Source organism: Pinus tabuliformis, chromosome 3_2 (genome assembly GCF_031772625.1).
Source record: "Pinus tabuliformis cultivar Carrire ecotype Pingquan chromosome 3_2, CPIR1, whole genome shotgun sequence".
Taxonomy (NCBI): domain Eukaryota; kingdom Viridiplantae; phylum Streptophyta; class Pinopsida; order Pinales; family Pinaceae; genus Pinus; species Pinus tabuliformis.
In genome coordinates this window covers 1,047,947,024-1,048,091,202 of record NC_142302.1, presented here as the reverse complement: position 1 = coordinate 1,048,091,202, position 144,179 = coordinate 1,047,947,024, and positions in this window count along the sequence as shown.

Below are 144,179 nucleotides of genomic sequence, written 5' to 3'. Positions count from 1 at the left end.
AGGGCGGTGCTGTGAATGGTATCCACTCATGCAGGTTTGACTGTTACAGGATTCCCGCGGGATGCCTTGTAACAGTCTCGCCTCCTTGGGTGCATGCCGCACGACGATGGATAGAATCTTCTGATCACGCTCCCGGAGCTTCTGATGCTCGACATGGATGTGGTATGAGCTCTCGGTGCTTGTTTTTCTTTGACAAATGGCTTTACCACGAGAACTCATTGATCTGGTTTGCTGGTGCAGGGATCTTGGTTGCATGGCGACGAGGATGGTGGAGCAAGGTAACAACAATGTTCAGGGGTGCCAACAGTGGCATGCATGCATCCTACCCATTCCTCAGCCGCTAGATCTCTGTTTGAAACAAATTTTTGGCCGTCCCAAACTTCTACAGGAAGTTTCCTGTAGACACAGAGCTTCCTGTAGAAAGTTCGGCCTTCCTGTAGAAAGTCTGCACTTTCCTGTAGAAAGACATCAGCTTCCTGTAGAAGATTCAAACCATGATAAAATTGCACATACCTTGAAAAACATGGGTGCTCTTGGAGGAGGTACTGATGAGGTTCCTCGACAACATGATAAGGACCCTTGGCTGTGATTGGAGAGGCTTCTTCTCCTCCATAGAACATCTGCAATCTACATTCAATTTTCATATTGTGCTTATTATTTTTTTCTTTTTTTTTGAAAGATAACAGGGGCGCCCCCAAAGAGGTTTTCACCCTTGCTACCTACCCTGAGCGCCTCAGAGAGGTTTTCACTCAAGGATCTTTTTCAACCTTTTCTCTTTTTTTTTTTTTTTGAAAAAGCAATAGGAGCGCCTCAATGAGGTTTTCACCCCTACTACCTGCCTTGGGCGCCTCAGAGAGGTTTTCACCCAAGGATCTTTATTTTTTCTTCTTTTTTTTTTTTTTTTTTTTTTTTTTCTTTTTTTTTTTCAGAACCCTTCTCTATGACCAATACAGATTTCTCCATAGTTTTGATAAACTCTTGTCTTGAGAGAGGTCTCCTGTAGATCTTCAATCGATGCCCATTGACAAGCATGGGAATGGCTTCCTCATCAATAGTTCGAATGAGGACAGATCCATTGTCATGGCATTTCTCCACTGTATATGGTCCTAGCCATCTGGTTCTCAGCTTCCCCTTGAAATCTTTGTATCTGGAATCATACAACAAAGCCCAATCTCCCGGCTGAAATTGCTTGTCATGGAGATGTTGGTCATGCCACACCTTCCTCTGAAGTTGAACCACTTCTGAGTGAAGGAGGGCCTGCATGCGGTGCTTGTCCAGGCCATTCAGCTGTAGCAGCCTCTCTTGTTGTGCATGGCTGAGATCTAGGTCCAGCTGAGCTGCCATCCTCAAGGTGTTGTATTGAAACTCAATGGACAGCAAAGCTTTCTTCCCATAGACCAGCTCATATGGTGTGAAACCGGTGGTGGTCTTCCAAGTGGTGTTGTAGGCCCATGTGGCCTCAACCAGGCGATCTGCCCAATCTTTTCTGCTACTGCTCACCACTTTGGTCAAGATCCCTTCTAATGCTCTATTGGTGACTTCCACCTGCCCATTTTCTTGAGGATGATAGGGAGTGGAAGTCCTATGCTTGATCTTGTGATGAGCTAGGAGATCTTCAACCAGGTTGGAGGTGAACTGGCTCCCTTGATCGGTGACCAGCTCTCTTGGATAGCCAAACTTATAGAAGATGTTCTCTCTTAGGAACTCGGCCACCTTCTCTTCTGTTGCTGCTTTGATTGCTTTAGTCTCTGCCCACTTTGTCAAGTAGTCAGTACACACAATGATGTAGGATCTTTGCCTCGAAGAGGGATTGATTGGACCCACAAAGTCCATGCCCCACTTCTCAAATGGCTCAAGAGTCACTTGAGGTTGGAGAGTCATCTCATCCCTTTGGGTCGGTTTCCCCATTCTTTGGCATTGGTCACACTGACTGACATATCTTCTGACATCTTGATGAAGTGTGGGCCAATAGTAGCCTGCCTGCAAGATCTTGAAGGCAGTTCTCTTTGTTGCAAAATGCCCTCCACAAGGCCCATCATGACAAGTGAGGAGGATATCAAAGACTTCCTCCTCCCTTACACAACGCCTTAAGATCTGATCGGGGCCAAGCTTGAACAGATTGCCCCCGATCCAAGTGAATGAGGCACTTTTTCTGATGATTCTGCTCTTCTCTTTTGAAGAGAGATGCGGAGGGAACTGAGCCGAAACAAGGTAGTTTGCTATATCAACAAACCATGGAGAGAGTACTGAGATAGCAAACAGATACTCATCAGGCATCTGGTCATCCACCGTCCCATCTTCATCTGCAGACAAATCCAATCTCGATAAAAAGTCAGCAACAACATTTTCTCTACCTGGTTTATCAACGATGGTTAGATCAAACTGCTGCAATAAAAGTAACCATCTAATAATACGAGCATTCACATCTGGTTTATTCATTAAATATATAATAGCTGCATGGTCAGTATGTACAAAGGTCTGGTAACTAGTAATATAATGTCGGAACTTGTTCAATGCATGGACCACAGCCAAGAATTCCTTTTCGGTTACAGTATAATTCAGCTCAGCTTTGGACAAGTTTTTGCTAACAAAGTAAATGGCATATGGAAGTTTCTGCTCAACTTGTCCTAAAGCTGCACCTATGGCTTTGTTCGAGGCATCAGTGTGGATGTGGAAAGGTAGGGCCCAGTTTGGACCTCTCAAGATTGGTGCTGACACCAACTTGTCCTTCAACTCATTTAAAGCCCTCTGACAATCGTCAGTCCATTTAAACTCCACATCTTTTGCCAACAAACCAAACAATGGCGAGGCTAGCTTGCTAAAATATTTAATGAATCTCTGGTAGTATCCTGCTAATCCCAAGAAACTCCGGACATCCCTTACCTTTTGAGGAGGTGGAACCCTCTTGATGAGAGCAATTTTGTTAGGATCCACCTGCAATCCTTGGGAAGAAATGGTATGGCCTAGCACGGTCCCTTTAGTCATTAGGAATTCACATTTTTCAGGACTAAGGGACAAGTTCATCTCGGTGCATTTGGTTAGGACTTTCCCCAGGTTGGACAATGCTTCCTGGAAGTTGGCCCCATATGGAGTAAAGTCATCCATGTATATTTCCACTGCATCATGGACCAGCTCCGAGAAGATGCTCAAGACAACTCTCTGAAAGGTAGCAGGAGCATTGCATAGCCCAAAGGGAAGGACTCGATAGGCAAAGGTACCCCAAGGACAAGTGAAGGTGGTCTTATCTTGGTCTTCCGGGTTGATTTGGATTTGATTGTACCTGCTAAACCCATCCAGGAAAGAGAAGAACTTTTTTCCTGCCAGTCCATCCAACACTTGATCTATGAAAGGTAGAGGGAAATGGTCTTTCTTGGTAGCTTTGTTCAGCTCACGGTAATCCACACAGATTCTCCACTTCCCATTCTTCTTGGGAACCAACACTAGAGGGGACACCCATTCACTATCTGAGATGGGGTAGATGAATCCGGCATCCAACAGTTTTTGTAATTCTTCCTTGACAATGTCTTTAAGGGCTGGATTCATTCTCCTCTGAGGTTGCCTAACCGGTTTACAGTCCTCTTTGATATATATATATGTGATGAGTACAGACCGAAGGATGGACTCCTTTCATCTCCTTATAGCTCCAAGCAAAAGCATCTAGGTGGTTGGCCAACAGACTACACAGCTCCTTTTCCTGGGAAGGAGATAAGGAGGAGCTGATTTTCAATGATCTCTCAGGGCCAAACTCCACATTCTTAACTCTGGGAGTGACAGGGTTGGTTGTACAAAGATCCACTAAGGTGCTAGCTTGGGCATCCTCCACCAATTTTTCTAAGGGTAGTGCACTGGTAGGTGGGTTTTGGATCAAGTCCTCGATCAAGTCATCCTCGGTTGGGGGGTTTCTTCTAGTGGTATCTAGGGTACACAGAGGTGTTGAATACACCTTGTCTTCTTCTCCTTCCTCCAACCAGAGTGGTAAGTCATGCTCTAAAGAAGGTTGGGCAGGAGGGTATAGGACTAGTTGCTTGGACATGGGACCATTTTTGATGGTCATGTTTCCTGCCCGACAACTGATGTAAGCATCTGCAGTAGCTAACCAAGGCCTTCCCAAAATGAGAGGATATCCAGTAAGCTTGGCCTTTGGTTGTAGAACCAGGAAGTCTGCAGGGTATTCCCAAGAATCAATGGAGACCATGACATCCTCCATAATCCCTTCGGGAGTCACAGTGGAGCGATTTGCTAATTGCAGTACTGTCGAGGTCTTCCTCAAGGAACCCTGAAGATTGAGTTTAAGCATGGTATCCCTGGTCATCACATTGATGGCCGCCCCCAGATCAATCAAGGTGTGGGGGATAATGGTGCCATTGATGTGAACATCTACTACAGGACTTCCAGGATCTAGGTACTCTGGGCAGATGACTTGTCCTAGCATAAGGTCAGACAGTTGTCCTATGACATTGATAGTTGAGGCATCTTTCTTCCGTCTGCCTGGATGTTTGAAACACTTCTCCTTAACCAGCTTGTTATATATGGGCACATCCTTGATGGCTTGGAGAAGTGGGATTTTTACACACAACTGCTTGAGCTCACCCAAAAGCTCATCTTCTTCTAGGTTAGGTTGTGTGGTGGCTGTTAGTCTCTCAGGAAAGGGTGGAATAGGCTTTGGTTCACTCTCCTGATGGTCTTCCTCATCCTCTGGGGGAGGAGGCTGGCGATCTGGAAGAGTCTTTCCAGATCTAAGGTTGATCTCCTGGATCTCCACAGCATAGGTAGGGCATGAGGTTTCCCCAGTGTATACCTGCTGGGCCTGTCTATTGTTGGGGTTCGGGTTCGGTTGAGCAGGCATTTGAGGTTGCCTTGGAGGAGCAGGAGGTAATGGTTGAGGTTGCACTGGTGGTGGAGGCAAAATGGCAGGAGGAGTGTTGTATTGGGGCCTCCACCCCGACTGTGGTGCATTCCACTGAGGCTGTGGCTGGGTATGTAAGTGATATGGATGAGAAGTAGGTTGAGTGGGGTACTGAGGTGGATAAGACCATGGAGGAGGCATGGACCATGAAGGATGAGCAGGGGGACCCCAGGAAGGCATAGGAGTTGACTGGTTGGGGTTGTAATAAGCTTGAGATGCCCCTTGCATCCCCTGCTGATAAGGTCTAGATCCTTGTGGCCTCCTTTGGTTGAGGTAATAGAGAGGCTCTGTGGGAGCTTCGGTCCCTTGGTACATGGCTTTAAACCCTGGTAAGGTTGGACACTGATTTGTGGGATGGTCCTCCTCACAAACGAAACACACTTCAACCGAATGCAATGGACATTCGTTCTTAGGGTGCCTCCTTGTGCACCTAGGACAGAAGACAGCCAAGGCTCTCTCAGCCTCTTCTTTCTTTTGCTGAATCCTGAAGGTATCAAGCTCCATGGCAATGGTTTGTCTCACCTCACTCTTAAGATCTTCTAATTGGTTCGCAATCTCATGTTTGGAGAAAGGGACACTAGTGGAGAGGTGGTTTCCTCTACCTCGTTTCCGAGCTGCCCTGGAGTGGTTTCTAAATACAGTCTTGATGTCCTCATAAGGCAGTTGGTAAATGTCCCCCCCAGCTAACATGTGAAGGGTATCTAAGAGGTCTTCAGGGACTCCTCAGAGTAGGACCAACTTGAGGGATTCAGGGTCAAGTGTGCACCTGGCCCGCTTATAGCTTAGTTAGAACCTCTCCTCATAATCCTCTAAGGACTCATCATTTCCCATGGACATCCGAAAGATTTCCCCCTTTGTTTCCTTGGACCTACAGTAATCCTGGTACTTGGTGTTGAAAGCTTGCTGCATCTGAGCCCAAGTAGTGATACTATTCCCAGGTAAACCCATGAACCAGCGTAGTGCTGCATCCTTGAGAGTGGAAGGGAAAAGTTTCAACTTTTTCTCGTCTTCAGTATAGTCATAGGTTCTACAAAGGACAACAAACTCAAACAGGAAGGTATCTGGATCTTCAGTGGTCAACCCATGGAAGTGAGGTAAGGCGAAGGGGCTAATGTTTTTCATTTTCATCTCTCCATTGGTCTCTCGGATGGGGAAGGCACCTTCTATTCTCTCATCTTCTCTTCTATTGTCAGCCATAGCTTCAGATGGATTGGTCTCTCACTCTTCTTCTACTATAGGGTCTTTGGATATCTCAGGTTTTTCACCTATAGGTTCCTCTGGGTCACTGTCACCAAAGAAGAGAGAAGGGTGACTCAGTGATGTGGTGGGGTTGTTTGGTAGGAATTTGCCTGATCTATCTCGGTTCCTACGAGGCATGAAAGGGAAAAGACTTTCTTTTTCTTTTTGCTTGCTTTTGCTTTGCTTTTCTTTTGGTACCTGCAAAACTGAGACAGATTGATCTACAACTAACTATGAAAGATGCAAAATTAACTGAAAGCAGGAAAGGACTAATCTACTTTGCTCAAATGAAATTGCAGAAAGGAAATGCTAGTCTATGAAAGCAGGAAATGCTAATCTATGAAAGCACGAAATGTCTATGCTACTTTTGCAGAATGGAAATGAAGTAAACTACTAGCAAAAGGCAAGAGTAAGAAAGTAGAAGAAAAGCAAAAATTACTAATACTCTGACGCTTCCCCGGCAACGGCGCCAAAAAGATGGTGAGCTCCAGTATTGTAGCAATAATTCTACAACTCCTGGGGCTTCCTGTCTCTTAATTATATCAACCTGGTAGTTCGTACAAACTTGGAAGCGACGGTGCTGTATGCACAAGTACTAGCTCTTGTCGCAGCTGTCACTTGGTCAGCTGGCACAAGTCCGCTAGGGCTCAAGCCAACTTCTATAGGCTCACAGAAGAAGCTTTATCAATGATGGATGAAAGCTATCTCAAAGAAGACTACTCTACTTGGCAAAAATGAACTGAAAGCAAATCAAAACATGGAAACCCTAGGAAACCCTAATTTAACTAGTCTAACCTCTATGATGCAAAGGATGTGAAGGAAACTTCTACCAATGATGCCATTACCTCTAATAAGTGAAAATGCATGAATCTAATATACTTGTATCTTAAAAGACATGTTTTTGTATTTTTTCTTTAAGTGGATGGAGTGATTGTGATTTTGTGCTTATTAGGGTTTGGTTGTGCAGATGTGATGAGGAAGGAAGGAAAGCTTGGGAAAGGTTGGGGAGGCTAGGAGAGGTTCCCAGAGATCCTTAGCATCAGTCCACAGAGGTTCCTCACGTTTAGAGGCTCAGCAACCGAGTGAGTGGCCTCCTACAGGATGTCTGCAGGGGATTCTACAGGAAACGCAGGGGTTTCTATAGGAAGTCTACAAATTTCTACAGGATGGCCTACCGTGGGTGTTTGAGGTGATGGTGGAGTGATGGAATGGTAGGGGAAGATGTGTAAGGTAGGAATAAGGCTGGTGATGGCTCAAGAGTGGAGAAGTAGGATGGAGAACGAGTGTATGAAGTGGGTTGATAGATGGAAGGGTATAACAACGAAATGTTTAAAGGATGGAGTTACGTGAGGAGTGGAGGAGTTTAGGAGATAACAGAGCGGAGCAGAGGTCAAGGATATGGTTGTATGCGTGATCAAGACGAAGAGAGAGGTAATAGAATGATGAAAAGCAGTGTAAATGAAACAAATGCTTAGGACTGTCACCAAGATGAAAATTCATTAACCTAAACTACCTGAACTCAATGAACAACAAGATAAAGCGTGTAGAGGAATGTGCATGAAGCAGTGATGAAGGTGTATGGTGCAAGAGTGAAGTGCATGGAAAGATCTATCATCAACGAGACTATGTTGCAGCATGTATAAAGTGAAGGACTGCGTATTTTTGTGGCTGGTATAGGCTACACTCCAATCTCCAAATATAGATGGCAGTGGAGACTTTCTCAACCTTTTTTGCTGGAGCTCCAATGTATTATCAACCTGCTAATCTAACTAAACAACCAAAAGCAATTCAACCATAAACTAGTCCTATCTATGCTCATGAAAACGACTAAATTACCAAACTGTGATTTCGAATTGCATGTGAAAATAACCAAACTCAAAGTGCTGGAACGAAATGCAATCACATTACAACACTGAGGAGATCTATTACTCTCAGGTTGGGCCCTAACCTGAGAGCTATAGCTCCTTGAGAAAACTCATAACTAGATCAAAATCTGCCTTCTTTATTCATAATCTGATGTCATGCCAAATTGGCTTACAAAAAGGAACAAAGACCGAGCTGTGCTCAAAAATTACAATAGTAATGCGAGAGTTTCAACAACCTAACAAAGGCTACGGCCTCCATACTTATGCAAAATGATCATCCAATAGGTGTCCCTAATTTTAGGAGCTCGGCTGTCCAACTGAAGTTTAACTTGTTGATCCTGTAGGACAGTCATAATTGCTGTTCCTGTAGAACAATTGTAACTGTTGTTCCTGTAGAACAGCTGGCTGCTTCTAAGCTCGGTGGGGAGATGGATTGGAGCTCGGAGCTATGGTGGGAATCACGAGGAGGGTCCCAAGACTGTGGACGTCCTCTCCTAAAAACCAGCAGTGCCACCTCATTGTCCCCTTGTCTCCTTTTCACGTGGTCTTTTCTCCCTTTTAATGCAAAAACCTGAAATCATAATGCATTAGTCACGTAGATAAAGTGTCTACCCTTCTTCCTACAAACAACACGAATAAACTAAGAAATGCATGCATAAGCAGTAAAAAGTGAATGGTTTGAGCAAAACAAGTAGGCCAAATGAGCCCAAATTATACCAAAAATTGGGGCTCATCATTGGTATCTTCAAACAGTGAGGTACATGTGCCTGGTGAGTGTGTAATGTAATTGTGTCGAAGTTATTTTACTACAAAAGGGGGAGAGTAAAGTGAGCCTCTAAATGAGAGGTAGTAGTACCACCTAGGAAGAGACACATGTGAACTAGAAAGGTTTGTCCAACACCCAAGAGAATAGTCCACAACGGATGCAACATTTATTAAAACTGAGGTGAAGGGGAAAACATGTACATCACCCAACGGAATAGTCCACACAGATGTGATGGCCATTATAACTAGAAAACAAAGATGGTTTGTCGAGTATCTCGCAGAGTAGTCTACAAGGATGTGACAACAGTGATAGCCAATACACAAAGTTGGTCTGTCTAGTATCCTGCAAAGTAGTCCACAGGAATGAGACAGTGGTGATAAGCAATACAACACATCTTTAACAATGAAAGAACTAAAATAACCAAATAGTTCAACTATATTAGTACAGGTTAAGAGAACATGCATTATAAATGTTTAAAGAGTAGTATTACAAACATCTAAAAAACATGGGTGAAAACATGCTAGCCTTAACAGGCTTCTGAATTAAGCAAAAGTCCCAAGACACATCTTTACACCATACATCACTAGTCCCAGTAGTGGGACATTGAAGCCACTCCTCGTACCTCAAAGAATAGACTACAAACTCTCAAGGCTGTGTGGGAGGATCCAAGATGAAAAGTCTTTGCTCATACAATGGGAGGGGTATATATAGCCAAGGGTGATGGTTGACCATTGTGACTCTTAGACCACCCTCATGGTCATTCAACTTCCAATGACTTTTCAATTGAGATGACTCTTCAACTTCTTGTGTGCATCCATTGGACTTCACTTTACATTACATTGAGTCACAACGGTTATGGCCCATAGTGGTGATATGGCCAAGACAACTCAACATGACATTGCTGACATGTATTGGCTGACTATGGTGTTCGTGTCAAGCTGTTGCGTTGTTGAGTGATGGATGTACTCTTGGTGTGCTTTATCTTCTCCTCTGCATGAAATAGTTTTGCGAGGTCTTCGATGGTCTTGGTCTTGCTTGTGGTTCCATGCATGTGTTCCTTTTGCTTGTTGCTTGATATGCTCGGTATGTCCGTCTAGATGCAAGTAAGTATTCTAGCATGTGCACTCCTTCTCCATCTCGTTCTTCGTCTTGCCATGATTTATCAGTGTACCTGTTCCTGCAATTCACTCATGATGGGACGACATCAAATCTAAAACATCCTAGTATATCATGATGTATTGTTCTTGTGTTCTGGATTGCAGGGAGGGATGACAACTCACTGAGACAACGCAAAGCATAGCTTAGGCTGGAATGAGGAACTCTGAGAGGACAACCTGCCTTATTGTGAAAAATTGAGCAGTGACTAGTAGGAGACATAATTGTGCAGTGAAGGACACTAGTGGAAGCTACAAGGTAGGACCCTGAGGGGGGCACTTCTGTGCAGTTCTTGGAGGGAAGACAAGACAAGGCTGCAAGGGACATGTTTGGCAGTTTTGCACAATTTCTGAGAGAAACACAGGACAAGCAGCAAAGGGTCAACTGGGTATGTCTATGCAGTTTTGTAGAAAAATGCAGAGCAAGGTAGCAGAGGACCTACTAGACATGACTGTGTAGTTTTCAAGAGCAAGGCATGATAGGGCTGCAAAGGACCTGCTAGGCATGACTACACAATTTTGGATAAGAGTGTAGGACAGATAGTAGAGGGTCAGTTGGGCATGTCTGCGCAGTTTTGGAGAACAATGCAGAGTAAGGAAGTAGAGGACCTTCTAGACATGATTGTGCAGTTTTCGAGAGCAAGGCATGACAGGGCTGCAAGGGACCTTATAAGCATGACTACGCAATTTTGGAGAACAATGCAGGACAAGCAATAGAGGGCTTGTTAGACATGTCTGCGCATTTTCTGAAGGTAGTGCAGAGCAAGGCAGCAAAGGACCAGTTGGGCATGTCTGTGCAGTTTTGGAGGACAGTGCAGACCTAGGTATCAAAGTTGTGCAGGCTTTCGGTGGACAAGAGGGAGGCATGATGATTGTGCTTGAGAAATGTGCAGTTCAGTTTGGACATGTTAGCAGTCTTCTACACAGTTTTAGGAGAAAGACAGACTGCTCACTTCCAAAATTGCATAGTGCATCTAACCTGGAGGAAAGCCTCAAGCACTACGCAGTTTTTGGCAACAGAGCAAGGTCACTAAGGGATGAGGCTACGCAATGCAGCTCATTCGGGGTCCGGTGGAAGAGGGTTGTTCGGTCAGACAATTTTTTGTCATCAAGTTATTTCACTAAGTTAGAATTACTAAGTGGTTATCATCAAGTTAGAATCGCTGAAGAGGACATTTGGAAAATCACATTTAAAAATAAAAAAGGATTGTTTGAGTGGCTTGTTATGCTTTTCAATCTTACAAATGCTCCAACTACTTTCATGAGAGTTATGAATGATGTATCGAGACCATTTCTAGATGACTTTTTCATTTTTTACTTAGATGATATTCTCATATTCAACAAATCCAGAGATGAACATGTCATGCATGTGAACAAAGTACTTGATGTCTTGAGAAAATAAAAGTTGTTTTTAAAGATGTCAAAGTGTGAATTTGGCAAGACTTCTTTCGTGTATTTCGGACACATTGTTGGAGGATATGAGTTGAAGATAGATCCCTCTAAGGTTGAGGCCATTTTGAATTGGCCCAAACCCAATATAATTACTGAGGTAAGAAGCTTTCTAGGGGCAACACAATATTGGAGGAAATGTTTTGCTAATTTTTCTTCCACTGCAGCTCCACTACATGCATTGACTAGTGTCAAGAAAGTCTTCATTGGGGAGATGTACAACAGAAAGCATTTGATGCTTTAAAACAAAAGATCATTTCAACATTGGTATTCTCTTTTCCGGATCTTAGACAACCATTTGAGATTCAAACGGATGCCAGTGATTATGCCATGGGAGCAGTTCTTATGCATCATGGTAAGCTCATTTCTCTTCATTCTAAATTTTTTAATGGTGTTGTGACTAACTATCCAACTTATGAAAAAAAAACTTTACGCATTGGTAAAAAGTGTTAAAAAATGGAAACACTACTTGATGGGGAAGGAGACCATTATCCATACTGACCATCAATCATTGCAGTGCTTACAGTCACAGTCAAAGTTGTAGCAATCATGACACTTCAGATGGATGGGTTTTCTACAAAAGTTTCATTTGGTTATCAAGAACAAAAAGGGAATCTACAATAAGGTAGTTGATATGCTTTCTAGGCCTATTGTAAATTCATATATTATACTCAAGCACAATTCTGTTTTACATGAAAGTTACATTAAGCAAAATGCATATGATAATGACTTTCAAGATGTGTATGCAATCTTGAGGCAAGGAAACTAAATTGAAGAGTTAGATTGCCATGTACATAACAATTTGTTGTATAACTTGGGTAAGCTATGTATTCCACAGGGAGAAAGAAACAATATCATAAGGGATGCGCACACTTCATTGATTGTTGGACACTTTAGTGTAGGCAAGACAATAGTGAATCTACAAAGGTATTTTTATTGGCCATGCACGTTGGATAATGTATCTCGTTTCATTAGAGGATGTTCTTTGTGTGCAACAAGTAAGCCTAGCAATAGGAAACTAGGATTGTACACTCCACTTCTAGTACCTTCACTTCCATGGGAGAGTATCTCAATGGATTTTGTAGGAGGTATTCCATAGTCAAGGAAAGGTCATGATTACTTGTATATAGTTGTAGGCAGGTTCAACAAGATGTGTATTCTAACGCCATGTAAAAAGAAAATTACAGCTGAACAAACAACTCATCTTTTCTTTCAAAATATTTGGGTTCATTTTGCTCTTCCTACTTCCATTGTAAGTGATCAAGGTTCTCGATTTGTTGGGAATTTTTGGTCAAATTTGTGGGACATGATGGACACTAAGTTGAATAAGAGTACAACCTTTCATTCGAAAACACATGGATAAACCGAGGTGGTCAACAGGACAGTGATTCATCTTCTCAGAAGATATTGCAGCAAACATCCCAGTTTGTGGGAAGAACAGTTGCATTACATACAACATGCATACAACGGGGCAAAGCATTCTTCCACAAACACATCGCCATTTGAGGCATGTTTTGGGTACTTGCCAAGATCACCATTGGACTTCATCTTTGAGAAAGATGTTGCCATCGATGGTCATAGCGACATCGATAAAGCAAGGAAGTTCATTGAGCTAATTCAGTTGATACATCACACAGTGAAAGGATAACTTGAAAAGAGGCAAAGTAGCTGTAAGGAAAGACATGAAAAACATCATGTCGCTCACAAATGTCAAGTTGGAGATGAAGTATGGTTATATATTAGCAAAGAGAGACTTCGAGGGGAAGGTAAAAAGCTGAAGCCATTCCGTTATGGTCCTTTTAAAATTCTGGAAAAGATTGGTAACAATGCATTGAAGCTAGATTTCCTCCTTATATGCAAATATACTTTGTTGTTAATGTTGAGAATTTGAGATTGTTTGAGCCTCCTTTGGTTGATGATTAAGGAGAGCATGTTCAGCTGCCATCAATAGATGATTTCTCACCAGAATATTTTGATGAACTTAAGCAAGATCTCATACTTGACAGAAGAGCCAGAACTTCAAATAGAAGGAATGTCGAATACCTTCAAGTGGATTCAAGGGACAAAATCCTTCTAAAGCAAAATGGATGTAGATTGAGAGGGTGAGGAATTTGTACACTCACTTGCTAAACAATTGATAGTATCTTTTGGGGTCCAAAAGGCTTCCAGTGGGGAGGAATGATTAGGTGCTTAGTATTTAGCTCAAAAATCAAAGTGCTCATAATCACTCAAAACCTGAACAACTGTGTCTGTCTTGGTGAAATGATCCCAACGCAACTTGTTTCACTCAAAACAGAGCTCGTATGAGGAAGATATTGTGTTATGTCTGCTTTGCCAAACAGAGCAATTTTTGAAAAAAAAGTACAGTCACTGCACAGTTCGCAGTTTGTACTACTGACATGGAAGGTGACTAGGCAGGTCAAGATTGGTCAATGGATAATGGAATCTCACCAAGTGGTATGTTGTGGTTGGTCTGCAGGGTTTATGAGTTGGCGATTTCTTATTGGTGGAGGAAGGACCAATGAAGAGGAGACATGTGGCAAGACCAGAGGCTGCCACATGTACCTCCCCAAAGGCATGGGTATCAGCATGCTTTAGAAATATTTATGGGCAGGTTGGTGGATTGGAACCCTCGATCTCGCCCGAACAAACTCCATGACTTACCACTACACCCGGACCTTTGGTTCTTAATAGACTATGGTTGCAAGTTGTAATTATTATGATATAAGTTGGCGATTGGGGGGAGGAGAGGACCATCCCCCTCCCATGTGACCACTACCAAAAAACTGATGGCTAGCAAACCATAACCGTTAGCTTAACCATTGGCATTTACCTCCACTATGTGACCACTACCACAAAGATTGGAGGTCGACGGTTAGCATAACCATGCTTAATGCACTAACTGTGGATTAACCCATAATTAAACACGTTTATCCATAATTAAATCTGGGATTAAGTTGTAGGGACTTCTGGCGGTCCAATAAATTCGAATTTTTCTCCAAAATTGGCGGAATTAACTGGACTTATCCAGTTTTAGTGGAGTTTTCCTAGGGGAAACTGTTTTTGCGATAACGTTTGCAAAATTCGACCAAATTGGGATCAGGAAAAGGAATTCCTAGATGATTTTTATGTTCTGAGCACATTGAAGTAGGTTTCAGAAGTAGTAGAGCATTGTAAATGGCAATTTTTTTCCATTCTGAGCTAATTCAGAGGCCCAAGCCATGGAATTTGGACTAAGGAGATGTAGCCCAGGAGGGTTGAACTCCTTCATCAAAACATTGTGTCAAGTGTTCATTTTGATGGTTTGTTGTATACTTGTCTGTTGTTGTTTAGCATTTCATTCACATAATATTTTTCTCATGAATTTAACATAAACTTGAAAAAAATTTACCTGTTCATTCACAAACATGATAAAGGATGCCTATGCACATGAAGCAAATGATAAGCAATTGTTTTTTAATTCTAAAGTTGAAATTAGCACAACAAAACTAACATTCAACAACAAATCACAAGGCGAGGAGAATATTCCTGGAGGGAGTACAGGATCACATTGTCTCAAACCTCTACGGAAAATAAATTGTGTTTGCAATGACAGAATTGTTCAAGAATAGTATTGACAATTGGAAGATGGAACTCAAGGATAAACTTCGAAGTATCAAGATGCAGAAGAATGACACTAGTCCGCAATATCTGAGCAGGTTCACACAATGTCATGATGAACTTGGCGGGGCTTTGTTAATGTTCTAGAAGATGACTTGATAATCCTTGCCCTTCTAGGCCTTCCTAAGGTTTGGCATAGTTGTAACCAAGATTCGATGAACGGGAGGGAGAAACTACTGAATTGGAAATGCTTATGGTCGGATTTGGTATGGGAGGAAATAAGGTAGATAACAAGAGATGGGAATTCATCCAAGGGTGAGGATGAAGAAAATTTTCATTGGTTGGAAAGGGAAAGAAGGGAAAAGGGAAGAAATTTCAATCCAAACCAGAGTCCAGCCAAGGGGGCAAGAAGAAAATTTGTCCAAAATTAAATGCTTCAATTGTCATGAATTTGGGCACTATCACACGAAGTGTCCATACAAAAAGGAAAGCAAGAAGACCTTAGGAGGAGCAGCAAGTGAAGCCTTGGCTTCACAGTTCGAGCTTGACTTTACCATTATTACATGCATGGCAAACAAGGTGACAGGGAGTGTGTGGTACTTAGACTCAGGTGCATCATTCCACATGACATAGTGTAGAGATTTTTTCAGTGGCCTGGAGGAGAAAGACATGCAGATGCACATTGAGTTGAGGACAACAGAAGGTACACAACGACCGAGGTTGGTACAGTCACCTTTCAGAGGGAGTTAGGCTTCTCTCTCGAGCTCAAGGATGTCATGTTCATTCTAGGCCTAAAGAAAAATCTCATGTTTGGTTCAGTTTTAGAAGATTTTGTTTATGATGTGATCTTCAGCAAAGGAAAGGAATTCCTAAGACACATAGCCACGGGATAGGTGAAGAAAATCGGGGTTCATGTGAAGAACTTGTATAAGCTAGATGTGGAAAACTGCGTTGCATCAAGAACAAAGACGGAGAAGGTGCAAAGTTGCGATGTCGATGCACATTGGCACAAAAGACTTGGCCATTTGCATCATGGAGCCTTGAATATTATGCAACAAATAATCAAAGGCCTCCCCAAAGGATCACTTGAGCAGTAAGATGTATGCAAAGGATCTACTTTAAGGAAGCACATAAAATCCACATTCCATGATCACGACAACCAAGCACATGCAGACCTAGAAAGGATCCACTCTGATGTTTGTCGACCTTTCTCGACAGCCTCCACTGCCAGACACAAATATTTTGTCATTTTTATTGATAACTTCTCATGGAAGTGTTAGATCTTCTTCATGCAGAAGAAAGATGAGACATTCTCCAAGTTCATAGAATTCAAGGCACTAGACGAGAAAGAAATTGGTAAGAAGGTGAAGGCTCTCAGGAGCAATAATGGAGGTATGTGTCGAATGAATTTAAAAATTTATGTGAGAAAGAAGGCATTCAATGAGAGTTGATAGTGGCCTCAACCCATAGTCGAATGGGGTGGCTAAGAGAAAGAATCGTAGCATTGTGGGAGTAGCAAAGACGATGTTGTATGACCAAGGCAGTTGTGGGAGTCATTCAAAACAACATTCTATTTACATAATTGAAGTCCTCATCAGATTCTTGGTATGATTACACTAAAGGAGGCTTGCTCGGGAGGAAGCTGGATGTGCCGCACTTTAGGATTTTTGAGCCTCTATTTATTACCATGTTTCTAAATAATCAAGGAAGAATCTTGAGCTGGCAGCAGATTTGGGAGTATTTGTGGGTTACACAGAAACTCCACACAACTACTGTGTATAATTTCCATCCCTCAGAATGACAGTTGTGTGAAGGGATGTAAATTTTGAATAAAGTGATGTGGTGCTCTCTTGAGAGAGAGCTTCATATCCCACCAGAAGATAAGATTTTAGCTCCAAAGGAGGAGCCTTAGGAAATTGTGGAGAAGCCACAAATTGAGGAAAAGAGAGTGGAGAAATCCACTCAAGAAAAATCGTCCAAATAAGGTAGAAAAAGAGCTAAGGAAGCTGAGAGACTTGTACAGGATGTGAGGGAGAATGTAGGTGCTCCTTCAAATTTGCACAGGCAGAGAAGGTCACCTAATTGGTACATTGGCTACATGGCTCTAATGATTGAGCTTGTATAGATTCATCCATCCTCTTTTGAGGAAGCAATAGAGAAACCTATATGGGTTGATGCAATGGTGGAGGAATATGAATCCATTTTAAATAACCGTTTTTGGTAAGTGGTCCCAAGATTAAAAGATAAATCAACAGTGGGTTCGAGATGGATCTTCAAGGTAAAGCATGTAGTAGATGGAAGCATAAAGAAGTACACAGCCATATTTGTGGCCAAGGGGTACTCTCAAATTGAGGGAATTGACTATGAAGATATTTTTACTACTGTAGCAAGGTACTCATCCATTAGATCAATTATTCCACTGGCTACACAGATGGGGTGGAAGGTCCACCAAATGGATGTAAAAGCAACATTTTTCAATGGGTATATTGAGGAGGAGGTGTATTTAGAGCAACCAAAAGGTTATGAGATATTATATCGGGAGTCTCATGTGTGCAGACTCAAGCGAGCATTGTATGGTCTCAAACAAGAGCCTCATGCTTGGTACACTAGGATTGATAGCTATCTCACTGGTTTGGGCTCCACTAAAATTGAAGCGGATGCAAACCTCTATAACATGTTGATAGAAGGTAAATTTATTATTATTTTATTTTATTTTGATGATTTGATTTTAATTGGTGATGAGAAAATGATCAGATCTTGCAAGGAGGACCTTGCAACGAAATTTTAAATTAGTGACATGGGTCTTATGCACTACTTCCTCAGGTTGGAAGCATGGCAAGGCGATGGGGAATTGTTTGTCTCTCAAGACAAGTATGCAAATGAGATACTACAGAGATTCTGCATGGAGAGTTGCAAACCCATGGAGACACCTCTAACGACCAACTAGAGGAAGGAGGATACCACTTCAAGTGAGGAAGTGGATGCTACCATTTATCGACGACTAGTGGGTTCACTTGTATATCTTGTGAACACGCAACCATATATGTGTTATGCATTCAACCAGTTGATCCAAGCCATGGTTAGACCAACAAAATTAATTTGGAAGACAGTTAAGCATGTTTTACGGTACCTCAGAAGCGCTACCCATTTTTGACTATCATACAGATGGATAGAAGAAGTGAAGTTGTGTGGCTTCACAGATGTAGATTGGGTGGTGTTGAGGGCCAAAAATGTCTTCCTCAACATTGGGGGATAACCACCCAGTCTGGACCTTAAAGCAACGCCTTTTCCATTTGGAGTAGTGGCTCTGACTGGTTTAACTAGGTCCAGTTACCTTTTCCCTATCGCTATTGGTTTACAATGTATCTTTAACTACCAATAGACAAGGATATTAGATCACTTCTTCTTGCTGATCGAGTAAGAGAATGACCCTTAAGCTGATTTGGGTTCAGCCAAGCCACAACTAAAATTTTGCCTCTTTGAGAAGAGGACTTAAAAGAATGTAGAACTTAATCTAAATGCAAACTTATTCTATAATGCAAGCAAAAGAAACTAATCCTAATCCTATCTCAATTAGGTAGATATAGATCTAACCCAACTAAGAGCAAGATAATTAAATGATAGGGATTTAAATATGTCTGGATTTTAGTTAATATCAAGCTAACGAAGTAGTTCAATTAACTAACATTTGTGAATACCGAAACACATCCTATTGAGACCTCTTAACTGAAATAATAAACCAACAACATTCAGGGAGTAGTTCACAAAAATGATATTGATTGTCAAATCAGTAAATCCAATAATTAAACAATAATATGCGGAAATAGTTCACAACACAACGCTATTTAATAAGTCAGTTTTATAAGACAGATTTTTGAGTAAATATTTACTCAAAAATCAGAATTTAATCCATAAATAATAACATTGAGACAAATTACCCATATCAACACAAGCGCAAAAACATGAATAAAACGACACATTCTTGTTATCATAAAAATGAAACTAGTATTTGAAACAGTAGTATTAGAAATACCAATTTATTGAATCCATTTCTCTGACCTTGGTCTCCAATAGACCTTTACATTGCGTGAACTTCTGCTTTCAAAACTAGAGCTTCAATAGTGCAAATTCTGCCCATCATACATAATTCAAGATACAAAGGAAAAATCCTCAATAATCCTTAGATCTGAGATTTTCTCTCCTCCTTCCTACAACTCTAAATTCCTATTGCTGAAGTGATTTTAGAAGTCCAAAATTGCAGAGGAGAGCAACCTCTATTACATTCTGGAATCTGTTATTTATAATATTTCCAAAGGTATTTTTGAGAAGAAAGTTTTTTTGAAGAATAAATCTGCCCAATCAATCTTTATTTGCTCAAAATTCCAATCTTTAATTGCTGGAGCATTCTCATTGATTGAGATATTTTTCTCCATATCTCTTCTACTGTTTTCCTGCAAAAAAAAATCAAAATAGATTAAGATGCAACAATAAAATCAAGATGTCATTTCTGACATTAAAACAAATCCAATCAAATGCAATTAATTAATTGAAAAGGAAATCTGAGCTTTCTATTGATGCATATGATGATTTTAATTGTCCAAGGATATTATTGACGAATGAATCTGCACTTAGAAGAGGCTTGGGTAAATGAAAATGAAGAAAATAAAACTCAAAAAATGGACTTTGTTTAAAAATTTGGAGTTTTATCTTCTCCCTGATTTTAGACCCAATAGATGACTAAATATGTTAGTGAAACCTCCTTAGAAATGTTCTCTTTGATTTTATCTTTCCAATGAAACGTCCTGGGCTTCATTTGGCCAAGTAAAACTTAATCTATGAACTTCCAGAGTTAATGAGTCAAATTTAGCATAATTTTGGAAATTATGTTGCTATACTAAAAAATTCATAATTTTAATCAAATTCTAATACTAAATTACATTTTAATTATCTAATAATTAAATTTTAATTTAACCATAAAACAAATTAATTATTTATAAACTAATTAAATAATTCATATTAATCTAATTAATAATTAATAATTAATTTTAATTAAATTATATTAATTATATATATATATATATATATATATTAATTACTTTATTTTAAAATTACTTTATATTTTATAACATAAAATAAGCCATTTACTAATGAATTTCAAATCAACTTAAAACAACGAATGTGAGAATGGCTTCAAAACGAAAGTCAAGGTTTGACTTAATATCGCATCGGATGAAACCTTGGATCGGGGTTTGTAAAATTTGTTTCGTTGAGAACTTGTGGTGATCGTGTTATAAATTTTTATTTTATATATATATATATATATTTTATTTGTGGTCTAAATTTAATAAGGTTTGGTTAAGTTTTAAAATGAAATTAAGTGGAATTTATTTATAGTTAGATTTTTTGTTATAAATTATAGTTATTTTGGTATTTGATAATCTTAAAAATGAACTATAATTTGGATTAGTTATTTAGAGAAAAATTAAAAAATTAATAAAGATTCAACTAAAGACTAATATTTACAATAAATGTATTTTTTTAACCCAGACGATATAATTGATTAAACTTCAAAAGAGTTTCATTTACAAATCAGTTGACCAAATAAGGTAAAACAAGTATCAATGGAAAGCTTATAAAAAATTGATCTCAACAAAACAATCAAAACAAGAATCTAAAGAAAATGAAAAATTAAGAAAATCGTAGGATAATAAAAGTCCTAAAAGGCGTTTAGCTAAAAACTTTGTAGAAAGGGTCCCCATTGTTTGAAGTAAACAAGTCAATAATGGGGGGTTGTGTTTTACCACAACAGGTGGGGAGTCCAGTAGACTAAAAGAGTACATCAGGTGGAATTTTCAGTGTTGGGTCCGAAATAGTTTCCTGTTACAACAGGAAGAAAAAATATGTGGCGCTCAACTCGACAGAAATAAAATGCATGCCTGCAAGTCAAGTAGCATGTGAGGTGATCTAGATGAGAAAGATACTTGTTGGATTGTTTGGTCAGATGATGGATCTAACTGTGATCTACTATGATAATCAGAATTGCATCAAGCTCTCTGAGAATCTTGTTTTTCATGATCAATGCAAGCATATAGATATTTGGTATCACCATTTACGGGATTGTGTGCAGAGGCGGATAATGTTGCTTTAGTAAATTTCGATAGAGGAACAAGATGTTAATATTTTGAAAAAATATTTTTCAAGAGGGAAGTTTGAGTTCCACAGGTGCAGGATAGGGGTGGTTGATAATCCTTTTCTTGTTGAGAGGGAGTGTTGAAAAATGCAGCAAGAAATTGTCAATTTGATTTTGTCTTGATTAAATTGAGAAAAATCCAATTTCCACATAAACAAAAAACTTAAATGAAGTTAACTTGTGTGACATGGCTTGTGTCACCCAGTTTACTCAGTAAATTTGAGTTGGAGGAGTAAGAGTTCAATTAAGCATGTGTGCTTGCTAATTTGTAGCAATCAAGGTCAGTTATCTCAAGTTGTTTTCAATTAAACTAGTGCCAATTGTTGGAGGAACTAGTAGAAGGTCAGTTGTGCAGTGAGACTTCAGTCAAACTTAGTGATCATCTAGTTAACTGTTTCAATCAACCTGAAATATCTAGTGCATGTAGATAATTCAATTTCTCCTGTTATGGTGGAGATTCCAAAGGCAGTGTAACATCAATTGTAGACTAGTCTTGAGTGTCCAAGTGTTGCATGCATTCATATGATCAACCTTGGGAATTGTGCAATCCATTTTGGAGAAATTCCTAAATAATAAGGGCCTAATTTCTCAAGGAAATGCGCAAAGAAATAGGGGCTCAAGTAGAGGAAGAAATTGACTAAGTCTAGGTTAGAGCTTCTCTGTGAACAGAGAGAGAGGTTTTTTACTTGCAGGTTGTGCTTAGTTGAGAAAAGCAATTGTAATGAATTTGTATTCATTAGATTAATGAAAGCAAACATTGGGGTTTTTAGCAAACTGCTTCCCCTAGGAAAAATATTGTGTGCATGTGTGTTATTTATTATTATATTTTTTGTTCTAAATTGTGAATTAACTTCTGCAGAGAAGTAGAGTAGGTTTATGTCTTGTGATTTGATTAAAACTTCATGAGTAGTTTCAAATATACACCATAATTTCCAAACATTATACTCTTTTCATGGATCGTTACCCTTACTATAGGGGCCCACAATAATCAATAACAATTTGGATCATTGTTGTTTTGTTACAGTTAGTTCTTGAGGGACAGTTGCAGTGCTAGTTGCAGTCAGATGTTGAGAAGCGCAATGTAGTTGCAGCACAAACGGAGTCAGTATGAAATACAGAGACCAATGGCGGTCGGAGACTTAGGAGACATTTGCAGCATATGGACATAGTTGATTCAATATTCAGTATTTTGGATCTCAGATGCAATCATTGCAACAACAACAACAACTTGACTGGGAGTGTTAGTTAGTTGTAGTGCAATGGTAGAGTTAGTAGCAATATAGATGTACAGTGCAATGTCAATAGTAGCACAGATACAACATTCTCAAAGTAGCGCAATAGTTGGTAGGCAGTGGTAGAGTGTCACAGTTGTCAAACATTAGCAGTGTGTATGGAGGATGTTATAGAGACAGTTTGAGAACACCTTCCTTGCTAAGAGGAAGTGTTAGATTTTGTAGCATCGGATGGTGTTATAGTTTTGAAAGTTGTCAGAGAGGCTAATAAATACTAAGACTCCAGAACCCATAAAAATTTTCAGGAAAATCCACCTAGAAATGCCTTAATTAAGTTAATTAGTCAGTAATTAATTTTTTCCTAAATTTAAGTTAGGGAAAACTATTAATTAACAACAATTAATTGAGGAAGGTGGGATTTCTCTAGAAACTCACACTAACCAACTCGGAAATGGTCTCAGCCATCAATAAGGATTTATCGTGGTCATTTGTGATCCAACGAGAGATTATAAGAGGAGGTTGGTGGGCTTGGAAAAGTACACACTTGGAGAGTGATTTTCCTTTGGAGTTTGATTTTGATAGAGAACAACATTCACCCGAAAGAATTTGAGCAAGAGAGGGGACGCAAAGGCAGTGAGGAGCAGAGACAATCAGTTTGTAGGAAGTTTTCAAGTTCTGGAGAGTCAACTACGGGAGGGTCAAGTTTCCTCAATGAGATTGTGAAGGCAGCTTCAGAGGCAGAGTTCGATTTAGCTAGAGCGAGGGTCGATTCAGTTGTTGGATGTCGAGAGATTTTCCAGAGGGGCTAGCGAGTCATTCTCAGAGCCTGAGTTGGGAAATATGGCTTGATCATCGCAACTTCTCGGAAGTACGTATGAGGGCCTACACAGAGATGACGTAGAGGTTGACACAGGGGCTTTAGTGTTGGTTGTTTGTGCCAGTTGAGGAGCTACATCAGTGTCAGGTGAGACAAATTTTGTCTCACTAATTTTTTATGCTACTTTATCTTGTAGAGGATTGTCAATTTTTGGGCATCCAGTCCTACTCAGAATTTCTCACTATTGCATAATAATAAAAAACCTCAATTGCTGCATTGTTTTTCCCACATTGGGTTTTTCTAGGGACATTTATCCAAAAATAAGTGTGTGTGCTAGCATATTTCTCAATTTCCAGCATTTTATTTTCCACAGTAATTTTATGGTGAAAATTTGCAGTGTCATTTATTCATTGTTTGATGTAGCAAATAAACTTCATAATTTACAGTTAGAAAAATAAATTTCCAGTTGTTACAATTAGATTTGTAAAATGTCACAATCAAATTAGACCAAATTGCCCATAATAAAAAGGATAGATATAATATAGTTCAATAAAAATTACATATACAACATATGTAAAACCTCTTTCCCAATAAAAACACCTTGTAGAAAACCATCCAAGTACTTCCTCGTGATCCATGGATGATAAACAAGGTAAATTGTATGCCCTAATTACGAAGCCTAATTGCAAGAGAGTTGAACACGTGAACGTCCTAAATTTGCGAGAGAGCTTTCATGTTTGGCTCATGACTGCTTGAGCTAACCCTTGAGGGTAACATGTGTGAAAATTTATCTAAATTAAGTCTCATCAACTACTACGCAATTCATTAAGTATATTTCAAAAATGTTTGTTGAAATTAAACGTCTTATTAACAATGAAAGCAAACAATTTGATGAAGGAATTCCTATATCGGTGTTTTTGCACATATTTCTTTAATAGTTTTCAAGCTCTATATAAAATGAATTCCTTTAAACCACTTTCATTTTAAGTATTCAAAATTTAAGAATATTGTCACTAAGTATCAAGGTTTGGTGTCAAAATGCCTAAGTGCTTTCCATTTATTTTTTTTCTATTTAACCAAAATTATCATTTTATACATTTTCCATTCACAATATTTAGATAAGTGCATCAATGAAAAACTCTAAAAATGAAGGTGATCATTATATATTGTACAATAAATTTTGTGTGAATTTTTCCAACCAATTGTGAAGTCGCAACAAAGGGGATCTCCTCGATGTGAAGTCCTAACTAGACCTCACATTGTTTTATGTAGGATTCCCATCCAGTATGAAGGCTCGGTTGCCATTAACTTAGAGATATGCCTTAGCTTCAGCTGTCAACACATGAGATTGTTACGTTGGTATCTTCAAACACTGAGGTACATGTGCCTAGTGAGTGTGTAATGTAACTATGTCGAGGTTATCTTACTACAAAAGGGGGAGAGTAAAGTGAGCCTCTAAATGAGAGGTAGTAGTACCACCTAGGAAGAGACACATGTGAACTAAAAAGTTTTTTCCAGCACCCAACAGAATAGTCCATAGTGGATGCGGCAGTCGTTAAAACCAAGGTGAAGGGGACAACACATACACCACCCAACGGAATAGTCCACACAGATGTGACGATCGTTATAACCAGGAAACAAAGATGGTCTGTCAAGTATCCCATGGAGTAGTCCATAAGGATGTGACAATGGTGATAGCCAATACACAAAGTTTGTCAGTCTAGTATCTTGTGGAGTAGTCTGCATGGATGAGACAATGATGATAAGCAATACAACACATATTCAACAATGTAAGAACTAAAATAACCAAATAGTTCAACTATCTTAGTACAGGTTAAGAGAACATGCATTACAAATGTTTAAAGAGTAGTATTGCAAACATCTAAAAAACATGCATGAAAACATGTTGGCCTTAATAGGCTTTTGAATTAAGCAAAAGTCCCAAGACACATTTGTACACCATACATCACTAGTCCCAGTAGTGGGACATTGAAGCCACTCCTCGCACCTCAAAGAATAGACTATAGACTCTCAAGGCTATGTGGAAGGATCCAAGGTGACAATTCCTTGCTCATACAATGGGAGGGGTATATATAGCCAAGGGTGATGGTTGACCCTTGTGACTCTTAGACTACCCTCATAACCGTTCAACTTCCAATGACTTTTCAACTGACATGACTCTTCAACTTCTTGTGTGCGTCCATTGGACTTCACTTTACATTACATTGAGTTACAATAGATATGGTCCATATTGGTGATGTGGCCAAGACAACTCATGACACAACTCGACATGACATTGTTGACATGTATTGGTTGATTGTGGTGTTCATGTCAAGTTGTTGCGTTGTTGAGTGATGGATGTACTCTTGGTGTGCTTTATATTCTCCTCTACATGGAATAGTGTTGCGAGGTCTTTGACGGTCTTGGTCTTTCTTGATGGTTCCATGCATGTGTTCCTTTTTATTGTTGCTTGATATGCTTGGTACGTCCGTCTAGTTGCAAGTAAGTCTTCTAGAATGTGCACTCCTTCTTCATCCCATTATTCATCTCGCCATGATCTATCAGTGTACCCATTCCTGCAATTCACTTATGATGGGATGACATCAAATCCAAAACATCCTAGTCTAGCATGATGTATTGTTCTCGTGTTCCGGGGTACAGGGAGGGACAACAACTCACTGAGACAACGAAGAGTGTAACTCAGGCTAGATTGAGGAAATCCTAGAGGACAACCTGCACTATTGGGAAAAATTGAGCAGTGACCATTAGGAGACATAATTGTGTAGTGAAGGACATCAGTGGCAGCTACAAGGTGGGACCTTGAGGGGGGCACTTTTACGCAGTTCCTAGAGGGAAGACAAGACAAGGCTGCAAGGGACCTGTTTGGAAGTTCTGCACAACTTCTGAGAGCAGCATAGGACAAGTAGTAGAGGGTTAGCTGGGCATGTCTACTCAGTTTTGCAGAACAATGCAAAGCAAGGCAGTAGAGGACCCACTAGACATGACTGTGTAGTTTTCAAGAGCAAGGAATGATAGGGCTGCAAGGGACCTGCTGGGCATGACTGGACAATTTTGGATAATAATGCAGGATAGATAACAGAGGGTCAGTTGGGCATGTCTGCACAGTTTTGGAGAACAATGCAGAGCAAGGAAGAAGAGAACCTTCTAGACATGATTGTGCAGTTTTTGAGAGCAAGGCGTGACAGGGCTGCAAGGGACCTTCTAAGCATGACTGCGCAATTTTGGAGAATAGTGCAGGACAGGCAACAGAGGGCCTATTAGACATGTTTGCACATTTTTTGAAGGCAGTGCAGAGCAAGGAGTAGAGGACTAGCTGGGCATGTCTGCGCAGTTTTGGAGGACAGTGCAGACCTAGGTCTCAAAGTTGTGCAGGCTTCCGACAGACAAGAGGGAGGCATGATGATTGTGCTTGAGAAATGTGCAGTTCAATTTGGACATGTTGGCAGTCTCCTGCACAGTTCTGGGAGAAAGACAGGCTGCTCACTTCCAGAATTGCGCAATGCATCTAACCTGGAGGATAACCTCAAGCACTGTGCAGTTTCGGGCAACAAAGCAGGGTCATTGAGGGCTGATGCTGTGCAGTGCAACTCAGTCAGGGTCCGATGGAAGATGGTTGTTCGATCAGACAGATTTTTAGGAAAATGGCTAAGTGTTGAAAGCAAGTGAACTTGTGCAGACTTGACATCATGATCACACACTTAGACAACTTCGACGATGAGACAGATTAGGCCATTAGGACAATAAGACCAAACATGCCCACGGTGAGACTGTCTTAGAGCTAAGAGCGACAAGCGCGACACTTGAGACAGACCTTCAAACGGCCGTAATGACACTTGCACAACATTTCTTACAAATTTGTGTGTGAGTACGACGGATGTTTACATAGCAAAGAGAACCCAAACACACAAAGACAAACCTTCAAAATCACCACGACTAGATCGCAAGCTTGACAAATCAATCAATATGCCAAAATACGACCACTGGTCAAATAAGAAAAATGGGTGAAAAGACTTCACAAGAGTTCATGGGGTGAGCTCGAGTGTTTGCAACCATCAAAGGAAAATCCAAGGAAGGCTCTGAAATTTGGATGCAAGCCAAAATTTTGGAGGGTGTTGCAACCACTACAACACTTGGCGACACACTAGTTGAATACCAGTTTCTTTGCTTTGGTTCATTTATAGTGTAGGGCCTTGGCCTTTTGGGGAGTATTGATTCGTTGTGTAGATCACTTCGGTTTCTTCACTTCCCCTATGGATATACATGGTTCACCTTGTACCAAATCAGCTGAACACAACACAAGGTTTAGCCAGATCACATTGTTTCAAAGCGGGAAGGGCAATTTGGCTCGCGAGCTTAAGATTTTCAGAGTATAGTTTTTCATCTCTAGTGTTTCTCCACTGCCAGCAGGCTTGGACAGTACCCCGGTGGAGTCACGTAGGAACACAAGCATTTCTCCCCTTCCAGCAAGCTTGGACAGTACCTCAATGGAGTTTTCTGCTCCACCTCTCTGTAGAGGAAGCCTTTCTCTTCTTTCACCTTTGTTATTTTGTTTTGAAAGAGAATTATGCATAGGCACTTATTTATTTTTGGGGTGGAAGAGGGATCTCGACTTATTGAGAGTAGGAGAGGTTGTTCCTTCAAAGGTTCTTCAAAGAAGCATGTAATGACCTTTGACTCAGGTTTTCTTGTTTAGATTTTCCCCTTCTCTATTTCTACTAGTTGGATAATCTTAAACACACCATAGCAGAAAAATGAATATAGGCATGAGGTTTCTCGAACTGGACATGGGTTCATGGTTCAACCAAAACTTTCCTTACATATGGATCGTATTTTTCATCAATGCCTCATCAGCCAGAAGTTACAACCAAGCATAAAGAAGATAGACACAGGATTGGCCAGGCATTGCAGTGTCACAAGACTCTTTGAACTTCAGCCACATACCCATTTAGAAGCCAGAAAAGAGGTCTAGGCACAACACTTATTTGAGTAGTGCACACAAAGAAATAACTCAACACAAAAATAAAAACAAGACGAGAGGAAAGGCATACACAACAAGGAAGAAAAACTAGAAGACAAGAAAGCAAAATGACTAAAGTAACGGGATGTAAAATAAGAAAACCATGACAGACTATGAGTGCAAGATGAGTGCAAGGAAGGAAAAACTGAGATGCAACTAATCCTACTCCTATCTTAACAACTAAACGATCGAGGTTACAAGAAATGAAATTTCCAGTGAAGCCACCGTATTCGCTCTTGACCTACATCCACAAAGATACAAGCGATTAAAATAGATAAAAAGTAGTGTGCAATAGAAAATACAAAAAGTTGAACAAGATGCACACAGAAAGGAAGGTCTTTCCTGTGGACAGAAATATGTGTCACAACCACCCAATACACATGCTTACCTCTTTAATGGATACCCTTTCTAAACAAACCTCGAAAATATCTTGTGGGTGCATCCTCATCTGCACTAAGCTTCTCAGCAAGTGCGAAGAAAAATTGAAGCTTGTTGCCTGCAACATGGCTTGCCAAGTAAGATTGTTCTAGCCATTCAATGATTGGATCTTAAAATTCATGATGGTTGTTTGGAAAACCTCATGATCTTTGAAAAGATAGATTTCTTATTTGAGATATGGGATCATGATGGGAATCTCGTAAGGAAAGATAGATATGATCATTCTCAGTAGTCATGCCAAGACCGTGAGGACTTGTAATCAGTGCAGGCTGAGGTGCCTCACATGTTTGATAGAAATCTAAGGAGAAAGATACTAAACAATGAAGATCAGAGTGCTTGAAGCAACTGTCATCAGACGTGCTGATGGGAAAATGATAAGTTGGGTGACATCTACCCAAGATAGAATAACGATTAGATGAGTTGGTTGAGATGTCAGATTCCCAGTCTGAAATGAACAAAGAAAAATTCATTTGAACAATCATGTGAATGATTTGAACAATGGAACTAAGTTCGTTGTGAGTTAGACATGACGGTCCACATTCCTGCAACTGGTGAAAAATTGCACAGGCATCAAAGTAATCAAATAATTTAAAAGAGATGTTAGTACCGTGAATGCATGAGACCAGTTGGGGCGTGGTGAATAGAGAGGAATTGATTTGTGTGATCACCTAGGGAGATTTTTGGTGTTTGCAATATAAGGCTCACAATAAGACCAAGGATTTTATTATGAAAAGGAATATTTGATAAGTATGATTGTGGGAAAAGATGATCTTTGAAATGATCAAATTCACAATTCTATCATTTTAATGAGAGACGAACATTCCCAACCTGAGTTTTATGTAAGAGATGTGCATGAAGATGAATGCGTTGTAATATATTTTTGAATTCGATCATAAGTGAAAATTTGAAAATTTGAGAGATCACATCTGGAATACCAAAATTTTTTTACACGTGAATTCACATTGAGCGCAACCATGTAGATAGATGGATTGTGCATGAGGAACCATATTTGATTTGGTTCTAGGGGCTTACCATAGTTGCAAGGTCCTAGTGCCTCCACCCCCTGGCACGTCCCAGAACTTTCTAGAATGACATAATCACATTTTGAAGCGTGAACTAGATCATGCATGGCTTGAGGGTGGATGTTGTTTCTGATTTCAAAACTTCTCTTAGGATGGCAACCATCTTTATCATAGGTTGCACTAGATTTTTCATCTTCAGCAAGATGACTTGAAGAGTTGTCTTCATGCAAGAGAAGAGATGATGGGGAATGGGAAGTAAGCCCTGTGATTAGACTCTTTTCATCATGGGCAGCCTCACTGCCTTGTGTCAATTGAGGAGATATATCATTGGATGAAGAAGCAAGATAACATGGAGTATCTTCGATGCATGTGGATGTGTTGTGAATGGTAGGACACATGGGCAAGTGAGGTGAAGAGGAAGTTTCAATATGAATGTCTTCTTTGACTGGAGCACATTCCAAATCCGAGTTAGAGTTTTCATGAGAAAACAGAAGATCACATGATGTGCTTGGGTGTTCGTCACATCATATGGAAGTATGGGAGTGATGACTGCCCAAGATTGGGGGTTGATCGAAAGAATTAATCGTACAGGATGTTCCACTGAGTTTAGTAGATTGATAATCATTCAAGAATGGTAGCTCATTGTTTTGATGCACACAATTTTGAAACAGAGAGGGAAGATTGATAGTTTCCTCACCTTTCTGCTCCTCTGCCTGTGTAATGTGACTTCCTTGCGCCTGATCGCAATTTGAGCCAATAGTTGGAGAATCAAGTGAATGCGAACAACTAGTTAGTGAAGTGGATTAATCAAGCGAGTCATGGTACAAGGAGTCTTGGATTATAAATTATGGAGGATGACATGATGCAGATCAAATTCGAGACTTGAGTTATGAACAGTGACATCCTCTTTTGGAATGGAGGAGTGAGTCTTCATTGTAGGCTTCCTGAGCCATTCTAGAATTTCCTCCATTGAAGCGGGAGACGTACAAGAAGATGGGTTGGAGACATGTTATGTAGATTTCTCTGCCTTGAAATCACTACAAAGGGGCACCCACATTGGGATTGGAAAGGCAGGAGGACAAGGAAAAAATAGGGTGGCGAGCTCCTCTGCAATTTGAGGTGCCTCATGATCCGCAAGAGTTGGGGAGGAAGGGATATCATGAGGTTCATTTTATTGAGAACTATGAGCCAAGCGTTTAAACTCTTCTCTCAAGAAGTAAAAGTTCACAAGTTGTTCAAGAATTTCATAACAAAGGTGAAGGAAGCGATCAACAAAGTCCTCAATTGATTCGTCAGGCTCCATACTTAAACGACATATTTTTTCACGGAAATCTTGGTGGCTATACTCATCAAAAGTTTTAATCATCATTTCGACAAGCTAACCAAATGAATTGATAGGGGCAAAAGGTAATGTGTAACACTAGCATTAAGCACGACCTTTGAATGTGAGGGTGAGTAATATAGTCCAGGCATCTTCATACTCTATCTTGTGGCATAGCAAAAGTTTATAACTTGGTGCACATGCACACGAAAAGATGGTTCACCCTCACCACTGAACTTTAACTTGGACAAGTCATGGATAACTTCCACTTGGATGGTACATTTGAACTTTGTAGAAATACATCCCGGGATTATGATGTCAGGAAGAGCCATTTTTAAATAAAAGATTCAAACCAGACGGGCACAGCTTGTCGTCGGGTCCTCCTTATAGCGGCATTTTGTTGATGGTGCTAGGCCCGCCAAAAAAGGGGATCTCCTCGATGTGAAGTCCCAACTAGACCTCACACCATTTGGTGTAGGATTCCCATCTGGTATGATGGCTGAATTTCCATATACTTAGAGATCTAACTTGGCTCTAGTTGTCAGCACATGAGAGTGTTACGTTGGTATCTTCAAACAACAAGGTACATGTTCCTGGTGATTGCATAATGTAACTATATCGAGGTTCTCTTACTATGAAAGGGGGGGAGTAAAGTAAGCCTCTAAATGAGAGGTAGTAGTACCACCCAGGAAGAGAGACACGCGAACCATAAAGGTTCATCCAGCACCCAACAGAATATTTCACAGCGGATGCAACAACCATAAAAATCGAGGTGAAGGGGACAACACGTACACCACCCAGTGGAATAGTCCACACAGATGTGATGGTTGTTATAACCAGAAAACAAATATGGTTTGTCGAGTATTCCAAGGAGTAGTCCACAAGGATGTGACGACACTGATGGCCAATACACAAAGGTGGTATGTCTAGTATCCCGTGGAGTAGTCCACAGGGATGAGACAATGGTGATAAGAAATACAACACATATTCAACAATGTAAGTACTAAAATAACCAAAATAGTTCAATTATCTTAGTACATGTTAAGCAAACATGCATTACAAATGTCTAAAGAGTAGTCTTACAAACATCTACAAAACATGCGTGAAAACAGGCTAGCCTTAACAGGCTTCTGAAGTAAGCAAAAGTCCCAAGACACATTTGTACACCATACAACACTAGTCCTAGTAGTGGGACATTGAAGCCACTCCTTGCTCCTCAAAGAACAAACTATAGACTCACAAGGCTATGTGGGAGGAGCCAAGGTGAAAATTCCTTGCTCATATAATGGGAGGGGTATATATAGCCAAGGGTGATGCTTGACCCTTGTGACTCTTGTGTTGGCATTATGACACAGGTTTGGCACTATGACACAGGTGTTGTCCTTGATGGCAACTCACTCAGATGGTAGATCACTGTTCAGGTTGTCAAAATGAAAGAAAAAGAGATATACGTATGTTTCCTTTGACTAAGTCGCGTATACACGTGGGATTGCCGATCAAAAGTTGTGTATGCGTATGCACGTACTCTCATGCACGAAAAAGCGTGTATGTGTGGGAAAACTTATTTTTGGTCCATGGTATTTAGTCCTTGGTATTTGGACCTATGGTTTTGGACCATAGTATCTCGTTTGAAGTGTTGAACCCAGATGTTTGGTCCAAGGTATTGATTCTTTATGGTTTTGGACCATGGTATTGTGTAAGGCCTAAGACTATAAAAGGGGAAGGAGATCATTAGGCATGGACATTGACTTATGGATTGAATATCTGATGAAGAGCTAAATCTGAAATACTGGTCATTGGGTTATGGTGCATAGCTGGATCTAAATCAAGGAGGAACCTGAGCACAAGAAGAAGGATAAGTACTATTGATGGGTCAAAATCTTAAGGCTTGAATAGTAATATCTTTGTGTGATTTTGATCTGTTATTTTTGGTGCATGACTTGATCTATAAATCTGATAATATGGGTATAATTGATGTCTGAATAAGTGAAAATGATGAATTATATTTTATAGATCTGTACGCAGGTTCTGCGAAGCAAAGGCATGTATACACGTTGGTTCTGTAATTCAAAATATCGTATACGCAAGTTGGACTTAATTCAGAAGCGTATGCACGCAGGTTGTACACATTGAAGTAGCGTACTTCTCTTGCTATATGTTTTAGCTACTTCTGTTTATTGTTGCAGTGGTCTGGGTTCAGAATTGGTCTCTGGTTACTATTACTGTTATCTGGGTACAACATTCAGAGAAGTGACTATTTGATTCAGTCTTGTTTGGTGCAAAAGAGATTGGTTGATACAAATATACTTGATGTTTGATTGATGTTATTCATGGATCCAGTCTGAAAATTTAAGAAACGTGATCCCTGGAAGAAAAGAGAAGGTTGTAACCTTCTGTAGGTCAGCACCTACATACTAGTACCTTAGCTAGTACAAGAGCTAACGGGGTTGTAGCTCCCTTCCAGGAGAAGCTGGAGAACAAGAGAAGGTTGTAGCCTTCTGCAGGTAGCAGCCTGCGTACTGGTATAAGATTGCACTAGTACAAAATCATTGTAAAAAGAAGTTTCTAATTAAAATAAGATAGAGACGAATTGCAGTAGGTGGTTTTCACCCACATTGGGTTTCCACCTTATATCTTTGTGTCCATGTGTGTGATGATATATTCTGTTTTACTGCTCCTGTTTACTGTTCTTATGATTAATGAAGTCTTGATGCACTGATTAAATATCAACAGTTAATGAATCTTAAGTTTTTTTATATACGTTGGTTTCTTTAGACATAGAAGCGTATATACGCAGTTTCCCATAGTTGAAGTAGCGTATACAAATCTAATTGTGAAATGAAAAATAATTGATTTGATAATACTAATTCACCCCCCCCCCCTCTCAGTATGATTTCCAACAATTGGTATCAGAGCAGGTCCTTCAGAAGAGGCTTGACTGCTTGAAGGAAGATCTATCATCATGAGCAACTACGAAAAGGAGGCATCTATCAGGCTACCAATATTTGATGGAAGCAACTTTGTTTATTGGATGGTAAGAATCACAGCCTATCTTCAATCTCTTGGTACAGAAGTTTGGGATATCGTGGAAACAGGATACACATTTCCATCAACAACTCCTACAGATACGGTTGGTAAGAAGCAGTATGAAACAAATGCAAAGGTTTTCAATACTCTATTAGGGAGTTTATCTCAATCAGAATTCATCAAGGTTATGCAGCTCAAAACCACAAAAGAAATATGGGACAAGATCATTCTGAGCTATGAAGGAGATGATCAGGTAAAACGTGCAAAACTACAAACTCTCAGAATCCAATATGAAAATCTCAGAATGCACAATGATGAAAGTGTGGCTAATTATTTCTTATGTATAGATGAGATTGTTAATTGTATGAAAAACTTGGGTGAAGAGATAAAAGAAGCTACTTTGGTTGAAAAGGTTCTAAGATCTTTGTCTTCTAAGTTTGAATCAAAAGTTTCGGCCATAGAAGAAAAGAAGAATCTTCAAAGCATTACCATGTCACAGCTGCACGAAATCCTAACTGCTTTCGAAATGAGAAAAGGGGGACCATCAGACATGAGAGAATCTGCATTCAAAGCCTCAAGAAAAGGAGAATACAATGAGTCAGGACATATGTCAGAAGGAGAGGAAGAATCAAACTTTGTCAAGAACCTTCAACGGGGTTCTGGAAGATTCAGAGGTAAGCTACCTTTTAAATGCTTTGCTTGTGGAAGAGTTGGTCACTATGCAACCAAGTGTCCTCATAAAGATAAGCTTGACAAAGGTAAGGAACCAGTTAGATGGAACAGAAAATAGAATGTAAGTAAGAAGAGCTATTATACACATGAAGATAGTGATGGATTTTCAAATAGTGATGAAGATGAACAAGATATTGATTATAGACTTTTGATGGCTTGAAGATGATGATTTCTTGGATGATATAGATGAAGAAGGTCTTTATGAAGAAATTTCTAAACTTAAAATTTTCTTAGAAGAAAAGAATATGATTAAAGATACTCTGACATTCCAACTTTCTGAAAGGGAAAAACACAATGAAAAGTTAGAATGTGAAATTGTGGGACTTAGAAAAGATATTGAGAAACAAAAGCTCTTAATCTTAGATTTGATAAAGGATCTGGATAGAAACTTTAGATGAGATTATCAAAGTACAGTGTTCTCCTCTAATCAAGACAGGTCTTGGGTATACTGAAGAAGAATCTCAAGCACAAAAGCCATCTACCTCCAAAAGGTATCTTGAAGCAGCAAGAAGAAGTGAACAATAAAGGCACAATGCAGATCACTAGGTAAATCAGGGACAATTTACTTCAAGAATGAACAGAGATCACCAAGTAAATCGAAAGCAATCTACTTCAAGGATGAACAGAAGCTACAACCAACTGCAGGTAAATCACTCTCAATTTACCTCAAGAATGAATGGCTATGGAAATTACAATCACCTGGACAAAAGACTTGATAATCGTAGGAATTTCTTCAATGGCCAATGTTTCTCTTGTCATAACTTTGGACACAAAGCAACTCAATGTGTTGCCTACAAGACCATCATGACCAGAGAAGCACGAAATCAAAGGAGTGTGACTGGAATCATGAAAAGAACCTACAATAACTTTTCTTCTCTTGAAAATGAAATAGAATGTTCTATTTGTAACAACTTCGGTCATGAATATTCTGAATGCAGGAGTAGGTTTCGGCAAACAACTCAGAAGGAGCAAGCTTCATTGAGTCCCAAAACATGGAGGAAGAAAGAATTGCAACCAAAAAGATGTGGTATAGCCTTATATGCGGAAGGGCAGGAAAATCAGTGGTACATCGACAGTGGATGCTTGAAACATATGACAGGTGATAAAGAAAAACTTCAATCATATAGTGCCTTAGAAAAGGAAAAGAAGGTCTCATTTGGAAATGACACCCTTGCATTCATAAAAGGTAAAGGTTCAGTTCTTTTGAAAGAAAAGGTCAAAGGAAATGTTATGTATGTTGATGGCTTAAAGCATAATCTATTGAGTGTCAGTCAAATGTGTGATCAAGGAAATGAGGTAATATTTCTATCAAATGGATGTATTGTTCATGAGCTTGATACAGGAGAAATAATGATCAAAGGCATAAGAACACCAAATAATTTATACATACTCAAGGGAGGACAACAACAATGCTATCTAAGCAAGAATGATGAACACTGGCTATGGCACAGAAGATTGGGGCATCTAAGCTTCTCTCAGATAAGGAAAGAATGCAAATATCAAGCGGTTCGTGATCTCCCTAACATCAGAATTCCAAACAATACAATATGAAAATCATGTCAGTTTGGGAAGCAAACCATAACTAATTTCCCTGAGAAGGAAGGATCAGCTAGTAGGCCACTTGAACTTGTCCATACTGATGTATGTGGTCCAACTAGGAAGAGGTCACCTCGAGGAGAATAATACTTTATATTTTTCATTGACGACTTTTCAAGGATGTGTTAGATAGGACTTCTGAAGCATAAAGATGAAGCTTTCGAAAAGTTCAGAGCATTCAAAGCCTTGGTTGAAAATGAAGCAGATTGCAGAATCAAATGCCTCAGGTCTGATCAAGGAGGGGAATTTACCTCGGATGAATTCTTCGATTTTTGTGAAGAACATGGAATAAGAAGGGAATTCTCTACTGCAAGGACTCCTCAACAAAATGGAGTGTGGAAAGGATGAACAAAACGGTTCAACAAATGGCTCGTGCTATGCTTAATGAATCTGGAACTCCCGCAACCTTCTGGGGTGAAGCTGCATTTGTTGCGGTTACTATTCTCAACAAGACAAACGTCCGGGTGAACAGCACTCAAACTCCTCATGAAATTTGGTATGGGAAGACTCCTACGGTTAAATACTTCAAGATTTTTGGAAGTAAATGTTACATCAAAAGGACTGATGAAAACCTTGGCAAGTTTGAACCTAGAGCAGATGAAGGCATTCTCCTTGGTTATTCTCCCCACAACAAAGGATACAAGTGTTACAATAAAAGACTTGGAAAAATTGTTGAAAGTATTGATGTAGTGGTTGACGAATAAGGAAACGTTCCTAGGCAGGTAAAACTCGAAGATTTCAAAGATGATAACGACTATCCTTCAACATAAAATCAAACTTATGATGGAGAAGATACCCATGAGGCACCAGAAGAATAGATAAGGATAGAAGAAAAGACTCCATCCAGGTACGTTCAGAAGAATCATCTAGAAACTCAAATTTTGGGGCAGAAAGAGGCAGGTGTACAAACAAGAAGAACTATTTCAGAAGCTTCAAGATATCTAGCATTGCTCTCCTGCACTAAACCACAAAATGTAAGAGAAGCATGCAAAGACGAATCTTGGTTCAAGGCCATGAATGAAGAACTTGAGCAGATTGAAAATAATAACACTTGGGAGTTGGTTCCTAGACCAAACGATAAGAATGTCATAGGGACAAAATGGATATTTAAAAAAAAGCTGAATGAAAATGGAGATGTTATTAGAAACAAGGCCAGACTTGTTTGTAAAGGGTATGCTCAACAAGAAGGTATAGACTTTGAAGAAAATTTTGCACTGGTTGCTAGACTTGAAGCCATAAGAATGTTCCTTGCTCTTTCTATCTTTCAGAAGTTCAAAGTTTTTCAAATGGATGTGAAATCTGCCTTTTTAAATGGAGACTTGGAAGAAGAGGTATATATTGAGAAACCAGATGGATTCATCCTTGGAAATGATCCAAAGCTTGTATGAAGACTTAAGAAGGCACTCTATGGTCTTAAACAGGCTCCAAGGGCTTGGTATTATCGTATGGACAAATACCTCCATCAACAAGGTTTTTAAAAAGGATCAGTAGATAGCAATCTATATGTAAAAATTGATAATGATAAATTGCTAGTACTTGTTGTGTATGTTGATGATATCATCTTTGGTAGCAATGAAGAAGCCATGAGTCAAAATTTTGCATTGCTGATGCAGGAAGAGTTTGAAAGCTGACATATTTTCTTGGTTTACAAGTCCAACAAAATAAAGACGGTATCTTTTTGTCACAAACCAAGTACCTCAAGGAGATCTTAAAGAAATATGGCATGGAAGATTCAAAACCAGTATGTACCCCTATGGTAACAGGATGTAGCCTCAGCACCAATGATGATTCAACAACAATACATCAACCAACCTATAGATCCATTTGGTAGTCTGCTCTATCTGACGGGTACCCGACCAGACATCATGCATGCAGTGGGAATAGTTGGAATATTCTAGGGAAATCCGAAAGAAGCACACCTTCAGGCAGTTAAAAGAATTTTCAAATATCTTCAAGGGACACAAAACTATGGCTTATGGTATCCTATAGATACAGATCTCACACCTCATGCATATACAAATGTAGATTGGGCAGGAAGCGTGGATGACAAAAAAAGCACTAGTGGTGGTTGATGAGCCCCAATTTTGGTACAATTTGGGCTCATTTTGGCCTATTCTACTTGCTCAAACCATTCATTTTTTATTGCTTATGCATGCATTTCTTAGTTTATTCATGTTGTTTGTAGGAAGAAGGGTAGGCACTCTCTCTACGTGACTAATGCATTATGATTCCAGGTTTTGGCATTAAAAGGGAGCAAAAGACAACGAAAAAGGAGATAAGGAGACAACGAGGTGGCACTGCGGGTTTTGGGAGAGGATGTCCACGATTCTAGGGACATCCCTCGTGATTCCCATCAAGAACTCCGAGCTCTAATCCATCTCCCCTCCGAGCTTAGAAAGCAACCAGTTGTTCTACAGGAACAGTAGTTATAAACTGCTCTACAGGAACAGCGATTATGACCATCCTACAGGATCAGCAGTTAAACTCTTGTTGGACAGCCGAGCTCCTAAAATGAAGGACACTTGTTGGATCATCGTTTTTGTATAAGTATGGAGGCTTTAGCCTTAGATAGGTTGTTGAAACTCTCGTATTGCTATTGTAATTTTGGAGCACAGCTCAGTTTTCGTTCCTTTTTGTAAGCCAATTTGGCATGATATCAGGTTATGAATAAAGAGGGTAGATTCTGATCTAGTTCTGAGTTTCTCTTAAGGAGACTATAGCTCTCAGGTTAGGGCCCAACCTGAGAGCCATAGATCCCCTCTGCTGTAGTGTTGTTTCCATTTCATTTCAGCACTTTGAGCTTTTCATTTACACATGCAATTCGAATTACAGATTGTTGAGTTGGTCTTTTTCATGAGTTAGATAGGAGATTGCTTATGGTGAATTTGTTTCCACTTGCTTAGTGTAGCAGAGGATAGATATAATCGATTGGAGCTCCAATAAAAAGGTTGTTAAGGCTCACTGCCGTCTCATCTGGGATTGGAGTGAAGTCCATGATTAACCACCAAAAATACGCATTTCTTTATTCCATGGTTGCTGCAAACACAGTCACGTTATGTTAGATGCTTCCACATGATTCACACCTGCACCACACTCCCTTACCACAGCTTCATGCACATTCTCCTTCACGTTTAGATTGCTGCTCATTGAATTTACAAGCATAGGTAGTTTAGGTTGATGCATTTTTGGTTGAGTGACAGTCATAAGCATTTGTTTCACTTACACTGCTCTCTCTCGTTCCATCACTTTGCCCTCCATCTTGATCACGCATGCAGACATCTCTTTGACCCCTGCTCCGCTCTGTTATCTCACAAAGCCTTTCACTCCTCACGTACTTCCATTCTCTAGCCCTTTCGTTGACATAGCCCTTTACCTTCCATCCTCCTCCCTACACTCACTTCCCATCCTATTCTTCCACTTCTAAAGCCATCACCAGCCTTATTCCTACCTTACACATCTCCCCCTACCATTCCATTACTCCTCCATCACTCCAAACACTCACGGTAGGTCATCCTGTAGCCATTTGTAGACATCCTGTAGAAAACAGAGTATCCTGTAGGATCCTCCACAGCCATCCTGTAGGAGGCCACTCTCTCGGTTGCTGAGCATCTGAATGCGAGGAACCTCTGTGGATGGATGCCAAGGATCCCTAGGGACCTCTCCTAGCCTCCCCAACCTATCCCACACTTTCCTTCCTTCTCCATCCCATCTGCACAACCAAACCCTAGTTAGCACAAGATCACCATCATTCCACACACTTAAAAGAAAAATACAAAAACATAACTTTCATGATGCAAGTAGTTTAGATCCATGCATTTTCAGTTATTAGAGGTAGTGACAGCATTGGTAGAAGTTGCATTTACATTCCTTGCATTGTAGAGGTCAGACTAGTTAAATTAGGGTTTCCTAGGTTTACATGCTTTGATTTGCTTTCAGTTCATTGTTTTCAAGTAAAGTAGCTTTCCTTTGAGATTAGCTTTCATCCACCAATTAGCAAGCTTCTTCTGAGAGCCTATAGAAGTTGGCTTGATCCCTAGTGGACTTGTGCCAACTGACCAAGTGACAGCTGCGACAAGAGCTAGTACTTGTGCATATATCACCGTCGCTTCCAAGTTTGTACGAACTACCGGGTTGGTAAAATGAGAGACAGGAAGCCCCAGGAGTTGTAGCATTATTGCTACAATACTGGAGCTCACCATCTTTTTGGCGCCGTTGCCGGGGAAGCGTCAGAGTATTAGTAATTGTTGCTTTTCTTCTACTTCCATACTCTTACTTCTGCTCAGTAGTTTACTTCATTTCCATTTTGCAAAAGTAGCTTAGCATTTCTTGCTTTCCTAGATTAGCATTTCCTGCTTTCCTAGATTAGCATTTCCTGCTTTCCTAGATTAGCATTTCCTGCTTTCCTAGATTAATATTTCTTGCTTTCCTAGAGTAATTTTTCTTGCTTTCCTAGATTAGCTTTCCAATTTTGCAATTTCATTTGAGCAATATAGTTAGTTGTAGATCACTTTGTTTCAGTTTTGCAGGTACCAAAGAAAAAGCAAAAGCACTCAAAACAAAAGAAAGAAAAGTCCTTTCCATTTCATGCCTCGTAGGAACCGAGATAGATCAGGCAAATTCCTACCAAACACCCCCACCACATCACTGAGTCACCCTTCTCTCTTCTTTGGTGACAGTGACCCAGAGGAACCTATAGGTGAACATCCGGAGATATACCAAGACCCTATAGAAGAAGAAGAGTTAGAGACCACTCCATCTGTAGCCATGGCTGATAATAGGAGAGAAGATGAGAGAATAGAAGGAGCTTTCCCCATCCGAGAGACCAATGGAGATATGAAAATGAAAAACATTAGCCCCTCTGCCTTGCCTCACTTCCATGGACTGACCACTGAGGATCCTGATACCTTCTTGTTTGAGTTTGTTGTCCTTTGTAGAACCTATGACTATACTGAAGATGAGCAAAAGCTGAAGCTTTTCCCTTCTACTCTTAAGGATGCAGCCCTACGCTGGTTCATGGGATTACCTGGGAATAGCATAGCTACTTGGGCTCAGATGCAGCAAGCCTTCAATACCAAGTATAGGGATTATTGTAGGTCCAAGGAAACTAAGGGAGAGATCTTTCGAATGACCATGGGGAATGATGAGTCTTTAGAGGATTACGAGGAGAGGTTCCAACTTAGCTATAAACGGGCCAGGTGCACACTTGACCCTGAATCCCTCAAGTTGGTTCTACTCCGAGGAGTCCCTGAAGATCTCTTAGACACCCTTCACATGTTAGCTGGGGGGGACATTTACCAACTGCCTTATGAGGACATCAGGACTGTGTTTCGAAATCATTCCAGGGCAGCTAGAAAACGAGGTAGAGGAAATCTCCTCTCCACTGGTGTCCCTTTCTCCAAACATGATTTTACAAACCAATTAGAAGATCTTAAGAGTGAGGTGAGACAGACCATTGCCATGCAGCTGGACACATTCAGGATCCAGCAGAAGAAAGAAGAAGCTGAGAGAGCCTTGGCCGTCTTCTGTCCTAGGTGCACCAGAAGACACCCTAAGAACGAATGTCCATTGCATTCGGTTGAAGTGTGTTTTGTTTGTGAGGAGGACCACCCAACAAATCAGTGTCCAACCTTACCTGGGTTTAAAGCCATGTACCAAGGAACCGAAGCCCCCACTGAACCTCTCTACTTCATCAACCAACGGAGGCCTCAAGGATCTAGACCTTATCAGCAGGGGATGCAAGGGGCATCTCAAGCTTATTACAACCCCAACCAGTCAACTGCTATGCCTTCCTGGGGTCCCCTGCTCATCCTTCATGGTCCATGCCTCCTCCATGGTCTTATCCACCTCAGTATCCTACTCAACCTCCTTCTCATCCATATCACTCACATACCCAGTCGCAGCCTCAATGGAGTGCTCCTCAGTCGGGGTGGAGGCCCCAATACAACACTCCTCCTGCCATTTTGCCTCCACCACCAGTTCAACCTTAGCCTTTACCTCCTGCTCCTCCAAGGCAACCTCAGATGCCTGCTCAACCGAACCCGAACTCCAACAATAGACAGGCTCAGCAGGTATATACTGGGGAGACCTCATGCCCTACCTATGCTGTGGAGATCCAGGAGATCAATCTTAGATCTGGAAAGACTCTTCCAGATCGCCAACCTCCTCCCCCAGAGGATGAGGAAAACCATCAGGAGAGGGAACCAAAGCCTATTCCACCCTTTCCTGAGAGACTAACAGCCACCACACAACCTAACCCAGAAGAAGATGAGATTTTGGGTGAGCTCAAGCAGTTGTGTGTAAAAATCCCACTTCTCCAAGCCATCAAGGATGTGCCTATATATAACAAGCTGGTTAAGGAGAAGTGTTTCAAACACCTAGGCAAACGGAAGAAAGATGCCTCAACTATCAATGTCATAGGACAGCTGTCTGACCTTATGCTAGGACAAGTCATCTGCCCAAAGTACCTAGATCCTGGAAGCCCTGTAGTAGATGTTCACATCAATGGCACCATTATCCCCCACACTTTGATTGATCTGGGGGCAGCCATCAATGTGATGACCAGGGATACCATGCTTAAACTCAATCTTCAGGGTTCCTTGAGGAAGACCTCGACAGTACTGCAATTAGCAGATCGCTCCACCGTGACTCCCGAAGGGATTATGGAGGATGTCTTGGTCTCTATTGATTCTTGGGAATACCCTGCAGACTTCCTGGTTCTGCAACCAAAGGCCAAGCTTACTGGATATCCTCTCATCTTGGGAAGGCCTTGGTTAGCTACTGCAGATGCTTACATAAGTTGTCGGGCAGGAAACATGACCATCAAAAATGGTCCCATGTCCAAGCAGCTAGTCCTATACCCTCCTGCCCAACCTTCTTTAGAGCATGATTTACCACTCTGGTTGGAGGAAGGAGAGGAAGACGAGGTGTACTCTGCACCTCTGTGCACCCTAGATACCACTAGAAGAGACCCTCCTACCGAGGATGATTTGATTGAGACCCTGATCCAGAATCCACCTTCCAGTGCACTATCTTTAGAGAAGTTGGTGGAGGATGCCCAAGCTAGCACCTTAGTGGACCTTTGTACAACCGGCCCTGTCACTCCCAGAGTCAAAAGTGTGGAGTTTGGCCCTGAGAGAGCATTAAAGATCAGCTCCTCCCTATCTCCTTCCCGGGAGAAGGAGTTGTGTAGCCTATTGGCCAGCCACTTAGATGCCTTTGCTTGGAGCTATAAGGAGATGAAAGGAGTCCATCCCTCGGTCTGTACCCATCATATATACATCAAAGAGGATTGTAAACCAGTTAGGCAACCCCAGAGGAGAATGAATCCAGCCCTTAAGGACATTGTCAAGGAAGAGTTACAAAAACTGTTGGATGCCGGATTCATCTACCCCATCTCAGATAGTGAATGGGTGTCCCCTCTAGTGTTGGTTCCCAAGAAGAATGGGAAGTGGAGGATCTGTGTAGATTACCGTGAGCTGAACAAAGCTACCAAGAAAGACCATTTCCCCCTACCCTTCATAGATCAAGTGTTGGATGGACTGGCAGGAAAGAAGTTCTTCTCTTTCCTGGATGGGTTTAGCGGGTACAATCAAATCCAAATCAGCCCGAAAGACCAAGATAAGACCACCTTCACTTGTCCTTGGGGTACCTTTGCCTACCGAGTCCTTCCCTTTGGGCTATGCAATGCTCCTGCTACTTTTCAGAGAGCTGTCTTGAGCATCTTCTCGGAGTTGGTCCATGATGCAGTGGAAATATACATGGATGACTTTACACCTTATGGGGCCAACTTCCAGGAAGCATTGACCAACTTGGGAAAGGTCCTAACCAAGTGCACCGAGATGAACTTGTCCCTTAGTCCTGAAAAATGTGAATTCCTAATGACTGAGGGGACCGTGCTAGGCCATACTATTTCTTCCCAAGGATTGCAGGTGGATCCTAACAAAATTGCTCTCATCAAGAGGGTTCCACCTCCTCAAAAAGTAAGGGATGTCCGGAGTTTCTTGGGATTAGCAGGATACTACCAGAGATTCATTAAGGACTTCAGCAAGTTAGCCTCACCATTGTTTGGTCTGTTGGCAAAAGATGTGGAGTTTAAGTGGACTGATGATTGTCAGAAGAGTTTGAATGAGTTAAAGGACAAGTTGGTGTCAGCACCAATCTTGAGAGGTCCAAACTGGGCCCTACCTTTCCACATCCACACTGATGCCTCGAACAAAGCCATAGGTGCTGCCTTAGGACAAGTTGAGCAAAAACTTCCATATGCCATCCACTTCGTTAGCAAAAACTTGTCCAAAGCAGAGCTGAATTACACTGTAACTGAGAAGGAATTCTTAGCTGTGGTCCATGCACTGAACAAGTTCCGACATTATATTACCAGTTACCAGACTTTTGTACATACTGACCATGCTGTTATTAGATATTTGATGAATAAACCATATGTGAATGCTCGTATTATTAGATGGTTACTTTTATTGCAGCAGTTTGATCTAACCATTGCAGTCCAATTGCAGTCCTCCCCGAAGTTTGCACACTGCTCCTACAGGAACAGTTTCTACAGGAACGCAGTCCTACAGGATGCAGTCTTCTACAGGAACGCGGGTGTTCACGAAAAAAGGTGGCCAAGTAACGAGGTAACAACTGGACCTCTCATGCAATTGCTCATTTAAGGTGGTAGGATTGTCAATTACTGTCAGGGTAAAGGAGAAAGTAGATCAATTCCTGTCTGTGTGCCCATACTGCAATTCTACAGGATTGTTGCGTGGTTATACTGTGTTGTAAAATTTTTGTGGGTTATACGCATTGTTCTGCACTCTATCACCGAAACCAAACTCTCTTCCACCATCACCACCTTCGGTTAAGAAAATTGTGCATCATGCCGGGTGGATTTATCAGGCGAGAGCCCACAGATTCCGCCAAATTAAGGAGAAATCCAGCAGTGGTAGATCTCTTTACCAGGGCACAATGGATGCCTTTTTGTGATAAGCTACAAGGCTACGATGATGAAGTAGCCGAGGAATTCTTGCAGGCCTTGAAGCCTAAATCCCTGACACTGGCCACGGTAAGCTTCAGAGGCCTCAGCCTCCAACTCACCCCAGAGCATATAAGTCGAATCACAGAACTGCCCATGGGTCTGCCGTGGGATAAAGAAGAGCGGAAGTGGAGCCAGCAAGCAAAGAAGGAGTTTTTCACACCTGAGGAAGAATTCTCTGAGGATAAAAATGGGGTGAGGAGGACCAGCCTGTCACCACCATGGAACGAAGTCAGTCTGCAAATTATGAAATATATTACTTGTGAAGGCCGGTTCAGTATCGTGTATGCATATCACTTCTGGCTCCTCTCTGAGTTAAGGCACGGAATTGACCTTCCTGTAGAGAAAAAACTAAGCATCCCTTATTATCTCCTGCAGTCCCTAATGGAGTGTGCTACAAAGCTAAGACAGGGCATCCCTGATCAGATAGCCCATCATGGGTTAATAAAATTGCTTGTGGAGGATGCACTGCACTCATATAAAGTTCCCCTCTCCTGGGAGTCATTTAGGAATCTAACACGAGATGGGGACATTAAAATGTTGATCGAAGATAGTGGCTCCTCCAGCAGTGAAGACAAGGAAACGGTGGCTGAAGAAAAAGAGGCTGAAGAAAAAGCTGACTCCCCCATCCCGTCAGTAAGAGAAATACAGTCAAAAAGCAGAAGAGGCAAAGTTGGGGCAGGCCATGTCAGCCCAATTACCCCTTCAGCACCCACAAGCAAACAAAAGGATCAAACCCCTACAACAAAGCAAGTAGATGTAAAGATGCCTGCCACGACAGGAAAGAAGACCAAGGCTTCTACAGGAAGCCCAAAAGCAAAGACCAAGGCTTCTACAGGAAGCACAAAAGTGCAAAAACAGGCTTCTACAGGAAGCCATGCAAAACCAAAATCTGAGGAGCAGAAGGTGGATGTTTTAGCCCGAGAGGCAGCGGCTGTATTAGCTGGCCTCAGTACGCCACCTAAGCCAAAAGGAAAGAGGAAGAGGGACCCCCCTCTCTACTTCAAAGCACGGAGAAGTGTTCGGATAAAAACAGGGAAGCCACAGAAGCAGTCCAGCAGCCCAATTGTCATTAAGGACACCCCTGATTCTCCCAAAGAAAAATCCCCCTCAAAGGTCACAGTTACCTACGAAAAGGGAAGTCTGAAGAAGAGCACATGGCAAGACCGAGTGGACCTGTTGGATGAGAAAACCAGGCTACAGGAAGCTGAAAACGTCCTACAGGATACCTTGGCTCGACTACAGGAAACCGAACAAAGAGAAGAAGGAGGACCCTCATCACCAGGGGCGGATGAGGCAGAACTACCTGAAGAGACAGCAAGAGAACATATACCCGAACCTAGCCCTTTGCCCAATCTGAATTCATATTATACCTTCTTGGAGGCGGGCAAGATCATCCCACAAAAATTTACTGTACCCCTATTCTTTGAATTAGAGAAAGAAAGAGTTCGCTCCCATACATGGATGCAAATTGCCAAATCAAAGGGGGTGGGGGACATAGGCCCTCTACAAGATCAGCTCAGGGAAGTCAGGAGTGAGTTCACCATGGCCAAACATGTGGCTAGTTGCCAGCAGGCACTTCTACAGGAAGAAAACCAGAAGTTAAGGTTGCAGCTACAAGAACTCAAGGCAGGGGCAGAAACATCCTCCAAGGGCATCACAAATGAACAAGAAGGCAAGAAGGAGCTGACCACCAATCTTGAAGAGCCAAAGACACTTCTACAGGAAGAAGAACAACAGATAAGAATTGAAGTGCAGGCCTTAAAGGAACAACTGCAACAAAAGGAAACACAATTAGCTTGCATGGCCAGTTGGGCCATGGAGGCCCTGCAGTGCAGACATCCTGCAAAGTCTTATGGGTTGTACTTAAAGGATCAGTGGCTACAGTTCCAGATAAACACACTAGCACAAAGAGGTATTGAGCAGATCCATAACCCACAACAATTCGCTGAAATATGCAGTACTAGCTCAGTAGAGGACAAAGCCAAGCTAGCAGAATTCTACATCCACAATCTGGTTTTTCCCAATGAAGTCTCTTGGGATCCCAATATCGCCTTGGGCGATCTACAGTTGATGGCATTTGCTTCGTGGCTGAATCATGAGGATCAAAGGTCCACTAAAGAAAAATCGGTCATGAGCCGAGAAGTGAGGGAGCCACTGTACATTCGGGCAGAACCAGAGGATCCGGTTGCCCTCATCTCAGCCCGCCAGCAGTTATCCAATGATCCCACAGCTTCCTTGAAATTTATGGACCAGCAAGCCCAAGCAATAGCCCACTTTGAGGACATGGACAGATTATTGGGGGAAACTGCTGCCCAGGCTTGTGCACGTAGGTGGCATGCCTTGGCACATAGTTTGAAGATCCGGGAGTACCATACCCCGACCAGAATGAGGGAAGCATTGGCAAGAGTGGACCTTTACAAGAGATCCATGCAAAGACTTCAGGCCAGCTGGATTGGCCTTAAACTCAGCCCTCCATTGCTGCTAGGATTGGTCGAAGGAAGTACAGAAAAGGATGACCAGGCACAATGGGAAAAAGTAGAAAACACAGCAGGGTTTCATATCGACCAAGAAGACATCACCACAAAAGCTTGGGATGTAAGGGGAGCAGTGCAAGCCATGAAGGATGAGGATCTTGACTAGGTTGCTCAAGGATGAGCAAATGGTTCAGCTGGGGGGTGATGATGAGCCCCAATTTTGGTACAATTTGGGCTCATTTTGGCCTATTCTACTTGCTCAAACCATTCATTTTTTATTGCTTATGCATGCATTTCTTAGTTTATTCATGTTGTTTGTAGGAAGAAGGGTAGGCACTCTCTCTACGTGACTAATGCATTATGATTCCAGGTTTTGGCATTAAAAGGGAGCAAAAGACAACGAAAAAGGAGATAAGGAGACAACAAGGTGGCACTGCGGGTTTTGGGAGAGGATGTCCACGGTTCTAGGGACATCCCTCGTGATTCCCATCAAGAACTCCGAGCTCTAATCCATCTCCCCTCCGAGCTTAGAAAGCAGCCAGCTGTTCTATAGGAACAACAGTTATAAACTGCTCTACAGGAATAGCAATTATGACCATCCTACAGGATCAGCAGTTAAACTCTAGTTGGACAGCTGAGCTCCTAAAATGAAGGACACTTGTTGGATCATCGTTTTTGTATAAGTATGGAGGCTTTAGACTTAGATAGGTTTTTGAAACTCTCGTATTGCTATTGTAATTTTGGAGCACAGCTCAGTTTTCGTTCCTTTTTGTAAGCCAATTTGGCATGATATCAGATTATGAATAAAGAGGGCAGATTCTGATCTAGTTCTGAGTTTTTCTTAAGGAGACTATAGCTCTCAGGTTAGGGCCCAACCTGAGAGCCATAGATCCCCTCTGCTGTAGTGTTGTTTCCATTTCATTTCAGCACTTTGAGCTTTTCATTTACACATGCAATTCGAATTACAGATTGTTGAGTTGGTCTTTTTCATGAGTTAGATAGGAGATTGCTTATGGTGAATTTGTTTCCACTTGCTTAGTGTAGCAGAGGATAGATATAATCGATTGGAGCTCCAACAAAAAGGTTGTTAAGGCTCACTGCCGTCTCATCTGGGATTGGAGTGAAGTCCATGATTAACCACCAAAAATACGCATTTCTTTATTCCATGGTTGCTGCAAACACAGTCACGTTATGTTAGATGCTTCCACATGATTCACACCTGCACCACACTCCCTTACCACAGCTTCATGCACATTCTCCTTCATGTTTAGATTGCTGCTCATTGAATTTACAAGCATAGGTAGTTTAGGTTGATGCATTTTTGGTTGAGTGACAGTCATAAGCATTTGTTTCACTTACACTGCTCTCTCTCGTTCCATCACTTTGCCCTCAATCTTGATCACACATGCAGGCATCTCTTTGACCCCTGCTCCGCTCTGTTATCTCACAAAGCCTTTCACTCCTCACGTACTTCCATTCTCTAGCCCTTTCGTTGACATAGCCCTTTACCTTCCATCCTCCTCCCTACACTCACTTCCCATCCTATTCTTCCACTTCTAAAGCCATCACCAGCCTTATTCCTACCTTACACATCTCCCCCTACCATTCCATTACTCCTCCATTACTCCAAACACTCACGGTAGGTCATCCTGTAGAAAACAGAGTATCCTGTAGGATCCTCCACAGCCATCCTGTAGGAGGCCACTCTCTCGGTTGCTGAGCATCTGAATGCGAGGAACCTCTGTGGATGGATGCCAAGGATCCCTAGGGACCTCTCCTAGCCTCCCCAACCTATCCCACGCTTTCTTTCCTTCTCCATCCCATCTGCACAACCAAACCCTAGTTAGCACAAGATCACCATCATTCCACACACTTAAAAGAAAAATACAAAAACATAACTTTCATGATGCAAGTAGTTTAGATCCATGCATTTTCAGTTATTAGAGGTAGTGAAAGCATTGGTAGAAGTTGCATTTACATTCCTTGCATTGTAGAGGTCAGACTAGTTAAATTAGGGTTTCCTAGGTTTACATGCTTTGATTTGCTTTCAGTTCATTGTTGTCAAGTAAAGTAGCTTTCCTTTGAGATTAGCTTTCGTCCATCAATTAGCAAGCTTCTTCTGAGAGCCTATAGAAGTTGGCTTGAGCCCTAGCGGACTTGTGCCAGCTGACCAAGTGACAGCTGCGACAAGAGCTAGTACTTGTGCATATAGCACCGTCGCTTCCAAGTTTGTACGAACTACCGGGTTGATAAAATGAGAGACAGGAAGCCCCAGGAGTTGTAGCATTATTGCTACAATACTGGAGCTCACCAGTGGTGCATTCTTTATGGGTTGCAGATTAGTCTCTTGGTTCAACAAGAAGCAAAGTTCAATTGCTTTATCTACAGCTGAAGCGGAATATGTGGCTGCTGCATCTTGCTGCACACAACTCCTTTGGATGATGCAAATTCTGCAAGATTTTCAAATCACTTGTACTCCACCTATCTCTATTTTATGTGATAATACAAGTGCAATCAACATTTCAAAAAATCTAGTCATGCATTCAAAGACCAAGCACATACCTATCAAATATCATTTTCTCCGAGAACAAGTGCTTGAACAAAAGGTCAAATTGGAGTATGTTCCCTCCAAGGAACAGGGTGCTGATATACTCACCAAACCACTACCCAGGGAGACATTTGAATATCTCAGACAGAAGCTGGGAGTAGTTGATGCATCATCTTGTTGTTGAAACTTATCTGTTTCAGAGAAAATTGGTTGTACGTGAGTTTAATGAGGAGAATCCATGTACATACGCCGATTTATGTGGATACAGTCACGTATATGTTGGTTTGAAGACAAACAGTGGTCCGGGCTCAGGATGAAAGGAGTCTGATATGGGTCTGACAAAGACCATCTGGCACAGGTTCAGGGGGAGCATATATATTCTTCTAATAATGCATTGTTGGCATTATCCTAGAAGATCTTGGTTCAAGATCACTGTGTTTTGGTTTCAGGGGGAACAGGTGCAAAAGGAGAACATGGTTGCTGGTCTGAATGATGATTGACAGATGCTGCTGATGACAGTTGTTGATAACTATCATAGTATGGTTGTAGATATTCTGTCTCTACGTCATGTATTTCTTTTCTTATCAAGGTCATGTAACGACCTACTTTGGTTTCCCCACTATGCCTAGGATGGATAATGTAATGTTCTTGTTTTATCTTTTGTAAACTTTTGGTGTATCCCCACTTGGTTGGGTGAATGAGTCAATCCCCACTTGGTTGGAAGATGGACGTATGTATGAGTCTTTGGTGGTAGGAAGGTCATTTATGATGTATAAAGTTATGTATCTTCTTGTAGAACATCTTCTTGCAGACCTTGCCTATAGTCAGGGGGAGCATGGACAGCACAGTAGAGCAGAGATTTCAGCATGAACTCAGGGGGAGCATAACCCTTTGCCCTTGATGTCAAAGGGGGAGAATGACTTTGAGTGACTTGGGGTTGCCATCAAGTCCAAAGGGGGAGATTGTTGGCATTATGACATAGGTTTGGCACTATGACATAGGTGTTGTCCTTGATGGCAACTCACTCAGATGGCAGATCACTGTTCAGGCTCTCAGAATGAAAGAAAAAGAGATATACGCATGTTTCCTTTGACTAAGTCGCGTATACATGCGAGATTGCCGATCAAAAGTCGCGTATGCGTATGCACGCACTTTCATGCACGAAAAAGCGCGTACGTGTGGGAAAACTTATTTTTGGTCCATGGTATTTAGTCCTTGGTATTTGGACCTATGGTTTTGGACCATAGTATCTCGTCTGAAGTGTTGAACCCAGGTATTTGGTCCAAGGTATTGATTCTTTATGGTTTTGGACCATGGTATTGTGTAAGGCCTAAGACTATAAAAGGGGAAGGATATCGTTAGGCATGGACATTGACTTATGGATTGAATATCTGATGAAGAGCTAAATCTGAAATACTGGTCATTGGGTTATGGTGCATAGATGGATCTGAATAAAGGAGGAACCTCAGCGCAAGAAGAAGGATAAGTACTATTGATGGGTCAAAATCTTAAGGCTTGAATAGTAATATCTTTGTGTGATTTTGATCTATTATTTTTGGCGCATGACTTGATCTATAAATCTGATAATCTGGGTATAACTGATGTCTGAATAAGTGAAAAGGATGAATTATCTTTTATAGATTTGTACGCAGGTTCAGCGAAGCAAAGGTGCGTATACACGCTGGTTCTGTAATTCAAAATATCGTATATGTAGGTTGGCCTTAATTCAGATGTGTATGCACGCAGGCTGCACACATTGAAGTAGCATACATCTATTGATATATGTTTTAGCTACTTATGTTTATTGTTGCAGTGGTCTAGGTTCAGAATTGGTGTCTGGTTACTGTTACTATTATCTGGGTACAACATTCAGAGAAGTGACTATTTCATTCAGTCTTGTTTGGTGCAAAGGTGATTGGTTGATACAAATATACTTGATGTTTGATTGATGTTATTCATGGATCCAGTCTAAAAATTTATGAAACGTGGTCCCTGGAAGAAAAGAGAAGGTTGTAGCCTTCTGTAGGTCAGCACCTATGTACTAGTACCTCATCTAGTACAAGAGCCAAGGGGGTTGTAGCTCCCTTCCAGGAGAAGCTGGAGAACAAGAGAAGCTTGTAGCCTTCTAAAGGTAGTAGCCTATGTACTGGTATAAGACTGCACCAGTATAAAATCATTGTAAAAAGAAGTTTCTAATTAAAAGAAGATAGAGACGAATTGCAGCAGGTGGTTTTCACCCACATTGGGTTTCCACCTTATATCTTTGTGTCCATGTGTGTGATGATCTGTTCTGTTTTACTGCTCTTGTTTACTGTTCTTATGATTAATGAAGTCCTGATGCACTAATTAAATATCAACAGTTAATGAATCTTAAGTTTTCTAATATACATTGGTTTCTTTAGACACAGTAGCGTATATACGCAGTTTCCCATAGCTGAAGTAGCATATACAAATCTGATTGTGAAATGAAAAATAATTGATTTGATAATACTGATTCACCCCCCCCCCCTCTCAGTATTATTTCCAACATCTTGGACTACCCTCATGTCCATTTAACTTCTAATGACTTTTCAACTAACATGACTCTTCAACTTCTTGCTTGCATCCATTGGACTTCACTTTACATTACATTGAGTTACAATGTATATGGCCCATAGTGGTGATGTGGCCAAGAAAACTCATGACACTAATGACAAGTATTGGCTCACTATGGTGTCTATGTCATGTTGTTGCACTATTGAGTGGTGGATGTACTCTTGGTGTGCTTTGTCTTCTCCTCCACATGGCATAGTGTTATGGGGTCTTTGATGGTCTTTGTCTTGCTTGATGGTTCCATGCATATGTTCCTTTTGCTTGTTGATTGATATGCTTGGGAAATCCGTCCAGCTGCAAGAAAGTCTTCTAACATATGCTCTCCTTCATATTGTTCTTCGTCTCGCCATGATTTATCAATGTACCTGTTCTTGCAATTCACTCATGATGGAATGAAATCAAATCCAAAACCTCCTTGTCTAGCATGATGCATTTTTCTCGTGTTCTGGGTGACAGGGAGGGAGGAAAACTCACTGAGTCAGGGCACAACGCAACTCTGGTTGGAATGAGGAACTCTAGGAGGACAACCTGCACTGTCGGGAAAAACTGTGCAGTGACCACTGGGAGACATAATTGCGCAGTGAAGGACACTAGTGGCAGCTACAAGGTGGGGCCTTGAGGGGGACACTTCTACATAGTTCCTCGAGGTAAGACAAGACAGGGTTGCAAGGGACCTGCTGGGCAGTTCTGCGCAATTTCTAAGAGAAGTGCAGGACGGGAAGTAGAGGGTCAGTTGGGCATGTCTGCGCAGTGTTGGAGAATAGTGCAGGTGAAGGTAGCAGAGGACTTTCTAGACATGATTACGTAGTTTTAAAGAGTAAGGCATGACAAGGCTGCAAGGAACCTACTAGACATGACTGCACAATTTTGGAGAACAATGCAGGACAGGCAGGAGATGGATTGCTAGACATGTCTGCACAATTTCTGAAGACGGTGCAGAGAAAGGTAGGAGAGGACCAGTTGGGCATGTCTACGCAATTTTGGAGGACAGTGAAGACCTAGGTCTCATAGTAGTGTAGGCTTTTAACAGATAAGAGGGAGGCATGATGATTGTGCTTGAGAAATGTGTAGTACAGTTTGGACATGGAGGCAGTCTTCTGCGCAATTCTGGGAGACAGACAGGCTGCTCACTTCTGGGATTATGCAATGCAGCTAACCTGGAGGACAACCTCAATCTTTGTGCAGTCCCAGGCAGCAAAGAAGGGTCACTTAGGGCTAAGACTGCATAGTGCAGCTCAGAGAGGGTCCAGTGGAAGAGGGTTGTTGAGTCGGACAAATTTTCAAGAAAATGGCTAAGTGTTGAAAGCAAGTAAACTTGTGCAGAGTTGACATCGTGATCACACACTTAGCAAACTCCGATGATAAGACAACATAGACCACTAGGATAACAAGACAAAACATGCCCTCGGTGAGACTATCTTAGAGCTGAGAGTGACAAGCGTGACACTTCAGATAGACCTTCGGATGACTGTGACAACACTTATGCGACACTTGAGATAGACCTTCAGACGACCATGACGACACTTGCACGATAGTGCTTACAACTTTGTGTGTGAGTATGTCGGATGTTTACATAGCATGAGTAACCTTCAAAATCACCAGGACAAGATCGCAAGCTTGACAAAGCAATCAATATGCCAAAAGATGATTGCTGGTCAAACAAAAAAAGGAGGTGAAAAGACTTCACAAGAGCTCATGGGGTGGGCTCGAGTGTTTGCAACCATCAAAGGAAAAACCAAGGAAGGCTCTAAAATTTAGATGCAAGGCAAATTTTTGGAGGGTGTTGCAGTTGATACAATAGATATGTTGGGTTGTGTTATATTCTTTCCACGACTAGCCCTAGTAGTTAAACCGGGGGGTTAGAGGGGGGGCAGAGTTCCCCCTTTGTTGCGTTGGGCGCAGTGGTGGTGGGGGGGGGGGGGGGGGGGGGTTCATAGGGGCAACGGTAGCCCCCCTATCAAGGGGTTTTAAGGGGGCTATCACCCCCCTCTACGGGGTCCGGGGTAGCGGCCTGGGGAAAAACAAAATGGACCCTATATTAGGTGGGTGGACCTACCTATGGTTTTGTGCATGGTTTTCACACATGGTTTTGGGCGCAATGGTTTTTGGTCCATGGTATTTTGTAGACCTGGTTATGGGAACTACGGTTATGTTCTGATCCAGGGTTAATGGATTGGGGTTTATGGATACTTTGGCATGTATATATATGTATTGTAACATTAAAAGGAACATAATGAAAAATCAATCTAGTAATCCTAGTTTTGGGATCCAAGGAAAAATCTCTGTGTATATTTGTTTTATGTGTTATGCTCTCGCCATTGTTTATTTTCTGCTTTTAAAATTCATATGCAAATAATTTTTGTACGAGGTTAAAACCTACAAGATAATTATCTTATAACTCAATAAAAATTCAATCACAATTCATTAATATTAAAACCACACTAAAAAAAACTACATAAGAACCCAATTACACCTTAAAAAAATAGAATCACTTACCTTTATAACTCCATAAAAATTTAGTCACAATTCATCAATATTAAAATCAATTCACTTACCTTTATAACGCAATAAAAATTCAATCACAATTCATCAATATTAAAATCACTCATGAATCACTTCTCTTTATAACTCAATGAAAATTCAATCACAATTCATTAATATTAAAACCACACAAGAAAACCACCTAGTAACCCCATTACACCTTAAAAAATAGAATCACTTACCTAAAAAAAACTAGCATATAGGACTCTAATCATTGTTAAGATAAATAACTATGTTAAGATAAATAACTAAATTGACACCTTAAAAACAAGACAAAAGAAAAATAACTAAATTGACACCTTAGAGAAATTAGAGAAAACAAGACAAAAGAACATAAAGTAAAGAAATTTAACAAAATTATCAAACGCCTTGACATTCACACCAACTTATCTTTTAGGGTAGAGTCAACATTCAAAGACGTTGATCATGGCACATTGAAGACCTTTGGACCTTAAAGAAATAGCTTGGCTCTTGCTATCTTTTTCCTATTTAACAAATAGGAGTGATCCCTCACCACAATATAGTTCACCTCTTTTCTTTCCAAATCCGTATATCTACTTAAACTTGCCTAGAATCTTCGAAGATAAATCTCATCCATTATCTTCCAATGCATTTAGCCACCCATATCATAGCATATCAACATGGTTAGAAGTAAATTATTAACACCATTTCAAACAATAATACAAAGCCATAATAAACTTTAGGCTTCAATTTTTTCATAGTTTGGGAAATTATACTTGATAGTTTTTTTGCATGTCATATATCTCATTGGCAATTTGTCTTTTTTCTCACAAACTTAAGATATATAGACCCAAATGAATTTACTTCAATGAAACTTGCTCACAATATTTGTTGGATTAATAACATTTCAATATATCAAGGTTATGGGTCACAAAAACATGTGTTTGATAAATGTCACACTAAATGTGAAGTGGTAAACATTAATGTTGGTTTAACATTGGTAAACATTAATGTTGGTTTAACATTAGTAGTTGGTGGAGTTTGGTAGTATTACCTCTTAGCACACAAATAAACCTGTATATTTATATTTTATAGATAGCTTTAACTTTACCCTATTCGACATTGTGTAGTATAATTGGTTCTTGTTTCCCTTGGGTTTCATACAAATTAGCACTTATAGAAGATTAAAAGTTATGGTAGTGTTGAAAAACGTTTTGGGATTTAATATTGAATTTATTAAAAAATTACTATATTATTGCATAGTATGCTTGCCAATATTATTGGCATCCCTTCTTAGGGTGAGTATATTGGCATCTCAATGAAAAGAAAGAAGAAAAGCAATTTCAATTTTACTCAATTTTATTAGTGATTCATTTATTTTTCTCAATTTTATGTATATGCATTTTAAATTTAATTGTGAAAATATAAATTAATTTAATGGAGATGTTTGCCAGCGATATATAGATATTTTGTATAGTTAAAATCTTCAATTTCATCCCAAGTTTTTATTTTATTAAATGGAATTGAAATAAGACGGGATAAGAGTATGTTGTTTATCACATCAATGATATTTAAGATGGAAAAAATTATGGTTATAGTGCCTAAATAACTTAAAACGTTGTTTATTAGGTAGGATTCCATTACCATGAAAATTTATAAGGTGGTGTGTGGGATACAGGTAACTGTTTAGGGGAATACAATAAAAATACACCTTCAACATTAGAACATGGGATGGTGATGATAATCTAATGCAACACAAATGTTTGGTTCTAGATCAACTGAAAGAAAGAAACAATAAATAGTTTTTTCTTTGTACACAATAGTTATTCCAATAGAATCAACTAGCATTGCATTATTTACTTGAACCCTTATTTGGGTGGTGTATTCTTATGCACTCTTTAAGTTATGAAGTTTTTAAACATTTTTTTTACTTGAACCCTTATTTGGGTGGTGTATTCTTATGCACTCTTTAAGTTATGAAGTTTTTAAACATTTTTTAGTTATTGAGAAATATTTTTTGTTTTTAAAAATTGAAGTTCTAGAAGTAGAACTTTTTATGAAGGATGAATTTTGAACAAAATTATTTCCACATTTAATCGAGAGAATTTGATTCATTTATGTTAATGTTTAATAAAATTACATTAAAGTTGAGTGGTCAAATTAATGTTAGTTTAGTGTTCTAAATTTGTCTTATTTCAGTGTTCATTATACATCAAAGAAACCATAATATTCTTATAGTTATAGAAGACTAACAACATATTTTATAACTTGTATAATTTTATAAATAACATTATTGTTTGGGATTTATTTTGTTTGTTTGTTTATCCATGTAGGTATTGGTGTCTTTTTTATAGTATTTGTTGTTGATTTATTCTTCATTAGAGTTTATTTTCTTGATCCTTCGTGTTTTTTATGTATTTTATCTTCCTATTCATTCTTAATTCCTTTTAGTATTTCTATTATTTGTTTAATGGGTCTCATCCCCATATTTTATTGTTGACCCTGTTTTATTTATTGACTTGTGTGTATATTTGTTTTATTTTATTTATTTTTCCATTAATTATTTTATTTATCAAATGATCTTGTCTTGATTAGGGTCTTGACTCGTTTTTATAATTTTTTACTTCCCTCCTTTAGAGTTTGACTTTGATTTTTTTTTTAATAAATTAATTTAAATATTATTTCTCAAAAACTAGTTGTTTAATATAGTGGTTACAATCTCTATGGAGCTCCAGGAAAATTACCCTAGAAGGGGATACGGTTAATCAGGGTTTACTGCAGACATCGTAACCTCCCGCTGACCTTTCGCTGGCACCCTCTTCTACATGTTGCCCTCCGCCTACGCCCTCTGTTATGCTTTCTGACAGTTACGATCCCTGTTTTCCAGTAGCAGGATGGATGATATGGATTTAGAGATGGTCGATTACTCTCCGGACCCTAATCCCGATCATCCTATCTTTTGGCACCCTAACCCTACGTCGGCCTTAACTGTACAATGCTCCTCTGCAACTTTATCTCCTTTGGTCTCATCTTTGGTGTTACCCTTCCCATGCAGTCTGCATCCTCCCTCCATTTCGGGGAGATTCTCGATTTTCCCCCACTCTCACTTGGGACCCTTCACCTCCTAGCTGCTTGTTCGCGCCCTTCCCCATCTTTCAAACCCTCGCCCCTTGCAAACTATCTTATTTTGGTAAACCCTACCCCTTCCCCTAGTCCTGATCCTCCTGAAGCAGCTATGCACTAGACCTTGGTGTCTGGTTCCCCTATCACTACAGTGGAGGCACCTCCCTTGGCTCATCCATCCGGGTTTTTTGAAACCCCGGTCATTAAGGTATGAACTGCAACGCAACAATTACATCACGAGAACCTGAGCCCTACAGATCCTCTACAGGACCATCCTACCACGCCCAGAACTGGGAAAAGGAAAATTAAGTGTGTGAAGACCTCTGGAAGAGATTTTACAATCAAGTTTGGGGAAGGTTTATCCATGGGAGAAGTTGCAGACACGACCGACAAGGTTTTGGTGGGTAGGGTTCATGGACGAGCCTACTCTGCGGAACGACTTGGGCTCTGGGTAAAAGAAATCTAGGGCCACATCTTCAAAGAGCTACCTGATATGCAGATCTTGCCCCAAGGATGGTTCACACTCCATTTCGTTCTGGAGGATTACATTAATATAGCGCTTGCCAAGTATTGGCATATTGAAATGGCCCCGGTTTTATTGAAGCGATGGAGCCCGCTCTTCGACCTGGAAAGAGAGCAGATCGGGGTAGGACCTATATGGGTTAGATTGCCTGGTCTACCACTACAATATTGGTTTGAAGATGTTTTTGTTCGTATTGGGAATACCCTTGGCACCTACTTGGACTATGATAAGTCATACATTCAATCAAAGAATCATACTCTGGCTCGCATCCTGGTGCACCTAGATACTCGTGAAGGGTTGGAGGAGAAAATAACCTTGCAATGGTGGAATTTCACAAGGATCCAAATCCTTGACTATGAAGGAGTACCCTTCAGGTGTCGTCGATGCCACAAAGTGGGACATCTTTACAAGGAATGCCCACTGGTAAGAAAGTCTCCCGACCCTCCATTGGGCTCTGAAGGTGGGATGGGTAAGACTTTAGCATCACTCCCTGAGCAGACTCCTTCAGTAGCAGTGCCCTCTTCCGGGAAGGATTCTACTACTCAGAGGGTTTTCGTCAGCATCCCACGTCCACCTTCCCCACCGATGACCAGATCAAGGGCTGCTGCAGAGGTTGCTCGCACCTCGGGTACTCCTCTTTTTTCACACTCTGTTATTTCATCTTCTATTGATTGCACTACATTGCATCTGCAAAATGCATCTGTTCTGGATCAGCCATGTTCACATCCTTCCATCCCTTGCTCCCTCACCTCTCATCAACCTATTTTCTCTACCACCTCCCCATCCTTCCCCCTTGATTCCTCCTTTTCACTTCCCTCTCCTCCCTCTACCCGAACTGATCCCCCCCATCCCTACAAGATCCGTCCCCGCACCTACTCATCCATGTCTTCCCCCTCCCACTCTGGATTAGGACTTACCCTCCCACTACTATCCCACAAGCCCCCCCGCCGCAGCCACAAATCATATCTCTCTAAAGCCATCCTATAAGCTGGGGCTGAAGTGGTCACTGGCAGACAATCATCTCTTCACCGGGTTCTTAGAGCTTTGAACACCCATGCACAGCTGCCTCCATGAAGTGGCTCTCCTTCAATTGTAGGGGTATGGCCAACTCGCCCAAAAAGCTAGCCCTCCGAAGGCTCTTCGAATCTGAGCCTGTTGATATCATTTTTCTACAAGAAACCTTGGGCGAGGCGGAACATATCACTCGAACCCTTGGCTCATTGAAACTTGGATGGACCTTCCTCTCCCTTGATGCTTTTGGGCAATCTGGGGGTTTGGCTCTGGGATATAATCCCCGATCCATCAATCTGAGGTCTACCTGGGGCGGAGTGGGATTCATTGGTATGGACATTTTCACTATTGATCTTGGGATGGACCTTCGGGTCATCAATGTATATGGGCCCTGTCAAGGGCGAGAGGCCTTCTGGAACCATCTCCTTAGCTTATCTATCACCTCTCTGGACAATCTCATAATCGGAGGTGGCCTAAATTTTTCCATATGGTTTGGAGAGTCTTGGGGCTCACATGCACAGGTGGACCCGCTCTTTGAAACTATGGAATCTTTGCTGGAACAATACCACATGACTGATATCCCTATGATTAAACTGCTTCCCACGTGGAGAAATAAGAGAGTAGATGAGGCGGCTTTAGCCAGGAGATTGGACAAATTCCTTATCAAGGTTCCGATGTTATAGAAACTATCACTTTACATACAATGGGTTGGCTCTGGAGGCATCTCTGATCACTCCCCCATCTTCTTGGAAATTTCTGGTCCTAAAAAATAACCCAGGGTGCCCTATAAATTCAATTCTACCTAGCTACAGGACCCGACCTATATTAAATTAATCACTGAATTTTGGCAAACCCACTCTCCTTCTAGGGGTCGCTCCCTAGCAGAGGGATTCTGCTACAATCTCACTCAACTCAAAATACTATCTATTCAATGGGCAAAGGAAAAAGCTCTGAGGGATGAAATTACCCTTGCCTCTGTCGAGTCATCTCTGGCTGCACTCTTGGATGACCGGAATAGGGGTTTCATATCAGCTGAGGCAAAGTCCCTCCTTATCGATCTAGAAAATCAGCGATCCAAAATCCCAAAGGAAAGGGAAGAAACTTGGCAACTACGGAGTCAAGTGACCTGGCTACAAGCTGGAGATGAGAATACCAAGTTCTTTCAGAACTATGCAAAGGGGCGGAATGTCTCCAACACCATCTGGAATATGCCCATGAATGATGGTGGTATGGCATCCACCTTCAGTAAACTCTCACAGATGGGGAACTCTCACTTTCAACATCTCTACAAGGCACCGCCTGGAGTCAATCTCGTAGAAATTATTCGAATAGCAGGACACTTCCCCAGATTTGTTGATATGGACACAACAGAAGAGCTTACTGCTCATGTCTCCCTTGCAGAGCTAGAAGGGACTCTGAAATGGTTCAAAAAAGATAGAAGCCCAGGACCAGATGGATGGTCTATCGAATTCTACCTGGATTTCTACGAGCTCATTGGACAAGATCTTCTCAAAGTGGTTGAAGAATGCAGGACCTTCGACAGAATGTATGAGGCCATCAACTCCACTTTTATTGCTCTGATCCCTAAATCTGATTCCCCTTCATCCTTCAATGATTTTTGCCCTATCTCCCTTTCCAACTGCCTTTACAAAATCATTGCCAAGATCATTGCTAATAGGCTCTGCCTTATCCTCTCCCACCATATCTCTCTTGAGCAATTTGCTTTCTTACAGAACCAACAGATCCATGAGGCCATTGGCACAACTCAAGAAGCATTACACCTCATCAGCATAAAAAAATATGAAGGGCATTATCCTAAAGATTGATCTAGCAAAGACTTTCGACAGGGTTAGCTGGCTCTATATCAAAATGATCCTCATCCATCTAGGCTTCCCCACAACCTTCACGGACTGGGTCATGTGTTGTATCACCTCGGCATCCTTCAGCGTTCTCATAAATGGCTCAGCATCACATTTCTTCCACGTTGAGCATGGCCTTAGACAAGGATGTCCCCTCTCTCCTCTTCTCTTCTTGATCGTAATGGAAGGCCTCAACAGGCTCATCACATCAGCCAAAAGGAAAGGTAGACTACAAGGGCTGAAAATGAGTGATCTCTGTTATCTCACTCACCTCTTATTTGTAGATGATGTCCTAATTTTTCTTGATGGCAGCATCCGGGACACAGCTACTTTCTACGACATTCTATCTCTATTCGCCCTTGCCACAGGTATGGAAGCTAATCATGCCAAGTCCTCCATCACTCTATCTCATACCTCCCCTCAAGAAGCCAAATCTGCCCTCCATCTTTTCCCCTACCAACAACATCCTCTGGAGAATGGTCTCAAATATCTGGGGTTCTGGATCAAACCTCATTGTTATAGGATTGCAGACTGGATTTGGCTTGTGATCAAAATAGAAAAGAGATTGACAAATTGGAACCATAGATTCCTATCCAGAGCCAGCTATCTTGTCCTCATCAAATCTGTTTTGGAGGCCACTCCCATGTACTAGATGTCGCTGGCCTAGATCCCTCAAGGAATACTTGCTCGCATCCAGAAGATATGTTGCAGATACCTTTGGAATGGCCAAAAAGAGGGGAAAACATTTGCTTGGGTTGGATGGAAAAATATAGCTCTCCCTAAGAGATGGGGTGGATGGGGAATAAAAGATCTCGTTGTTTTTGCTCAAGCCTTAGCAGCAAAGATGGGATGGATTCTACTCACATCTCAGAATCTTTGGACAACTGTCATATACCACAAGTATGTATGGCCACATCAGCTTATGGATTGGATCCGATTGCCAACCTGGTCGCGCACAGGGATTTCAATAGTTTGGAAGGCGATCCTGCATTCATTTCCTTTTATCAGATCAGGCCTTGCATGGAGAATTAATGATGGCAACCAGGTGCGCATCGGTATGGATCCGTGGACTAGGGGGCAATAGGTATCAACTTCCTCTAGACCTTATCCAACATTTACATCAAAGGGACATCAAGGTGATTGCGTAGATAGCAGACATGGATCATAGTTCTATTTTTGAACAAGCATGGTTATCGACTCATAATATTGGCATCCCTGAACAATGGCAGCAAGCATGGGATGGATATATCAATGCTCTGATTGAAGCGCATGTGCATATCAAGGAGGGCCCAGATGAGCTCATTTGGAACCCGGCAGAGCATGGCATATACACTCCCAAAATAGGCTACCTCTCTCTTCTATTGGCTCGTAAACCAGTGGAACTTCAGGACTGGTGGCATATTATATGGAAGTTGAAAGCGCCTCCTCGGGCCCGACTGTTTATGTGGAATGTACTAAACAACAAAACGCCTACGGGAGATTATCTCACACACAGATCCTTTTATGGGCCGCACTGGTGTGTACTATGCAAACAGGAAACTGAAACAAATGAGCACCTGTTCCTACAATGCCCTGCAACTGTTCATCTGTGGCAGTCGATTATACAATCTCTATCCATACAGGGCAGGTGGCATGGATCCACGATTAAACAAGCCTGGAATTCCTGGTCTGCTGCTTTCCATGGTACCAAATCAATGTGTTTACCTCTCCTCCTGTGTTGGTCAATATGGCTTACCCGCAATAACATCATCTTCAATGGAGTTGTGGCTTGATGGCCTCTCGTTATTGCAAAGATTGTGGCTGCATACCATGAAATTCTTGAGGTTGCCCATACTCCCCCTCAGCGCACACACTCCTCGGGATCGATTGATCGATCCACCCCATGGGAATTTTTTGATGGCGCTGCCCAAGCTCAAGGTTGTGGAGGAGGCTTTATCCTTCATTTGACAAAGCATCATTTATACAAAGTTCAGTTAGGCTTGGGGGAAGGAACTAACAATTTTGTTGAACTTATTACTCTCCGACACCTTCTGCATTTCGCATTAGCACACACATGCACAAATCTACAGATCTACGGGGACTCTAAAATCACTATAAATTGGTTCAACAACACAAATCACTGTCATGCACACTCTCTTATAAATATTTTGGACGAAGTTGTCACCTTCAAAGCTCAATATAACACTATTTCATGTCATCACATTTACAGGGAATATAACGAGGGTGCTGACAAGCTTTCCAAGGAGGCCACGCTACTACCCAGAGGCTTGTGGATGATCCAGGAGCAGGACGGTGCTGAACAGTACCAATATTACCATCACCCTTACATCGATCGAGCATATCAAAGGGTGGACAGGTCCTAAAATTTTTCACATGATATTTATCAGTTGGTTCTACTACTGTATATTTCTATGTATATATATATATCTATGCTTATCAGACTGTTTTTGAACACCCTGCGAGGTGATTTTGTACAGTTTCTATTTTTGGAAATGGCACTTGCCATAACTTATATTTTGATATCTATCTAGTACTGGCCATGGGTCAACAGTTATGCATATGCCTCGGGCATCTACTATATGTAATTTTTCAAAATTAATGAAAGATTACGATTTTTCCTTGGGAATATATATATATATATATATATGTATATATATATATATATATATGTATATATATATATATATATATATGTATATATATATATATATATGTATATATATATGTATATATATATATATATATATATATATATATATGTATATATATATATATAGTGGTTACTTATTACTTAATAATATTTGTTTTTAATATATTAATAAATTAATGTCATAATTTAAGTATTATTGTTCAAATATAGTCGTTACTTGAAATTATGTCTCTATATTGCTCTAGCCTTAGCCATTGCCATGGTCTGCCTCTTCAACCACACTTATTGGTTGAAAATGCGTCAGCCAAAAATTTCTCTTATATGTTTTCTACTAAAAAACTTTGCTTAATTCATTATGGATCACAAAAGCTTAAATACATAAACATTATTGTACTTTATTTTTATTTTCCAACTCAATTTGCAAAAAACTCATATAATTAATTATCTTTATTAATATTTTTTAGTATTTTTATTATAAATTAAATAAAACAATTTTTAATAGTTTGAAATGCATTTTCTTAATTTCATATTTAAAAATAGTGCAACTATGATGTATTGTTCACTATTATCTTCATCATTTTTTCATAAAAATAATATTTCATAAAAAGACAACCAAATGGACCTGAACATTTGTTGATTGTAATATAGTTATAAAGAAGTGAAAAATGCGCACAGATAAACAATTATTAACCATAAAAATAATCTTTTGAATATAACTAGATATTAAGGTTTTCATTATTATAAAGAAGTGTAATTTCTAACATTTAAATTAGTTTACAATAATTAGATATAAAAACTACTTGTACAGCTAGGAAAATGTGAAATTTCCAAGAATCATTCATATAAATAATTATTACCCATAAAAATATGTTTTACAAAATTACAAGTTTTAAATTTGTTAATTGTAATTAGATATTTTTATTTTTTTTGTAATTTTGTTAGGATTTTCTGAGTTTACATGTTTATTATTCACTCAACTACAGAGGGAGGGTAGGATAAGATTCGTACTTAAGATCTCCAGTTCGGTGGAGGGAGAGTAGCACACGATTCGAATCCAAAATCTCCGGTTCAGTGAGACTTCATTCCACTTCATTCCACGGCCATCGCCACTTGAGCTAACCAAAGAGACAACTATAATTAAATATTATAATTACCTTTATAATTATAAAAAAGTGAAATTTCCAAAAAAACATCCATATAAACAACTCTTAACCATAAAAATATGTTTCGACAAGAAACACATAATCAAATGGATTAGAGCTTTAATTTATTACTATAACTGGATATTATCATGACGATTATTATTATGAAAAAATGAAATTTCTAAAACAACCATATGGACATTATTAAATCGATACAAGACACTTTTTTTTTTGGGTGGCATTTCGAGGTTTTATCAAACAAGAATAAACAAAGTGTTTGTATAATACTAAAATGTCAAACCTTGCTTAGTTAACTACTTGAAGCAGAAGGAAATCTCAGTTTTAAATATTGACAAAAACATAATCATCCCAATGGATTTCACAATGTTTTCAATTTCAAAGTGAAAAGGACAGAAAAATAAATATGTCCAGAAACAATTAACATAAAAATCAAAGTGTCACTATTAATGAAATATTATTGACCAACAAGCGATGTATCTTGCACAATCTTAAACACTGAAGTTACAATGCATTAAAAAATTTCATAAAATGATATAAATGAGAAACTTACAAGGGTTATCCTCACCCAAATCATGGTATTTGTTGCTCGGAACAATCAACCTACTAGCCTCAACATTCATCAAACCAAAGTCGACAAGCTAATCAGGGTATATTTTTCAAGCATTGAAATAGTATGCCTGGGTATAGTATTATATTGTAGTGTCCTATTCAGACTTCAAGCTATTACTGTGTTATTTCAAATTTATTCAATCAAATGTTTTAAAAAATACTTTAAATTCTCCTCGACACTTTTTCGCGGATAGTTTACATGCATAATCTAGAAATACATTTCCACTGGATCACACAATATTTGATCAAACAATTGGTGCACAAACTTTTAGAAAAGTAATTGAGGTAAAGTTTGATCTTTATTTATGAGCAAATATCATAAATTACAATGTTATTGGAGGTGAAACACCTGGAATAAGCTCCAATTTGGTGAAACAACTGAGCTAACCCTCAAGAAGAACTCGACCTCCATAAGTGACAAGTTTGTTACAAGATTATAAATTCGGTCCAAAGGGAAATCTCCAATTCTGCGCTAATTGTAGATGCATATCAGATATGATTTCTCTTGGTTTAGGAATTCAACCAGCCTTTAAATCCTCTAAAAACTTGGTTTTCTAGTCTTGCAACTCAATGCATAAATCACAACTTCTTTAAAAGGCATCTTAAGTCGATTGCAGATTCCTTAAATATTCGGGAATCCGACAGACATGGGTGTGGTCAATTTTTTGACCACGCCCATGTCCATCCAATTCCTGAATATTCAGGGAATCTGCAATCCGACTTCTCACTGTTAAAAAGGTGACTCAACATAACTTAATGGCAAAAACCTATCTCTAGAAAAATATGTAGATCAATCATAGATACAATGAGTATTCAACCTCCATTCTCTGTTACTGTAACCAATTCTGCTATAAAAAAAATTGGCCTTGGCACTAGATCTGGAATACAAACTTTTCCTTGACACCTTGAGATTTTTTAACACAATTAAATCTGGAAAACACAATTGATCATCTGGAAAATGTGGCAAATAATACATCCCTTATTGTCTGATCGACACATAATCCTTGTGATGAGTCCTAATCGATTTCTATGAGTTTTCTTCATATTTTGTCTTCTCTGTGCCAGAGATATTTTAAGTCGTTTTCACCGGTGCTCAAACATTTGTGAGTCCTAATCGATCTGTGGGATTTTTAATGTGGATCATAAACATCTTTGTCGGACTATCCATTGATGGGATCCCTAGAATTATCTTTTGCGCCCATGCCCATCTCTATCCCAAAATAAAATCCTTAAGTCATTTTCAGCAGTGCTCTAGGTTAATGAGTCCGGGACCTTTGAGTGTCTCTTAAAGACTTGCGGATTTTTGACACCTGATCTATGGAGGGAGACCTGGTTCTCAAAATCGTCTTTCCAGGAATACACTGATTTACTGGCTAAGCCTGCTAAGCCCTTGTCTATGAAGATGTTAAGAAGGAGGTTTTACTATAAATTCCTTGTGTTTTGACGAGGCGAGACTTTGTTTTCAAGTAAGATGTGACATCTTAAATTGAAAGTGTCAACTTAGGCCGGTACAGAATTACAACACTCTTTATATATGTTTTTCTTCACTGTTGGTCTCCCGTGTCATGCGGGTGAACCCACGACCTATTACATACAAGCACTCCGACTTGCCAATACACTACACGAGCGAATCTTGGGACCACACCTTTGACAGCGCAGTGTTTCACTGTTAGCGCCGGGGTTCTGAGCTCCTGCGTGGAGGCACCAGAGTTTTGTATGTGCGTTGCTATCCTAAGTGTGAAGTCTACTGAACGCTGCCTAAATATTCAATGCTGTCCTGGTGAAAGCTGCATATATATTGAACGCTGCCCCACTTTGTGTATGCACTGAAGTTCTTAGCATTATATTCAAGATGCTCTCATTACAATATATTTACGTTGCCAGATTTGATACGCTGCTGGTATATACGCTGCCTGATTTTTTTTTGTGATACTCTGCTGGTATATACGTTGTTTTAATACATGCGTTGAACTGTATGCCGCTCCATGCATTAACTGTTTTGGACATTGGCTATATATATATTAAAAAGTCTGTTGTATTTACAGTGTTGGTGTATTACAATCTTCAACGTTGCCCAGTCTCAGTTCTGTAGTGTTTTGGAGAGACGTGGCACGGAATTGGTAAAAAACGGCAAGGAGTCGCTGCAGTTCCTCTTCTAATTACCGTGTTTTATTTTAATGGTTGGTGGGTAACTATGACTACAAGAAGTATCTAGACCCTTTGCACTGTAGTATGCTTTCCAACTGAATGATAGTGAAAGATATGTGGTGATGGCATTATGGCTTATGTTGTTTGTTTTATGATGACATGCCATGGTATAATATGTGAAATATATATGGAATGATTGCAGTTGATTTTATTTTTTGGAAAGTCATACCAAATTATTATTAGTTTTTTGCTACGAATATTGTAATTATTTTTGGGCTCAGTTCAAATTTTTATGATGGAGTAGTTTGTTGAAAATGTCAAGAGTTTGGAAAGAAGACAACTCTTCCTGCACACATAGAAAACAACCTTGCTCAAGATTCTTCCAGAGGAAGAGTTGGAAGAGATTTCAGAGGCGGGGGGGCAGAAACTCTAAAGGAGAAATGGCAGGTTTGCACTGCATTCGTTGCAAAAGAAATGGATCACATGATGCCTCTACATGCAAGCTACCATGGGACAAAATTGAGCAGAAAAGAAACCAACAGAAAGGTAAAACTGATGATACAGACAAAGGTAAAGCACCTGAATCCACTGACTATGTTGTGGCACAATGTAACATTGGAGTAAATGAAGATTTGTTTAATGCTTCACTTGCTTCATGGAAAAATGATTGGTTGCTTGATTCAGGAGCACCCTGCCACATGACTCATAGAAAAGATTTTTTTGAAGATTTCACTAACAATGTTGATGGAGCAGTATACTGTTCAAATCAGTAAAAAATCAAGCCATAAGGTGTTGGCACAATCAGGCTTAAACGGCTTGGTATTTCAGACTTTCTTCTGCATCATGTTCTATATCTCCCACAGCTCAAGAGAAACTTGCTGTCCTTAGTCCACATCCACCAGCAAGGTCACTCCATTCATATGTTTGATGGCAAGCTTGAGGTAAGAAAAGCATCTGACCACTCACTCATGAGGGGAATAGAAGAAGAAAAGCTTATCAAGCTGCAAGGAACCTCTTTTCATGCACAACATTTCTCATACAATTCTCATCATGAAGAAGGCACACTTCCATCAAGTTTATTATGGCATGCTAGATTTGGACATTTGAACTATGACAGTCTTCATTTATTAAAGAAAAATGGTGTTGTTGGTTTGCCTACAATTCCTAGGAAACTTAAGCAATGTGATGCTTGCATTCTAGGAAAGCATAGCAAACAGTCTTTTCATGATTCACATTCAAGAGCACATAGAAAACTTGAACACATTCATTCAGATTTATGTGGTCCAATGCTTGTTCCTTCTGCAAATGGAAATAAATATATCATGACATTTATTGATGACTACACCAGAATGTGTTGGGTTTATTTATTGAAGAACAAATCTTATGCTTTTCAAACATTCAAGAATTTTCATAAATGGATTGAAAATGATGCACAATCTCATATTGGGTCTATTCACACTGATAATGGAAAAGAATACACATCAAATGAATTTGAAAATTAACTTCGCCAACATGGGATCAAACATCAAACAACTGTGCCTTATAATCCCCAACAGAATGGTGTAGCTAAAAGAATGAATAGGACAATCTTAAATATGGTACGATCCATGCTCTTCTTCAAAAATGTAAAGATAATGTTTTGGGCTAATGCTGTTCTATGTGCTGCATATATAAAGAATAGATGTCCATCTAATGCGATAAGAAACAAGACTCCATATGAAATGTGGTATGGTCATGTTCCTTCGGTAAAGCATCTTAGGGTGTTTGGTTCCACCTGTTATGCCTTGATACCAAAGGTACATAGAAACAAACTTGGTGCTAGAAGTCGTAAGTGTATCTTTCTGGGATATTCAAACACCTCCAAAGCATACCGCCTCTATGATGAAGTAAATAAGAAGATTTTTGTATCTAGAGATGTAATTTTTCTTGAATCATCCAAAACTAACAATGTCCTTGAGCGGCAACTTGATCGCTTGGATAGATTCGCAAAATCAAAATCATTTCAAGAATTTGATAATCATATTCCACATCTTGAAGGGGGGATTCCTATACTAGATCAACATGTGGAATATTCTTCTGAAGAACACTCTCCCCCACATGAAACTCCAACAACGGATGATGCTTTAAGTGATGTAATTGATAGAATTGTGAGACTCAATTTTGATTCAGTCCCAACTTAATCAACGGAACAGCCTGGACCATCTAAAAAGGTCTCCCAAAGTGGGTGACAAAGACACTTGAAAGTGTTTATCCTGATGAAGTTGGAAAGACAGGAACCGGAAATTCAAACTGGAAAAATGGAGGTGATGTAGATGACTCTAATGCACCTATTGATATGGATGTTTCTTATGATTGTGAATTGAACTTGTCTACATATTTTGGACCAACTTCCTTCAAAGAAGTTGCTTCTCATGATGAATGGAAAGAAGTGATGCAAAAGGAGTATGATGCTCTCATAAAGAACGACACTTGGAAGCTGGTTGATCCTACATTAGGACCTAAACCAATTGGCTGCAAGTGGGTCTACAAGAACAAGTATAAAGCTGATGGCTCACTTGATAAGCACAAAGCTAGGCTTGTGGAAAAAGGTTGTGCACAGAAGGAAGGGGTCGATTATGAGTAGACTTTTTCCCCCACAGAAAAATGGGCTACCATCCGACACTCTTTGCATTAGCAGCTCAGAACGGTTGGAAAGTCCACCAAATGGACGTAAAAACTGCTTTTTATGTCCCAGCCTGAAGGATTTGCTGTGAAAGGACATGAACATAAAGTATGCAAACTTGTGAAGTCCTTATATGGCCTCAAACAAGCACTGCGAGCCTGGTATGAAAAACTAACTGGACATCTTCTGAAACTCAATTTCAAACATTTTGATCTTGATGATGCAACTTTATTTGTCAAGAAAGTTGGCAAAACAGTTGTATATCTTGTGGTATATGTAGATGATCTTTTTATCACAGGGAACAATGAAAGCTACATTGCATCCATAAAGAAGGAATTGGGGAAAAGTTTTGAAATGACTGATTTGGGCTATGTTCATTACTATCTTGGCATTGAAGTAACCCAACATCCAAAGTCCGTATTTCTTTCTCAAAAGAAATACATTGGAGATCTGTTGAACAGGTTTGGCATGACAGAGTGAAATCCTCTTACTACTCCAATGGAACAAAACTTAAAGCTCATATCTATTGAAGGAAAAGAATTTGAGGATGCAACAAAGTATAGACAGCTTGTAGTAAGTCTCAACTATTTTCTTAGTTACCGGAGAATCCACAGTAAGAACCAATTTCTGCCAACGTTTCAAATCCCAACTGGGATCCATCATCAAGACAACTTGAATGCTTGATAGAAGAAGAGCTTAATTGAGGGATTAAATAGTAATGAGGAGAGAAAAAAGAGATGAATGTCGGCTCTCAATTTTTGAATAATAATTTTTGATGAGATGTCGGCTATCTCTGATTAATTTAATTAATTAATTAATTTTAATATTAAATTTTTTTAATGGAAGAGTTAATTAATTGATTTAAATTAATGTCAATTATTATTAAGATTGATCATTATCACAATTAACTAATTATTATAAGATTATAATTAATTAATTAATATTAATATTAATATTAATTTTTATTTATGATAATGACCAATCTTAATAATAATTGAAATTAATTTAAATCAATTAATTAACTCTTCCATTCAAAAAAAAAAATTAATATTAAAATTAATTAATTAATTAAATTTATTAGAGACAACCGACATCTCATCAAAAATTATTATTCAAAAATTGAGAGCCGACATTCATCTCTTTTTTCTCTCCTCATTACTATTTAATCCCTCAATTAAGCTCTTCTTCTATCAAGCATTCAAGTTGTCCTGATGATGGATCCCGGTTGGGATTTGAAACGTTGATAGAAAATGGTTCTTACTGTGGATTCTCCGGTAACTAAGAAAGTAATAAACCACAGAGGCCTTAAATCCAGAAGTCTCAACTACCTAACTACTACCAGACCAGACATTTCATTTGCTGCTGGAATTCTCTCCAGGTTTATGCAAAAGCCTTGTGAGAGACATTGGTCTGCTGCAAAAAGAGTTCTAAGGTACTTGAAGGGAACTCAAGACTTTGGAATCAAATATGCACAGGTCGACGACTTCAACTTGATTGGATACTCTGATTCAGACTTCGATGGAGACAAAGAAACTGGGGTATCAACTTCAGGATATGCTATGAGTCTTGGATCAGGAGGTGTCTCCTAGAGATCACGCAAACAATCAGTTCCAACAGATTCCACAACAGAAGCAAAATATGTGGCCGCAGTGGAAGCAACAAAAGAAATTGTGTGGCTCAGGAAAATTCTTGAATATTTGCGGGTAAAACAAGTACAATCAACTCCACTCATGATTTACAATACCTCTGCAATAAATTTGGCCAAGAACCCAAAATTCCATGATCGAAAGAAGCACATCAATACTAAATATCATCTAATTCAATATCATGTTGAGGCCAAAACATTCCATTTCCGTCATTGTTCCACAAATGAGCAAATTGCAGACATCTTCACCAAAGCGCTTGGAAGAGAAAAGCTTGAACGATCCAGAATGATGCTTGGACTCACCAACATCCCTTCAGATTAGGGGGGGGGGAATGTTGACACCTAATCCTTGTGATTGGGTGAATTTATGTAAATAAATAAATTAGAAATATGAACAGTCATCGGGAGATGAACTGAACTTTTTCTCCCTTATGTATATAACAAACACCTACCTAATGGAATAAAACACACGAATCATTTTTGCCTTATGGAATTACTGCCTAGCCTAACATAAACCTTACTTACGAAAATATGAAATATAAAATTTCGTCCCTCCTTAAAGCTTCAAATCTGGAGCCATATATTTGGAATTTAGCTGTGCATTAAATCTGAGAAACTCGGCCCTAGGATATAAAAAAATTCAGCCCTTTGATTACCCTAGAAAATATGCAAATCAGATCTGGTTATAAAGAGTTTTCAGCCCTCTTGATTCATCAATTAAGTCGGCCTCACAATAGATTTTGATCTTGGCACTAAGTCTAGAAATGCAGACTTCAGAGTGTTCCTCCAAAGTAATGCGAATGGGAGCAACAACTCAGCCTCTGGTGCTTGGGTTAATTTGATTTGGCCTTGCTATTAAAGAATAATTTGATCTCCTTCTTGAAATTGGAAACTCGAACCTATTGGAGATTCATAAAAACCCTGCAAACAAACACAATGTTGGAGCCTCCAGCAAGTAATGACAATTTCTTCAAGAATGAACAAGTAAATCAATTCCAACTAGGGTGGAAAATATTGTCCACCAAAGAAGGAAGAGAGCTAACTAGGGTGGCATTCAAATTCTACCAAAATTAGCTTACAGTTTTACTTGAAACTCTTAAGTCTGAAACTCACTTGAGTTTCCTTTCAATGTCAATGAGAGATGACAGAAAAATAGAATATCCAACAAATGAGTTTTTCTTCTTTTTATAATTTCCCTCCATGCTTATAGATTCCTTTTTATTATTATATTATTGGTGGGAGTCATTTTCCACTTAGTGACTCTTGCCACCATTCTCTAATAAAATAATAACTTGCTACCATTCTCCAATATATTATTTGCCATCCCATTAAATAATATTTCCCCCTTTTATTAATACTACCCAAAATCGGCAACTCCTTAGTGATTCCCATGCTCACAAAATTGGGGATATTACAGTCCTCCCGCTAAAAATTGCTTGTCCTCAAGCAATTCTTCAACAAGCGCTCTCTCTGCTGACCCAATTGTCACTGCGAACAATATTGAGGTCCCAAATGTGCCATTGAGTCACCTTGAATCTGTGCACTATATTTTCATAAAGGAATCCCTCGATACCAGGATCTTGAGTCATCCTATTCAATGTGGAGCACCCGTTGCTCCACTCGTAGTCCAAGCACACATAATCGCCAAAAGCATTTTGCATATCGCTAGTAAGTAGAGTACCCTGGTAATACATAATCTTGATCAACTCTTCAAGAAGTTTCTCCACAAACAACCCAATCTCATGTCCTATAAAAGCAAACTCATGAACATGCAATCCAACCCAGGTGGAGAAGAACCCTCGCTTGCACAATGTTAAGTTATGGTATGTTCTATGCTTATAACAATTTACTTCTTTTTCTTATTATATTCCACCGATTAGCAATCAAATGTACATAAAGTAAAGTGCAGATAGAACATTAAACGATCGATAGAAAACAAGCCAAGACAAGAGACACAAGATGTGGCGGCTAGCCAGGGACAAACCCCACAATGTGTGGTGAAACCATTTGATCAAATCTTCTTTTATCTTCAATAATTCAGCAAAGAGAAATAGTACAATAAATCTGATTCATATCAGCAGTAGCAAACCCTAGATCAGTAGCATCAGCATTAGCGGCTTCATTATCAAACTAGGGCAGACTATATCTCACAAACCGACAGTCGGATTGACTTCATTCCACCACCAAAAGTTTTCGCTTCCAGAGGAGGTTCAGATGAACCTACAATGCAGTTCAGATGAGGATATATTCTAGGACACGCAAGTCAATCTTTACTTCTGCAGTTGCAGCTTCAGTTTCAGCAGTTTCCGGCTTCAAACTGGGGCAGTCGATATCTTGCAAACCGTTCGTCGGAATGACTTCATTCCACCACCAAAAGTTGCGGCTTCCAAAGGAGGTTCAGATGAACCTACAGTGCAGTTCCAAAGAGGAGATCTTCTAGGCCACGCAAGTCAATCTTTACTTCTGCAGTTGCAGCTTTAAATTCAACAGCTTCCGGCTTCACATGTGTGAGAGAGAGAGACCCATTTCAGCGTAGTAGAGAAGAGACTCATATCTGCGCAGTAGAGAGAGAGATGTGATGAGATGAGTGAGTCCAAATGAGGAAAAGTCCTCTAATATTTATACACAACCTTGGTGGGTGAATAGATGCGACTGTTGGGCTTCTGAGCCTACATGAGTTGTAGGTCGGCTTGATAATAATTCCATAATCAAAATAAATTCATATCTCCATGAATGCTTATCGGAATTGGATGATCTTTATATCAATCCTACACCTCTCGACGAGAGAAATATAATAAAAATATTATTAGCCATGAATAAGATGACCCACATGAAGTTTTGCCCTGGTTGCCAATTTTAACACTCCCTCTCAACCATGGAGAACTTCATCTGCAATCTGTCTATCGGTCGTTACTATTTATCCATCAAATGTTTGTACAGCCTGACCCTTGCCCTGCTCTGCTCTATTTTGCCTGTTATGCTTTGTCTTGTTCTACCCTGCACTGATCTGTACTGTTTTGTTCTGTTCTGCTCTGCTCTTGCATTGTTCTGTTCTACTTTGCTTTTGTCTGAATTATGAAGAAGAAGAAATGATCGAGGATGTATCATACTGACTCAAAGTCAGTCTTAGAGTATGTACCACTGGTCCCAGACCAGTCTCAACCAACCGAAAGTCAGCGTCATAGTGAGTACAACTCCAATGGTCCCAGACCAATATCATCCTCCACTGACTCAAAGTCAGTCTCAGAGTATGTACCATTGATCCCAGACTAGTCTCAACCGACCCGAAGTCAGCGTCATAGTATGGTACAACTCTTACCACTAGTCCCAAACCAATATCATTGATCCCAGATCAATGGAGGTCATCCTAGCGTAGGGAGTACGGTAGTTACAACGATGCGTCCATCGGTACTACTATGTTCCCTAACTTCATTTCCTTGCTCATTGATCAGATGAGAGGTACTTCCCATGAGTCCCAGACTACATGGGTAGGATGCCTCGACAGGAGAACTAATCAATCCTGTCCTCACAGGAGAACACATTAATCCTGCTACAATTGCCATGGAGAACACATCAATCCAGGCCTCACAGGAGAACACATCAATCCTGCTACAATTGCCTTGGAGAACACATCAATCCAGGCTGCCACGGAGAACACATCAATCCAGGCCTCACAGGAGAACACATCAATCCTGCTACAATGTCGCCACGGGGTGTACATGTATACCACCAGGGGATAGTGAATAATCCTGTGGTCATATGCTGCTCCAAGAAGCACCCCGCACCCCCCTGGAGCTCTCAGAGTTCAATGCATCATACATGACTCTCATTGGAGGGTCTTTGAACAACTCCAAGTTGTTCACGGAAAGTCAGAAATTTTACTTTCCCAAGGGGTTTTGTCAGAATGTCAGCGACCTGTTCATATGTACCGATATGATGGAGCCTTATAGCTCCCCGTTGCACCATATCTCGAATATAATGGTATCTGATATCAATATGCTTGGAGCGATCATGGAATACGGGATTCTCTGACAAACGAATCCCACTTTGGTTGTCAGAAAGGATCACAGTGGTATCCAATGTGAATCCAAACAACTCACTGAAGAGCTTTCGCAACCAAACTGCCTCACAAGAAGCCATGCTAGCAGCAATATACTCTGCTTCGGCGGTGCTCAAAGCCACTGACTTTTGTTTCCTGCTCATCCAGGATATCGAAGCAGATCCCAAGGAGAAACAACACCCGGAAGTGCTCTTACGGTCCTCCACATTGCCTGCCCAGTCAGCATCTGTGTATCCAAATAGTCTCACATCTATGGCAATGTATCTTAACCCATAAGTGATAGTGCCACGAAGATATCTCAGCAGATTCTTGGCACAAATCTAGTGCATGTGGTGGGGTTCAACCATATGCTGGCTCAACGTGTTGACTGCAAAGCATATATCTGGACAGGAGTTCACTAAGAACATTAATGCTCCGACGAGTTGCCGATACTTGGTAGCATTTTGTAAAACAGGTCTAGCAGCACTACCGCTTAACTTCTTGAAGTCAAGATGCATCGGAGTAGTTAGAGGCTTGCAGTCCACCATTCTGAATCTTTCCAATATCTTCACCACATATTTTCCTTGAGATAGGAAAATTTCTCCTGGATTTTGCCACACTTCAAGTCCTAGGAAGTAGTGCATCAGTCCTAGGTCTTTCATTTCAAATTCAGAGGCTAGCTCCCTCTTACATTTGTGAATGAGAGGGTCTGCACCTGTTAGAAAGAGGTCATCCACATACAACACCAATATGAGAGGCTTGTCATCTTCAACCTTAAAGTAAAGGTTAGGATCGGCTTCACTCCTAGTGAATCCCAGCTTCATCAAGTAGCTATCGATCCTCTCATACCATGCCCGGGGTGCTTGCTTCAGCCCATAGAGAGCTTTCTTCAACCTGCATACATGAGATTTTCGATCATAAATCTCAAATCCTTCGGGTTGCTCCACGTAGACCTCTTCTTTGATCGAGCCATGCAAGAATGTAGTCTTGACATCCATCTGATGTAGGTTCCATCCTTGTGAAGCGTCAAGGGTTGTGATCGAGTGGATGGTCGTATCTCTGGCAACAGGTGAAAATATCTCATCATAGTCTATACCTTCCTTTTGGGAGAAATCTCGAGCAACAAAACGAGCCTTATACTTTTTCATGCTTCCATCTGTTTCATGCTTTATCTTGTAAAGCCATTTGGAAGTAACAACAGTCTTGTCCTGGGGTCTGGGAACTACTTCCCAAACATCATTCTTTATGATAGACTCATATTCTTCGGTCATAGCATCCTTCCATACTTGATGCTTGACGGCATCTTAGAATGACGAAGGCTCATTTTGTATGATCGTGCTCATGATGGTCAGGTATCCTTGATACCTATTAGGTTTCTTACTTTCACGAAAGGTTCCTTGGGGTGCAGCATGTCCTTCAGCATCATCAAGTAACCCCTTAAGCCATGAAGGCCTCTTCCTAGAAGAGGAAGGCTCATATGGAGGAGGATCAATCGGATCCATGGGTTCTTCTACATCAGGCATTGATTCATCATCCTTTTCTTTCGGTTCCCTGGTGTCGGCTTCTTGAGAGCTCCTCAAAGTCGGAAGATTGATCACCTTGTTGAGAGCCATATCTTCATCGAAGGTGACATCATGACTAATTATGACTTCCCTTTGACCGGCTACATAGATTCTATAGCCTTTAGTATTTTAACCATAGCCAACAAAAATTCCCTTCTTTCCAGATGCTCCCAATTTATTTCTTTTCTCTTTCGGCACATGAAAGTATACAGGGCTTCAAAATTTTTAAAATGAGAAACATTAGGTTTCTTACCGGTGAATTTTTCTTCAGGAGTCTTGGAACCCAATGCTTGATGAGGGCATCGATTTTGTACATATACGGCAGTGTTTGCAGCTTCAGCCCATAGAAACTTAGGAAGACTTTGATCATGTAGCATGGCCCGGACAACTTCCATAATTGTGCGGTTCTTCCTTTCTGCCACACCATTTTGTTCAGGAGTATATGGTGTAGTAGTCTCCCTCTTGATGCCAGCCTCTTTACAAAAATCATGGAACTCATTAGATTCAAATTCAGTCCCATTGTCAGTTCTTAAGATCTTGATCTTCTTTTCGATTTGATTCTCGATTAGGGCTTTGAAGTGTCGGAACCAAGGGAACACTTCATCCTTCTTTTTCAAGAAGTATATCCAGGTCTTTCGAGAATGGTCATCTGTAAAAGTGAGATAATATGAGTATCCTCCCAAGGAGTTCACAGGCATCATACCTGATATGTCTGAGTGAACTAGTTGTAATATATCGGAGGTCTTGCTTTGACTTGAAGGGAATGGTCCCCTTTTGAGCTTTCCTTCGGCACATCCCGGACATACACCTTCTTTCTCTACTTGGAATTCAGGCATCCCTGTTACCATCTGTCTTACATCGGGTAGAGCTTTGTAATGAAGGTGGGAAAATATCTGATGCCAAATTTTAGACTGAAGCGTTGTGTCACAAGACATGACTCCTAGCGGACTTCCACCGACTTGATATAAAGAATCAACTCAAAACCCAAGAGTGAAAGCATCTTTAACATTATTTTTCCATATGCGTACCTTACCATCACTGAAGGTTACCTTATAGCCTTTGTCTTCCATTGCCGAGATGGATACCAGGTTCCTTTTGAGATCAGGTACATATAATACATCTTGTAAGTGAATCGTATTACCTTGATTCAGTTTAAGAGAAACATTGCCTACACCTTTCACTGGGTATTTCATGTCATCTCCAAGGACAATTTCGAGGTTAGTTTCTTTCTCTACCAGATTATAGTGTACTTCTTTGTAACCAGTGAAGTTTCTTGAGGCACCACTATCAATGAGCCAAATTCCCATTGAGTCTGAAGGAGCAGAGGTAGATAGAGCAGCTGGTAGATAATATTCAGCCTGCTTATTGTCAACAGTGTTAGATTCATACCTGGAATTTCTAGCCTTCTTGAATGGTTGCCCTCTTCCTTGATTTCCCACATTCCTTTTTCCTTTGTTGTTGAATTTTCCATTCCTTCGATTACCATGAGAGGGATTTTGATCATCGTCATGGTGAGAGTCCTTTCTATCAGGGCATTCCCTTGCATAGTGACCTGCTTTATTGCAAATGAAACATCGTCCTTTTCTTCCACCCTTAAATCTAGCCTTTCTTTTCGATTTAGACCCAGAATTATTTCTTTTCTTAGCATGAGAAGAAAAAGCAGCAGGAGGACCTTTAGGCAAGGGCATTTCCTACTCTTCTACCCTTGTTTGTTCTTGAATGCATCTAGCCATTAATTCCTCGAAACTAGGAATTACATTATTGTTCAGAAGAGTAGTCGTGAACACATACCATTCAGATGGTAATCCTCCGAGAGTTGTGAGTGCCATTTCTCTATCAGTATTGGTTTCCCCAATAGATAAGAGATCGTTCTTGATCTCGGTGATTCTTAAGAAGTATGCTTGCATACTTTCATCTTTACCCTTCTTGATTTCCCTCAACTTATTTCTAAGAAACAAAACTTGATTTGCATCATTAACTTTAAATAAACTCACCAGTCTGTCGTAGATTTCCTTGGAGGCGTCTAGATCAGAGATGTAGGCCACCAAGTGCTTGTCAATAGAGTCCCGGATGATCTTCTTTGTTTTTACTTCTCCATTTTTCCATTTGTTCCAGGCAGCAGCAAATGCATTTGATGAAGGCTCAACAATATTGCCTCTTACATGGTCCAACACTCCTTGATCTTCAAGGGTTAGATCGATAGACATCTTCCATCCGTGATAGTCAGCTTTCTCACAGAGCTTGTCTTCGGCAAGAAAGAGTGTTGAGGACCCCATAGTTCTTTTAGGATAGCCTTGCCAATATTCTCTTCAATGATTGCTCTTGCTCTTTCTTGGGCTTTGTCTTCACCTCAGCTCCGATACCATGTTAAGTTATGGTATGTTCTATGCTTATAACAGTTTACTTCTTTTTCTTATTATATTCCACCGATTAGAAATCACATGTACATAAAGTAAAGTGCAGATAGAACATTAAACGATCGACAGAAAACAAGCCAAGACAAGAGACACAACATGTAGCGGCTAGCCAGGGACAAACCCCACAATGTGTGGGGAAACCCTTTGATCAAATCTTCTTTTATCTTCAATAATTCAGCAAAGAGAAATAGTACAATAAATCTGATTCATATCAGCAGTAGCAAACCCTAGATCAGTAGCATCAGCATTAATGGCTTCATTATCAAACTAGGGCAGACCATATCTCACAAACCGACAGTCAGATTGACTTCATTCCACCACCAAAAGTTTTGGCTTCCAGAGGCGGTTCAGATGAACCTACAACGTAGTTTAGATGAGGAGATATTCTAGGCTACGCAAGTCAATCTTTACTTCTGCAGTTGCAGCTTTAGTTTCAGCAGTTTCCGGCTTCAAACTAGGGCAGTCGATATCTTGCAAACCGTTTGTCGGATTGACTTCATTCCACCACCAAAAGTTGCGGCTTCCAAAGGAGGTTCAGATGAACCTATAGCGCAGTTCCAAAGAGGACATCTTCTAGGCCACGCAAGTCAATCTTTACTTCTGCAGTTGCAGCTTCAAATTCAACAGCTTTCGGCTTCACATGTGAGAGAGAGAGAGAGACCCATTTCAGCGTAGTAGAGAAGAGACTCATATCTGCGCAGTAGAGAGAGAGAGATGTGATGAGATGAGTGAGTCCAAATGAGGAAAAGTCCTCTTATATTTATACACAACGTTGGTGGGTGAATAGATGCGACTGTTGGGCTTCTAAGCCTACATGAGTTGTAGGTCGGCTTGATAATAATTCCATAATCAAAATAAATTCATATCTCCATGAATACTTATCGGAATTGGATGATCTTTATATCAATCCTACACCTCTCGACGAGAGGAATCTAATAAAAATATTATTAGCCATGAATAAGATGACTGACATGAAGTTTTGCCCTGGTTTCCAATTTTAACACACAAACTCTCCATAGTCTCCTCTAGATAATCATCTTTCCATACTAGTGTAATGCCCTGAGTCATCAATGAAACACCAAAGGATGAAATACTCTACGTACAACTGAAACCTAATGAAAGATCTACATGACCTCCCCCCGTAGAGACCAACTCATCCATAAAGGTAGTTGAACTGCCAAGCCCTGTAATGCCAAGGTCCATGCTAATCTCAAAAGTATACCACCATGTTGACACTGTGCTACTCAAACTATGACCAACTTCCCATAGTACTCATACCATATCCTCCCCTCGTGGAACTTCATGGCGTAGTATCTATAAGGGCCTAGCACATCCTGCCTAGGAATCTCCACAATATCAAAGCCTACCCATCCAAAGCTAATCCTGAGATTGAACAATAACAAGGAAAACTCACCTCGCCATATGATAAAGGCCTCAATGATCCTCCAAGTGTCAACCCAAGATTGATATAGATCACTCTCTACCATGACTCTGGTCATCACGAAATAGAGTGACCTATCATTCAATTGTCTCCCGTGAGCCTCCCACATCCTATTGATTTTGTTGAGAGCATCAAGGAATGACAACCAAATATTCTACGATTATAAGAAATATGAAGGAGAATTAGGCATGTGAGTCTCGAGAGGTGCGAACACAAGATGCTCAACCTTGCCCTCATCAACCATGTGTAAGCCAAATCCAATGGTACGCTTCATGTCCCCTCCAAGAGATCTCTTTGGAGGCAACGCTCCAAAATCTTGTTGTGCGACATCACAAACTACTATACACATACATGTATCCTTCCACTCCTCTGTGTGGCATATCTTTGTGCACCAATGGATACCACTTCCTACTAACGTACCACATTATAATGCTTGGTATCCCACATGTGCTACTCTGATAGTGAAATCGCCATGATGTGATTCATATCTCATCATCTGTCTTGGTAGACCTGAGCAATCTAAGTTCTCACATGCTAATGGGAATAAGAGTACTATGTCGATCCTCAGTTGCTCTTGTGCCCAATACATCAATGGAAGAGAATTGTCTCCATATAATGTCCTATTTGGTGGCCTGTTGATGCCATCTCCTCCTACAAGCTCCTACAATAGTATGTTAATCATCCTGCGACACCACACACAACAAACATGCCAAGACATCTCACAAAGTCTACTTTCCCCCCTATTAATCCAAACCATCATTAGTGTTTTCCAGGCATCTGATGAAAATCGAAAAGTGTGCATGCAATCAGTCACTGGATCCATCACAACGCTAACACCATCACTACCCAAATCCATGATGTATCGTGAAATACCACCGAGATCCCAACAATAGTCTAGCCCTCGAGCCCCTCTAGTAAGCCACAACTTATGCTGAACTATGGCCATGGATATATCCAAACACCTAATCTACTCCATCGGTTACCAACTCAGTTCCTCTCACCATGAAACCTTGTGAGGGCGATCAAATGCAAGAATACCTATCCATGTAATAGCTCCATCTTGTGAATGTTATGCCCTACGCAACACGTCACCTCATCCCATTGGTCCGGTTAATGTTGGAAATATTGAGAAGGGGGGTGAATCAATATTTCTTTTTCAATTGTTATTTTTTACTAATTAGATCACTTATAATTAGAACACCAAATGAACAATGATAGAATAAATAATTTTATTAATCAGATATATTGAGTACAATAATAATGTAGGGCTCCAACCCTAGATGAAGACACCAATCTTCAATTTCTGAGGCTCCAACCTATATTATGCCAAGCACCGACTTGGACTTCCCAAGGCTCCAACCATGTCAATTTGAGGTACCAACCTCTAGGGCTCTGTTGTGCTCTACAACAACCCCCCATTTCATATCATCTTTATTTATAAATATTAACATATGAAATGGTTCCCTTTAAAGTTTAATTGGTATCAATACTTTTATTATTCAAAAAGGTCCGATAATCAAATGAACTCATTTTATAAAACCCTTTGAAAAACCCATTTAAAGAAATAAGGCAAATCTTTGTCATTGCGATAAAGCGATCGCAAGATCGCATATCACAATGACATAAGAAATATAAATAAACGACACATTGATTTCCGCCGATGCGATATCGCAATTGGCAATCGGCAAAACTTCATGCACATTTTAAAAGCACCCCATGCCATTAGCCCCGATGGGATGCGAAATCGGCAATTGGATATTGGCGGTAATCTTTACTTAAGTCTTAATATGCTCAAAGCTTTTCCCCCGATGCGATGCAATCGGCAGTCGGCAATCGGCAATATCCAATGCACATCATTAAGGCGCACAGGTCATATCCCCGATGCGATCCGATATCGCAATCGGCGATCGGCGATACACTATATGTGCACTTTATAATCCTCATTCTCCCGACGCGATGCGATAAAGCGCAGTTTTCAATGAAAAGCCGTTAAGTGATGGGATATCACAGTTCATTCATATTTAAAGCTTGATTGGTTAAACAGTCATTTACCAGCACTCAACCGCCAAAGCGCCCACTGCACGCTTAAGTGAATCATTCACCCGAATAACGATATAATGGGCATTTAAGGGATGACAGGTTTTAAACGGCCAATTAATGAAATCATAATTCTTAAAATCTTTCCATGGATTGTGTCCGCGCCCATTTTTAAAGACTAATCCCTTATTACGCACCTATGCTTATGTTCTCATCACTTGCAAGTTTTCATTGCTGTCTCTGTATTACGCACATTTGTCTCTCTGTGCAGAATCCATCCGAAAGAGAAAACTCAAACAAGATGGGGAAGAAATCAAAGAAGACCGCAGGCGCCTCCACTACATCAGCAGCAGGTCAAGCTCTTGTGGACAAGAAGAAGGGCTTAATTTCTGATACTACATGTACGGGTCTCACCAGAGTCACTTGGCAAGGCACTTACAATTTGATTGAAGCCGAAGAACTAGAAAAGACAGTAATAGAAGCTACTGCGGATCCTACTCGCAAGTCTGATTGTACTCTCAAAGATTTAGCCGACTCTTTCCTTCACAGAATAGCGGCTAGGGAGAAAATTCTCCCATACACAGATGTAGTGTGGTGGGCGATTCAAGAAATCCCAATTTTGGACAGAACTTTCAACACTAGAGATGGGAGAATCTTCGGATAGTTCAGGCCAGATGATTTAAGACAAATATATCATTTGCCCGAGCCGGAGAAGATATATAATAAAGCATTCCTGGAGAAGTTTGCAAATGAAAATGAAGTTGAATCCGAACCCATCTGGGATTGGAGACAAAATCCAGCCAAACACAAGCACGAATCTTCGGGTAAGTACTTAGTAGACTCTCTGGCTTCTCCTTATTGCTATGCGGGGATAATGATGTGTAGATTATGGGGATTGCATGACTCTGCTAATTTTACCATAGAGATGGTTCCTCTAATGGAGGCAGCTGTAAACGGTATAATTATGGATTGGGCCACCATCCTTTCTGACAAATTAGCACAAGCTGTGCATGACTTTAGACATCAGACTATCGTCACAGAAAGGAAAATTCCCCCATTTTATTACAGTGCATATATCTTAGATACACTATGTTTCAATTCTGAATTCCCCATGCTCGGCTGGAGGTGGACGCCACAAGATCCCACGGCCATCCACATATACCATCAGAAACTATGGAAAACCTCTTACAAGCACCATCTGTACCAAGTCTGCAATGGCTTTATGGTGCCTATTCACTATTCTATTTTTGACAAACCCATTCCCAAGATTTCATATCAAGCTTCGTTTGATATAACAGTGGTAGCAAGTTGGTTTGGGGAGGAGAGATTTACCTACATAAGAGTTTTCTGTAGCCAAGCCAACCCACATGTTCTCCCTCTGTATATACCAGATAAGCTGTTAGCAAGAGAAATCGCCTATCAAATTATGGCTGAGAGTGTTACACAAACTCTCAAGAAAGAAAAGAAGAGGGGCTGGCCCTCTTTTCCCTTCAGGTGTGGTGTCTATACTCTGCATGATCTCAAACATGCAGAAAAGGAAGCCACAAAGCTTCAATCTTTAACTCTGGCGACTATCCCAAACAGGCCATATGATCCAAGCAAAGTTGCCTACAATGCGCTAGAACAGGCCAAATTAACAAAATTCGAGCACAAAGAAGATTGGTTTGACGACCTATTCGTTGCAGCCGAAACAATAGGTCAAGCTAAAGAACTTGCTCGATTGAAATATAATGATGAAGGGCTTACTGAGTTCAATAAGCTTAGAGAACAGAGGTTGCAAACTATGCCTCTAGATTTACTAGCAACAACCCCAGCAACATCATCAAGCGGGCCTGTTCGGCAACAATCAAAAGAACCTCCGGTAGTAACAAAGGATCATAAAAAGGAACAAGAGGAACAGCTGAAGAAAGAGCAAGAAAAAGAACGGGAAGAGTCCCAAACCGAAAAGGAGAAACAGACCACCACCGATGTCAATGTGGACACTACCATAGACCCCAAACTATTCCAGGAATGGCAGCAGTTTCATTCCATCATCAGTGGATTGGAATGTTCAAAAGATGGGGACACTTCCAAGACAAATGACACACAGGACATCACTTCACCTCAGGTTCTAAGTAGAACCAGCGGCCCACCCATTTCTAAGGATGTTGAGATAATTCCAAAGGACCCCTCTAATCAAATCATTCTCCAGGTAGAAGATATTCCTCCCCTGGATGTTTTCTACAGCCCGAGGCATAGAGCAATTGTAAAGCGATCAAGGAAAAGACGAAGGACTGATCAACCTTCTATCTTTCCAGAGCAAACAGTCACGGGTAATGTAGTATGGAAGGAGGAATTGGACCCCTCCGATGACCTAACAAAGTTGTCACAATATGCAGGAGCCTATTCCGTAGCAACAATCGACAAGGCATCGGAGGTAAGTCTTCTACTGAAGACTAAGGACCAAGAAATTTTTGCACTACAGGCAGAATTGGCCGAGACAAAGAAGAAGGCAGCGCAAGCAGAGGAGCAGTTGCTGGCACCAGTTGCTGGAAGATCTCGTACCTCAGCACTGGCAGAACACTCCTTGAAGACTAAGCACCATATTTGCCTGGAAAACGCTTCTATTATCGCAAGAGAGGAACACCATCAAAGACGGAAGATCAGAGAAGCTATTGAAATTATGAAGTATCCTCAGATTCTGAACAGAGAAAATGGTTTGGAAATTAGCGGAAGCTGGCTACCCTTGATCAATGAAGTTAAAAGTCGCCATCCCATCCCCAGGTAATGCGTCCTCAGGTATGTTGTCCTCTTTTATTCTATAATAATTTAATTTCTTTCTATATAGAGCTTTCAAATTAATTTATTCATTAGTTAACTATATATTAACTATTTATGTTGTCTAATATAATGTAATAAATATATAATAATTTATTAATTTATTCTTTATAATATTTATTATAAGAATTATTAATTTATTATAAGACATTAGTTTTATAATTAATTAATAATTATTAATATAATATTTAATTATTATTATATAATAATAATTAATCAATTATTAAATAATTATTATACATTATTCTAGTATAAATAGAAATCAATTATTTATTATAAAATAATTGATTATTATTAATTTTGATTTATACATTAGTTATTTTATGAATATATGAATTATTATATTAATCTAGTATAAATACTTAATTATTAATAAAATCAAATATTTATTAATTCAATTTATTTTGAAAGCAAATAGTTGATCATTATTATTTTAATTATATAAAAATTTTATATTAATTTATTTATCAGCTATTTTATTAATTAATATATGAATTATTATATTCATCTATTTTAATTATTATTTATTTATATTTTCTAATATAATTTAAATTAATATATTAATCAATTAATATGAATTAAAAATTTATTATTTAGGTTAGTTGTAAATATTAATCATTTAGAATATGTTTTGATCTTATTAATTTAGTTATTAATTAATAAGTGGTATTATAAAAGTTTAATTATTATTATTTAGTAATAGTTAATTATTTATTATATAATAATTATTTATTATCATATTAATATTGATATTGATATTGTATTAATTAATGTATAAGTTATATTAATTTATTTAAAAGATAATAATTATTAATTATTAATAATAATTAAAATGAAAAAAAAAAATTAATAATAATATTAATAATAATATAAAATTAGGGTTCTAGCCGACTGTTTGTTCCTCCCTAGATAGTTTTGGCCTCGTTAGTATTTATTCCCCCTGCTTGCTCTTCTCTTATCATCATTCTTCAACCCTGATGATGGATCCCACTTGGGATTCGAAACGTTGGTTCAAAAATGTTTATACTGTGGATTCTCCGATCAATTCAAAAGCAAATGAATGATCAATTAACCCAACAATTGCAGGAAGAAAGGCAAAGGATTGACCAAAATGCAATCCATAAACAAAAGGAATTATCGGAGGCATTGGCACAATTGAGAGCAGCAAATGAGCAAATGATGAAAACCAAAGATGAGCAAATCGCTCAATTATCATCGCAGCTTGAAATAATCAAGGGCGCCCCACAGGTGGATGAGTTCAGAAAGGAAGCATCACTAATAAACAATGCATTGATATCACAAATTAGGCTCCTTTGTCAACAACTCACTGAGGCAGAGCCATTGTGTGAGTTAACTACATCCATTAATCAGCAGGTAGAGAAGGCCAGGAATGAGTTAGACCAGGCCGAAGAGATCATAAGTGGATATCTTGACTGGCAAGATTCTGATCAAGGGAGAGAAGCAAATTTGCCCAAGATTTCAGAAACATATAAAGACATACTTTTCACAGAATGGCACACTCAGGTGATGAAAGCAGAAAGGGCAGCTTCAAGGTGTAAATCAACCTCCAGCAACCTAGTTGATCTGGTTAACAACACTCTCTACTTAGCGAATATGATCTCCCAATGTACGCCAGGAAAGATAACAACAACAAACATGTTGGAGCAAACATGTTATCCTGACTTGGAGGAAAAGGGGAGATTAATCGCTGGGGTTAACAGTTTGACCTTCGATGCATATTGGCTTTTCCTGATTAAGCCGCACACACAGAGAGCCACCCTAAAGTGTTTAACAGATGCAATCGAGTGTATAATTCCCGACATTCAGGATGCCACCTGTGCTGCCCAGCTCAGTTCGCGTCTCCACAAACCGCCTGAAGTAGAGCCAATGCTTGCGACAAGTCATCTCAGGTTTAAAGGCAAGCAGCCTACCTGATGAGTCATACCGCCAATTGCCAGATCGCTCTGGGAAATAGGATCATAAGTTATTGATGCCAATTATGTAGGATTTCTGTTTATTAGATATTTAGATTAGTTTAGTATTTATAGACCCTTTCGTTGTTTTGGAAAGGGTCGTAAAGTTTTGTAACAGACTTAAAAGACTGAAGTTTGCACTATTGTGCTTCAGTCAATATTCTTTTATGAAACTGGGCCAATTGTTCTTAATTTAACAAGGAAGCTTCTTTATGCAATTGTGCACTATTGTCGTTGTTGAGGATGTTTTCGCGTTGAAGGAAGAACTACAAATAGCGATTGATATTTGGGAATGTCAAGCAGCTCATATGGTATTTCTATCTATGTCTGAATTCATTCCTTTTATATGAAATGTTATGTGATTAGCCTTGCTATTGTTGATTATATGCATGCGCTGTAACAACAGATCTTTATTCATTCCACTATTGGATGTTTTACGATTTGCCTTTTCTTTTAATCATGCATGTGACAATGATATAAATGATAAAGTGTGGTAATTTTGTTTTAATCGCTTTGTTTAACTATTTAGGCACAACAATCTTGAATGAATTAATATCTATGCCTTAAAGATGGAGTCATCTATATGCCTGTCTTTAGACACAGACCATCAAACGCTACGCTTTAAAGTTCAATAAGCCCCCGGGATAGATCATAGTTATTATATTCTTGCTGATAGTTTTAGTTATTCGCTCGTCGCTAGCGTAGTTTATAATCATCCATCCATCCCATTTATATACTTCTGGGAAATTGGTCCCATTATCCCCAGTCAGAGCCACTATTCCAAACGGAAAAGGAGTTGTACTAAGGTCCAGACCGGGTGGTTATCCCCGATGTTGTTGCAGCGATTTTCGAGGCTTCAACAGGCTCCAACCCTATCTCTGGTATAGGCTTCAACTTGGTCTCTTGAGGAATCCTATTCTCTACATCTCCAACCCTATATTCCAAGGCACCAACCTTTTCTCTATGAGGATCCAACCCTTAGCTTCAATTCATCAAGATAATTTTGATGATTCTTTATGGCTCCCAATATCTTCTACAACAAGCCCTGACAATATCTTCAACACCGCCTTCTCCAAATCACTTCATCAATGACAAATTTATCTTCTTAGAAGGTATTGACATTGCCCTTCATGTCACCCAAACAAAATCTCCAAGGTCACTTCATGATAGCTTCAATGCATCATGATCTCCAAGGGTGTCTCCAAGACTTCAATTAATGCTTGGTGATGCCTCAAGATGTCTTCAATCAGTTGTCCCAAGAAATGTCTTCAATAGTTTGCTCAAGTTTGCATCTATCAACAAGTCTTCCCAAAATCTACACACTGGATTTCAAGAGACCTCCAACAATACTAGAGATGCTCCAAGATTCTTAAGTCATCAATGCTCTTAAGAAGTTGTCTCAACAAGACTTCAAGGATCCTTCAAGTCTCCATTCTGAGCTGAGCCTTAACTCCAGCAATTTCGAGTATTGTGGTAGGTTCAAGGCTGAGATAATAAAAGGTCTAAATTGTAATGTAACTGAGCTAGCCATGATATAGTACAATCCCTTAACAAGAAGACCCAAACTAACTGAGGGAACAAGTCCTAGTCCTAACCTTCGAACAGATGGCTACCTCTATCAACGGAGCCTTAAATGAGCACTGTAATTTTTACACCAAAACAGGTCTGAATTATTGTAGCTATGAGTTAACAGATCTGAGGTTCTACGGCTGCCTGAGGTGGTGGCTATTGTTTGGTCCAAAGTTCTGAGGCTCTGTGGCTAAATTTCTGTGCCCAAGTCCGAGCTTTTATGATCAATACGAGCTTGTTGTTCCAAAATCTTGTAGGTGACTGAGCTGACTGCAGTGAGCTCTTGTGGCTTATCTGAATCCACAGTCCCATAATAACTCCAATAAATGATGTTATCACGGGTTCGAGGCTTAGTTCAGTTGCAGAGAAGTTTTGTTGCTACCCGTTGTGATGTCTGAGCTACAAAAACTATCACGGAAGTCCTTCAAGCATATCTGAGTGCCTTAATATTTGGTAGTGATTTTCCTCTGTAATATGAGATGGAAGAGATGCCCAAAAGGTGATATCCTTATTTGTCCTCAGCCTCCAAGGATTCATAGAACTAATCTCTGCCCACTGCAGCTTGTCCACCATAGGTCTGAGGCTTTAAATGATGATTGTCTCAATGTGTCACTGCTCCACCAAAAATCATATTAGCCCAAAACAATATGCTCCTTAATCTCCTCGGATTCTGTGTTTTTCAAATGCTCTTCACCAAAATTGTTGTACTAAAAAGAGGTGTCTGAACCATATTAACACTGGTTGGACCTCCAAAAAAGAGACACGTCTCTGGAGGGGACATGACAGCCTACACAAGTTGGCTCAAGTTGGCTAGGCAAAAATAGTAATTTTTCTAGTTAATGAATTCAATTTCTCACAATCTGGAAGGAGTTAGGAGGATAGTAGCTAGAAAGGGAAAAATATCTTCTACAAGATGATGTCAATTTCTTCATTATGTGATATTATTTTCCCATTAAGAAAATTATATTTGTGAAACTGTCATTATTATTTTTCATGGCAGCTATTAGGATTTATTTTTAGGCATTCAATTTTTAGGGTTCCTTCATCATAGACTTTGGCCAGAAAGGTGATTAGGATTAGGGCTCCATCATTAATTATCTAAGGCTTGTTATGGATATTAGGTCAAGGGTTTCATGCTTCTTCATTAGAATTAGGCATCCTTATTTTATTAAAATTTAGGTCTCTATGAGCATCAATCAAGGAGGGCTTGCCATCATATATGTGAGGGCTATAGATTCATCAAGAGAAAGGACATCATATTATTAGGGAAAGGGCTTGTATATTAGGCACATAATTGGCACTAAGGGATTATACATCAATCTTTATTTTTCGGGCATCATGGGCATCTTAGACTTCTTCATTAATGGCATCCTTAGCACCTAGGGTTTGCATGAGGTTCATGTATCACAAGAATATTTGTCATCTCCAATAATGCCATATTGACATCAATGAAAACCTTGACCAACAGTCTCCCCCTTTTTCATTGATGGAAATATTCTTTCCCGCTCAACATTCTCTCCCCCTTTTACATCAATGGAAAATGGGGTGCCCAAGTACTCCCCCTATCAAGTTGCTTCTCTTCATCGTATTTTCTTCATCAATGATAGTTCTTCATAGATATGTTGCTCCCCCTATCATGGTGCTCTTCTTTAATGTACTTTCTTCCCCTAAGCCTATGCATTTCTTCAGGGAAATGGATGAGGTAGATGATCCACCAACTCCCCTTGCCTTCATAAACTCCTATAGATCTTCTTTTTTCTCAAGAAAGATTGTTGCCTTGTGATTAAGTAGAAAATATCTTCAACAATGATCCATCGGATGAATAAAGGATTATATTCTTCAATGGAGTTTCTCCCGTGAGATGATCCATCAAAAGATGATTGTCCATGTGTGACTCATCAAGGGTTGGATAACTTCAGCAAGAATGGTCAAGAATCACAAGCTCCCCCTAATAGTATGCATGGTCTCCTTTTTGGCAGAGTCTCATCATCAAAACTTGGAATATAAATGCCAAATATGTACTTATCATATCAACAACATGGGTTGATTCCTTGAGTGTTAAAGACATTTTTGATCCAATTTTCTTCCTTCTCCATACTTGTGTAACTTTCCTTTCATGCTTGTTATTCATGGTTTTATCTTGTTTGGGTACCCAATTCAAGTTACAATTACAAGCCATATGACCAATATTATGACATTTGTAGCATTGAGTTTTGTACATAAATGAAGAAGCATAATTTCCTCCTATAAAGTTGCTTCTGGGAAACTCATGGGGACCATTATATTTGTCTTTGTGGTATGCCCTAGAATCCTTTGCCATGTGCCCAAAATTTGTACAAGAATAAAAAAACCAAAAAATATACTTTGGTACCCAAAGGATAAGATTGTCTTGATGTACTTCTAAAGTTATTCTTCCTTGGGATCCTTTGATGATATCAATTGCCTCTTGTATCTTTGACACTATCTTCATATCTTCTTAGAGGATGGTTTCTTCCAATGTCATATTGACTCTTCTCCTTGATTTTTCTAGAACTGGTGACATCAATATTTCTTCCAAGCTTCTCGACATCCTTGTTGTTTGATGCATTAGGGTTTGCATCACTTTTGTTTGAAGGTTTACCTGCATAACCAAGACCTGGTTTATCAATAGGAGATCTTTGATGACTTAAGATGTCATCTAAGGTTTGAGAGCTCTTTAGACTCTTGTTTAGATGATAAACTTCTTTCTTTAGGAGATAAGTTTATTCTTTCATCATCTTGCATTCTTCATCCTTCTTTGCTATATGGTTCTCCATTTCTTCCTTCATCTTGGTTGCTTCACATGATTGGACCTTAAGTGAGGTGACATCTGATTTTAATTTTGAGATATATTCATCCTTTTCTTCAAGTTGGCATTTCTTTCTTTTTCTGCTTCATCAACTTGTCCTTCTAGGAGGTTCAAAATTTCCATCACCTTTTCAACTCCTTGTGCTTGTTTCTTTCCTTCCTATAGTTGATATTTAAGGGAGGAGACCTCTTCCTTGTATTGACCAATTTTTGCTTCAATTTTGTTCAAGTCCTCATGTCTTTGTTCAATATAGCTTGACAAAGTGTTTTCCCTTTTATTTGATTTATCTAATTGATTTGTCATGGATATGACTTCTTCTTGATGTATTTTCTTGTTTTGATGACAATCCTCCTTTAGCTTGGTGAGATCCTTATCTTTTTTTGTCCCTGAAGCTTAAATAGGTCAATTTCCTTCCGTGTCTTGTCAAGGCTATGGTCATTAGAAGGATTGGAGGCTTTATTCCTTGGCTTTTCCATTTGTATTCTCAGGATCTACCTTCAAGCTATTAGGCTTTGAGTGAAGGTACTGGCTCTGGTTCCAATTGTTGGAAATACTGAGAGGGGGCTGAATCAATATTTCTTTTTCAATTGTTGTTTTTTACCAGTTAGATCACTTATAATTAGAACACAAAATGAACGATGATAGAATAAATAATTTTAATCAGATATTTTGAGTATAATAGTAGTGTAGGGCTCTAACCCTAGATGAAGACACCAATCTTCAATTTCCAAGGCTCCAATCTGTATTATGCCAAGCACCAACTTGGACTTCCCGAGTCTCCAACCTTGTCAATTTGAGGCACCAACCTCTAGGGATCCAATCCTATCTTTGGTACAGGCTCCAACCTAATCCCTTGAGGAATCCTATCCTCTAGGGATCTAACCCTATCTTCCAAGGCACCAACCTTTTATTTATGAGGCTCCAACCCTCAGCTTCAATTTGGCAAGATAAGTTTAATGATTCTTTATGGCACCCAATATCTTCTGCAACCAGCGTTGACAATATCTTCAACACTGCCTTCTCCAAATCACTTCATCAATGACAACCTTATCTTCTTAGAAGGCATCACCACTGCTCTTCATGTCACCCAAACAAAATATCCAAGGTCACCTCATGATAGCTTCAATGCACCATGATCTCCAAGGGTGTCTCCAAGGATTCAATTAATACTTGGTGATGCCTCAAGATTTCCTCAACCAGTTGTCCCAAGAAATGTCTTCAATAATTTGCTCAAGTTTGCATCTATCAACAAGTCTTCCCAAAATCTACACAATGAATTTCAAGAGACCTCCAACAATACTATACATCCCCCAAGATTCTTAATTCATCAATTATCTTAAGAAGTTGTCTCAACAAGACTTCAAGAATTCTTCAAGTCTTCATTCCGAGTTGAGCCTTAACTCCAACAAGTTCGAGTATTGTTGTAGGTTTAAAGCTGCAATAACAAAAGGTCTAAATTGTAATGTAACTGAGCCAACTGTGATATAGTACAATATTTTTGTAGCGGCTAAAACCACCCTCCATAATTTTGCCTTAGCCTGTTTTGGAGCATCCCTACCAACCTTCACAACAGCTTGCCTTGCTTCTTCAAGTCCTCAAGCTTCAATGTCTTTCTTGCTCAAAGGCAGCCTGACGATCATAGTTTGATCTTTTCCCTTGAAAGGCTGCTCATCCAGACTTGGTCCAACTATAGGTTGAGCAGCTTCCCAGTGAAATTTGTGCATTTCTGGAGGGAAACCAACCTTTCCCTCCAGGAATTACGCAATTCCCTCTGATAGCTTGTTGGTCTCCTGGATTGCGCAATCATGCCAACCAACCCTCCCAGCAGGAATTGCGCAATTTTTCCTAGCAACAGGCAATTCAACCCAAGATTTGCACAAATCTGGACAGTAGTCAACTGCTAGGCCTAGAAATTGTGCAATCCCCATGGGTAGTCAACCTATATGACAGTCAGAAATGCACATTTTTCTCCAATAGTCAAGCAATCTTTCTGCTTCTCCCAAGGCAGCATGCAAAGGCATCCCTTGTTTTAGGGATCTATGTTTAGTAGTTGGAGGTTACATGCAAGGATAAATTCAGAAACGTCCATCCAAGTGTCACTTCCCTTATATTTGTTGCATGCACATCATAACATCGATGTTATCAAAACTCATCAATTGGAGGTTGCAGAGCTTATACCTCACATCAACCTAGTAGACCTGACATCCCACATCACATCTAGGAGCAGTCGGCACACTCAGCTCAACTGTTTTTGGGTAATCCCGCTTTCCATGCCTTGTGCTGCATTTCTGTCACTTTTTTTGTTTTTGCTTGTGGGAGTACTGTTTGGGAGTATTGTTTGCTTGATTTGGAAGTGACGACGTGACATGAAGATCGCGCAAAGGCAGAAGATGGAACAAAGAAGGAGTTTCATGTGCTGAAGCAGCAACTTAGGAACAACATGAAGCTGCACAGACTGTCCAATGAGTTGCAGCAGGAACAGGACCAGTAGTGGGCACAACATGCACTCGCGAATGAAACTGCACCAGTACAAGTTAAGGATCCATCCCAGAAACGGACATTGAGCAAACATGGTGAACAGTGTTGTTGATCGCATGAAAAGGATATAGCAGCATGCATGTCGTTGAGTGCACGCATGCAATCTGACCCATTCAACACACTCACCAAGGCGAAGACAAGAAACAAGTCCAACTGGGGCTGAACATGCACTTCAGCAAGTTGATGCGCATGACCACCAACACACACTTGAAGATCAGCATGGACACTATGCATCAGTGTGTTGTCGGTTCAACCATACCCAAGAAGACCATGCACATGTTAGCAGACAAGTTGGATGAAGGGGCCAAACCAATGCACCGGTTGCAATGGAGGCAAGAGTTCACTTCAGCAAGATGTCACCATGAGGTGCATGCACACCATCATGGACAACCAAGCTTGGAATCAGCTCACCAACTTCACCATCACAAGCATGTCAAAGAGTTGGTCTCACCACAGCAGACCGAGTGTCAGTGATGTCTTGCAAGGCTTTCTCAAGCCATGATGTCTCACATGAGTACATGTGCATTGTAATGTTGATTCGTGTCAAGTGTAAGTCGAGTGTCAACAGTTGGATGTAGCACTCATAGAGTAGGTGAAGAGTCATGAGCGTAGTTGAACTATTACAAAGGGGAATGTCAAGGGTCACCCCACCCTTTGTTATAAATAGTCCCTCATAACTCATTGTATAGGCTTTTGGTCAGCCAACCTTCTACTAAGACTATCTTGAAGAAGGCTTGGACAATATTGTAACGCACCTTCACTTCTCCATTGCACGGAGCTAGTACATTGCTTTGGAGAAGTAGGTGGATGTGGTTGTAACGTTCTACTAATAGGGCTAGCAAGTTTACATGGTGTATTGTATGATTGTGACTTACACTTCTTTAATGATAAAAGCCAGCACATTTTCATGAGTATGTTTTTATTGTACTTGGATTTCTTTGGTTGCCTTAATGATATATGTTGTTTAACTTACATACTTGTATATGAACTGATTTGTATGAAATTATATGAATCTTGTTGTTAATGTGTTGCATATGTTGTTAATGTTGTCACCATCCGTGTCGACTGCTCTGTCGGACATCAGGCGAACCTTTCTCTAAACCTTGTTATATCAACCGTCACACTTGTCTCGGACTAATCCGTGAGTGTTGTTCATGTTATCTTACCTTGTATGTTGAGACTTCCGCATCCGTGTCGACTGCTCTGCCATAATTTGTGTGTGTCCTTTGTGTTGTGTGTTCCTAGCCGAGTTGGAATTTATCCCTTTCAACCTTGAAATCACCTTCACCTTCCCTCCCTTTGAAGTTTTGGAACCTCTCATACTCATTCCTTGACTCATTGCATCAATCACACCCTTGCTATTGAAAGAGTTATCTTACTTTCCTCTGTGCAACATCACAATCAAGGCATTACCTTACGACCCACTGTTGGGACTCCTACACCAAACAATCTGAGGTGTAATTGGGACTTCTCACTGGGGAGATCCCCTTGACATGTTGGCGGGTCCAGCACCATCAACATTTTTGGCACTAGAAGGAGGGCCTAATGACAAGCAGTTTCCTCTCATCCAATTTTGAACCTTGGCATATCTTTCATGGAATCTTGCATTCTTCTTCCTCCGAGGTGTTTTTCGAATCATGAAGATGTCTCCATCTAGGGGAAGCTTTTCAATCTCTTGTCCACTCACACGTACAATGGTGAAGACGAAGTGGCTTGGCCTAAGCACTTACATAACTTCCTTTCCATGATTTATGAGGAAGATGAGTTTACTGATGAATAGGTCGGTCTGCTGCTCACCTTCACACTTCGTGAATCCCCATTTCATTGGGTTCTTAGCCTACTGGCTAACACCATGCACTCATGTAAGCACTTTTTTGATCTTATTGAAGACACATTCCATCATTTTGATCCAGACCATCTCGACCAAAAACTGTTACAGCAATAGGAGGCCCCGCATGAATCTGTTATTGATTTTTGGGAGCACTTCCTTGACTTACAGTTTCAATATTCGAAGAGCCAGATGAAGTTTGCTTATCTCTAGGACCAGTTCGAGTACTGCCTTATGAAATCTACCCGTCCCAAGAGAAATATTGATGTCAAACCTCTCTCAACCTTCTTCATTGATGGAACTGCACAATCCCATGCAAGAGCAGGAACTATCTCAACGGACTATCTACCTCCCTTTCATTCAACAGTTCCACCATCGCCCATTGATGATAAGGATCATGTTTTCACATCTGTTCATTCTTCACACCCTCCCAACATCACTCCACTTAATTTTCGTGCAGAGTTGGTTGTGAGTCCTTCAAGTTCCCATATGCATTCTTTTCTTTGACCTCCGTCTTCGCACCCAGGTTTTCCTTCGGATGATGATGTCTTGTGTTCGTCCATTCCAGTCTCTTCACTTGTTGTGAATGAGGAACAAGCCACTGACAGAGTTGGTGTTTCACAACCAACATGCATTGTCATTCATGAAGAGTATGAGTGGGAGCTTGAACATCAACACTAGGTGAAGGATGAATCCCTTCCGTCCGATCCCCCTTTGTTCTTTCTTAGCTTCTTTGGTGAACCTTCCATCCATGATTTCACATGTGTGTCTTTGTCCACAGATGCACCCATTGTTGATCACTTGCAAGACTCACCAGATGCTAGTCCATCATTCAACAATGGAGAGGATAAGTTATTCATTGAAGATCCACTTGATCCTTCATCTGTCTTTTCCGAAAACACAAAGGATGACTTCGTTCGCTTTTCATCCACCCCTCTGTTTGATTCATTTGATCATGAGGATGCCAAAGGATTCATTCATTTTTCTGATCGTGGTGGTCATGATCCATTTTCTTCCATTTTTTATCACGATCAGGAATCTATCGCAGTTGATCTTTCGAAGCCACCGGTTTATGATGATCTACCTGATGATTAAGTTGATACACCCAAGACTGTCAAGGAACTTCAACCCGAGCTGAGGGTTATGTTAGATCCTCACCCTCTTGGGGTTAGTCTCACTTCTGATCATGAAATTGTTCAATCACCCAAGGCTCCTCAGCACTCATCTGTATGCATTGAAGATCCATATCACACATAGATCACACTTCCTCCACTCGAATTGCATGATCCCATTGCTCATGCATTGGAGGAGTCTTACATTGCAAGAACTCGTGTGCGACACAAGTTGTCTTTGTTTCTTTCATTTTCTTGCATGTCTCAGTCAAGGGTGTTATTTTGCTTCAAAGTTGCACGTAGTGTCACACAACACCATGATAAGTCCACAGACTGTCCATCATACACATGCACTCACTTATGTCCCGTGGGCACTTTGAAACACAAAGTGTGGTTGTCTTCACTATCATATATTTCTTGTATGTTGGTCCATACAACTGGGTTACTCGCGGACCAAACCTTCACCCACATGGGTCTACCAATGCCCTGGTGGCTACATTGGAAGTATCACTTCACGTGATCAGGCCCATGCACCATTAGTGTAGGAGTAGGAGTAGTGTTTGCTTTCAATTGTTTGCTTGCATGCTTGTTTGCTTACATGCTTTGTTTTCTTCTTTTTTTTTCTTGCTTGTTTGTTTACTTGTTTCACTTCTGCTCTTGCTTTGCTTTGTCGATTGTTAGTTTGTTCACTTGTTTCGTTCATAATTAGTTTGCATGGAACCATGTGTGACTCATGAAACGAGCTGGGTAAAGTACAAGAAGGTTTGTATAGCTATCACTACTTGGTTACCTATCATCTTTCCTCTGTATGATGAACTTGTTACTCTTAGTCCATGATACTTCGAAGGAAAATACGTACTCTTCAAAGTGAACCTTGGTGTAAACACAATGCTTGCGCGCTAACTAGTGTCACCTTCTCTAGTCAATTTTTTTTTGGTTAACCCTTGTCAGCTCAGTCAAGTACAGTAAGGTGAGGGGGAAAACCTTAACAAGCGCATCAGAGATACAATAAACTACTTCTTTGCTGGAACAACCTCCTCTACTCTCAATAAGTCGGGATCCATCTTCTGCCTCTAAAATGAATAAGTGCTATGCACAGTAAAAATGAAAAAATGAAAAGTAAAAAAAAAAAAAATCAAAATGAAAAATGAATAAGGTGAAAGAAGAGAAAGGCTTCCTGTGTAGGGAGGTGATGCAAGTAATTCGGTCGGGGTACTGACTAGGCTCACTGGCGGGGAAGCCATGCTTGTGTTCTTATGTGACTCCACCGAGGTACTGTCCAAGCCTTCTGGCAGTGGAGCAACACCAGAGATGAAACTAAGACTTTGACGACTATACTGCTTGTACTTATATACCTCTCAACCCCAATCGAAACAACTGTGTTGCCTTGGCTGGGAATGTGTGTCAATTGACCAAGGGCTTGGCAGATGCTACATCTTACAATCAAATTAATGTGAAACCAAGCTGAGCTAAGAACTGAACAATACTTCTAGAGATGTTAGAATTTCTTTTCACTAACAAGGTCTATGCAAAGAGCTGGAGTTCTACTAGTGTGTCACGAAGTGTTGTAGTGGTTATAACCACCCTCAAAAAATTTTCCTTAGACTGTTTTTCAGCCTCCCTACCAACCTTCACAACAGCTTGCATTGCTTAGTCAAGTCCTCAAGCTTCAATCTCTTTCTTGCTCAAACGCAACTTTTCAATCACAGTTTGATCTTTTCCCTTTATAGGTTTCTCATCCAGACTTGGTCTAGTTGTAGGCTGAGAAGCTTCCTAGTGAAATTTGCGCATTTCTGGAGGGAAACCAGCTTTTCCCTCCAGGAATTGTGCAATTCCCTCTGACCACCTATTGGTCTCCTGGATTGTGCAATCCTGCCAGCCAACCCTCCTAACAGGAATTGCACAATTTTTCCCATCAACAGGCAGTTCAGCCCAAGATTTTCACAAATCTGGGCAACAGTCAGTTGCTAAGCCCAAAAATTGCACAATACCCTTAGTAAGTCAGCCCAACTGGCAGTTAGAAATGTGCATTTTTCTCCAGAAGTCAAGCAGTCACTTGCATGTGCATCTAAGTTGACCGGTTCCCTCCAAGACCGAGAAAAATAGAGTTGCATGCATAGGCTACTTCTCCCAAGGCAGCATACAAAGGAATCCCTTGTTTCAGGATCTATGTTTTGCAATTGGAGGTTACATGCAAGGATCAATTCAGAAACCTCCATCCAAGTGTCACTTCCCCTAAATTTGTTGCATGCACGTCATAACCTCGATGTTATCAAAACTCATCAACTGGACATTGTAGAGCTTATCCCTCACATCAACCTAGTAGCTTTGACATCCCACATCCCATCTAGGAGCAGTCGTCACATTCAACTCAGTTGTTTTGGGGTAAGCCTGCTTCCCATGCCTTGTGCTGCATTTCTATTGCCTTTTGTGTTTTCGCTTGTGGGAGTACTATTTGCTTGATTTCTTTGAGCGCCTACTGTCGTTTACATATATTCTAGCTTGTCCTAACTCTGTTTCAATTTTTGTTTCTATCTTGACACTGTTGCCGCATGCATGAAACTACTTTGCATGAACATTCGCCCAACCGATGAATGGCCTCACCCATATGCATGTTGGTATGTTTTCTCAATCTTCCATTCATGTTTTGCATGCATTGTTTATCACTTATGCTATCACTTAGTGTTGCCATGCATTTCATCGACTAACTTGCTTTCAGTTTCCCATTGGCGAGTTGAGCCAACCTTGGCCCAGTCTCTGCCTTCACCAAGGCTGCATCGCGTAATCTGGTAGAGGAAGGCTTACCTTTGTCTCCAGATTTGTGCAATCTAGCCTAACACTGGCCTTATGGACTGAATTTTGCATTCTAGAGGTCAGTGGTTGCTTGGCCCAAAATTTTTTGCAAATCTATCCCTGGGCCATCAATCCCAGCAACCAACTTCCCAACTGGATTGCACATTTTGCAGTTCCAGGAGTCAGTTAGTCTCCCAGTTGCCCGAACTATGCCTTGCGCAGTCTTGGTAGTCGGTCTCCCGACCTCTCAACCAAAATTGTGCAACCTTCACTATCATTCATCCAGGTATGTTGCAGGTCAGTTCTCATGTTCATTTTGGTTTTCGACTGACAGATTGCTTGCTATGAGTGTTGCCATGTCTTCAGGTATCATAGGTGTTCATTCGCCTTTTAGCAGTACAAGTACAATAATTTCCAAGAGAGAAAAAACGAAGACACCATTCAGAATACGCTTGGGAATGCAGTCGATCAAGTGTCCATGGGCTTACCTAATCACGAAGACATCAAGTTGTTCATGGACAAGGACATCAAGCAGCAACATCGTAACGACCAGCATCATGAAAAGCAGCTGAAGGCATCATACCAAATGTACCGAATGCAGCGAACGCATCGGATGCAAGAGGAAGGTTGTTGACAACATAGAGGCAAAGCAAAGTTGCAATATCAAGTAGATCCACTAATAATGAAAGCAACTTTGGAGACTCAGACTATGAAGTGATGACGCGACATGAAGATCGTGCAAAGGCAGAAGATGGAAAAAAGAAGGAGTTGCATGTGCTGAAGCAGCAACTCAGGAAGAATATGAAGTTGCACAGACTATCCAATAAGTTGCAACAGGAACAGGAACAGTAGTGGGTGCAACATGCACTCATGGATGAAATTGCACTAGTACAAGTTAAGGATCCATCCCAGCAGCAGACAGAGAGAAAACATGGTGAACAGTGTTGTTGATTGCATGCAAAGGATCTAGCAGCATGCATGTCATTGAGTGGACGCATGAAATCCGACCCATTCAACACACTCACCAAGGCGAAGACGAGAAACAAGTCCAATTGGGGTTGAACATGCACTTCGAAAAGTTGATGTGCATGACCACCAACACACACTTGAAGATAAGCACGGACAATATGCATCAGTGTGTTGCCAATTCAACCATACACAAGAAGACCATGTGGATGTTAGCAAACAAGTTGGATGGAGGGGCCAAACCAATGCACCAGTTGCAACGGAAGCAAGAGTTCGATTTAGCAAGATGTCACCATGAGGTGCATGCACACTATCATGGATGACCAAGCTTGGCATTAGCTCACCAACTTCGCCATCACAAGCATGTCAAAGAGTTGGTCTCACCACAATGGACCGAGTGTCAGTGATGTCTTGCAAGGCTTGCTCAAGCCATGATGTCTCACATGAGTACATGTACATTGTAATGGTGAGTCATGTCAAGTGTAAGTCGAGTGTCAACAGTTGGATGTAATAGTCATAGAGTAGGTGAAGATTCATGAGGGTAGTTGAACTATCACAAAGGAGAATGTCAAGGGTCACCCCACCCTTTGCTATAAATAGTCCCTCATAACTCATTGTATAGGCCTTTGGTCAGCCAACCTTCTACTAAGACTATCTTGAAGAAGGCTTGGATAGTATTGTAATGCGCCTTGACTTCTCCATTGCATGGAGCTAGTACATCTCTTTGGAGGAGCAGGCAGATGTGGCTGTAACGTTCTACTAATAGGGCTAGCAGGTTTACATGGTGTATTGTATGATTGTGACTTACACTTCTTTAATAATAAAAGCCAGCACATTTTCGTGCATATGTTGTTATTGTAGTTGGACTGCTCTGGTTGCCTTAATGATATATGTTGTTTAACTTACGTACTTGTATATGAACTAATTTGTATGCAATTATATGAATCTTGTTGTTAATGTATTGCATATGTTGTTAATGTTGTCACCCTCTGTGTCAACTGCTCTAATGGACATCAGACAAACCTTTATTTGAACCTTGTTATATCATCAGTCACACTCGTCTCGGACAGATCCATGAGTGTTGTTCGTGTTATCTTACCTTGTATGTTGGGATTGCCGCATATGTGTCGACTGCTCTGCTGGAAGCTGTGCATTTCCTTTATGTTGTGTGTTACTAGCCGAGTTGGGACTAATCCCTTTCAACCTGGAACTCACCTTCACCTTCCCTCCCTTTGAAGCGTTGGAACCTCTCATACTCATTCCTTGACTCACTGCATCAATCACACCCTTTCTACTGACAAAGTTATCTTACTTGCCTCTGTGTGACATTGCGGTCAAGGCATTACCTTACGAACCACTGTTGGGAGTCCTACACCAAACAGTCTGAGGTCTAATTGGGACTTCTTACCAGGGAGATCCCCTTGACATGTTGGCGGGTCCAGCAATTTCAACAAGTCCCTTAACAAGAAGATCCAAAATAACTGAGGGAACAGGTCCTAGTTCGAGCCTCCAAACACGTGGCTACCTCTGTCAATGGAGACTTAAATGAGGACTATAATTTCTGCACTAAAACGGGTTTGAATTGTTGTAGCTATCACTCAACATATCTGAGATTATGTGGTTGCTTCTGTTGGTGACTATAGTTTGGTCCAAAGTTCTAAGGTTTTGTGGATGAGGTTCTATGCCCAAGTCAAGCTTTTGTGATCAATACGGGCTTGTTGTTCCAAACTCATGTAGTTGACCGAGCTGACTATGGTGAGATCCTGTGGCTTATCTGAATCCACTGTCCAATATTAAATCTAGTAAATGATATTATCATAGATCTAAGGCTTAGTTCAATTGCAGAGAAGTTATTTTGCTGCCTGTTGTGATGTCTGAGCTACAACAACTGTCATAGAAGCCCTTCAAGCATATCTGAGTGCCTTAATATTTGGTAGTGTTGTCCCTCTGTAGTCTGAGTTGGAAGAGATGCCCAAAAGGTGATATCCTTAACTTCCCTTGGCCTCCAAAGGATTATAGAATTTATCGCTTCCCACTGCATCTTGTCCACCACAGGTCTGAGGCTCTAAATGATGATTGTCTCAATGTGTCACTTCTCCACCGAAAATGATATTAGCCCAAAACAATATACTCCTTAATCTCCTCGGATTCTGTGTTTTTCATATGCTCCTCACCAAAATTGTTGTACTAAAATGAGGTGTCCGAACTCATATTAATACTGGTTTGACCTCCAATGAAGAGACATGTCTCTTGAGGGGACATGATAGCCTACACAAGTCGGCTAGGAAAAAAAAATATTTTTTCTAACTTATAAATTCAACTTCTCACAATCTAGAAGGAGTTAGGAGGCGTATAATAACTCATTAGAAAGGGAAAAATATCTTTTATAAGATTATGTTAATTTCTTCCTTACTAGTGAGATCATTTTCCCATTAAGAAAATTATATTTGTGAAATTGTCGTTATTATTTTTTATGGAAACCATTAGGATTTTATTTTAGGCATTCAATTTTTAGAGTTCCTTCATCATAGAATTTTGCTATCAAGGCGACTATGATTAGGGCTCCATAATTAATGATATAAGGCTTGTCATGGATATTAGGGAAAGTACTTCTTCATTAGTATCAGGGCTTCATGCTTCTTCATTAGAATTAGGCATCCTTACTTTATTAAAAGCTAGGTCTCTATGAGCATCAATCAAGGAGGGCTTGTCATCATATAGATGAGGGATATAGATTCATCAAGAGCAAGGACATAATATTATTAGGGTAAGGGATTTTATATTAGGCACATAATTGGAACTAAGGGATTACACATAAATATTTATGTTGAGGGCATCATGGGCATCTTATACTTCTTCATTAATGGCATCCTTAGCACATAGGGTTTGCATGAGGTTCATGTATCACAATAATATGTTCCATCTCCAATAATGCCATATTGACATCAATGACAACCTTGACCAACAATTAATAGATAATATATGTATGGGTAACTCTACCTTCCTCTCTCGAATGCATAGAGGTAACCCTGGTCTGGTTAATACATAAGATATGTTTGGGTAACTTTGCCTTTCTCTCTCTAATGTGCACAGGTAATCTAGTGTTGCAATCCTCATTTATATATTTTGTTGATGGTGTTGGACCCATGAACATTCGGGGGATCTCCCCTATATGAAGTCCCAATTAGACCTCACACTGTTTGGAGTAGGAGTCCCAATAGTGGGTGGTAATGATATTCCTTGGCTGTAGAAACGCGTAGAGGGAATTATTAATACTTTGGGTGAGAGAAAGTGTGTGATGCTGCAAAGAGTCAAGTGCGATGCATGAAGGTTCCAACATACGAAGGGAAGAGGAAGTGTGCCCCTTGGAGCCTGTAATAGTACACAGCTTGAAAGGAACACATGAGCGAAATGAAATCACAAGCTAAGATTTGGAATTGTCCACAAGTTAAAGTGATGAGTTAATACAACAGCATGCACTCAACAAGATTCATACAATGTAAACAAAATAGTTCATAAGCATAAGCGTAAGTTAAAAAACATACATTGCAAATACAACAAGAATAGCCCTACTATATTCACAACAAATGCATGAAAGTGTGTTGGCTCTGATTTTATTATTATAAGTGAAAGTTCCATTAATACATACACCATTGACAACCACTAGCCCCAATAGTGGAACATTATAGTCAAGAATACATTCTCCTCCAAAGAAGTATACTTGCTCTACGTTAGGAAAAAACTAAGGCTCTTCACAATACTCCCAAGCTCTTCCTAAACCTAAGCCTAGCAAAAAGATTGGTTCCCAAAATCCTGTTACATGAGTTATGAGGTTCTATTTATAACAAGAGGGGGTGACTCTTCAACTCCCCTTTGTGACCTTTGGACTACCCTCATGACTCTTCAACTTCTTTACAAAATGACACATTGCGTTACATGATGACTCTTCATATTCCAATATTGGCACTTGGAATTTCACTTACAATATAATTACAAATAATATTACATTTTACACTTGTACCCATATAAGATAACATAGGGTAGAGACAACTTGACATCCTAACAAGTCACAACACTATGATACTTGAGTTTGGGATAAGTCTAGCTCAATAACCTCCACTTGTTGATTCTCGGTCACATATTGGTGCCATTATTGATACTGTGTGATGATGTCCCCAAACTGTGTAATGGTGTCTGGTTGGAAGCGGACTCTAACCTCCATGGCATCTGGGTACACTTTCTCGGAACCTGTGTCCAATTTTTTCTAAATCATGAGCAACATTGTTTTGACTTGGATAGGACCACCAATGAAATTTTGCATGTTTTGTTTGTTCAACTCCAAGTCTTCCCTAGTGGAATTTTGTCTCAGTTGCTCCAAGTACTCTTTGATCTCCTGCCAGACTTGGTTCTTGGATTTGGCTTTGGTGGGGGAACCGACTGATTGGATCTGGTGTGTTCTCACCAAGACATCTAAACTACTAAACAATCATACATATGAGGCCAGAATGTTCCCAATGAATGAGGTGAGTTGCTTGCTGTTCTGAATCAAAATTTGAAACTTCTCTTTCTCCAGCTTTGCCCGTGGCTTCATTTTCTTCACTAAGTCAAGTGATGCTCCTTTGTATCGCATTGTCCACTCTTGCACATAGGCAATCGAAACTTTTATGTTCTTGAGAGTTTTAACAAACTCTTTTCTCTATGGTTGTAAGCCATGCAAACAGACAATTGCTTTATGTATGGTGAAAAATCCCTCATAAAGCTTTCGCATGGTCTCCCAAAGTGTTGATACTTCAACAAGTATTGATGCTCTCATTTCCTCAAAATAAACTTGTGCGGAAGTTGCATTTTGCGCTATTGCATAGAGTTGTTCTACCTCTTGCCTAGAATCCTATAATTTTTGTGCCAGTTACTCATTCTTGACCGTCAAATACTGAATTTTTGATCTTGTTTCTCATGCATAGGCCAAGTTGGCTTCAGCAATTGCATTTGGATGCTTCCTGGTGTCTAACACTATCACCCTTTCCCTAATGAATGCAAGTGATGTGTGATCATCCAAAAAGTGTTTTCTTCGTGCTTATACAATACTCCTTTGGAACTCATCAAATGATAGATTGTTATACATCCATTATTGGATCATCATCCAGGAGAACAACACCCCTTGCTTGCTTGGGGTTGGCTCTGTTGCTGGAGGTGGTGGATATTGAGGGCGCTCATCATCATATCAACATCTTCATTTTGGGAACCATGTACCTTCTCCATGTATGTCACTTCAATAAATTTCTCAATCTGTTGAGAAAGCTCCAGATCTTGCATCTGTTCACCTTCCTCCTCAGTTGTTGGTTGGTCTTGTTCCTTCTATTTAACCTATGTCGGCATCATTTCCTCTGTCATTGTACCTTGCCTTTATTCTTCTTCTTACTTTTTCTTCTCTTCTCGTTCTCTCCTCCTCAACTCATGTTCTTCCTTAACCTTCTTCTTTCTCTCCTGTAGCTTTAGTCCTGCTTCCTCCAACCTCTGTTTTTCTCTCTTCTTCCACTCTTCTCTTTGTATCATGTGTTTCCTCTTTGCTTCAGCTGCCAAACCTACTTTCATGAGAATAGGATCTACCTTCATCTTGCATCTTTGTTCTCCCTATGGACTGTCAACAATCTTCCTCTTTCCCTTGTCATGCATGGGATTGATGCCTTCTCCTGATGTTGCTTCTCGAGTTTACTATCGTATGTGGAATAGCCTATGAAGTCCCTGCTAAGCTAACTGACTCATGGAGTCTGGAGGCATTGTAACAGTGCTTCCATGGATCCTCCTCTAACCAATGGGATTCCTCGTCGATCCATTGAAAGTAAACTCTCGCACAATGGTCTTTACAAATACTACGGGGATCATAAGAATTAAAGTCCCAAGTGTTGAATTCAAATCTCAGTATCCCCTTTGCCTCAACTGCGACTTTCAAGTTCTTTATATTGTATAATCCGATCTTTAAAGGAAGAGTGTGCCATGGTGCATTCTTCTTCTTATGTAGTGTTGTTGACAACCCTGTGGTGAGATGGTATGATACTTCTTGTATGACAAGTTTGTCAGTGGCATACCTTGCTAAAACATGCAAAGGCTTCTCTCTGCCAAACACTCTAATGAAGGTGCCACTTGGTGAGGCATACCAATCTACGATGTTTGTTATCGTCTCCATTACTTCTTGCGACATGCAAGGTGGATCTTCTTCAAAGATAAGCTTGTAAAGCAGGAAAATGAAGTGGTCAGTTAGTCATGCCATTACTCCTTGATAACTACATTCTAAAAGCAACTTGCAATAGATGTGCACGATAGTTTTCTATGGTGTCCATGTCCAGTTCATGTCAAGGAATTTTTGTTGTGCACATATTACATCCAGTAAGTATGCAGACATATAGAACCTTTCTCACTCACCCTCGGGACTATTTTGATCTTGTGCTACATGGGCCTTCAATTGTCGAGCAAACAGATATAATCAGTTGAACAGCTTCCCATCATTCACCACTTAGTCCAATAATACTTCCCACCATTCAGGAATTCCATGATCTCCTCACCATGGATCCTGCAAGCAAAGATAACCAAGAGCTGGTAAGCCTTCCAGAGGGACTTTGTCTTGTACACATGGTGTAACACCCTCCTCCTACATCTACCCAAGTAACTGTCCAACCAGGGTAAACATGAGATGAGAAGTTACTATGATATGATTCCACTCCTTATGTGTCATTAAGGAAGTGGAACCGACGGAACACATTACACAAACCTTTTACATCAGCAACAAAACTCTCAGGAGCCATCCCAACCACTCAGGTAACTAGCCCCTAATACCAACTAAAGTTTTAATGCATCAAACCCCTGGATTCTCCTTTGATATCTAGGAGGCTCTAGACTCTCCCACAGCAAGGGAAAGGGAGCATCTGGGGAATTTTTTACCCAATGTTGTCCCTGCGTCTTTGGGATTTGTGCCACTTTTTAAGAGCCAGAGCCCAGGTCACTGCCCAAAACACAATGACACCTTGAGAAATGAAATTTCACAGTAGAACAAAGATACATTTGAAAAAACATCAACAAGGACTAGAATCATCCCTAATAGCCATGGCAGGCATTTCGTCAAACATGTCATAAACATCAAAGCTACAGGTCTTAACATTAGAACTGAGCATAGGGGTCTCATACTTATCTGAGAATCTCGAAGAAACATTGTTTCCTTATCACATTAGTTGCATTATCCTCTATGAGGCCATAAATACATTGATCATTAATTTACAAGTAAAAACATCATGAGAGCCATACATATCCACTTTGATAATACATGTTCATAACCAACATAATAACAACAAAAATACTAAGGAAACAACAGCCATATAATCCACATATAAACTAGGATAATACTCATAACATACCAAGGAGAAAGAGAGCTCATATTGATGATTGTATAGATTGACCAGGTATGGGACTTCCACGAACCATTGGACCGTAGACTAGGCTAAACCAATTCTTTCTTTCATCTAGTCACCCCCGTGCCATATTCCAAGCATGAATGTGGGATCTCATAAAACAAATTAATCAAAACCATCCATGGCTTCCAGAGGCAAAACCACCTTAACCCTCAAGCAGTGATTCCATCTCACAGTCAGACATCACTAACCATCACCAGATTGGTCTCTACCTAAGTTGTCCATGGCTCTAGAGTGTTTGTTCCAACCCAGCTTCAAGGACTAGTAACTCAACCCACAACTTTTTTCGGGCTCCAAAGAATTTTTCCAACCAAGGCTCCAGCACTAATAACTCAACCCACCAAGGGCTCCAGAGCATTTTCCCAACCAAGGCTCCGAGACTAGCAACTCAACCCAAGTTTTCATAGGGCTCCAGGGTGTTTGTCCAAACAAGGCTCCAAGAACTAGTAACTCAACCCAAGCTAAAGGAAACATGAGAACCAACCAGCAAACAAAGAAATGAACCCACAACACCATGGTTATCTAGGAAATGGCAAGGCTAGGCAAATCCATTGTCAATCTAGGCAATCCTCCATGCCAATGACAGATCATAACCAAGAAACCACATGCATATGCCATGCATGCCAAAACTAGTGAGGAAAACATACATGCAACTTGGTACCTGCAAGAAAAACTCGTTGTAGTTGTTGATCTCGATGTCCTCTTGCACTTTCTTGCTCTTCCTTTGCCTTCTTGCTCCAAAACTCCAAGTATGCCACACTCCTCCAAGAGTGCTCCAATAAAACTCTAAGTGTCCAAGAGTATGAGAGAGAGAATAGAGAGAGAGCTCCAAAAATGAACTGACAAAAGTTTGTGAACTGATCCTCAGAAGCCTTTTTATTAATGAGGCCTCTATTTTCTTCATTTTCCATTATTTTCCTTCATTTTCCTCCTCACATGCAACTTGTGACCTTTCACCTCCCTTTTCTCCTAATTTCCATTATTTTCATAAATAAATGTGTCAAATGCCACTTTTCCTTTCCAAATGCTTTGTCATTTCCTTTGCCAATTTCCTTAACCATTAATCAATTGCCAGTGATCCCCATCAGTATGCTTTTGTCCAACATCCAACTTGGAATAAGTGTCCCAAAAACTGTGGTTATTATTTTTCCTTTGTTAGCTTTTATAACATGAAATGTTCATCAGGCTGTTACTGGACCCTCCCCCTTAGGGGAATATTGTCCTCGGTGTTTAACAACACCTACAATCAACAAGGCTAATGTAAGCAAACCATACTTCCCATGGAGCTCTATAACTTAGCTCATTGTAGTATTTACAATGATCATCCTGCTAAGAAGAAAACCAAGATGACAACATAACAAGTATAACATCATAATGACATGACACTCATACCACTTATTGGAGATTTATAACATATCTCATGGTGGTGTTTACATTACATCCATATACATATGTACATATATCAAACATCACCAAAACATGTACCAAAAACTTATACCAAAACAATTGCTCAACCAATGAATAAGGAAGGATACATAGCCTACATCTGATCTACCATCTCCCATGTAGGTTCGTCGAGCCCAAAGTGCTTCCATTGCACTTTAACCTACTCGATTGCTCAACTCCATAGCATGAGCATATTTTATGCAAAATTCATTGTAGCTCTGACTCGAATTCTCCTTCTGGATCCACCTGCAATACAGATGATTCAATCGCATGATCAACATCTTGAACATACTTCTTAAGAAATAATACATGGGAAACATCATGAAATTTCATTGTTAGAGGAAGTGCAAGTCGATAGGCTACTGGCCCAATCCTCTCAATAATCCTGGAAGGTCCACAAAATTGGGGTTCCATCTTTGTACATGATCCAATTCGCAAGGAGATCTTCTTTTGTTGTATATGTAAGTACACCAAGTCCCCAACCTAGAACTCCTTGAACACCTATTTCAATCTACATTTCTCTTCTGCCTATCTTGTGTTTCTTTCAAATTCTTGTTGATTACCTGCATTTCCCACTCCATGTCTACCAACATTTTCGGTCCAATCAACACCATGTTAAATGTATCACTCCAACTGATGGGAGTATTACATCTCCACCCATACAATGCCTTAAACAGACTCATCCTCAGTGACTCTCAGTACCCATTGTTGTAAGCGAACTCTACCAATGGAAGGTACTCTTCCCACTTTCATTGTTGATGCATCACATACATCCTCAAAATGTCCCCCAATACCTTGTTGACCCTCTCTGTCTATCCATATGTATGTGGATGATAACTTGTACTGGAGGCAAACTCTATGCCCAAACATAAAAATAACTCCTTCCAAAACTTGGAAGTGAACTTTGTATCCCTGTCTTACACAATCTTCTTCGGAACTCCATGCAATCTGACCACATCCCTGATAAAGATCTATGTTACATCACTCATTGAGAATCTGGACTGCATTAGAATGACGTGCACTACCGTTTTCAACCTGTCCACCACTACCATGATGGAATCGTGTTGTCTCATGGTCCTTAGCAAACCTGTGATAAAGTCCATGGAAATTACCTCTCATTTCCACTCTGGAATCATAATCGGATATAGCAACCCACTTGGATGCTTACACTTTTCCTTCACATGTTGACAATCCAAGAACCTAGCCACAAACACTGCTATGTCTCTCTTCAAATTCAGCCAATAATAGAATTTATTCACTGTTTGTAGAGTCATGATCCGGATTACCCACAGTTTCTAGTTCATTCTGCCGACGTTTCAAACCCCAAAGGGGGTCCATCATTAGGACAAATCAGATAGAAAATGAATGAAAGATTATTGAGAGAAGGGAGCGTTGTGACCTCGATATAAATAAACCAAGAACCCTAATTTTGTAAGGGCCGACACATGATTTCTTATTTATTAATTAATTTCTTTATAAATTATTTATTTATTTATTTTTTAAGTTTTATAAAAACTTTTTAATTAATTGTTTAATTATTCATTATTAGTTCAGGATTAATTATTTTCATCATGAATCCTTAATTGATTCAATATTATTTAATTATATAAAAAAATCAATAATTTAATTTAATATAATTAATTTAATTAATTAATTAATATAATTAATTATATAATTAAATCATTAATTTAAATTAAATTAATTAATTAATTAATTTGTTTCTAATTTAATATAATTAATTATATGATTAAATCATTAATTTAATTTAATATAATTAATTAAATTAAATTAAATTAAATTAATTAATTAATTAACTTAATATAATTAATTAAATTAAACTAATTACTTTGTTTTAATTAATTAATTAAACTTTCGAAATGAAAGACCCCTTTTTCTTTATGCTTCCAAGGGTCTGGAGGGGTTTATTTGTCTGATCAGAGGAAGCCAATTTCCACTGATTTCATTCCCATTGTCCCTGTTGAGGTTCTCAGGGAATTTCATAATTTCAATGGCCTCTCTAATTTTTCTTTTATGATAGTTTTCCTCTCTAGCAATCACCTTGGCGTCTTCCAAACACACATGATGTTTGGTCTTGGACGAGTGCTCAGCAAGGGCTGATGTACGGGATCTTTCATTCTTTATGTCAGCAACGTGCTCTTTAAGTCTTATTTTCAGAGACCGACCTGTTTCCCCAATATAACTCTTGCCACATGAGCAATCAATCTTGTACACGCCCTTGAGTTGTTGACGATCAATGTTATCCTTAACCGACCTCATCATTTGCCTTATCGTTCCACATGTTGTAAATTGAGTGTCTATGTTATTCTTCCTTAAAATTTTAGCAATCTTATCTCTAACCCCTTGGATGAATGGAAGGTAAACTTTCCCATGATTTTGCTTAGAGAGGGCCCTATCCTGAGCCCTTCTTATAGCTCTCTTGATACTCCACTCCTTGTATCCAATGTTTTTGAAGACATTGATTAAGTGATCAATCTCATCCTTTAGGTGATCAGGGTCAGAAATCCTGAAATCCCTCACAGCTAGGGTGTTTAAGACGCCAAATTTTTGGGATGGATGATGATAAGAGTCAGCATGAAGATAGCTATCAGTATGAGTTTTCTTCCTGTAGACCTGGTGTCCCAAAGTACCATCCTCTTTTCTACTGATCAGAGCGTCAAGAAAGGGGATCTTACCATTCTCCTCAAGCTCCATAGTAAATTTGATTTTAGAAGATATAGAGTTAAGATGATTGAAGAACTTCTCAAGCTCTGCCTTACCATGAGTCCAATTTAGGTTGGTGTCATCGACAAATCTTTTCCACCATGCTGGCTTCAAGTGGAATGAGTCAAGGGATTTTCTTTCAAAGTGCTCCATGTATAGGTTGGTGACAATAGGTGAGAGCGGGGAACCCATGGCGACTCCAGAAATTTGTTCATAATGGTGATCTTGAAAACTGAAAAAAGTGGACCGCAAACAAATTTCTGCAAGCTTCATTGTTCTGGGGTCAGTGGCCATCTTTATAACATAAACAACTTCATCAAGAGGAATCTTTGTAAACAAGGATACAACATCAAAGCTTACTAGAATATCATCTTTATCGACCCTTTTATTCCTAATAAGCTTTACAAAATCACTTGAGTCTTTTATAAAAGAGTTTGTGTTACTAACCAGAGGCTTTAGGATCTTAGCTACATACTTAGCTAATTCATAGGTAGGGGAACCAATGGTATTAACGATTGGTCTAAGAGGGACCCCTTCCTTATGGATTTTTGGTAATCCATAGATTCTAGGAATAACCTCACAGGAGGGAATCAACTTCTTCTTTATTTTATCTTCCAGGTTGGTTTCCATGATGGCTTTCTTGACCTGCTTTATCACCTTGGGAATAGGGTTGGAGTTGACTCTTCTGTAACTTCCACAACTCAAATGCTCATTCATTTTATGAATGTAATCTTCCTTATTCAACACAACAGTGGCTCCACCTTTATCAGCTTTAAGAACAACTATCTTATCATTATTTCGAAGGGATCTAAGAGCCTCTTGCCCCTCTTTATTCAGGTTACTCTTTGGGTGTTTAGAAATCAACATAGCCAGGGAACATTCTTATCTTAACATATCCCTGTCATTTGTTGAAAGACCTTGAGTCCCATTCTCAATGTTGCAAATGATGCTTTCAAAAGGAATGTTCTTAGGTGAGACGGAAAATCCCAATCCTTTGCTCAGGATTTTGATTTCTTCAGAGTTGAGCATTATGGATGAGAGATTCACGACTCTCTTATCATGCTTATTCGAAGCAATGGGGTTCCCAATAGCAAACCTATCATTTTCAGAATTATCACTGGTAGTATTATCATTCTTAATAAATCTATAGCTTGTATTAGTTCCAGCATCAAGATCTTTACCTTCTAAGTTGCTTCCATTCTTATATATATTATAATCATCCATGATTCTTTTATCATCCACGTTAATGATCTTGGTATCATTAATTTCAACATCCTTACTAACGAATTCTGAAGTGATGGCAATGTTAATAGTGCTAGGGCAGCCTTCAATGTGCTTCATCTCATTGCTGCTGGACTCACCATAAGGGGCAGCGCAAGAGCCCATGTTCATGTTGTTGCTACCTACGTGCTCCTCATTGTCAGCATCTTCTGATAACCTGGGTGAATTGAATGTGGTTTCACATGAAACTCCCTCAAGATCACCTTCTTGAGCTCACCTCTATCTAACACATATATCCTTTCCCTAAATCTAACGAATCCATCTATCGTGAGATGATAGTCCACATCCTGAGCACCTACATTTGTACCTATACTAGTACTACTACCTATACTATGTTGCACAATCTACATATACTTGTCATCCTGTTGACCTGCCTACAAAATCCTATCCTATAAATTTGTCCCATAGGAGCATCTGCCACCCTATTATATTTACATTTGATATACCTGATCTCAAAGTCGAACTCATTGATCGTGGCCAACCACCAAGCCTATCTACCATTCATATTTGGTTGGTCAAATAGATACTACAAACCACTTTGATCACTCATTAATAGAAACCTATTTCCAAGAAGATAGTGCCTCCACATCTTCAATGCATCATTTTGGGTAGTTCTTCTCGTGCTCATTCAGCTTTTGTGACTCATAGCATACCATCTATCCATCCTGCATAATGACTCCACCAAGTCCTCTCTTATAAGAATTTGTACATACTACAAACACTTTGTTCATATTTCCAATCTTTAACATTGATGCATGTGTCAACAACTACTTGAGTTGCTCAAAATTGGATGCACACTCCTCTATCCAGTCAAACTTCTTACCTTTCCTCTGCAATGATGTGATAGGATAAGCAATTTATGAGAAGTTCTTGATGAACCTCCTGTAATAACCTGCTAACCCTATGAAAGATCTAACCTCATCAACATTCCTTGGGTCTGTCCACTCCATGATAGCTCTTACCTTTTCTGGGTCCACTACTATGCTGTCTGTGGAAACCACATGTCCCAAGTAGTGTACCTCATGTTAAATTTCTTATTGTTCTATGTTGTATCAGTTACTTTATCCTAATTTACTTTTTCATTAACAATGCACCCAATTATTAGCAGTATAATCAATCATAAATGTAACTGAAGAAAGAACAATATATGCATTGATAAAGAAGACAACAACATAACCATAAGAGACAGAATATTGGTCCAAGACTAGGGAAAAACCCCACAAGGAGGAAACCCTTTAAAATCTTCTTCTTTAATAGATCATCATAAAAAGTTTTCAGCAGAGAGTACAATGAGCCCAATACATATGTTTGTAGTGGATACTAATAAATTAGATCTACAGATCTATATAACAACATAGATAAACCCAGATCTACCAGATCACTGAATCCAACTGATAAACCCAAGGTCAAAACCTTGGACGCTCTTAGCAAATTTGTATGTGTGCATCTGAAACTCTCTAGACGCTCTCTTTTCCACTGTGTGAGGGTGTCTGTAGTTTCTCGGACGCTCTCAGGGAGACCCTCTGCATGTGTATGGGGTCGAACCCACCAAATATGATAAAAAACGATCAGACGCCTTCTTCCAGTTTCTATGCATGCGTCCGAGACGGCCTAGACACTCTCAAGAATACTTTTCATGAGTATTTGGGGACCGACGCCTTCAGATCTACCTCTGAACCCTTCAACGCTCCCTTAAGCCTCTTTGCCAACATCTAGGGATCTCTAGTCACTCTCATAATCCTGTGAGCCAGTTTCTAGGGACTAAAATTCCCACTTTTGTGCCAACGTCTGGGGATCAAAAAACCCTAAGTCAGCGCGAACCTCACGCCTGTGATTTCGGACCCTTTTGCGAACTCCTTCCATCGAAACTGTGTGAACTAGGAAAAAACAGAAGAAAATAAGATGGCTCGATCGTTGTGATAAAATGAGCTTGAGGTCACTTCTATTTATAGGCTTTCCTGATTGTTTACTTGGGGTTAAGGCCAACCTAAGAAGTTACCCATGTGGTTAGGGCCGACCCACTCCATAATGCATGTATGAATAAAATAATTCAAATTTTAACTTCCGCTTGACCAAATTGGGTGATCTTTAGGTCGATTTTGGTCCTCTCGAAAAGAGGAATTTAATGCAAGCTTCATCTCGATCATTTGAGTTGTCCATTGTGGAATTTTACCCTAGTTGACAAAATTAACACTTCCTCTCAACTAGGGAGAATTCCACTTGCCAATATATGTCATTTGATCTTCACATCATTATGTAATCCTTTGATTGTCTCTGCTCAACTCTATCTGCTGAAAAATTATCAGATCTAAAAGAAGAAGAATCAGGGAGAAATAGCTTCCACCTATACCGAGCAATAGGATAACTCATCATACAAGGGATCAAATCCTCAACCCTGGAATCTCATCGGGGAGCTTACCTTTAACCCGAAATCTCAAAAGGGGAGTAACTCTCAACCCAATCCTATTTCCTACTGATCTTCCCAAAAATCACTCTCAGTAGTCATGTGGTAGAAAACCTGTATCATAATCACCTTGGGTTGTACACCCCCAAGTACACTCTCAACTCGTTGGCCAAATGAGGAGTGGTATTCCCAACAAGCCCTACTTGTGGGTATGATGCCAACTGGGGTATACCCTACAAAGACCATATGAGGGAGTAGAATTCTCTGACCCTATAAAGATAGGGGAGCAACATCCTCAACCCTATGGGTGACAGATAGGGAAGTACCCTATTGTCCAGAGATCCCTCAACCCCAGGAGCACTCTATCTCGATTCCTCGATCTCAAACAGGGTAGGAAGAGTTGGCTCAGTGTCCTCAAGCAGCGCTGCCCCTTATTCGCAGGGGCCACATCCAATCAGTCCAAGCTACTCTCTGAAGTCCAAAAACTTTGCCTTTAGTAATTCCTTAGTGATAATATCTAAAATATGTTCATCTGTTTATATGTGACGGAGCCTGACAACTCCTCTCTGCACCATGTCTCAAATAAAGTGATATTGAAACTCAATATGCTTGGACTTGTCATGGAACACAGGGTTTTCTGCCTGATGGATTTCGTTCTTTTTGTCACAGTATATCACTATAGTATCTAGGACCTACTCAAATAGCTCTCCAAAGAGATTTCTCAACCAAACGTCTTCGCAATTAGCCATGATAGCAGCAATGTATTCTGCTTCGACGATGCTCAGCACTTTAGACTTTTTTTTCCTAATCATCCAAGATATCATGGAAGATCCAAGGCTAAAATAGCATCCATATGTGCTCTTTATGTTGATAACATTTCTAGCCCAGTCAGCATCAGTGTATCCATGAATTTGAACATTTCCAGCAGAATATCTTAGACCAAGTGTGATTGACCCATGCAAATATCTCAATATGTGTTTGGAAGCTATCCAATGTGCATGGAGAGGCTCGGTCATGAATTGAATCAATGTGTTTACTGCATAGAATATGTCTGGACGATTATTCATAAGGAACATCAGAGCCCCAATTAGTTCTCTATACTTGGATAGATTTTCCAAGTCTGGTCCTGCAACTTCTCCACATAACTTCTTGAAGTTCATTTCCATTGGTGTAACCATGCATTTTCATTCAGTCATTCCAAATCTTTCCAGCAACTTCACAATGTATTTTCCTTATGAAAGGAAAATCTCACCAAGCCTTTGCCACACCTCAAGGCATAAAATGTAGTGCATAAGACCAAGGTATTTCATCTCAAATTCATAGGCTAGCATTCTCTAACACTTTATCATCATATGATCACTACCTGTCAAGAATAAATCGTCAATATATAAAACCAAAATCAATGGCATACCTTTGACTACCTTGAAGTAAAAGTTGGGATCGACATTGCTTCTTGTGAATCCCAGCTTCACTAAGTAAATGTCAATGCATGCATACCAAGCTTGGGTAGCTTTCTTCAAACCATACAATGCCTTCTTCAACCTGCAAACATGTGTTCTTCAATCTTCCACTTTAAATCCCTATGGTTTTTCAACATATACTTCTTCCTATAACATGACATGAAGCAATGTGGTCTTTACATCCATTTGATCATTGCATATCAAGCCACGAGCACAAAGATGTCATCATAATATTCTCCATATTTTGGAGAGAAACCTCAAGCTAAGAACCTTTCTTTGTATTTCTAATTGTTGCCATCAATTCCATGTTTGATCTTGAATTGCCACTTTGAAGTCACAATAGACTTCCCATTCGGTCTAGGTACAACATCCCATACATCATTTTTCACTATCAATTCATATTCCTCAGCCATAGAATCCTTCCAAACATTTTCTTTTATAGCTTCTTTGAATGAGGATGGTTCATGTTGAATCATAGTGGTCATAGCTGCAACATATCCCTGAGACCTGCATGGTTGCTTCCTTTCTCTGAATTTTCTACGAATGGGAACATTTCTTTCAGCATTCCTCTAAAGTATGGTGGAACCAAAGTGGTCTCTTCCTAGTAATAGGATCACTTGGAGGAGGATCTAATGGATCCATATGCTCCATGGTATCATCATCTATATCAAACTCGAGTACAGAAGGACCATCTAGAATATCCCAGTCATCATTCTCTTCCTTGGGAGGAAGAGGCAGAGGAATATCTCTTTCTTTTCCAAGAGTTGCATCCTCATCCAATTTTATGTCCCTGCTAATTTAGACCTTCCTCTAACTAGGAATATATATTCTATATGGTTTGGAATTTTCACAATAACCCACAAACGTACCTTTCCTTCCTATAGCTTCCAATTTGTTCATTTTGTACTTCGGCACATAAAACTATATGGGGCATCCAAATACACAAAGATGGCTAATATTAGGCTTGATACTTGTGAATATTTCTTCACAGGTCTTGTTTTCTAACACTTGATGAGGCACCCTATTTTGAACATACACAACTATAGATGTAACTTCGGCACATTTTGCACGGACAACTTCTAATATAGAATTGTTCTTCCTTCCAGCTAGACCATTATGTTTAGGAGTATATGGCACAATTTTTTCTTTCTTGTAAAAAACTATGAATTCTTTTGACATGTATTCCCCTCCATTGTCGAATCTAAAGACTTTGATTCTTTCCTGATTGATTTTTGATCAAGGCTTTGAATTCCTCGAATATTTCAAAGGCTTCATCCTTGTGCTTAAGATAGTATATCCATGTCTTTTTTGAGAAGTCTTCAATAAAGGTGATGTAGTAGATATAACCACCAATAGAATGTACAGGCATCAGATCACATATATCAGAATGAATGAGATGGAGGATGTCATTTGTCTTGTTCTTACTAGAGGGAAATGGCCCCCTTGTTTTCTTTCCACTTGCACAACCTGGAAAAACTCCATCATGATGAGCTTGAACATCGGGAATACCTGAGACCAATTTCTTCAACTTCAGAAGTGCATCATAGTGTAGATGAGCCAGTTTGCGGTGCCATAATTCACTTCGATGATTGATATTATGAAACAATGCTAGAAGAGGTCTTCCAATGACTCTATAGAGTCATTCAAATATTGATCTTATTGTCAATGCATCTCTCATAGGTGAATTAGCGAACGAAGTCAAAAATTTACCTTTGATGAAGGGAAACCTCATCCCTTTATCTTCCAATATGGATATAGATACTAGATTCTTCATTAATCCCGGTACATACATAACATCATGTAGCAGAACTGATTCCATTCACCTAAAATTTGACAGACCCAAAGCCTTTCACAAGATGAGTGGAGTTTTCTCCAGGAATGATCTTCAGCTTAGTCTCCCTCTCTACCATATTAGAGAGGAATTCCTTGTATCTAGAGAAATGATGAGTAGCCCCACTATCAAACAACCAACTATCCCATGAATCCAATGGAGAAGAACTAGTAAGAGCAGAAATAAGAATGTATTCAGATTTATTTATAGCATTACTTTCATACCTAGGATCCCTTGACTTCTTTTGAGGAGGAGGATCTTCTTCATGGTCGCTTGAGGAGTCTCTTCTTCTTCTTTCATATCTTCTATCACGGTTCTTTCTTTTATTTTATTTTCTTCTTTTGTTATTGTAGTTGCATCTAGTGTTGTAACGTGGCCTTTTTCTCCTTTCAGGACAGTCACGAGCATAATGACTTGTCTTATGGAAATTGAAGCATTCAATATGAGATAATGATTTGTCATTCCTTCTTTTTGTATTTTGAGAATGAGGCTTCCTTTATGGACCTCCTTTTGCCTTATTCCTTTTGTCATGAGTGATATATGCAGTGAACTCTCCCTCTTCATGCTTTTGAATCATTTCTCTTGCTATGATCCTCTATTCTTCTTGAGTGATCTTCCCAACAATTTCATCAAATGTCAGAAGGACATTGTTGTTTCTAATTGCAATAATGAAGGATTCCCAAATAGGAGGGAGACCTCTAAGATTCATAATGCAAGAGGATGAGGCTTGGAGGAAAAAGTCTTCAAACGTATTCCAAAAATACAAAAAAATCTACAAGCAAAGGAGTGGGATCCTTTAGCCATCAATTTACCAGCTTTCTAGATATGATTTTGAACTAGAATTTAGGATTGAATGATTTTGTAATAAATTAAAATAGTTTTTCATTATTTGAGAGCCTTGAGGAGGATATTGCTCAGATTTGATTTTTGTCTAAAATAGGTAGATTCAATCCAGTGTTTAAGGATTTGATAGTTAGAGTGGAGTGTATTAATGTAAGTTTCGAATGATGAAACGAGTATTTGGACTGAATTGATTATGCGTGGAACTCATATATCTCTGTGTATTTTTATTAAAATTGTTCAATCCCAGAGGTATTTGCAACCTCCGAATTATTGCTGTGTATTAGAGAAATATCAGTTTGCCTTTGAAATCTCAGAGTTTTAATATATCTAGCATGTTTCCATTTATTTCTTAGGTCGTGTTAACAGTGAGTTGGCCCTAGGTTTTTAATTCATGCATTAATAGAAATCCCGCAAGCATAAATCCAGTTTCTATTGGAAATCGGTGCATAACATAGAATCAGACCCGAAATCTAGACCTGAAATTCTATAAACTATGGCCTATGACCTTATCGAGTCCTTTAGGCAATAGCGACTTACCATAGTCATCCTACACCATTGATTTCATTGACTAACCTATGTGCTAGTGTAATCTCGCAAGCCGTAGATCACTTGGGCCTCATCATCCGACGAATTTCGGGTTGAAAAAGTGAACGGGTGTTCAACGAGAGGTCGAACCTGAAATTGTTTACATTGGTGACTTATAATTTCCATCAGGTCAGGAATTTGATTAAGAGTCGTGCAATTTGTGCGCTCGAAATTGCTGTTGATTGTCGGATCAACTAGAGGTTAGATCTACGATGGAGGTGTTAGCCTCCTGTTGCAAGAGGGTTTCATCTTTCATGATTGACATTTTTACATGCCAAATATGTCATACTTTGCAAGCTACAATGTTCCATATTTTCATAAGAGACCAAAGAAGAAAGCCATGAAGTTTGCTAGTCCAAATGCCATCGTTGATCCCAATTTTGATGAGTTGTTCCAGTTTTGAAGAGTTTTCATTTAAGGGAGGTCCAAACAGTCTAATCTTGGTCTCCCTAGGTTTCAATTTCCTGTTTTAGAATATAGAGAATGCATCTGACCAAACAGTTTAATCTTGGCAGATTTGTAGATAGGTCGAGAATCAAAGGGACCCAACTGTTTAATCTGGGCCCTGGCAGAAATAAGTGTAGAGCTAGATAGGAAATTTTAAAAAGAAAAATTGTAAATCTGGGTCTGCAAGTCTAAGTGCACCCAGACCAAAAAAAGAAGAAAAAAATGTTAGGTGAGTAGGCTGGGTAGGTAGCTGAGAGGTTGTAGAAAGATGACTTATGATCAATTTTGTGTTACTAAGTGTATATTTTTTCGGATCATAGTGCAGGAAGTTTTCATTCAAAGGAGCTCAAAGGTGGACATCACTAACTCCCCCTTCTTCTAATTCCCTAAGTCACTTACTAACTTCCCAAAGAGTTCAAGATCTACTTGATTCCTCTTAGTTTCATCATCATCCATATCAGTTGCCTTGGTGAAGATCTACTTCACTAAAGGATTTTATTTCTTTCCAAATTCTTTTCCCCAAAATTAGCCTAAGGTCCTTGACCTTAGCGCCTGTTTTTCATCACCATATTAACCACTAACTCTACTATATAACTCCCTATCAGTCTTCCCCTTTCCCCTACTAAAAGAATGTATATAAAACTCCCCTATGTAAATATCCCCTCCCTGGCAATATAGCCATATTTTTTATAAGTCCGGGAAAAAATGGTCCATCCGGGGCTGTTTTTAGCCCATCCGAGTCATAACAGGGGTTAGATGACACCTGGTCATGCTAACATCCTCTGCCCTAGCCCTAAAACCCTCAAAACCCACTTTTTTCCCCCTTATCCTAAGTTTCGGGCATAAATTGTTAAACCCGCGCGCAAAAAACCCATGTTCTACCCCTTTTCCCTATGCCCTAACTATAAATATCGTAACCCGCCCATTTTAAACCCCATAACCCACTTTCCCTAAGTTTAAACCACCTGCGCGCGTTATTAAATTTGGAATATTCTGCGCATATTCCCCGCCCGTATACCCCCGCCGCCTCACCATCGCCGCCAGCCGTCCGATCGCCCTGCGCCCAGATCGACGGTTGGCGGGCCGTCCCATCTCCGAACCGCCCGAAGGTTAGCGTCCGGGAGATGGGCGGTATTGCCGCCGTACTCCCGCCACGCGTCACCTCCTGGGCTGTGGCGGAGCCCCTTCTGACAAAACCGCTCATGCCCAAAGGCGGTGCGCCCCAAAACCAGAAACCGCCCCCTGCCTGGTGACATCACCTGCCTGCGTCACCCCCCTACCCAGTCACCATGACACATCATCCGCCTGCGTGGCCCTCCTGCCACTGTACCACCGAGTCACTTTCCACGTGTCCTGCCACATCTTCAGAGCCGTCGTATTGCCACGTCACCTCCATATGTGATGACATCATCATGTTGACGTCATCCTGCCACATCATCATGCTGATGTCATCGCTGACGTCACTCGCCGTACGAGGTCCCATCGCTGATGTCATGCTGACGTCATCATCACTTTTTTGGCACGAAGGGCGAAAATCACACTCCGGAGCCCCGGAATCAGTTTCTGAGGCAGTTTTTGATGAGCGATTTGCGCCTATTAGGCCTGAATGGGGAACATTTAGGGAATCTTTTCATTTTGCAGCCCCCAGCAAGCCAGAAAGGCACTGAATGACCCATTTTTCTTCGTGAAGCTTGCCGAAAGGAGAAGAAGACAGTTCTAGAGGAAACAGAGGCCGAACAACGGCCATTAATTTGTGATTAGACCCACAGCAAAGGAAAACAACGGCCCAGTTTATTGTCAAAGAGTATCAGAGGAAGAAGAAGAGCCAAATAGTATCAGTCAAGATTTTTTAGGGGTTCGAAGCACCTAAACATTGATGAGCCCCCCAAAAAGTCAAATCAAGAGGCGTAAGCTCATCCTTGCCCTCAAATCACAGTTAAAGATTTAAATGCAGATAAACAACAAAGAAGCAGAAACCCATACACATTTATTGCAGAAAACACTGCACCAAGCCGCCAAGGACTACATCATTTACTCAGTTTTGATACGGCAGCCCTGAGTGCAGCCCGAGATATTTTTTTGCATTTATTTCTGGATAGGATTAGGTTAAGTAATCATATTTCTTTCAGACCTGTTTAGGTCAAGTTGTAATAAAAGCAGTTGTAGAAGATTTTTCCCTATATATACCACCCTCTGCACTGTTTTAAGGGTTGGTCAATTGAGAATTTTCACTAGAGACTCGCATTGTATACCCGAGTTTTTTCTATAATCAAAGATTGTTGAAAGCTTGGAGAGCAAACTGTATGTTGTAAATGAATCTGTTGAAGACTTGAAGATGGAATTCCTATGCTGCAGTCTGAAGCAATAAGTGCATCTTACCTCTGTTTATTGTTTACCACTATCTAAATAGCAGGAAGAAAGAATATCTTAGAATTTGTTTAAATACACTCTATGCTCAATTTTTGCTATTTCTGTATGTTTTCCTCTGAATGAATTGGTTATGAATATGAATTCCTCCTGGCTCATGTTTACCCCGGTTCCCCTGTGTTTGCCAATTATCTAGGGATTCTTTACTGCCCCTAGGTAGAGCTCTGTTACCTCCATCTGTTAAGCTGATTGAGAGATTCTTAACTGCCTCTCATTACTTAGCATTCTTTCCATCATTAATACCTGAAACATTGTTTCATGCGCAGCTATCTTGCTCCATTTTTTCCTTATTGTGACTGAAAAAATGCACCAACAGTTTTCCTCCTCGACTCCACGCCCAATGGTTTGAAACTTTCATACTATGCCTTGCCTCTCTATCTGAAAACATCAATTTTCCCACCAAAAACAAAACAAAAACCCTCTGAACTCAAAACCTAGCCTAAAATCCTTTTAAACAAAGCTAAATCTAAAAGAGAGAGCCCTCTCTGATTGCAGGTTGGCTAGAACCTGCAGTCCAAAGTTGGTCTGTGGTTACCTCGGCCGTATCCTTTTCTGGAGCTTAAGGACAACCTGAGTGATAACATAATGGCGACTCCGTTGGGGAACTTCCTCAGGTAGTTTCAAAAAGAAGGTAAGAAAGCTCCGCTGAGACCATAAATCAAACTTTCCAATTGTTTTTTATCTCTTAAAACTACAGATGAAGCCTGAATGTCAGCCAGGAAGCCTTTGAAACTGTTTTTTGCTTTGCATTAATAGGAGTACATAAATGCTGCTTCAGTCAATCTTCACGCTAGTTTTAAGCTACAAATAAGTTGTCCCAAATTTTAATTAGTCCCTTGTTGATTACAAAAACATTCCCAGGAAAAATACCCAATCGGAAGCTGGCTCCCAAGAAAAATTCACGATATACAAGGTCAAATCCAGATCCCAACCCTCCAACTGTTTTTGAAAACCCTAACATAATCTCGAAAATCCTTAGGAAGCAAGAAAGACAGGAAAATTTTGCTGATTTGAGCCCTGAAACAGCTAACCCTAGCTATATTCCGACTCCTGTCAAGGTTTTGTTCCGTTCAACCCCTATTTCCCTTAGTTCATCATCTACATCTCGTAGTACTCCTTCCACACCTTCATTCACTATACATACTAACACTACTGTTGTTTCCAGCATTCCAGTTACTCCTGTGATCCCTGTTACTCCAGTTGTTCCATTTATCCCCGTTGTTCCACTTATACCTGCCAATATGGCTAATAGATATGCACCCCTGCAATTACCTGCTAATGCTGGGGCTTTACCTCAAGAGTACCAATCTAAAATCACATATTTTGACAGCACCGGTCCTCTCACAGCCCTTCAGCACACCAAAAATATGCAAGACTATTTTGAAAACTATGAGATAGATGATGATAGTGTAAGAATGAGAATTTTTGTTCAGAGTTTAACAGGTGATGTAAGAACTTGGTTCATATCACTTGCTACAAATTCCATAACCACCCCATATGAGCTTTACCAATCCTTTACCAACAAATGGGAGAAAAAGAAAGACCCTTGCACATACTAGCTGAATATGATACAATCAAACGAGGTCCTCAAGAGACTGTTTTGGAGTACTATGCAAGATTCAATAATGTATATAACGCAATACCATAGAACTTAAGGCCTCCACCTGACCTTGCCTTGTACAAATTTCCTGATGTATTCGACCCGGATATGGCATACCAGTTAAAAGAAAGAGCTCCTCAGACCCTTGCGGACATGCAAAATGTTGCTGTCAGCGTAGAAGCCAATTTAATTTCCAAAAGAAACAGAGCTAAAATGGAAAGAAGAACCACCTTTAAAGAAGAACCCTCACCTTTTGATCAAAAGCTTGATGCTATCATCAGTGGCATGCAAAGGCTGGGAGAAAGAGTAGAAAATGTTGAGAGAAAAGCATCATGGGAAGGACAACAGTATAATACCATAAGGAACCCAAATTTTAGGAAAACGCAGAACACAAATGCTGGTAGGCCTAACCAAGACCATGATATAAGACCCCCTTTCCAAGATAATTATGTTGAAGGATCTACTTCTAGTGAACCCATAGAGGACACTCACATGAACTTAATGGATCTAAAGGGCGAGCACCAAACTGTCCTGTCCTAAGAAGACCAAAATGAACCCGATTACAATCAGTTTCAGACTAGGTCTGGCGAGTCTTTTGATTTTAAACAAGGTTATGATACCGCTGTGTATGAAGTACACAAACAATATAAGCTGAGAACTAGGACCATTGACATTTCCGAACCTAGTAAAACAAAGGAAATCAAACAACCCAACCAGACTAAAGGCAAGGCTGTCATAACAGAACCAGCTGATATACCTGTTCCAAACCCGCATCAAGTGACTGTAGAAGACATAACAGAAATACAGCCTTCCAAAGATCAGCCTTTCCCACCTCCTTCCTTGAAATAAAATTCAAACATCGTTCCAAAAAGCCCTCTGGAAATTGTAAAACCGCAAGCAAAAACTTCCCATAACGCTGAAAAACTAGAGCAAAACGCAGACAATTCAAATGAAACAGAAAAAACTGCCATTATAAACACCAAGACTCCAATGGAAAAGCCATTTAATTTAGAGACAGAAATAGCTAAGTTAAAAATATCCATTCCCCTCTCAGAACTTGCCAAACACGATGCATATAGGCAGCAAATTCAAAGATCACTTCAAATGCGAGAGGTTAAGGATGATGTAAATGTTTTAGACGACACCCCGGAGCTGTTGTTTGGCCCAGAAGCTAATGGAAAATCAACACATAGACCGGTCCCATCCTTTTATGTCATTTTTCATATACATGACAAAGTTTTGCACAACACTATGTTTGACTCAGGGGCATCGCATAATACTATGCCTAGAGCAGTTATGGAAAAACTGAATCTTGATGTTACAAAACCTTACAAAGATTTATACTCATTTGACTCAAGTCAAGTGAAATGTCTAGGCCTCATCAAAGACTTGTGTGTCTCCTTAGTCCAATATCCCAACAAGACCATCCTCATGGATGTAGTGGTTGCTAACATTCCACCAAAGTATGGTATGCTCCTGTCAAGGTCATGGGGAGCAAAGCTCCAAGGATCCCTTCAATTAGACCTTTCCTATGCCACCATTTCAGTCTTTGGGCAACCAAAGACACTGTATAGAGAAACGCTCATGAAATATGTGGTAAGTAGTGAGAGCAAGCCTGAAACTTTTCCCATTTACTCAATCCACTCTGATATGGATTCCTTTATTTTGTTTAATGATGATACAAATTCTCCAATTGATAATGAGCCCTTTACTCTAGAGCAACAAGCACACATCAACGAAGAATCAGTTCCACACACTGATGAAACTGTCACAACAGCTAATGCAACCAGCATACCAAAAGAACTTTCCCAAACAGAAGTTTCAGATATGCCCAATCCTAAGCTGACTGACACTTTAGTCATCAACCACAAGCAGGAAATCACATGGTATTTAGAATTTGATGGCTCTGTTAACAAGTTAGGAGCAGGGGCAGGTGTCTGGATTCACAATACATATAACAACCATGCAGAAGGTCATGCCTACAGACTGAATTTTAAATGCACAAATAACATGGCAGAATATGAGGCTTTGTTGCTAGGCCTTAAACTCCTCAAAGCTCTAGGAGCTGCAAAAGTGTCTATTTTAGGAGACTCTGATTTAATCATACAATAGATGAAAGGAAATTTTGTAACCAATGACAACAGAATGAGAGCCTATAGGACCGTTGCTACTAATATACTCCAGGCATTCACTGAATTCAAGCTTGACAAGATTTCCAGAAATCACAACATTTATGCACACAACCTAGCCACCTTTGCTAGTACATGCAAGCTTCCTTTTGACCCAAACCATCACTTCACAGCTGAAATAAAACATAGGCCCGTTGTCCCAAATAACGTTAAAGATTGGCAAGTATTCGAAAATGATGCCCAGATTAATAATTTCCTCAGTCTTGAGCATGAGTTTTCGAATATTAACATCGACATGGATGCTATGAATGGCTCCCAACACCAAACAAATGAAAATCAACAAGATATAACAGCTGCAATAGTCAAGCAAATCTTGAAACCAACTATTTTTGACGAAGAAAACATAGAACAGCTGAAACAAATACACTTGGAAGATATAGCCAAAACAGAGGCAGACATCATTGACTTAAAGGATAACTTTCTGCCTGCTGGCCTAACCCCATTAGAAGACATGTTTGATGCTAATGACGTGCCAAGAAAGCCAAAATTGCAGCCCATAAGCACTGATATAGAGGAACACAACATTGGGACAGCAGAAAAGCCAAAAATGATCAAACTGTCCAAAAATTTACCACCTGATCAAAAGCCCAAGTACATTGACTTATTCAAAGAATTCCAGGATGTATTTGCTTGGAGCTATGAGGATTTGAAATCCTATGACACCTCGGTGATCCAACACACCATTCCTTTAAAACCAAACCAGAAACCCTTCAAACAGAAACTTAGAAGAATTAACCCTATGCTTCTTCCCCCGATTGAGAAGGAAGTAAAGAGGATGTTTGAAGCAGGCATCATAGCACCCATCAGATTTTCTGAATGGGTGTCCAATCTTGTTCCTACGAGAAAAAAGACAGGTGAAATTAGACTTTGCGTAGATCTCAGAAATTTAAACCAAGTCTCCCTAAAAGACCATTACCCTTTGCCTAAAATGGACCACATCCTACAAAGGGTAGTGGGATCATCTAGAATCTCCTTGCTAGATGGTTTTTCAGGTTTCAATCAAATACTTGTTCACCCAGACGACCAAGACAAAACAACTTTTACCACACCCTGGGGAACATTTAAGTATGTAAATATGCCATTTGGTCTTAAAAACGCTGGTGCTACCTTTCAACGTGCAATGGATATTACTTTCGCCAAAGAAATACATGACCTCCTAGTTGTCTACCTTGAAGACTTAACCCCATTTTCCAAATCTGATGAAGAACACCTCAAGCATCTCAGGCAAATTTTCATGACATGTAGGAAATATGGCATTTCCTTGAACTCCAAGAAGTCTCTGTTTGGCCTTGAAGAAGGAAAATTACTTGGCCACATCATATCAAAGGATGGGATCAGAATTGATCCCGAAAGAATACAAGCCATCCTCCAAATCCCATTTCCAAGAAACATTAAAGAGCTACAAGCATTCCTTGGGAAAATCAACTTCTTGAGAAGATTTATTCCAAATCTAGTTGAGCTGATAAGATTGTTAAGCAACATGTTAAAGAAGGATGCCAAGGTAAAATGGTCTCTTGAAACCAAGCAAGCATTTGAGAGTATCAAATCATCCTTAACACAAACCCCTGTCCTAACTAGCCCACAGTTTGACAAAGATTTTATCATATTTTCGTTTGCATCTGATCACACTATAGTCGTTGTCCTTTTGCAAAAGGATGAACAGGGAGCTGAAAAACCAATCGCTTTTTTCAGCAGAGCCTTAAGAGACGCCCCTTTGAAGTACCCAATAATGGAAAAGAATGCCTACGCACTTGTTAAGGCCATCAAGGATTTCAGAGTCTACATTTTATATTCACACGTGATTGCCTATGTCCCACACGCTGCTGTAAAAGACATACTGACCCAAGAGGGATTAGAAGGCAAAAGAGGCAAGTGGATTGCAAACATCCTTGAATATGACATAGAAATAAAATCGACCAAGCTGATAAAGGGACAAGGTTTAGCTAAACTGATGTCCGAAACAAATTTTCAAGCCTTAGAGATTAACTAGCTGGACAATGAACCGGAGCTGGCGACTCCACAGATCAGTGAAATCTTTTTACAATCCCCATGGTAAGCGGATATATGCTTTGTATTGTTAAACCTGTGTGCTCCCCCAGGATTGTCCAGAACCAAGAAAAGATTTTTGAAAATGAAGGCTTTAAAGTTTTGTGTTATAGATGGTGCATTATTTTGGAGAAATCATGAAGGTATATTGCTTAATTGTTTAACCATGAATGAAACTAACAATGTCATGAAAGAATTCTATGTAGGTGACTGTGGAGGACATCTATATTGGAAGTCCACTGTTGATAAAATTATAAGGGCTGGTTTTTATTGGCCCTCTCTTTTTGCAGATGTAAAGAAGTTTGCCATGTCATGTCACAAATGCCAAATTTTTGAGGGCAAGAGAAAGCTATTACCCCTGCCCCTTAAACCCATCTCAATCGAACAACCTTTTCAACAATGGGGTCTTGACTTCATTGGAGAAATCCATCCCTCTTCCTCAGGCCAACACAAATGGATCCTAACAACCACCGACTATTTCACTAAGTGGGTTGAAGCCATTCCCTGTAGACAAGCCAATGACACCATCATTATCCAATTCCTTGAGTGCAATATCCTTTCTAGATTTGGCTGCCCTGAGAAAATCATCACTGACAATGCCGCCGCCTTTAAGTCCAAAAAGATGATCAATTTTTGCCACAGATTTCATATTACCTTAGGCCACTCCACAGCCTATTACCTCAAGGTAATGGCTTGGCCAAATCATCTAACAAAAGCCTCATCAACATCATAAAGAAAGTGTTGGAAGAAAACAAGAAGAACTGGCACAAAAAACTGGTAAATGCCCTATGGGCAGACAAACTTTCAAGCAAAAGATCAATTGGGATGAGCCCTTATGAGCTAGTATATGGCATGGAGGCTAGATTTCCTTCATCCCTGGGCATTCCTACTATCAAACTGTTACAAGAGATTCAGGCTGAACCAAATGACATCCAAAAAAGAATCAATCAAACCATCCATCTGCAGCAAACCAGAGAACAAGTTTATGACAGAGCTCAAATTGTGCAAGAAAAGCTCAAAAAGATGTTTGATAAGAGAGCTAAGGCTGAGGATTTCAATGTTGGTGACAAAGTTCTAAGATGGGACTCAAGAAGGGAAGACAAGGGAAAACATGCCAAGTTTGATTTTCTATGGAGAGGTCCATTGGTTATTTCTCTTGTTCAGGGAAATAACACCTATTTTCTCAGATCTGTAGAGGATTGTTCTGCTGAAGAAGGCCCTGTCAATGCCCGTATGCTGAAACATTACCATGATCCCTTTTAAGGGACACAATGCAGTTTTGTATATATCTTTGTACAGTCTTATTTGTCTATATCACCACTCTGTTTTTATTTTTGTATAAGCAGGCCGATTGTTTAAAGAACAGCAATAAATTCTGTGAAGACGTAGCTGATGCAAGTGCCCCAGTTCTGAAAACTTTGTCTTTGCACCAATTTCAGCAAAACAGCAAAAGGAAAATTGTCACATTACAAGAAATTCATGGTAGAAAAGAACTATCTGCACTCAAAGGCATGTTCCAGCAGCATTGTACATAATTATCAAGCACGCAGAAGAAAGCAGGCGATGTTGTACAGTTCACAGTAAGTCAGTTGAGGAGGAGGTTGTTCATAGTTCAAAGTTTATATTTTTTTAGCAGCCAGAACAAATGTTTCCAGTCTACAGCAACCACAGAAGATCAAGGCAGTCTGACCTGTTGTTCCTGGCTTTTCACAAGGAAAATCCATCCCCAAGTGGAGCCACTGTTAGCCTCCTATTGCAACAGGGTTTCATCTTTCATGATTGACATTTTTACATGCCAAATATGTCATACTTTGCAAGCTGCAGTGTTCCATATTTCCATAAGAGACCAAAGAAGAAAGCCATGAAGTGTGCTAGTCCAAATGCCACTGTTGATTCCAATTTTGATGAGTTGTTCCAGTTTTGAAGAGTTTTCATTTAAGGGAGGTCCAAACAGTCTAATCTTGGTCTCCCTAGGTTTCAATTTCCTGTTTTAGAATATAGAGAATGCATCTGACCAAACAGTTTAATCTTGGCAGATTTGTAGATAGGTAGAGAATCAAAGGGACCCAACTGTTTAATCTGGGCCCTGGCAGAAATAAGTGTAGAGCTAGATAGGAAACATTAAAAAGAAAAATTGTAAATCTGGGTCTGCAAGTCTAAGTGCACCCAAACCAAAAAAAGAAGAAAAAAATGTTAGGTGAGTAGGCTGGGTAGGTAGCTGAGAGGTTGCAGAAAGATGACTTATGATCAATTTTGTGTTACTAAGTGTATATTTTTCTGGATCATAGTGCAGGCAGTTTTCATTCAAAGGAGCTCAAAGGTGGACATCACTAACTCCCCCTTCTTCTAATTCCCTAAGTCACTTACTAACTTCCCAAAGAGGTCAAGATCTGCTTGATTCCTCTTAGTTTCATCATCATCCATATCAGTTGCCTTGGTGAAGATCTGCTTCACTCAAGGATTTTATTTCTTTCCAAATTCTTTTCCCCAAAATTAGCCTAAGGTCCTTGACCTTAGCGCCTGTTTTTCATGACCATATTAACCACTAACTCTACTATATAACTCCCTATCAGTCTTCCCCTTTCCCCTACTAAAAGAATGTATATAAACTCCCCTATGTAAATATCCCCTCCCTGGAAATATAGCCATATTTTTATAAGTCCGGGAAAAAAGGTCCATCCGAGGCTGTTTTTAGCCCATCCGAGTCATAACAGGGGTTAGATGACACCTGGTCATGCTAACAACCTCTTCCCTAGCCCTAAAACCCTCAAAAACCCACTTTTTGCCCCCTTATCCTAAGTTTCGGGCATAAATTGTTAAACCCGCGCGCAAAAAACCCATGTTCTACCCCTTTCCCTACGCCCTAACTATAAATATCGTAACGCGCCCATTTTAAACCCCATAACCCACTTTCCCTAAGTTTAAACCACCTGTGCGCATTATTAAATTTGGAATATTATGCGCATATTCCTCGCCCATATACCCCCGCCGCCTTACCATCGTCGCCAGTCGTCCGATCGCCCTACGCCCAGATCGACGGTTGGCAGGCCGTCCCATCTCCAAACTGCCCGAAGGTTAGCGTCCGGGAGATGGGCGGTATTGCCGTCGTACTCCCGCCACGCGTCACCTCCTGGGCTGTGGCGGAGCCCCTTCTAACAAAACCGCTCATGCCCAAAGGCGGTGCGCCCCAAAACCAGAAACCGCCCCCTGCCTGGTGACGTCACCTGCCTGCGTCACCCCCCTGCCCAGTCACCATGACACGTCATCCGCCTGTGTGGCCCTCCTACCACTGTACCGCCGAGTCACCTGCCACGTGTCCTGCCACATCTTCAGAGTCGTTGTACTACCACGTCACCTCCGTACGTGATGACATCATCATGCTGACGTCATCCCACCACATCATCATGTTGATGTCATCGCTGACGTCACCCGCCGTACGAGGTCCCATCGCTGACGTCATGATGACGTCTCATTACTTTTTTGGTGCGAAGGGCGAAAATCGCACTCCGAAGCCCCGAGATCAGTTTCTGAGGCAGTTTTTGATGAGCGATTTGCGCCTATTAGGCCTGAATGGGGAATCTTTAGGGAATCTTTTTAATTTTACAGCCCCCAACAAGCCAGAAAGGCGCCGAATGACCCATTTTTCTTCGCGAAGCTTGCCGAAAGGAGAAGAAGACAGTTCTAGAGGAAACAGAGGCCGAACAACGGCCATTAATTTGTGATTAGACCCACAGCAAAGGAAAAGAGTGGCCCAGTTTATTGTCAAAGAGTATCAGAGGAAGAAGAAGAGCCAAAGAGTATCAGTCAAGATTTTTTAGGGGCTCGAAGCACCTGAACATTGATGAGCCCCCTAGAAAGTCAAATCAAGAGGCGTAAGCCCATCCTTGCCCTCAAATCACAGTTAAAGATTTAAATGTAGACAGACAGCAAAGAAGCAAAAACCCATACACATTTATTGCAGAAAACACTGCACCAAGCCGCCAAGGACTACATCATTTACTCAGTTTTGATACGGCAGCCCTGAGCGTAGCCCGAGATATTTTTTTGCATTTATTTCTGGATAGGATTAGGTTAAGTAATCATCTTTCTTTCAGACCTGTTTAGGTCAAGTTGTAATAAAAGCAGTTGTAGAAGAGTTTTCCCTATATATACCACCCTCTGCACTGTTTTAAGGGTTGGTCAATTGAGAATTTTCACTAGAGACTCGCATTGTATACCTGAGTTTTTTCTATAATCAAAGATTGCTGAAAGCTTGGAGAGCAAACTGTATGTTGTAAATGAATCTGTTGAAGACCTGAAGATGGAATTCCTATGTTGCAGTCTGAAGCAATAAGTGCATCTTACCTCTGTTTATTGTTTACCACTATCTAAATAGCAGGAAGAAAGAATAGCTTAGAATTTGTTTAAATACACTCTATGCTCAATTTATGTTATTTTTGTATGTTTTCCTCTGAATGAATTGGTTATGAATATGAATTCCTCCTGGCTCATGTTTACCCTAGTTCCCCTGTGTTTGCCAATTATCTAGGGATTCTTTACTGCCCCTAGGTAGAGCTCTGTTACCTCCATCTATTAAGCTGATTGAGAGATTCTTAACTGCCTCTCATTGCTTAGCATTCTTTCCATCATTAATACCTGAAACATTGTTTCATGCGCAGCTATCTTGCTCCATTTTTTCCTTATTGTGACTGAAAAAAATGCACCAGCAGTTTTCCTCCTCGACTCCACGCCCAATGGTTTGAAACTTTCAGACTATGCCTTGCCTCTCTATCTGAAAACATCAATTTTCCCACCAAAAACAAAACAAAAACCCTCTGAACTCAAAACCTAGCCTAAAATCCTTTTCAACAAAGCTAAATCTAAAAGAGAGGGCCCTCTCTGATTGCAGGTTGGCTAGAACCTACAGTCCAAAGTTGGTCTGTGGTTACCTCAGCCGTATCCTTTTTCGGAGCTTAAGGACAACTTGAGTGATAACAGGAGGATTGTCGAGCAATTGGTTGATCAGGCAAGGAGCTGATCATCGAATTAGGGGTTGATCGGACGGTGAAGTTTGCGTCATGTCGTTCAAGGTAGAAGCCCAGTCTATTGTGATTTCCAAAGTACGATATGTCGATAGTGTTATTCCCCACTATAATGAAATTGCACAGGTTACCATTTGGGCATGATCTCTGTGCGATAATGAAGGTTTGTGTGATTAATGAAAAGGACTAGTTATCGTGGTTATAAAGGAAAGGTTCATAAAATAGTCATCTCTGAAATAGATGACTAATATGCCGCCTGAGATTGAAGAAGGAATTCAACCAAAATTAGAGGAGATCGTTACAAGATTTGAGCGTTTGCCAATCACGCCTGCACCCAGGCCACCATTTGTGATATCATAGTAGAATATTGACATTGAGCAAGATCTCAAGGAGCAGAAGAAGAAATCCAACATGGCTTTCAGAGTTGGAAGAAGAGGTGGTGTTCGAAGAAGAGGATGACCAGTTGCTAATGCTAAAGTGTTAGAAGTTGTGAAATAGATGCAAGCCAAATTGGAAGCAATGGAGATGGGAAGAGATGCAGATGCTGGAGATGTCAGTGAACTTGAAGTTGGAGCTGCAGAAGATGAAGAACCTACAGAGGTAACTCCTGAAATGAGATTTTTTAAGTCTATATTGAGATCAACATCCAAGCCTAGACTAGAAGTCTCGATCTACACAGGAAGCTTAAGCCCTGAGGAATTGATTGATTAGATAAATGATATGGAGAAATTCTTCGATTATGAAGAAACAGATGAAGGGAAAAAGGTAAAGTTTGTTGTCATGAAACTGAAAGGACATGCAGCACTTTGGTGGGATGGAGTACAGGCAGAAAGGAGAAGACTTGGCAAACAACCAATTAAGAATTGGAACAGGATGGTGGCAAAACTGAGAGGTAAGTTTCTACCAAGTGACTATCAGCAAACATTATTTAGACAGATGCAGAATCTTAGACAGAGGTCTATGACAGTAAAAGAATACACAGAGGAATTCTATAAAGTAAGTATAAGAGCAGGACATATTCAAGATACAAATGAGAAGCTTGTTAGATATGGGAATGGTCTTAGAATGGACATTCAAGATGAGATAAGTGTACTGTCTCCTAAAATAATAGAAGAGGCTTATCAGATGGTACTGAAGGCTGAAGAAAAACTCTTGAGGAAGCAGTCTGCCAGAAATAGAGGTACTTTCTGAGGAAGGGGAAGACAAGGTGGTAGAGGAAGATCTACAGCACCTAGAGATGGAGCTAGTAGCAGCTCAAGTTAGCATGCACCCACAAGAGGTGATGCAAGTGGCAGAGGGAGTTTTTCTAGAGGAAGAGGAGGCAGAGGCAAAGGAAGAGAAGTAAGATGTTACAGATGTAACAAACTAGGACACAGAGCCTATGAGTGCCCAGAAAATGTGGGAACGAATCAGAGGAATGCAATTGTTGCAAAAACTGAAGAGGAAGCAACAAAGGTAATTGATGAAGAGAATGTACCAGAGAAAGGGGAATCTTTGGTAGTCAACAAAGTTTTGTTGAAACCAGCTAAGGAAATTGTTGAACCAACACAAAGGAAAACCTTGTTCAGGACTGTGTGCAAAGTTCAAGGGAAGTGTTGTCAGATGATAATAGATGGTGGTAGTACAGACAACTTGGTCTCCACAGAAGTGGTGGAGAAGTTGAAATTGAAAACAAAGAAACATCCAACACCTTATAAGGTGTCATGGCTTCAAAAGGGATATCAGTTGATAGTAAATGAACAATGTGAAGTGGAGTTGCAGTTGGGAAAATACAGAGACAAAATCATGTGCGATGTGATGCCTATGGATGTGTGTCATATATTGTTGGGTAGACCATGGCAGTATGACAGGGCAACTATGCACGATGGAAAGAAGAATACATACAAATTCAACAAAGATGGTGTCAATCATACATTGTTGCCACTAGAGGAAGAAGATACATCAAAGAAACCTTATTCAAAAACCCTTTTGCTGAGTGGAAAAGAGTATCTACAACAGATGGAGGAAGATGAGGTAAGTTATGCGTTGGTGTGAAAACCCAAGGTAATAATTACTTCCACAAAAGTTTCTGATTTACCAATTGAAATTCAAGAGATGCTGGATAAATACTGTGATATAATTATAGATGATTTTCCTAATGAGTTACCACCCATTAGAAAAATCAGTCATCACATAGATTTGATTCCAGGAGAATATCTACCTAATAAAGCAGCTTACAGGATGACTCCCATAGAGAATGAAGAGATCAAGAAACAGGTTCAAGAATTGTTAGACAAGGGACTGGTTAGAGAGAGCTTGAGTCCTTGCACAGTGCCAATAGTGTTAATCCCAAAGAAAGATGGAGGCTAGAGAATGCACATTGATTCGAGAGCAATTAATAAGATAACAATCAGGTACAGATTTCCTTTACCTATAATTGAAGATTTGATGGATTATTTGAGTGGAGCTAGATATTTTACAAAGTTAGATTTAAAAAGTGGTTATCATCAAATCAAAATAAGAGAGGGAGATGAGTGGAAAACTGCTTTCAAAACCAATGAAGGATTATTTGAGTGGATGGTAATGCCTTTTGGATTGTCAAATTCACCTAGTACATTTATGAGACTTATGAATGGAGTTTTAAAGGAATTTATTAGTAAATTTTAATAGTATATCTAGACGATATATTAGTTTACAGCAGATCCAGGGAGGAGCATGTGAGACATCTGCATTATGTCTTACAAAGGCGACAACTAGAGAAATTATTGTTAAATTTAAAGAAATGCTCATTCATGAAGGAGGAGTTGGTGTATTTGGGTTTTGTTGTTTCTATTGAAGGATTAAAAATGGGTCTAGAGAAGATCAAGGCTATCATGGAGTGGCCTTCGCCAAAGAGTGTCTTTGAGGTAAGAAGCTTTGATGGACTTGCTAGTTTTTACAAGAAATTTATAAGAAATTTTAGTAAGATCAATGATCCAATTGTTGACACAATAAAGAAAGGCAGACAACCAATTTGATGGACTGTTGAAGCAGAAAAGAAAGATTACCGAGAAGAAAGAAAGAAAGAAAGAAAGATTACTGAGAAGCCTATTTTAATTTTTCCTAATTTTAATAAACCTTTTCAAGTGAAGTGTGATGCCAATGGAGAAGCCATTGGAGCTGTTTTGAGTCAAGAGGATAGGCCTATAGCTTATTTTAGCAAAAAGATAAATGAGACAAAGAAGAAATATTCTTCTTATGACAAAGAGTTTTATGCGGTAGTACAGTCTTTGAAGAAGTGGAGACATTACTTGATGTCCAAAGAGTTCATACTGTATTCAGATAACCATGCATTACAGGACATTATGCAATAGCCAAAGCTTAACTAGAAGCATGCAAAATGGGTAGAATACCTGCAAAATTTTAATTTTTTATTAAAACATATAATTGGTCAGTCAAACAAAGTAGCATATGCCTTAAGTAAAAAAATATTTTTAACTCAAGAAAGTCAATTTCAAGTGTTGGGTTTTGATTTTCTTAAAGAGTTATATGATAAAGATCTAGATTTTAAAGAGGCATTTGAAGCTTGTAAGAATCTTGTTTTTTTAGACAGAAGCAAGTGGCTGGATTACTTCCTGCGAGAGGGACTATTGTTTAAAAGGAATCAAATGTGCATACCAAGTTGTTCCATGAGGGAGAATTTGATCAAGGAGAAGGTTATGAAACCAGCTCAAGAAAAGATAGAAAAGATAGATCAACACCTTAGAATTCAGCCTCTTCGAGGGGGCAGCATCCTTTAAATTACATAAATGAACAATTCTTGGATGATTCAAATGACAAAACCTCCTTTCTATATATAGGAGTCTAAGGAGTCACAATATAATCCAACCGACCTAACAATAATAATATAAAGCCACAAAGATAACAATAGAGGGATTCTATGGGGCACAGTAATAATAATATGGGGGAAATAGGGGCACAACAATATTAATAAGGGGTATAACTACAATAGTAATAGGGTAATCACTAGTATTATAGGGACCCAACATGCCCCTCTCCTTCAAAAAAGTGTTGTCCTCAACGCTTGAGTAGTTCTGGATACTTCTGCATAAAATTCTCATCCTCCCATGTGGAATCTTCAGCGGATAAGTTCTTCCACTTGATAAGATACTCTGAAATTGATTGATTTCGTAGTTGTCGAGTTCTTGTTTCTGTGAATGCTCCCGGTTCCAATATAATTTTTCCTTCCTCGTCAAGTTCTGGCAATATTGTTTGAACTGGTAGCTTGTCGCCTATAACCTTCTTTAAACATGAAACATGGAAAACTGGGTGCAATCGAGAAGCTGCAGGAAGCTCCAATTTGTATGCCATAGTACCAATCTTTTGCAACACCTTGTACGGACCATAATACTTTGGTGATAATTTATTATCCTTCTTAGCTTGCTTGAGGGAAATTTGCTTATATGGTTGTAGCCGTAGGAATACCCAATGCCAACATCAAAACTTCTTTCACTGCGATGTTGATCTGCCTGTTGTTTCATTCTATTATGTGCCAACACGAGGTTATCCTTTAAGAGTTGGAGGACTTGTTGTTGATGTTTGATGTGATGTTCCACTGCCTGAACCTTAGAATTTTCTCTTAAATATGATGTGATGGATGGTGGTTGATACCCATAAAGTGCCATAAATGGGGTCATTTTTGTTGTTGTATGGAAGGAAGTGTTATACCACCATTCAGCCAGAGGCAACCATTTGACCCATTATGTCTGTTTATCAGATACAAAGCAACGAAGATATCCTTCCAAACATTTGTTTACTATCTCAGTTTGACCATCAGATTGAGGATGATAAGATGAGCTATGAGCTAACTGAGTACCAAGACAAGAAAATAATTTTGTCCAAAAATTTCTAGTGAAAATGGGATCTCTGTCACTTACAATAATCTTTGGGTTTCCATGTAGCTTTTGAATTGTTTCCATAAATGCAGTAGAAACTGTACTGGCTTTAAATGGATGTGATAATGCACAAAAGTGTGCATACTTGGTAAGTCTGTCAACTACCACAATGATGACACTCTTTCCCTCAGACTTGGGTAAACCTGTGATAAAATCCATTGAAACCTCCTCCCAACATTGGCTTGGAATGGATAAAGGTTGTAATAGACCTGGTGTCTTAATTGTTTCAACTTTATTTTGTTGGCAAACCAAACATTCCGCCACAAACTTTTGAATATCTGATTTAAGGCCATCCCAAAAAAATTCCTTCTTAACCCTGTGGTAAGTTTTTAAAAATCCTGAGTGCCCTCCTAAGGGGGAAGTGTGCAATTCCATAAGAATCTTTTTTTTAGTTGGGAATTCTTACAGAGGTATAAGCGATCTTTGTACCATAATGAATCATTTTGCCAGCTAAATGTATCAGACGTACTGGAATCTTGTTGTAACTTTCGAATAAGTGCCCACACTTCTTCGTCATTCTTCCATTCCTCCCTTGCTTCGTTTATCCAATCTGGTTGGATAATAGAAATGGCGCACAACAATGCTTCCACATCCTCATCCTTTCTTGAGAGTGCATCTGCCACCACATTTTGCTTCCCTTTTTTGTAGATGATTTCAAAGTCATAACCCAACATCTTTGTGACCCACTTTTGTTGCTCTTCAGAGGATAATCTTTGTTCTAAAAAGTATTTAAGGCTATCATGATCCGTTTTTACCTTGAAGTGTCTTCCCATTAGGTAGGGTCACCATTTCTTAAGTGCATGGAGTATTGCCAACATTTCCTTCTCATAAATAGCTTTGCTTAAAAACTTTCCCTTGATTGGACGACTTTCAAAAGCAATGGGTCTTTCATCTTGCATTAGAACAGCACCAATTCCATTTCCTGAAGCATCACATTCCACAATAAAGGTTTTTGTGAAGTCCGGTGTAGCTAAGACCGGTGCTTGGCACATTGCCTCTTTAAGATGTTCAAAGGCCTTTGTTGCTTCTGGAGTCCATGAAAATGAATCTTTCTTCAATAATGTTGTTAGAGGTGCTGCTATTCTCCCATAATTCTTAACAAACTTGCGATAATACCCTGTCAACCCGAGAAATCCTCGCAGATGCTTTATGGATGTGGGGATTTTCCATTCCTTAATGGCTTTAATTTTGCTAGGGTCTACCTTAACTCCTTCATGAGATACAATATGACCCAGATATTCCACCTCCTGGACTCCAAAGAAACATTTGGATCTTTTTGCATATAATTGTTTCTCCTCCAATAGTTGTAGCACCCTGTCAACATGTTCAACATGATCCTTCCAAGACTTGTTGTAGATTAGTATATCATCAAAAAATACTAACACAAATTTTCTAAGGAATGGTTTGAAAATTGAATTCATCAAACCTTGAAATGTTGAAGGTGCATTGGTAAGGCCAAAAGGCATGACAAAAAATTCATAATGACCCTCATGAGTTCTAAATGTTGTTTTCGGAATGTCTTCAGTCTTCATTCTGATTTGATGATATCCTGAACGAAGATCCAACTTGGTGAAGTAAATTGATCCATGCAATTCATCCAGTAATTCATCAATGACAGGAATGGGGAACTTATCTTTAATAGTGAGCTTGTTGAGCTCCCTATAATCTGGACACATGCGCCATGATCCATCCTTCTTGTGCACCAATACTACTGGAGCAGAGAAAGAACTTTGACTCGGTTGAATTATACCAGCCTCTAGCATTTCTGCAACCATACGTTCAATTTCACTCTTTTGGACATAGGGATATCTGTACGGCCTGATGTTTGGAGGAACACTTCCTGGAATCAGATGAATAGCATGATCATGATCACGCATAGGTGGGAGACCTTTGGGAGTCTCAAATACCTTGGAATGATTGTCCAGGACTTTTTGGAGATCTGGAGAAATAGATGATTCCGATGTGGAAACATCTAGCGAACATAATTGTGCAATTACACCTCTTTGCTCCTTTTTTAGAAGCTTTGTCATACCATTAGAGCTGATTATCTTTCCTGGTTTCCCTGCAATACCCCTTAATTCAACTTCCTTTCCTTCCATAGAAAATTTTATGAAAAGTTCTTGAAAATTAAAAGCTATTGTACCCAAGGATTGTAGCCATTGGACTCCTAGTACAACATCAGCACCTCCCATTGGAATGGAAAGCATTGGGCTAGTCAATACATATTCTCCCATGGATAGCTTGATATTATGGCACTTTCCAGAGCAATTTATTGTTCCTCCATTTGCAATCATCACTTGACACTCTGGTGCTGGATATAGGAAGCAATTCAATTCTTTTGCTACCTTACAATGAATAAAATTGTGGGTGCTTCCTGAATCAATCAACACTATTACCTTTTTCTTCTTGATTTGTCCTTCTATTTTGATGGTTTGAGGAGTGGTAATTCCTGCCAATGCATTACAAGATATGGTCGGATTTATTTGTTCTTCATCTAGGCTTTGTTCCTGGAGTATATCCTCTTCTTTTGACCTTTCTTTCTCCTTTTCTTCTTCCTCTTCACAATCTATGTAGAATAATTTCTTCTCAGCACACTTATGACCTTTAGTGTATTTGCTATCACAACTGTAACAAAGCCCTTTTGCTTTTTTTTC